General features: G+C 45.0%; 1 protein-coding gene across 3 annotated transcripts; it reads right to left on the minus strand.

Moving 5' to 3' along the window:
- Positions 1-734: 734 nt before the first annotated feature.
- On the minus strand, positions 735-111,803 carry c7h7orf57 (chromosome 7 C7orf57 homolog). 3 transcript variants are annotated; one of them, XM_067987430.1, is made up of 10 exons: positions 111,624-111,802; positions 91,057-91,122; positions 62,738-62,920; positions 57,649-57,748; positions 48,474-48,630; positions 41,860-41,996; positions 24,793-24,914; positions 23,157-23,198; positions 14,409-14,559; positions 735-942 (listed from the first exon to the last, which is right to left on the minus strand). In XM_067987430.1, the coding sequence occupies exons 2-10, from the start codon at positions 91,085-91,087 to the stop codon at positions 882-884; spliced, it is 984 nt and encodes a 327-aa protein (XP_067843531.1). In that variant the 5' UTR covers positions 91,088-91,122; positions 111,624-111,802; the 3' UTR covers positions 735-881. The 3 variants fall into 3 exon arrangements, with proteins under 3 accessions (XP_067843531.1, XP_067843532.1, XP_067843533.1); XM_067987431.1 differs by lacking the exon at positions 23,157-23,198 and having other exon boundaries at positions 111,624-111,800; XM_067987432.1 differs by lacking the exons at positions 14,409-14,559; positions 23,157-23,198 and having other exon boundaries at positions 111,624-111,803.
- Positions 111,804-144,179: the final 32,376 nt, after the last annotated feature.

A 144,179-nucleotide genomic window follows, 5' to 3' on the forward strand; every position in this document is an offset into this window, starting at 1 on the left:
CTCTCCCTCCATATCGGCCCCAACTCACTTACCTGTGTAGGCCTCGATTTCAGCCGAGGCCTGGAAGGATGCAACTCTCTTGATCATCACGATTCTTCAGCAAGCCTCTGGCAAGCTCCCTCTCAGCAGTAGGAATCTTGCTGGGAGCACACCATGGAAATTCAACGACCCCGACCCAGAAAAATGGTTGAGTCAGAGTTGGAGGACAGTTAGAAGTCCCGCCCCACTGCTGGTCTGCCTTGAAGAGGAGAATCGAGCCCATTCAGTCTCCGTAAAACAGAGGCCTTGCATAATACGCGTTATTAATTATATGTTCTCCTTAAATATTGCAGGAATATCAAATTTCAAAATGATCTTCCATCACTATTAAAGCACGTTTTTGGCTAGGAGTACTGATCTTTTAAACACCATTTATTCCATATGTTAACGGTCCCGCTGATATTCCTGTATTTCAGAGGACTTTGCTACGTCTTGTGATAAATTGTCGAACACATGGGTTTCTTTCTCTGCCTTTTAAAGCCAGTCAAATTCAAGTTCAAGTCCATATTTCATCTTTACACAGCATTTATTTTGTTTATACTACTGGATTCAAATTCTACATCTACACAATTTGAAAAAAAGTGCAAACCACAAAATAATCTTCACATTTTAATTAAATGTTAAACTTTAAACATTGTATTTGTTTGAATTAATATAAGTTCAGCTCAAAAATGTAGATGATATTAAACGAACAGTTTTTTGTGAAAGGATAACATTTTATTTGTTCATTCATGTTACTGTATTAATCAAATATCAATTTCATGACAAATATAAAAAATTTCAGTACTGGAAATACAAACAGTACTTTTACATTAGACTATTTATTATCTTCCCCCATAGTTTCAGGCAAAAGCAATTTCAGACTGCATATGGTTCTCCACGCTCCCAGGAATATCTTTAAGCCTAGTATGCAAGAATAAAATTTTGTTAAATTGAGCATCAACAAATAGTAGTTTACTGTCGATGTATATTTTTGGAAACCTAATTGCACATGTAGTTCTCACACACATATTAGGCCCGGGTTTAACCCTGTCCACCCGAAGGGAACAGGGCGGGCGTGTCGCTAAAACAGCGGTTGCATACTTACTGCTGCGTTCCTGACAAGCTCGCGCCCGCCGCCATTTTAACCGTGCGCTTTTCTGAGGCAGGCAAGGCGCCCGCCACAATTAGGCGGGAGCCTCATGATCATATTTAAATTAGGGTCTCGCCGCCGCCAAAAATCACGGACGTTCCAGTGCTGCAACCACCAGTAAAACCTGGCAGGATTGGTAGCTCAGAGCCACCGAAGCAATATTTCAAGGGGCACTCATCTGCAGCTAATTGGATCACAGGATCTTTCCGCTATTTGGATTGCCAGGAGGCTTTCCAGCTTTCAGATCACATCTTTCTCACTTTAAATACATTATCACCCTCAGTAAGCTTTATCTGCTGATAATGGGTCCTATTATTGCCAGTTTTGCTTGGATGGAGGAGCAGCAGCAGCCGCCTCAGCAACCAACACCAGCAGCAGCTGGGCCTATTTGAAGACAGGATGCGAGATGGGATGCTTATAGGAGGCCATACCCAGTACACAGGATATACAAGCCAAGAGTCACTTTATTGGATCTATCTGAAGAGCAGGACCTCAGGAGGCTGTGGTTCTCCAGGCAGAGTGTCACTGACCTCTTTAGCCTTCTGTAGCAGGCCCTGCTGCCTGCTGGACCAGGGGAGCATACTTTGCCAGTGGCTGTGAAAGTTACCATAAGCATTTAGCTTCTTTGTCACTGGCTCCTTCCAGGTTGCTACAGGGAGCATCAGCTGCATCTCCCAGTCTGCAGTATACAGCTGCATTAAGCAGGCTCACCTTCCTCGCTAGTGGCGTCAACAAAGTTGGTTGAAGGCTGTTGCTCCTTGTGTTGGGACCCTTGAGTGATGGCCCGGCTGCATAATGTTGCACTTTGGCTGCTGCTGGGACAGGCTGGCTCAGCCGATTTGCTGGCACCATAGCACAAAACTGGGGGCAGCCCTTATATTCAACAGTCAACACGAGAGGGCTCGGGGATTCGCAGCAGTGGCTGGCTTCCACCACATGCAGGGCATCATTGACTGCACAAATGTTGCCATCAGGACACCAGAATACCAGCCAGCAGCATTCGTCAATTAGAAAAGGCGATCACTCCATTAATGTCCAATCACAGGAACAGGATCGTGCAAATTTCTGCAAGGTATCCAAGCAGCTGTCATGACATACTTATTGTGAGCCAGACTACCATCCCTCCAATATTCAACTCTCCCAGGATGTGGCTGCTGGGGGATAACGGGTACTCCCTTCAGTCGTGGCTCATGACACCCCTCTGTAACCCCACAACACCTGAGCAACACAGGTATAATCAAAGCCAAGGATCCACCAGGATGCTGAAACAGAGGTTCAGGTGTCTTGACAGATCTGGGGCTTCCCTACAATATGCCCCACGTAGAGTCTCCCATATTGTTGTGGTCTGCACAACCTCGCCATACAGAGAGACCTGCATTTGGAGGAGGCTCAGCATTACCAGTCCTAACAGATGAGGTAGGCCGGGGGGAGGCGAGGAAGTAGCAGAAGAAGGAGACCACAATACCTTGCAACAAGAGATGTGAGGGATCAGCTAATTGCTCAGCGATTCCGCTGACCTGCTTATTCCCTTGCCCTGCTAACTTACAGAGCCCCTCTGTTAACAGTCCTTGTTACATCCTTCATCCTGCATTAAAGAACATTCTATATCAATGACATACTGACAATGCAGACTCAGAAGCTGCTATGAAACCATACTGCTGATCAAAGTGCGAAATGTGATAAAGGTGATTAATTTAAGGCTAAACATAATTGCCTTCCATTCATTTCTCACCCAAGTGATAAACCCATAGAGCTTTTCTTGAAAGAAGGTTTACTAACACTGCTACTCCTATAAAGTGCTGCCCCAGTGGCGTCAACAAAGTTGGTTGAAGGCTGCTGCTCCTCGTGTTGGGACCCTTGAGTGAGGGCCCGGCTGCATAATGTTGCACCTTGGCTGCTGCTGGGACAGGCTGGTCCAGCCAATTTGCTGGCACCATAGCACAAAACTGGGGGCAGCCCTTATATTCATCTGTGCTGCTAAAATATTTTGAAGCGTTCTTCCAGCAAAAATGAAAGTGAGAATGCAACCTTGATTTAAGAGGTGCATCCGTGCTTAAAATAGGCTTCATGAGTCGCAATGGAAATCACATGGGTGGTCTGCCCGATTCCCGACGTGATCAGTAGGACAGTTCGTCAGTCAAATGGAGATGAGGCCCGGGAGTTAAAGTTGCCCGGACCTCATGCCAATGATGAGTTGGGGGCTTCCCGCCCACCCGATTCACGCACTGAGTTAAAACGGGCTCATAACTTTGAGATCCTGTTTCCTTTAAAGCTCCAATGCCTACAATTGCTTGATAACTAAATATTCTTCCTATAGATAAGGGCTAAAAAAAAAAGTCAACCTCAAAAAATACATATTTACCTTTCGGAGTTAATTTGAATGGAAAAGTAGACAGGAGTAAACATATGAGAAAGACCAGAAGAAAGAAAAGGCTCACTGCACAGAATTCTCAGGGTATCCGTGAACTCCCTCAGACATGCCCCCTTGAAATGTGTGGGAGAGGGGGCGGAGGAATCCCCCCATTCGTAAAATGGCAAACCAGAAAAAAATTGCGTGAATTTCAGAGGAACATCGCTAAGCATGAATTTCCTCGATCGTTTGCACTGCTTTCGAGATACATCAGCTAAAACCCTCAGTCTCTCATTTACATAGCTCCGCTCAACCATGCAAAAGAGCAGCTCACATGTATTTCCTGGATTTCCATGAAAACGCAGACATAGATCTGAGATTTCTGGAGTTTGCCTCTGTGATTTTTTTTAAAAATTCTTCCTGCACTACAGTTAACCAAACTGCTGTCAGTCTCAGTGCGCCTGAAATTTTTCAGCCCCCCCAACACACAATCATAGGATGATACAGCACAGCATTCAGCCCATCGTGCCTGTGCTGGCTCTTTGAAAGAGCTATCCAATTAGTCCTACTCACCTGCTCTTTCCCCATAGCCCTGAAAACTTTTCCCCTTCAAGTATCTATCCAATTCCCTTTTGAAAGTTACAATTGAATTTGCTTCCATCACCCTTTCAGGCAGTACATTCCAGATCATAACAACTCGCAGCATAAAAAATGTTGCCAGTGCCCTAGCTGTTCTGCACAATAATGGTAGAGGAAGAGCCTCTGCCTCCTACCTCCCGACCAAATGCCAATTACCAAAATCTACAGGGGTAGATTTTTGCCTTCACTGAAATCAATGGAATGAAAATCAGATGGGTTTTATAAATGGTGGGCGATCCACCTTGACACCTCATCCAGGCAGTAAAGACAAAATTCTTCCCCCTTCATATTGTATACTAATAGTAATGTGAATGATTTTCCCGAGTATAATACTATTCTTCTTCTGGGGTTTCATAACAAGCAAGCTAAAGGAGAGTCTCTTACAGGTTTCATAGGTATTCAGGGGCAAAACATAATTAAATGACTCCCATATTTTAGAAAATAAAATCACAATTTTGGACCCCTCATATGGTGGTTCTACTGTTTCTACTTTAAAATATAATGAAGCCCCTGGTGCTTGTAAAAAAAAAAGAGAAAGGGATAACCTATGAGTTAATACAGTGCCTGCAATCTCACTTAGAAAAATGGTTTTCTCTAGAAGAGAAATAATCTCTGCAGTATCAAACAACACCTCTCCAATTGTACTATTTGTAACTAAAAGAAACCTAGTCTTGATAAAATTACTTTGCAGATGAAAAATTATGCTGTCCACTTCCTGTAATTGTTTTAGTAATTCTACCTATCAGCATTCATATGGGTCAAATATATCTTTGCCCGTAAAATGGAAGTATTGTCAGTTCATCTTTGTAATTTACCCAGCACAATAAAATAGGCTGAAACAGAAAAATGTTTAAGATACCAAAGTTTGTTTGAAAGGCCAGGTTAAGTCTAAGGATACATATTCTAAATAGGTTTCTGCATACAGTGTTGTGGGCTGACAAAACAGCACAAAACTGTCCATAACTTGCCAGCGTATGATGCCATGAGAGAATAGTATGAAATATAGAAATTTTACATTTGTACTGTTCTAAATTTGGGATTAAGCAACATTAGGGTCAATTTATTGTACCAAATGAATTCGGGTGAGTGGAAACCTGGAAATTGACTGGCTAGCACTTCAACATTGAAAACATGCCTCTTTGCGATTTGTGCCCAGGTCTTATGCCTGTGTATTTCACTCCATCTCATTTTGAGTGGGAACCTAATTAAACATGCATTCAGCATGCTAAAGAGGGCCTGTTTAAAGTTACAGTTTAAAGGGGCAGAGGGGAATAATTTTAATGTAATTTAAAATATTTTATTATTCTAGTACTGTCGTGTATAAGTCTTTTTTTCTCAGCTAATGTTTAGTGTTTTTTTAATTTGCAAAATAATGTATAAACGTAATTTGTTTTTAAGTGTATGAATTCAATGGCCTCATTATTAACACCAACGACAGGTGGGCTGGGGTTAAACCCTAACAAACGGGGAACTCGTCCCCAACCCACCGTGTACCTACCCGTTGCTGTTTTTTACAGCGGCGGGTAGCGAGGTATGCGAGTGTCCTGTCGGGGAGAGGTGGGGCACTTCATTAACATATTTAGATCAGGTTCCCACAGTGCAAATGGGAGCCTGATTTCAAGGCTCGGGAAACTGGCAGTGAAAGTGAGGCGGGAGCTGCTGGCTCAACAAGGTAAGTGCTTTTTATAGCACTCTTTGTGGGCCAGGAGGAGCAGGAGTGCTCCCACTGGCTCCCTCAAAGAAACCTTCGCACTCCCTTCTGCCAATTGTGGCCTCTCTCTCCCCCCTGCCGCAATCACCGACACCACCCACCCACTCCACAAGCCCCAATCTGCAGCCTGCCCCATGATCCGATCTGACCCACCCCCCCGCACCACAAGCCCCGATCTGCAGCATGCCCCACGATCATGATTGCCGGGGACCATCCCTAAGGGTCCCTGCCTACGGCCTCTTGCCATTGGAATTCCCACCTGGTAGCTGGCTAGGCTGTCGATTTCACCGGCTACTGGGCGGGAAACAGAAGAACAACATTATAATGAGGTCTAGCCGTTAAATTCGGCAGGACCTCCACGTACCCGGCCTTGCCAGGTTTCCCCCCACTACTGTACTCCCTCCCCGCCAATATCGGGGCCAATATTTTACTTCAGATGATATTTCCTGAGCTTTTCCTATCATTCTATTAGTCTGACTATGGTGGGAATATTTATGTAATAAGAGAAGGAGTATAAACTAACTGTACGGACACTCTTTTCAAGAGTTCTGCAGAACGGAAGATCTTTAAAGTGTCCGACAAGACACAACAACAACAACTTACATTTACATAGAGACTTTAATGTAGTAAAACACCCCAAGGGGCTTCACAAGAGCGTTATCAAACAAAATTGAACACCGAGCCACATAAGGAGATATTAGGACCGATGACCAAAAGTTTGGTCAAAGAGGTAAGTTTTAAGGAGCGTCATAAAGGAGGAGAGAGAGGCGGTGCGGTTTAGGGAGGGAATTCCTAGGTGGCCTAGGCAACTGAAGGCATGGCCGACAATGGTGGAGCCATTAAAACCGGGGATGTGCAAGAGGCAAGAATGGAGGAGCGCAGAGATCTCCATGGGTTGTAGGGCTGGAGGAAGTTACAGAGATAGGGAGGGGCGAGGCCATGGAGGTATTTGAAAACAAGGATGAGAATTTTAAAATCGAGATACCGATGTTCATACGATTACAGGGTTTCTAAATGGAAGTTAAATCAAGTGCAGTACCCTTTGCCAAGTCACTGTTACCTTTCTACTGCAGAGTTCTACTGCCCTTAAAGCACCCCAATAGCTTTTTTTCATGCATATCTATTACAAGGTGAAAGAAGGCATAACAGGGAGGCAGCAGTCGCCAGAGACATGGTGCCACTTACCATACCTGCAGGACCTGGCACACCATGGGCAACTAGCCCCAGGCTTTAGATCAGTAGTGCCATTTTCTGCAAGGGCACCAGCCAACCTGCATCATAGGGTTGGCACTGCCAGTAGCAGTCACCATCACCAGCAGCCTCAAATTTCCTGCTTCTACCTCCTACTAGGCTAGTATAGGGATCACCTGCAGAATTGGTCAATGTTCTGTTCATATGTATCACATGGGTGGCACTTCTATCTTTTTTTCCATTAAATAGCAACAGAAGTGCGAGACGGCTGCCCAATATCACTGCACTGCTGCATTTCTCAAAATACGGAAGGGTCCTTGATGGCAATCAGTTTCTACTTTGGCATCACCACTTGCTCCTTATCACTTATACTCTGTGACTCATCTGATGCAACTCCCTCCAACTCACTAATTGCAACTCCAAATGTGTATAGTTGTGCTGTTGCTTACAAATATTGCTGAGAGGCATGGACGGACGGATTGGGAGGGGGGGAGGGGGCGCGAGGGGTGAAATTCATTTTGGGCGGTAGTGCAAAACAGGTGATAGTGAATGTCAAGAATACTTGAAGTAAATGGAAAAGAAAACGGGCCGGAGTGTTTGTTAAACGCGTGGCAAGCAGCGGCCGATTCGCTATCACTGTTTTGTGATACCACCCAAGACGCTTTTCACCCCCAGGGTGCGGTGGGGGGCAGTGAGGGGGGTGCGGTGCGATGAGGGGCGGTGAGGTGCGGCCTTGGCCTGGCCCACTGGCAATGTTGGCAGGGATAGGGAGGGGCGAGGCCATGCTGTTGTGGGCCTACAGAAGTGACAAATTATTACAACACTGCCTCCAAGAGACACCTTCCAACAGAGAACATAAGAAATAGGAGCAGAAATAGGCCATCCGGCCCCTCGAGCCTGCTCCACCATTCAACAAGATCATGGCTGATCTTCTACCTCAATGTCATTTTCCTGCACCATCCCCGTATCCCTTGATGCCTTTAATATCTAGAAATCTATTGATCTCTGTTTTGAATGTACTCAATGACTGAGCCTCCACAGCCCTCAGGGGTAGAGAATTCCAAAGATTCACCACCCTCTGAGTGAAGAAATTTCTCCTCATCTCGGTCCTAAATAGCCTACCCTTTATTCTGAGACTGTGACCCCTGGTTCTATACTCCCCAGCCAGGGGAAACATCCTCCCTGCATCTACCCTGTCGAGCCTTGTAAGAATTTTGTATGTTTCAATGAGATCACCTCTCATTCTTCTAAACTCTAGAGAATACAGGCCTAGTCTACTCAATCTCTCCTCATACGACAATCCTGCCATCCCAGGAATCTGTCTAATGAACCATTGTTGCACTCCCTCTATGGCAAATATATCCTTTCTTAGGTAAGGAGATCAGAATTGTACACAATACTCACTAAGGCCCTACATAATTGCAGTAAGACATCTTTACTCCTGTACTCAAATCCTCTTGTAATAAAGGCCAACATACCATTTGCCTTCCTAATTGCTTGCTGCACCTGCATGTTAGCTTTCAGTGACTCATGTACAAGGACACCCAGGTCCCTTTGAATATCAACATTTCCCAATCTCTTACCATTTAAAAAATACTCTGCATTTCTGTTTTTCCTACCAAAGTGGATAACTTCACATTTTTCCACATTATATTCCATCTGCCATGTTCTTGCCCACAGAGCTCAATATTGTTCGTGTCGTTGTATCGGAAAAAGTAAGATCAATATACAAAAACAGGATGGTCCTAGCCTGTGGCTTGGCAGAGACCTACATTTTAGCTCCACTTTGCCAGCTATTAAACAGTGGGTTTGAGTGCTACACCATGCCATCACTAGCCCACAGTCTCTAATTCATGTCTCTACATTTATTGCACCAGCTACTGGGCTTTACAAGCCATTTTTTGCAAGCCTTGGAAAGGCTGAAATATGCATTTAAAATATTTACAGTCTTATGAAAGACTAACATGGCCACATAGTGTGGGATTGCTGCTATGTGTAGGCCCGACTGGGTAGGGGTCGCAGGCTATCATCCTTGAAGTACATTAGTGAAACAGTTGGGTTTTTATGACAATGTGGAAGCTTTCATAAATTACCAGATTAATTGAATTCAATTTCACTAGCATAGAGAGATTTAAACTCTAGGTCTTCAGCAGCTAGCCCAGTACGATAATCCCTACACTACCATACCTCTAGAACTAAGGTCTAGCCAATTCAGTTTATGCCACATTACAAAGGCTATGGGGCCTGGCAACATCCTGGCTGAACAACTGAAGACCTGTGCACCAGAGCTAGCTACCCCCTATCCAAGCTGTTGCAGCACAGCTATGATATTGGATCTACCCAACAATGAGGAAGATTGCCCAGGTATGTCCTATCCACAAAAGACAGACCCACTACCACCCTATCAGGCTCTTCCTAATCCTCAGTAAAGTGATGAAAGGAGTCATCAGCAGTTAGCGAGTGACACCTACTCACCAATAACCTGCGCACCCAACTCTCAGTTTGGATTCCATCAGAACCACTCAGCTACAGACCTCATCTGAGCCTTACTCCAAACATGGACGCGAGAACTGAGCACCAGAGGCGGTGAGATGGGGTGAGCTGCCTGTGGAGGCACGACAGGTGCGGGTAGCTTGCCCCAAATATGTGGTTGAGGCCCGAGGACCAATTCCTGGCGAACCTCAGGCCTCTCGGTTCGCATGCACGCTTCCCTCGCAGCAAAAAATCATTCCCAGCTGCTGAAATTGCTATCCAACGGAGGTTTGGCAGCACTGGAGAGGGAGAATCTGGGCTTTGAGAGAACTGAGGGGTGAAATGTGGTGTTTGGCTCAGTGAAGAGATTCCTGTGATGGGATCCCAGGATCTGCTGTCAGAGGAGGGGAATGGGCTCTGACCGTAGCAACACTAGGGGTGCTGAGATTCTGGCAGCACTGGAGGATTTGGCATTTAGCAGGGTGGGTCCCAGAATCTGGCGGCACAGATGGCAAGTCTTGTGGTACTGGGTGAGGGGCCATGATCTGGTGGCACTAGGGAGGCTCACAGGTATGGTGGCACTGTGAATGGGTCATGGGTTCTGACAGCCCTGGTGTTGAGTCCAAAGGTCTGGTAGCACTTGGGGAGGCAAGCTGAGAACCATTGTCTGATCTGCCCCTGGTCTGTAGTTCTGCCCTTAACCTGTCACCATGTTTATCCTACACCTCCAACCTGTTGCTGGCCTAAAGCCAGTTTTCAATGCTAAATATCGACATCGGGCTGAGGGGCTAAGAATACAGCAGGGTGGTACAAGAATGGGGCAAGCCAGGGTGGGAATAGTGTGTGACAGTTTGGGGTGGGCCATCAATTCAAGTATCAGACCCCTGACAGAAATTTGGCTTCAGGGACTGAAAGTAATTGGATGCATGTCTAAAAGATAATTTTATGGGTAAGCTAAAATATTTTTTGCAATTTTTTTTGCATTTTTATATTAGATACCTTAGCAATTATATTTTTACCTAATACTAGTTGGGGGGCTGAGGGAAATAAATGATAATTTTTTCACAAAATATTTTGAGCAATTTGATTGGTTTGCTTGTTTCACCTTCTCCTGTCTAAGAAATTTGCATTTGACTGAATTACAATTTGAATTGCAATTACTAAATTTGCATAACAGATAATTAGATGGAAGAAATGTAAATTGAAGTTAACAGAAATTAACAATAGACTGTGTTACATCTGAAACAAAAGTAAATACTGCAGATGCTGGAAATCTGAAATAAAAACAGAAAAGGCAGCATCGGTGGAGAGAGAAACAGAGTTAACGTTTCAGGTCGAATTTTACAGGGCTGCCTATTTTTGCATTAACATATTATTATCATATGTTCCTTAATTTATGTATTTAATTTTTATGTCTTACCTTTTTTAAAGCCTGTGATAATCAGGAAGATGGGTGGCAACATGTAGGAGATTGGATGTAGGTATATTTGGGCTAAGTAGTAGTATAAATGGGTATTATGTGGCATAGGATCAGCTATGGGAGGGTGCTGAGCTTTTATAGGATTGGGGAATGTTTTTCGGATATGGAAAGGAAACCTAGGTTATGGCAGCACTGGAGGATGGAAAATGGAGTTTGACTTACTCGGTAATTCTTGGGATCTAGCAGAAGTAAGGAGGATTCCAGAGCTTGGCCGCAATGTGGAAAGGTGCCTGGGGCATGGCTGCATTGTGGGAGAGGTTCCTGGAGTATGGGAATATTGGATAGAAAACCAGGTACAATGGGCCCGCAACTTCCCAGCCAGAGCTCCCTCCGAGTGTCATTCATGTGTCAGCAGTGCCTAACTGCGGTATCAGCCCTAATATTCAGTCTTGGATGCAAGAAACCTATATTGAAATTGGAAGTCCAGGACAGGTTAAGACTGGCTCAGAGCAGATTCCTTTAGTAGAGCAAAGAGTGATTTTTTTTTTGCATTTTTTAATACATTTTATGTCTCATCCTCTACATAACCCTCAGTCCTAGACTCCATTCCATACAGCAGCTAAGAAAGAGAGTCCCTAGATTTAAGGCCTCACCGGTGCCACTATGCAAGACCATGCCTCAAGTCCATGCATTACTGCTACATGTCTCAGGCTCTGTGGCCCCGATATTAGTGGAGAGGTGGGATGGCAACGGGGAGGGGTGATTGGGCGCTTGGCAAACCCGCACGAATCAAACTTACCATTTCTGACGCGATCGCACGTTGATTGATAGTGGTTAATGTCTTCTCCGGGTTTCGCGCCCGGCAGCTGGCCTGATTGACAGTCTGGCTGCCATCAGGAGCTGCAATGCGAGGTGGGGGTGGGCAAGAAAGAGAGAGAACCAGACGTCATCCAGCGCTGGAACAGAAGACCGGGGGTGGGGGGGAGAATGGAAGATGCGGCGCTGGACTGCAAGACCGGGGGGGGAGACCGGGGGGGGGGGGGGGGAGTGGGGAAGATCCGGGGGAGGGGGAAGGGGGAAGATCTGGGGAGGGCGGAGGGCGGGAGATCGGGATGGGAAAATTGGGGGGGCATCGGGAGGGTGAAGAGAGGGACATCGGAGCAGGTTTCAAAAGTAGGTGCCTTAAAGACCTCAATGAGGTACATTTGGCTCTTGAACTGTCATCCTGCCGGCTTTAATTGCCGGCGGGACTCCCGTTTTCGGGTCGCCCACGCGCACACAGGTGGGTCCCTGGGAAATTCGGAAGCTGGCAGGTTGCAGTTGTGCATAGGCTAGAGCTATATCAGAAGGAGGGAGAAAAAAAGAGAATGGTGGAGAGCAGGAGAAAGAAAATCAATGTAATGGCTGTATCTAAAATCAAAGATCAGGAAACTTATTAAATAAAAGTTATGCAAGAAATAAATCATTTGTTTGCTCTCTAAAGTAACCTTGCACATGTTGATCTTAACTGCAAGATAAAATTTGTAAGCACTGTAAAATGCATGAGTTAATCAAGGACAGCCAGTATCGATTTCGAAAAGGCAAATCATGATTTACAAATTTAATAGATTGGGGGATATTTCCTCATCATTTTCAGTGCATTAGTGATACATAAATGGTGCAGGAAAATTGTGAGCAAGTTGTTTCTGCTGAGTTCCCTCGTGCTTTTTGGGCCTTCCCACGATGCACCTGCTGAGTCCCCACTGACCTCATTTGCCTATGTCAGAGTGAGGTCTAGTGGTGTAGCAGCTGCGAGTTTCCTGGGTTTGCACTGCTAATGCACTCTGGATAAACTAAACTGAGGTTTGAGGCACAGAAGTTGTCAGGAGCACCTGATCAAGGCAGAAATGAGGAGATTTTGAGCTCAAGAGTGTAGAGAGTTTAAACAGTGATTTTCTAAAGCTGGGAAACACTTTTTTTAAAGTGTTTTTGTCCTGAATTTCTGACCACAAATATCTGTTCTTGCTGCTAGCTGCTTTTGACAGGGTCAGTTCACTGGCATATTTTCAGAGCAGTCAGGACTTCTCAGGAGCAGGAATAGCATTCCCATGGGCATAACATTGTATGGCATTATCATGAAGCAGCAAACACAGGATGGAGCTAAGAAGAGTCGAGCACCATTTAAGGAAGATGCAGCCCACCAGGTATTAACACCCCCTCCCCCTAGAATATACAGGCAGTATGGGTCTTATGAGAACCTTTCCGAGGAGTTGTGCATAAGTAGAGTTTGCTTCAGGAAAGAGGCAGTAGGACATTTCTGTGACTTGCTGCAGGAAGACTTCAATATTGTCAATATAGATTTTAACTGTATACTTAGGAGGATGAATTTCCTCGAGGCTTCTCCAGTTATGCCACTGTAACTTCGGCAAAAGTTTGGCAGAAGCCTCATTTACGTGTGGAAATTCCATGCATTAGTGTTTTTTTATGAAGTACAAATTTTCTCATCTTTTTCATTTAAAAAGATAAATAAAAGGAGGCACCAAACAGAGGCAAATGCAAGGATACTCTTACACAATTCCTAGCCTCTTGATTGGGAGTGACATTGGCACAGGTCTGAGAATTGATTTCTTGTCCACTCTGTGGGCAGGGAAATGGTGCATGGCATGGGGAGACTAAAAGGGGAAAATAAAATAATAGGTAGAAGCACAGAGTGGGTGGGTGGGGTGGTGAAGTGCATACTGCTAATTTCAGTTTAAAAAATAGGAGGAAGTTCAACCCCGAGATCCATGCATCCAGAGCTACATTTCCCAAAAACTGAAAGATGACTTGAGTAGCATACCAGTATAATTTCTGATGTAAACTTCAAACTTAGATATTATGCTGTACTTCCAAAGTCAGGGGGAAACAATGGGAGTATGACAGGCTGAACTCAGCATCTGTCCGCAGCCACTGTGCATGACAAAAGATATTCAACAGGTGCAAGACTCCCATAGAGCTTCCCATAAAATATTGTCCATTAATAAACTGTATACAGTGTTATTACAGCCAACATAAATTGATTAGTTATGTTGAGGAGGCACAAATGTTATTGTAGTAAGAGTTCTAACACTTATGAAATAGTACAATCCAGGCTTACACCAAGGCACACGATTCTGTACATGATACTGTCCCACCTGGATGAGGGAGACACCAAACAAAAGGCAGGTGTTTCTCCACAGGAATGTTGGAATTGGCAGGTTAGTCACCATATGCTAATCTCATGTTCTGAACAGCTAATTACATAACATGAATGATAGAGGTCTGACCCTGGCAATTAGGGAATGGTGCATTTGTGCAGACCTACAGAAAAGAAAAGGAGAAAATATTTTTAAAGGCCCCACAACTTTGCTGACACGTAAAGACTGTATAGATTTGAAAGGAAGAGAAGTGATTTATTTTCACTCATAAGATGTTTAGTTATGAATATATATCTTGCCTGTGTTCGCCGAAGATTTTGAAGAAAGAATCATTTTCTGCAGTAGCTTTGTTCTGCCCATTTCCTCTGATGCCAGTCATCCTCTTTCCTCTATACATGGGCTGATTTTCCTCAAGCAAAACTCCATCTTTCCCAGCAACTGAATGCTCTTCTAAAGAAATCAAACTCTAAGATTAGGGAGAACATAGTTTGTTGCTCACATAGTGCAATTTACATTCAATATCTACTAAATTTTTATGGAGCAAGGAATCCTTATGTTTTAATCCTATTAAATGTAGTTGAAGAAAGGATCTAATTTCACAAATGGAATTATCTGTTTCGGAAACAAGGCAGATAGAGAGTGCCTACAGAATAGACTTTCCAATTATGGATTTTTTGACTCTGGAATGCTGCACAATGGGCTCTGCCAACCACACATCCTGGCACACCCAGCCTGATCTTTGCCAGCCTGGATTGGGCCTTCTGCTGGAAGCTTGTTCAATGGTGGAGGATAGAATTCTGCCATTATTGCAACTTTTAAAGGGACTGTAGGAGCCATTTGAAGGGGAGGTTTTTTTTTGCAGCCAAAAATTTTACAAAGTTTAAAATATTGTCAAACTATGGAGCATCAGGAGGCATGAGCCCCATGCTTCACAGATGCAACTTTGGAACTGCTACTTCAGCAAGTGAAAGAAAGAAAGGTTGACCTATTTGGGACTTCAGGCCTTTGCATGTGCCACAAGACCGATTCGGGCAATTCTGAAAAAGCGCTGTGGTTTTTACAGTGACAATTGGGTGTCTTAAGAAGTACAAACTTTGTGGAAAATTACACAAATGCTCCAAAGCTCGTTATTGTAAAGAATGCATCAGATTTCATCATATTGGAATAGCTTGGGGAGTACTTAAACACTTATTATAAAAGTGGTTTTCTTCCCAAGGATATTGAAGTTGTATTTCTGAATGATACAAATAACTGATACTAGTAAATACAGGAACGATTTTCCTCTTCTCTGTCCCAGAAGTGTGCCTAAATTATAGGTGCAGCACGAAGCAAAAATGACTGGCGATCCATTATGCTAGGTCTCCACCTCAATTGTATTGTGCCCAAACATCCTCATGTTTTTAAAGTGTTGCACTCCCTAGCGCCAGAAGGACGTGCGGGCAATTAAATTACTCTGGCTGCAGGTCACGGCAGGTACCACTATTAAAAAAAACAGTGCTTCTTGTTCTTTTGCTGGTGTTTAGTGGCTGGCTCATTTCAAGGGATAGGTTGCAAGTGTTAACTAAGCTTGTTTCTTTATTTTTTCTGAATCTCACTGCAATTTTTTTTGAGCTCTACTGTTGCTTATGGGTATAAATATGGCCAGAAATATTATGGAGGTCCTAGGGATAGTTGGCACCCTGATTTGCTTTTACAGTATAGGTGTGCCACTTGGAACTCCTCTATACTTGGCTTATTTAGGAGAAAAGGAGCAGAATGACTGGGTGCGGGGGTGTATTGCTGGTCCAGGGCTCCAAGGAGGGCCCAACTTCTGGATCCTGAGACATTCCTGCGAACAGCTATGACACCATCCTTCTTTTCCCACTACACCATTCCTCTGGTCTACACACTTCAGACCCACATTTCTCTAAATCAAACACTTCAAGCTTACACAGTGAAGCTTACAAATAATTATTTATTGATTAAGGTGCCTGTCTGTACCTAATGTTTGTCACTATTGCGTTTCCCCTTTTTCCCAGTGCTTCCTCTCATTGCAATCCTACTGACAGAGGACTGGGAAGGGGTTTCAGCTGTGTCTCCAGGAGAGATGCCTGGGATTCAGGTGGGTACTCTATCTCCTGTGAGCATGGACCCTTAATCAGCCAGTTCCACACTCTGACACTTCAGATACTGCGGGGCAGCCTGGCCCTGCCTACTTTCTGACTTCTGGTCAGTTATGGGGATGGTGGGTGGAGTGCTGTGTAAGTGCTGCCATCATGAGAGACAGCAGCAATGCCCTTTGACACTTTCACCCAGCTCCTGCTGTAAACCTCCAATCAATCCTATCAATGTGCCCGCTGATCTGTGAGTAAGCAGAATATATTCCAGCAGTGACATCACAGAAGCCGTTACTAATGTTGTACCTTCTTTGAGCAACCTCATCTGCTACCATGCCCAATGAGGTCAGAATGTGGCCTAAGGCCGCAGTTGTCATCTTCTGCTTTGCATTGCAACATAACACATCAGCATGTCTTGCCATGTAAGTTCTGTTTCAAGGAGTGACTTACTGCCAACATTCTAAAGTATGTTCTTCTGCTCCTCTATGTGCCCAAGATTAGGGCAGAGCCCATTGTGCCAACTGAACTTAGCACCTCACTGTGCCCTGTGTCACCCATTCCTACAGTTGCAAGCATCAGCATAGATACATCAACTATGTTTGAATCAGCAAAGCGCAAGTGAGGAGGAGCAAGTGAGGTCAAATTGAAGGAAGCGGAACTTGGTGACAGGAGGACAAGATCGAAGGCTCCTTCAGCTACTGAGTCCAAAGACGTGGAACTCACAGGACCTGCCTACACATACTTTTGTACCTCAGCATCAGTAAGTTATTTAGTTATTTGAGTGTGCCATGAAACTAGTGCAATTTGGGGACATCTAGGGATAGTCTAGTATCCACATCTTGCAGTGCTGCAGGACGGCTTAACCAAGCTGCATATCACAATGGATAACATGGCCACTTCAGGGCAATATGCAGTGGAGCCCCCTTGGCTGAGGGCCTAAGTTTAGGCATTGCGTCCATTCCAAATACTTTGCTCAGAGCTCTGGTGACCTTGGGCTCCAACCTAAAACGGTCTTGTCTGCATTCACTCTGTTGGGGAACCAGAAAACGCAATACACAGTGATCTGCTCTTACACAGATCTCTGGCCTTACTGAGAGTGTGCCCAGCAGCAGAGCTGGCACAGATGATGGTGATGTCTCTCATCCATAACACCCAGCCAGCTCATTCAAGTGAGGGCAGATATGTCAGATAGCATACAGGCCACCACATCAATACCTGTAGTTGCAAGGCCATCGACTGACTTAACACATGGAGGTACTGGTACATCCCTACAGGTAGACATGGACATGCAACAACCATCCAACTTATTCCTCCGCCCACTGGGAAAACACTTAAAAGAAGCATATACTTAGAAAGCACTGGGATAAAATACACTGAACACATTTGTATTTAGGGTAAATAAAATTTGACTTAATTGTTACTGTAATATGTTGTGAGAATTCATTTAGGAAGGGGCAGAACAACATAGCTGTGGAGAAATACTGTTGTATTCATGGGTTCTGATGTAAAGCCTTGGGCAGTAGTGGCGGTACTTTACTTGACTAGACTATTAGGCATTAATGTGCATCATGCTGTACCTATGGTCACTGATCAGCTGCACATTACTGAAGTGCAATCGCATTCTGTTCCTGAAGCTGGTGGCATTGGGGCAAACAGGCATACCATCAATAATGCCCTACGGCGTGGGGAATCCAGTCAGACAGTAAAAGTGCAGTGTTCTTTCAGATTATTATCTGTTCTCCATTGGAAAATTGGTGAATTAATTGATCTGGGCAAATAAGTTATCTGTGACATACGTGATATACTGTGCATGCACCGCAGGTTGGGAGATTTCACATTTTTCTCCTTACTTAAAGTAGATAAGTCACCTCGTCCGGATGGGATGCATCCTAGGCTGCTGAGGGAAGTAAGTGTGGAAATTGCGGAGGTACTGGCCATAATCTTCCAAACATCCTTAGATACGGGGGGGGGGGGGTGGTGCCAGAGGACTAGAGAATTGCAAATGTTACACCCTTGTTCAAAAAAGGGTGTAAGGATAAACCCAGCAACTATAGGCTAGTCAGTTTAATCTCGGTGGTGGGGAAACTTTTAGAAACGATAATCTGGGACAGAATTAACAGTCACTTGGACGAGTATGCATTGATAAGGGAAAGCCAGCATGGATTTGTTAAAGACAAATTGTGTTTAACTAACCTGAGAGTTTTTTGATGAGGTAACAGAGAGGGTAGATGAGGGCGATGTAGTTGATGTGGTGTATATGGACTTTGAAAAGGTGTTTGATAAAGTACCGCATGGTAGGCTTGTCATCAAAATTGCGGCCCTTGGAATAAAGGGGGCAGTAGCAACGTCAATACAGAATTGGCTAAGTGACAGGAAACAGAGAGTAGTGGTGAACGGTTGTTTTTCGGACTGGAGGGAGGTGTACAGTGGTGTTACCCAGGGGTTGGTGCTGGGCCCACTGCTTTTCTTGATATATATTAATGACTTGGACTTGGGTGTACAGGGCACAATTTCAAAATTTGCAGATGACACAAAACTTGGAAGGATAGTGAACAGTGAGGAGGATAGTAATAGACTTCAAGGGGATATAGACAGGCTGGTGGAATGGGTGGACACGTGGCAGATGAAATTTAACGCAGAAAAATGCGAAGTGATACATTTCGGTAGGAAGAATGAGGAGAGGCAATATAAACTAAAGGGCAGAATTCTAAAAGGGGTACAGGAACAGAGAGATCTGGGGGTATATGTGCACAAATCATTGAAGATGACAGGGCAGGTTGAGAAAGTGGTTTAAAAAAGCATACGAGATCCTGGGCGTTATAAATAGAGGCATAGAGTACAAAAGTAAGGAAGTCATGATGAACCTTTATAAAACACTGGTTCGGCAACAACTGGAGTATTGTGTCCAGTTCTGGGCATCGCACTTCAGGAAAGATGTGAAGGCCTTAGAGAGGGTGCAGAAGAGATTTACTAGAATGATTCCAGCGATGAGGGACTTTAGTTACATCGATAAACTGGAGAAGCTGGGGTTGTTCTTCTTGGAACAGAGAAGGTTGCGAGGAGATTTGATCGAGCTATTCAAAATCATGAAGGGTCTAGACAGAGTAGATAGAGAGAAACTCTTCCCACTGGCAGAAGTCGTAAACAATTTTACAACACCAAGTTATAGTCCAACAATTTTATTTGAAATTCGCAAGCTTTCGGAGGCTTCCTCCTTCCTCAGGTGAATGTTGTGGAAATGAAATCCTCGAATCCTTCGCATTTATAAATCACAGAACAATGCCTGGTGATTACAGACAGTCTTTCCAACTGCCCGTTGCCACGGCAATCACAGTATGCAGACAGAGAGGTGTTACCTAAAAGGCCACCGAATATACAAACCACCAAAAAAAAAACAGAGAGAGGCAGAAACAAACATAGAAAAGACAGCAAATGACCCGTTATATTAAAAACAGATCACATTTGTTCGCTGGTGGGGTTACGTGTCGCGTGACATGAACCCAAGATCCCGATTGAGGCCGTCCTCATGGGTGCAGAACTTGGCTATCAATTTCTGCTCGACGATTTTGCGTTGTCGTGTGTCTCGAAGGCCGCCTTGGAGTACGCTTACCCGAAGGTCGGTGGCTGAATGTCCTTGACTGCTGAAGTGTTCCCCGACTGGGAGGGAACCCTCCTGTCTGGCGGTTGTTGCGCGGTGTCCGTTCATCCGTTGTCGCAGCGTCTGCATGTTCTCGCCAATGTACCATGCTCTGGGGCATCCTTTCCTGCAACGTATGAGGTAGGCAACGTTGGCCGAGTCATAGGAGTATGAACCATGCACCTGGTGGGTGGTGTCCTCTCGTGTGATGGTGGTATCTGTGTCGATGATCTGGCATGTCTTGCAGAGGTTACCGTGGCAGGGTTGTGTGGTGTCATGGACGCTGTTCTCCTGAAAGCTGGGTAATTTGCTGCGAACGATGGTCTGTTTGAGGTTGGGTGGCTGTTTAAAGGCGAGTAATGGAGGTGTGGGGATGGCCATAGCGAGGTGTTCGTCGTCATTGATGACATGTTGAAGGCTGCGGAGAACATGGCGTAGTTTCTCCGCTCCGGGGAAGTACTGGACGACGAAGGGTACTCTGTTAGTTGCGTCCCGTGTTAGTCTTCTGAGGAGGTCTATGCGATTTTTCGCTGTGGCCCGTCGGAACTGTCGATCGATGAGTCGAGCGTCATATCCCGTTCTTACGAGGGCGTCTTTCAGCGTCTGTAGGTGTCCATCGCGTTCCTCCTCGTCTGAGCAGACCCTGTGTATTCGCAGGGCCTGTCCATAGGGGATGGCCTCTTTGGCGTGGTTAGGGTAGAAGCTGGAAAAGTGGAGCATCGTGAGGTTGTCCGTGGGCTTGCGGTAGAGTGAGGTGCTGAGGTGCCCGTCTTTGATGGAGATTCGTGCGTCCAAGAAAGAAACTGATTCTGAGGAGTAGTCCATGGTGAGCTTGATGGTGGGATGGAACTTGTTGATGTTATCGTGTAGTCTCTTTAGTGATTCCTTGCCGTGGGTCCATAGAAAGAAAATATCGTCGATGTATCTGGTGTATAGTGTTGGTTGGAGGTCCTGTGCAGTGAAGAAGTCCTGCTCGAACTTGTGCATGAAAATGTTGGCGTATTGGGGTGCGAATTTGGTCCCCGTGGCTGTTCCGTGTGTTTGGGTAAAGAACTGGTTATCGAAGGTGAAGACATTGTGATCCAGGATGAAGCGGATGAGTTGTAGGATGGCGTCTGGAGATTGGCTGTTGTTGGTGTTGAGTATTGATGCTGTCGCAGCGATGCCGTCATCGTGGGTGATACTGGTGTAGAGTGCCGAGACGTCCATCGTGGTGAGAAGTGTTCCTGGTTCAACTGGTCCGTGGGTACTGAGTTTTTGTAGGAAGTCTGTACTGTCGCGACAGAAGCTGGGGGTTCCCTGTACGATGGGTTTCAGGATGCCCTCGATGTATCCAGAGAGGTTCTCACACAGGGTTCCGTTGCCTGATACGATAGGACGTCCGGGTGTGTTGGCTTTGTGTATCTTTGGGAGGCAGTAGAAGTCTCCCACGCGGGGAGTACGTGGGATGAGAGCGCGTAGGATGCTTTGAAGGTCTGGATCGAAGGTCTTGATCAGTTTGTTGAGCTGGTGGGTGTGTTCTTTGGTCGGATCTGCGGGTAACCGTCTGTAGTGTTCCTGGTTGTCCAGTTGTCGGTATGCTTCTTTGCAATAGTCCGTTCTGTTCTGTTTGACGATGGCTCCTCCTTTGTCCGCTGGTTTGATGACGATGTTGCAGTTGGTCTTGAGAGCGTTGATGGCGTTGCGTTGTGCTCGGGTGACATTCTGGACTGTCTTGTGAGTGCGGCTGATGAATCTGGCATTGACGCATTTCCTGACAGCTTGAGCATACATGTCAAGCTGAGGGCAGCGACCCTCCGGAGGAGTCCAGTGTGACTCTTTCCTCTTCGGTTGCTGTACCGCGGATCCCTCTGTCTGCTGTTCCGGATCGTTGATTGTCTCATTGGGTTCGCTGCTGAAATCTTGGGGTTTGTGGAAGTATTCCTGGAGCCTCATTCTCCTGATGAATTCCTCTGTGTCCGCCGCGAGACTAATGGGGTCCATTTTGGTAGTGGGGCAGAAATTGAGCCCTTGGCTGAGAACTTCGATTTCGTCTGGTTGAAGGGTGTGGTCAGACAAATTGACGATAGACTTCCCTGTGGTTGCAACCGTGGTACCAGGGGAAGCTTGGTCGATGCTGGTGGTGATGCCGAGTTTCTCAAGCTTCCTGCTCTTGGTTTTCATGTCGGCAGCGTAGTTCCGTTGCCTCGTCTGTTTGGCGGTATCTCGTAGCTGGTCTGCTGTGTCCTGAGTACAGGTTGAGAGTATGGACTCTATCTTAGTTTCGAGGTTGCGGCGTCTGCTGTAGAGTTGGTGTACGAGATGGTTGCGGAGTGTGCGAGAGGTACGACGGTAGAGTCTCTCAGCGTAATCCGAGTTGTATGTGGACTTGAGTGGGTTCGTGATCTGTCGTCCTTTCGGGATCTTGTCTGCTTTCTTGCAGCTCTGTAAAAACTTGATGTCTGTGTCTATATGCGTGATCTTCTTGGATATCCTTTCCACTGTGAGCCGGCAGTTTGTGGTGTCGATGGTAGCCATGATGTGGAGATGCCGGTGATGGACTGGGGTTGACAATTGTAAACAATTTTACAACACCAAGTTATAGTCCAACAATTTTATTTGAAATTCACAAGCTTTCGGAGGCTTCCTCCTTCCTCAGGTGAATGTTGTGTAAATAAAATCCTCGAATCCTTCGCATTTATAAATCACAGAACAATGCCTGGTGATTACAGATAGTCTTTCTACAGTCTTCCACATCACTGGCAGAAGGGTCAAGAACCAGAGGGCACAGATTTAAGGTGATTGGCAAAAGAGCAAAGGTGACATGAGGAGAAACCTTTTTACACAGCGAGTGGTTAGGATCTGGAATGCACTGCCTGAGGGGGTGGCTGAGGCAGATTCAATCATGGCCTTCAAAAGGGAACTGGATAAGTACTTGAAAGGAAAAGATTTGCAGGGCTACAGGGATAGGGCGGGGGAGTGGGACTAGCTGGATTACTCTTGCATAGAGCCGGCGCGGACTCGATGGGCTGACTAGCCTCCTTCCATGCTGTAACCTTTCTATGATTCTATTCTATTGTTTGTGTTTTTATGCTCCTCAGCTTTACAAGGCAGCAACTACCTGTACAGCTACTGACAAAGCTGTTCCAGTCCTGAAAGTGGTTCCAAGGTCTGTCTCCATGACACTGCAAAGTTCTGTCAAGGTCTCTTAGGGGGAATACTGGTCTCCGCATGCAGGTTTTTTGGGCCGTATCGAGGCATGATTGCTTTGACTTGTATGCATCAGTGGTGGCATAAGGGAGGGGCCTACTTGATTGCCTAAGGTACAAACACACCTGTCTTGCATGCCTGTTCTGGTCCCCCTTCTCCTCCAGAACCTGCAAATAGAGAGGGATGCACAATTGGCAGCACAATTGGGGAATCAGTCACATAAAGCAGATGCGATACAGCTTTAAGAACCTCTGAATAAGTTCAGTTTTGAAAACGCAGCAAAACAGCAAGAAGCACTGAATTGAGTGCAGAGCACCAGTTACAAAAACAAGAGTCCAGTTTAGGAGAGAGGAGCTGGCATAGCAGCCGTACCTCCTGTGCAGTGCCATTTGAAATGGGTGTTAATTGTCTGGAGCACTGTTCAGGTACTCCGACCATATCGTGTGGCTAATGCCTCATTAAAATAAGTTGGAGAGCCTTAGGGAATCCAGCACATCACATGTGCGCAGATTCTCAGCACCATGAGTTCTTTCCCCGCGCATAATGTAGCACTATGCACACCAGGCCTCAGGCATCAGCGCTCAATTTAACAGGATGGTAATGCCTGATGTACAGTAGCATTATGGGCATCATACGATGCAAGCTTTTTAAGTAGATAGATTACACCAAGTTTTATTCAGATGATAGAAAAGTGTTTCACTGAAGAATAACACACTCTAGTTTATAAAGATGTACATGAGTTAACAGGAAAATGATTCAGTGCCTAGAATTTTATGACAAGAAGTTTGAGAGTGATATCAAGTTGTTAGGATGACTAATAAGTGAAGTCAGTAAAAGCCTAATTCAGATTATAGGAGCATATACTGCACTCCTAGTTCTGGCCCCTTGCACATCTGATTTCCTTCGCCCTCAATTGGCGGCGATGCTTTTAACTATCTAGGCCCTAAACTCTGGAATTCCCACCCTAAACCTCTCCGCTTCTCCACCTCTCTCTCCTCCTTTAAGATGCACCTTAAAACCTACCTCTTTGACCAAGCTTTTGGTCACATGTCCTAATATCTCCTTTTGTGGCTCAGTGTTAAATTTTGCTTAATAACGCTCACGTGAAGCACCTTGGAACGTTTTACTACGTTAAGGAGCTGTATAAATGCATGTTGTTGTTGTTATTGAAGTGGAAACAGGAAGGCAGGATTTTCGGACAAATTGGGAACTCATTGGCTTTTAATTTCCTTTGTGGGCGCATCTCGGAATTAGACTTGAAAAAGCGCCTGTTCCTGCACCCATTCTCCCAATCCAGAATTCCCTGGTATATGACAAGTATATGGTGGGTATATGGAGTCAGGTCACAGATCAGCCATGATCTCACTGAATGGCGGAACAGGCTTGAGGGGCTAAATAGCCTACTCCTGTTCCTATGTTCCTATACATTGCATTATTGGTTTTATTGCCTAAACTCTTTCCAAGTGCAACATCAGAATGCCTGCTCCACCACCCTCAGTGTTGTCATGAAACCACACAAATTTAGTTCTATAGGCAGTGTAACTCTTGCACTCAGTCCAGACAGCAATGCCTCAGCTGTCTGAGCATTCCCCACTGAGCCGTAATGTAAAAATAGCAGCTAAATTTCTTCTCAACGTTTGGTACTCGGAGACAAATTATATGGCAGTTGTTGCATATACCAGCATAAACCTCCTAACTGTACAAAATATGATCAGTCATGATCATTCATTTTTTCAGGTTTGGTCAACTATGATACAGTACCCATCTTTTGTTCTTTGGTGTTCTTCACATCCTTATGTTCTGAAAACCAATCATCAGCATAGCCAAAACTAAGCAACTTCTGCATGCTAACTGGCGGTTCCTTTCTACGTGTAAATTTGTTACTGAGGAAAATCAAATACAGTATATTACAATCCAGAAGATTTAACCAACTGTGACACAGCTTATAACCTGCAGCTAATGTGAAATTAATTTACATAATGTCAGATGACATTTTAGAAGCATCATTTCTAAATAAACAAATCATGTAAAAAGCAACAGACATTTCAATCTGTTTGACAACGGAGCTTGATCATCATATTGTTACGTAATATCCTTCTGGATGTAATTGAAAACTAACTTAATCTGTCAAATGAGTAAACATTATGCATATTTACTATGAATAAGTGAACATGTAAATAATACTTTTCAGAAGTTACTAACATTCTAGAAACTGGACATTGATCCTTATTGGCAATCACAGAATGCTTAACCTTGGCTTTGTTCAAGTTCTGGATTACTAATACTTAATACATTTTTTTGTATTAACAACGATTGTTAATTAATTACAGGAGATCCAGCTAGATAAGTATCTTCCAAAGGAAGTGGCTCATGCTCCAAAACAATCCATGGCAATGGCTGCCCCTCTGATACCTGGCCCAATTGGTAATTTTTCATTTGTGAGTGTACACGGGGAATACTGACAAGGAATCACCAATCAGAAGTCCTGATAGCCTGGGCCAATGTGCTGGGAGGATTTGCTAAAGGTTCAGTTTTCTAGCCATGACTGTTTAGTTCATGAAAAGAATTGTTGCCTTTGTGGAACTAGGAATAAACAGCTAACCCCAACCAGCTCAGACTGCACACAATCTTCTCTCTTCTTTTTATAGTAACGTGCACATGTTCTTTACTCTTTCTCACACTTTCCACACTCCAATACATACAACCTTCAGCTTAACTCAGTGCTAACACTCTCACCACTGAGCCAGTAGGTTGTGGTTTCAAGCCCCACCTCAGGACTTGATCACATAGGGCACGATTTTAAAAGGCCGGCAGGATGGAAGTGGGGGAATGAACGGGCGTGCAGGTAACCCGAATAATAAAAACTTAACATTCCCCACGGGATCGCAACTTAATTGGTGGCCACTAATCTTGTTTCCAGGTTTGCCGTCTGAAAGCTGCGCAGCGGGCGGACTGCGCATCCGCATGACCTGCTGTCAGCTGGAGCGTCTAGATTTAAAGGGCCATTCCTCCAATGGATTTTGCTAAAGCAAGGAGCAAGAAGACACAATGGAGCAGCACAGGGGCAAGGCAGCTCTAAGATTCAGCGATGCCTCACTTCAGGTGTTGCTGGCCAGGTGAGGAAGAGGAGGGAACTATTTTACCCGGCCGACAGGAGGAAGTACCCTGACTCTGCCACCAAGAAGGCCTGGCTCGAGGTGGCGAGAAGGTCACCAGCAGCAGCAACATATCCCACACTTGGGTCCAGTGCAGGAAGCGTTTCAATGACCTAACTAGGTCAACAAAAGTGAGGTTTTTTTTTATTCGTTCATGGGATGTGGGTGTCGCTGGCAAGGCCAGCATTTATTGCCCATCCCTAATTGCCCTTGAGAAGGTGGTGGTGAGTCACCTTCTTGAACCGCTGCAGTACGTGTGGTGGAGGTTCTCCCACAGTGCTGTTAAGAAGGGAGTTCCAGGATTTTGACCCAGCGACGATGAAGGAACAGCGATATATTTCCAAGTCGGGATGGTGTGTGACTTGGAGGGGGACGTGCAGGTGGTGTTGTTCCCATGTACCTGCTGCTCTTGTCCTTCTCGGTGGTAGAGGTCATGGGTTTGGGTGGTGATGTCGAAGAAGCCTTGGCGAGTTGCTGCAGTGGATGGTACACACTGCAACCACAATGCGCCGGTGGTGAAGGGAGTGAATGTTTAGGGTGTGGATGGGGTGCCAATCAAGTGGGCTGCTTTGTCCTGGATGGTGTTGAGCTTCTTGAGTGTTGTTGGAGCTGCACTCATCCAGGCAAGTGGACAGTATTCCATCACACGCCTGACTTGTGCCTTGTAGATGGTGGAAAGGCTTTGGGGAGTCAGGAGATGAGTCACTCGCCGCAGAATACCCAGCCTCTGACCTGCTCTTGTAGCAACAGCATTTATATGGCTAGTCCAGTTAAGTTTCTGGTCAATGGTGACCCCCAGGATGTTGATGGTGGGGGATTCGGCGATGGTAATGCCGTTGAATGTCAAGGGGAGGTGGTTAGACTCTCTCTTGTTGGAGATGGTCATTGCCTGGCACTTGTCTGGCACGAATGTTACTTGCCACTTATCAGCCCAAGCCTGGATGTTGTCCAGGTCTTGCTGCATGCGGGCTCAGGCTGCTTCATTATCTGAGGGGTTGCGAATGGAACTGAACACTGTGCAATCATCAGTGAACATCCCCATTTCTGACCTTATGATGGAGGGAAGGTCATTGATGAAGCAGCTGAAGATGGTTGGGCCTAGGACACTGCCCTGAGGAACTCCTGCAGCAATGTCCTGGGGCTGAGATGATTGTCCACCAACAACCACTACCATCTTCCTTTGTGCTAGGTATGACTCCAGCCACTGGAGAGTTTTACCCCTGATTCCCATTGATTTCAATTTTACTAGGGCTCCTTGGTGCCACACTCAGTCATTTGCTGCCTTGATGTCAAGGGCAGTCACTCTCACCTCACCTCTGGAATTCAGCTCTTTTGTCCATGTTTGGACCAAGGCTGTAATGAGGTCTGGAGCCGAGTGGTCCTGGCGGAACCCAAACTGAGTATCGGTGAGCAGGTTATTGGTGAGTAAGTGCCGCTTGATAGCACTGTCGACGACACCTTCCATCACTTTGCTGATGATTGAGAGTAGATTGATGGGGCGGTAATTGGCCGGATTGGATTTGTCCTGCTTTTTGTGGACAGGACATACCTGGGCAATTTTCCACATTGTCGGGTAGATGCCAGTGTTGTAGCTGTACTGGAACAGCTTGGCTAGAGGCACAGCTGGTTCTGGAGCACAAGCCTTCAGCACCACAGCTGGGATGTTGTCGGGGCCCATAGCCTTTGTTGTATCCAGTGCATTCAGCCGTTTCTTGATATCACATGGAGTGAATCGAATTGGCCGAAGACTGGCTTCTGTGATGGTGGGAATATCGGGAGGCGGCCGAGATGGATCATCCACTCGGCATTTCTGGCTGAAGATGGCTGCAAACGCTTCAGCCTTGTCTTTTTGCTTACTAATTCTCCTGCATTCCATGTCACACATCACCACCCACCCCCCCCCACCCCCGACCCCCTACATCATTCTGCACTACCAAGACTACTCCATCACATCACTCCTCACACCCACTTAAGGCTCATCCTCAACTTACCTTCACTTCCTAACCTCCCCATTTGTGACCCCACCACTACAATTCACCCCAATCCTGATCAAATGTGATGTCTCTGTCTGATACTCACCCTCTGATGCACCTCTTTCATGATCAGCCTCACCCAAAGCAATGCATTCATCGGCTGACTACTTCACTCTCACTCACTCGCACATCTGTACTTTCTCCCCTTCTGAGAGGAGAGCACAAAATGCACGTGAGAGGACGAGGACTGGAGGGAGGCCACAACAACTAGTGGTCCTCACAGAGGAGGAGGAGAAGGCCCTGGAGATTAGCTGCACCCTCGAGTGCCTGTCGAGACAGGCACCTACAAACGTCTGGTGACACAACTTTAACATTCATTACACACAACATGAATTGATGTTAACAATGATTGGATACCTCAGTATGCTCATCGCAATATGACACATCTGTGATGATGCTTAATATTGCCTTCTATTCTCTTACAGGCTCTTCAATGACCGCAGTGACGGGAGAGGGCGATTCCTCAGAGGAGCACCCAGCCTCTGAGGGCGCACCGTCACATCTTAGTGAGCCATCCACCAGCGCAGATACTCCTACCTTGGTGGGTCCTAGTAGTCAGTTAGTTGGGTTGGCACCTGGTGCGTCACCACACACAAGTGAGCATGAGCAGCCACTGGTGGCAGGGGCAGCTGTGGAGAGTCCACGTCGGTGGGCGCACTCTTTTCCAGGCTCTGCTCAGCTGGACGCAGATGCTGAACTTCGGGGACCATTCTTTAAAAGGTGAATGATCGAGGGACAGCAGCACATTTGCGAGATTTTGGAACAGGTGCCACACACACTCTCCACAATAGAGCAGAGGATAGAGGAGTCCAACTTCTGCATTAGTGGAATAGGTGGCGCAGGTATGTGAGGGAATCTCTGAGATAGTGTTGCAGGTAAGTACAGAAAGGTCTGAGATAGTGTCGCAGGTAGCTGCGGAAATGTCTGAGATGGAGAGAAGGCTAACCTCCATTGAGCTTCAAGCATGGCTCACAAATGAGTCCATTCAGGCCCTGACAACAGCCGTTCAGACTCGGTGCCGCCTTAAACAGGCAGACAAAAACTTTACAACTGGGCTTACAAGGCATCACACGTCTTCCAAACTGCTGTCCAGCAGGGTGGTACGAGTGATGTGCGCCAGACCCAGGAGAGGGATGATGGCGAAAGGGGAAATGGAAGTGGAGACGCCACTCAAAGCGCTCCCACGTCTCACCCGTTGCCCCCCCTCTCAACCAGTACCTGCAATGCTGCCCCCTCTCCAGCTGGCTGAGTCTGTCCCTGCACAGGTGCAGATGGAGCGGTATTTGGCGGGGCCCTCACGGGCTCCCAAACGCAGAGGGCATAGGCCGAAAGCATCTCGGCAGTCCAGGCATCAACATGAGCAACCAGCGACTACCTCTGCTGCAGCCAAAGGGGATGCACCACGTAGAAGTAGTAGGAAGAGAAAGTCTAAGGTTTTGTGATCACGAAGGGTATGCACAAGGATGTTTGTCAGACTGTCATGTTTTTCATTTATATTTGGTTTTTGATGAAGTTACATTAAATGTTATCATTCTCACCACAACTGCCATTTGTTGCCCATTCTTGACTGGCTTTTGTGGTAGCGCCCTTTCATGTGCTTCATCATGAAAGGTGACATTTGATGCCACCCAGTGGGTGACTTTGTAATGGGTATATGTGTAGTTGCAGGACTGTTTTGTGTTGCTGGGGGGGGGCGGGGGTGGGAGAGGGGGATGGTGTCGGTGCTGCTCTTTCCAGGTGGTGTGAGGACTGTACTATTCTAACTTTGTGACCTTCTTTGAGAAGCGTTCACAAAATAGTAACTCTCTGACCTCATGAGCAGCCAGGTGAGCCGCTGCTCTGCCGATGGGTTCCTCCTCCTCCTTAATGTTCATGGCAGATGTGGATGCTGGATGTGCCATGTTGTGCGGGACACAACACACTACTATAATGTGACCCACTCTCGCTGGTGTGTATTGAAGCGCTCCCCCAGAACGATCGAGGCACCGAAATCGCATCTTCAGCAGTCCTAGCGCATGTTCAGTTACAGATCTGGTGGCGATGTGGCTGTCCATGTATCGACACCGCTGTTCGCTGATGGGGTTCCTCAGAGGTGTCATGAGCCACGTGTGCAGGGGGTATCCCTTGTCCCCGAGGAGCCAGCCCTTAAGGCTATTTGGTGCATGGAAGAGGGCCGGGATGTTGAATTCCCTCAGGGGAAGAAGTTGAGAGCAGTGGTCACTTTAACAGCTACAGGTAATGAGATGCCGCCAGGCCCAGCCGGGAGCAGCTCGGCATGAAGGAGGCTGCGGATGTCTGCAACCACCTGGCGACTCACTCTGAACCTCCGTATGCACTGCTCCTCAGAGAGATCCAGGAAGCTCAGCCTCGGTCTGTAGACCCTCTGATGAGGGTACTGCCTCCTGCGACTCTGGTCCCTCTGTTGTTCCTCTCTCTGCTCTTGTGCAGGTGCCTGTGGCGCAGCACTGTGTTCTGGAGCTGCAAGTGGTGGAAGTGCACGCCGTGCCTGGCGAGGCTGCTGATGTTCCTCGTCCTTGGATGTACTTGTGAATGAAGCCATCGCGCCCCCCCCCCCCCCATCCTGATGGTGTCAGTTTGAGGGGGTCCGAAAAGTTGGTAAATGTGTGTAAACAGAACAATTCTGAGTGGGAACTAGGAATTTTCAGTGTAAACACAAAAATCTCACAGCTGAAAGTTTGTCTGAGAGAACTGAGTCCCCTGCTGCAATAACTCACCTTTTATCCTCATCTGTCAAACAGGGATTTAAATGTCCAAAGGACTGATGGCTGCCGGCTGCAACTTTAAGTAGCTGATTTACTGCTTTAAATATCGTCCCGCCAGCTTTAATTTCCGGTGGGACTTCCAGGTTCAGGAACGGCCCGTGCACCCAGATGACTCTGAGTCATGCGCGTTCTTTGGCAGGTTGGAGCCGGGATTCCTGCCTGCTCAAAAAAAATCCCGATTTTCTTTGCCCCCCCCACCCCGCCACCTCCAACGCACCTGCACTTTACTTTTAAAATCGTACCCATAATCCGGGCTGAAATTCAGTAAATATTAAGGGAGTCCTGCATTGTTGGAGCTGCTGCCTTTTGGATGAGCGATTAAACTGAAGTCTTGTCTGCCTGTTAAGGGGGACATAAAAGATCCCAGGGTACTATTATTTTTTATTCATTCATGGGATGTGGGCGTCGCTGGCAAGGCCAGCATTTATTGCCCATTCCTAATTGCCCTCGAGAAGGTGGTGGTGAGCCGCCTTCTTGAACCGCTGCAGTCTGTGAGGTGAAGGTTCTCCCATAGTGCTGTTAGGTAGGGAGTTCCAGGATTTTGACCCAGCGACGATGAAGGAACGGCGATATATTTCCAAGTCGGGATGGTGTGTGACTTGGAAGGGAACATGCAGGTGGTGTTGTTCCCATGTGCCTGATGCCCTTGTCTTTCTAAGTGGTAGAGATCGCGGGTTTAGGAGATGCTGTTGAAGAAGCCTTGGCGAGTTGCTGCAGTGCATCCTGTGGATAGTACACACTGCAGCCATGGTGCGCCGGTGGTGAAGGGAGTGAATGTTTAGGGTGGTGGATGGGGTGCCAATCAAGCAGGCTGCTTTGTCCTGGATGGTGCTGAGCTTCTTGAGTGTTGTTGGAGCTGCACTCATCCAGGCAAGTGGAGAGTATTCCATCACACTCCTGACTTGTGCCTTGTAGATGATGGAAAGGCTTTGGGGAGTCAGGAGGTGAGTCACTCACCACAGGATACCCAGCCTCTAACCTGCTCTTGTAGCCACAGTATTTATGTGGCTGGTCCAGTTAGGTTTCTGGTCAATGGTGACCCCCAAGATGTTGATGGTGGGGGATTCGGCGATGGAAATGCCGTTGAATGTCAAAGGGCGGTGGTTAGACTCTCTCTTGTTGGAGATGGTCATTGCCTGGCACTTGTCTGGCGCGAATGTTACTTGCTACTTATGAGCCCAAGCCTGGATGTTGTCCACATCTTGCTGCAGACGGGCACGGACTGCTTCATTATCTGAGGGGTTGGAACTGAACACTGTGCAATCATCAGTGAATATCCCCATTTCTGATCTTATGATGGAGGGCAGGTCATTGATGCAGTCGCTGAAGATGGTGGGGCCTAGGACACTGCTTTGAGGAACTCCTGCAGCAATGCCCTGGGGCTGAGATGATTGGCCTCCAACAACCACTACCATCTTCCTTTGTGCTAGGTATGACTCCAGCTACTGGAGAGTTTCCCCCCGATTCCCATTGACTTCAATTTTACTAGGGCTCCTTGGTGCCACACTCAGTCAAATGCTGCCTTGATGTCAAGTGCAGTTACTCTCACCTCACCTCTGGAATTCAACTCTTTTGTCCATGTTTGGACCAAGGCTGTAATGAGGTCTGGAGCCGAGTGGTCCTGGCGGAACCCAAACTGAGCATCGGTGAGCAGGTTATTGGTGAGCAAGTGCCACTTGATAGCACTGTTGACGACACCTTCCATCACTTTGCTGATTGAGAGTAGACTGATGGGGCGGTAATTGGCCGGATTGGATTTGTCCTGCTTTTTGTGGACAGGTCATACCTGGGCAATTTTCCACATTGTCGGGTAGATGCCAGTGTTGTAGCTGGACTGGAACAGTTTGGCTAGAGGCGCGGCTATTTGAAGAACAACAAGGAACACCAGTGTCCTAGTCAACATTTATCCCTCAATCAACATCATTAACAGATCATTCATCTCATTTTCTATTTGTAGGTGCAGGTGCAGATTTGCTGCTGCATGTGCTTATATAACAGTGGTTACACTTCAAAAGAAATTCAATGGTTGTGAATTACTTTGGGATATCATTACACAGAATGTACAGCGCATGGATAGCACGTTCGGTCCAACAGGTCCATACCGGTGTATGTTCCACACAAGCCTCCTCCCTCCCTACTTCATCTAACCCTATCAGCATATCCTTCTATTCCTTTCTCCCTCATGTGTTTATCTAGCTTCCCTTTAAATGCATCTATGCAGTTACCTCAAGTACTCATTGTAGTCACGAGTTCCATACTCTAACCGCTCTTTGGGTAAAGACGTTTCTCCTGAATTCCCTATTGGATTTCAGGAGAACACAACGTCAGGTTGCACATGTACGCTGATGACACCCAGCTCTACCTCACCACCACCTCCCCTGACCCCTCCACTGTCTCTGATTTGTCACACTGCTTGTCCGACATCCAGTACCGGATGAGCAAAGCTTTCCCAATTAAATATTGGGAAGACCGAAGCCATTGTCTTCGGCCCCACCACAAACTCCGTTCCCTAGCCACCGACTCCAACCCTCTCCCTGGCCACTGTTTGAGGCTGAACCAGGCCGATCACAACTTTGGTGTCCTATTTGGGGCCTGAGATGAGCTTCCGACCACATATCCCCTCCATCACCAAGACCGCTTACTTCCAACTCCATAATATCGCCCTTCTCTACCCCTGCCTCAGCTCATCTGCTGCTGAAACCCTCATCCATGCATTTGTTACCTCTAGACTTGACTATTCCAATGCTCTCCTGGCTGACCTCCCATCTTCCACCCTCCATAAACTTGAGCTCATCCAAAATTCTGCTGCCCGTATCCTAACTCGCACCAAGTCCTGTTCACTCATCACCCCTGTGCTCGCTGACTTACATTGGTTCCCGGTCCAGGAACGCCTCGATATTAAAATTGCCATCCTTGTTTTCAAATCCCTCCATGGCCTCGCCCTGTCCTTATCTCTGTAACCTCCTCCAGCCCTACAACCCTCCGAGATCTCTGTGCTCCCCAATTCTTGCCTCTTGCACATCCCCGATTTTAATCATCCACCATTGGCGGCCGTGCCTTCAGCTGCCTAGGCCCTAAGCTTTGGCATTCCCTTCCTCTCTGCCTCTCTCTCCCCCTTTAAGACGCTCCTTAAAACCTACCTCTTTGTCCAAGATTTTGGTCACCTGTCCTAATATCTCCTTATGTGGCTCGATGTCAAATTTTGTTTGAAAATCGCTCCTGTGAAGCACCTTGGGACGTTTTACTACATTAAAGGCACTATATAAATGCAAGTTGTTGTTGCTGGATTTATTAGTGACTATCTTATATTTATGCCCCCTAGTTCTGGTCTCCCCCACAAGTGGAAGCATCATCTCTACATCTACCCTATCAAACCCTTTTATAATCTTAAAGACCTCTATCACGTCATCCCTGTCTTCTCTTTTCTAGAGAAAAGAGCCCCAGCCTGCTCAATCTTTCCTGATAGGTACAATGGGGTAAAATTTAACTTCCAGCCCGAAAGGGAGCGAGGAGAAAGATTTTCAGCTGTGAAACCTGGAAAGTAAGTGGGCAGCCCATCAATTGCACTTCCGGGTTTCGCGCCCAGCAGCCAGCCTGGCTGTCGGGCAGGAGGGCCTGCTGAAGCAGGCCGCAGCTGGGGATCAGAGGGAGGGAGAGATCATAGGTTGGGGAGATCGTGGGGGGGGGGCACGGAGAAGATCGGTGGGGCGGGGAGAAGATCGGGGGGGGAAAGGTCAGGGAGAAGATCAGGGAGGCAGCGGGTCGGGGAGAAGATCGAGGGGAGGGGGCTGGGGAAGAGATTGGGGGGCTGAGAAGAAGATCGGGGGGCTGAGAAGAAGATATTTCTTCCAGGTGTCTGCTCGCCACACACAGACAAAGCTACCTGGGTTAAACCCAGAAGCTGGGGTGTTGGAGCCGGGATGCGGTCCCGCTCTGAAAACTGAGTATTTTTACTCTCCTCCCACCACCAACCCACCCATTCTTGGGGTTAAAATTTACTCCACCCTCTCAGTTCTGGTATCATCCTTGTAAATCTTTTTTGCACCTTCTCCAGTGCCTCTATATTCTTATTATAATATGGAGACCAGAACTGTTCACAGTAATCCAAGTGTGGTCTAACCAAGGTTTAATATTACTTCTCTGCTTTTCAATTCTATCCCTCTAGAAATGAACCCCTATGTTCCTAAATACCACCGTTCACATTCCCAGGATGTCCCAAAGCACTTCACAGCCAATGAAACACTTTTGAAATATAGTCACTGTTGTAATGTAGGGAAACGTGGTAGCTAATTTGTGCACAACAATATTCTACAACAGCAATGAGATAAATGACCAGATAATTTGTTTTGGTGGTATTGATTCTCCTGCTCTTCTTTGAATAGTACCATGGGATCTTTTATGTCCACCTGAGGTGGCAGATGGGGCCTTGGTTCAACTTCTCATTGGAAAGACGGCACCAATGGCAGTACAGCACTTTCTCAGTACTGCACTGGAGTGTCAGCCTAGATTATACACTCCAGTGTCTGGAGTGAGACTTAAACTCATGACCATCTGACTCAAAGGCCTTATTGACCTGCATCACTACTTTTAGTGATTTGTGTATCCCTCTGCTCTTCTACCCCATTTAGACTCTTATTATTCAAGCAATACGTGACCCCCTTATTCTTCCTACCAAATTGTAATACCCTACACTTATGTATATTGAAATTAATTTGCCAATTACACGCCCATTCTGCAAATTTATTAATGTCTTCATGTATTTTGTCGCAGTCCTCCTTGCTATTAACCATACCCCCCAATTTGCACTTTCGATTCCTGAGTCCAAATTGTTTATGTGGAGATAGGAACATAGGAACAGGAGTAGGCCATTCAGCCCCTCGTGCCTGCTCCGCCATTTGACAAGATCATGGCTGATCTGCGATCTAACTCCATATACCTGCCTTTGGCCCATATCCCTTAATACCTTTGGTTGCCAAAATGCTATCTAGCTCAGATTTAAATTTAGCAATTGAGCTAGTATCAATTGCCGTTTGCGGAAGAGAGTTCCAAACTTCTACCACCCTTTGTGTGTAGAAATGTTTTCTAATCTCACTCCTGAAAGGTCTGGTTCTAATTTTTAGACTGTGCCCCTTACTCCTAGAATCCCCAACCAGCGGAAATAGTTTCTCTCTATCCACCCTATCTGTTCCCCTTAATATCTTATAAACTTCGATCAGATCACCCCTTAACCTTCGAAACTCCAGAGAATACAACCCCAATTTGTGTAATCTCTCCTTGTAACTTAACCCTTGAAGTCCGGGTATCATTCTAGTAAACTTACGCTGCACTCCCTCCAAGGCCAATATGTCCTTCCGAAGGTGCGGTGCCCAGAACTGCTCACAGTACTCCAGGTGCAGTCTAACCAGGGTTTTGTATCGCTGCAGCATAACTTCTGCCCACTTATACTCTAGTCCTCTAGATATAAAGGCCAGCGTTCCATTAGCCTTATTGATTATTTTCTGTACCTGTTCATGACACTTCAATGATCTATGTACCTGAACCCCTAAGTCCTTTTGGACATCCACTGTTTTTAACTTTTTACCATTTAGAAAGTACCCTGTTCTATCCTTTTTTGATCCAAAGTGGATGACCTCACATTTGCCTACACTGAATTCCATTTGCCACAGTTTTGCCCATTCACCTAATCTATCAATATCGTTTTGTAATTTTATGTTTTTACCTACACTGCTTACAATGCCGCCAATCTTTGTGTCATCAGCAAAATAAAGAAAGAACTTGCATTTATACCTGGGCTTAAAGGGTTAAATTATGAGGACAGATTGCATAAACTTGGTTTGTATTCCCTTGAGTTTAAAAGGTTCAGGGGTGAATTAACTGAGATGTTTAAAATGATAAAGGGATTTGATAGGGTAGATGCAGAGAAACTATTCTTTCTGGTGGAGGAAGGGTATAATCTTAAAATTGGAGCTAGTCTATTTAGGAGTGAAATCAGCCTGCACTTCTTGACACAATGGGTGGTGGAAATTTGGAAATCGCTCCCCGAAAAGGCTGTGGATACTGGGTCAATTGAAATTTTCAATTCTGAGGTTGATAGATTTTTGTTAAGGTAAGGGTATCAAGTGATAGGAAACAAAGACTGATAAATAGAATTAGCCATGATCTAATTGAACAGGCTTGAGGGGCTTGATGGTCTTCTCCTCTTCCTATGTTCCTAAATACCACCGTTCACATTCCCAGGATGTCCCAAAGCACTTCACAGCCAATGAAACACTTTTGAAATATAGTCACTGTTGTAATGTAGGGAAACGTGGTAGCTAATTTGTGCACAACAATATTCTACAACAGCAATGAGATAAATGACCAGATAATTTGTTTTGGTGGTATTGATTCAGAGATAAATGTTGGCCAGGATACCTCCCCTGCTCTTCTTTGAATAGTACCATGGGATCTTTTATGTCCACCTGAGGTGGCAGATGGGGCCTTGGTTCAACTTCTCATTGGAAAGACGGCACCAATGGCAGTACAGCACTTTCTCAGTACTGCACTGAAGTGTCAGCCTAGATTATACACTCCAGTGTCTGGAGTGAGACTTAAACTCATGACCATCTGACTCAAAGGTGAGAGTGCTATGATTGAGCCAAGGTTGACATTTTCAAGTTCTTTCTCACTCTACCACATCCTCTCCACAAACATAGACACATATCTCTTTTTTTTCACATATTAACTTTTTAATTCAAACATAATCCAAGGTGTGGTTTTATAATTCCACACTTTATGCTAAAAAATAACATTTTTAAAAACTGATCTTATGACATTAAGAACAGCTGGCTCAAACTGATCCAGACTTGATTTATTTTCCACAATCTCACTGTCCAAATGCACATATATCTCTATTTTCCAGTCACACAGTGCAGCACACAGCTAACAGTAACACGGGTGAACAGAAAGTGTAATAATAGGCAGGTAGTAAAAATTGGGAAACTGATAGACACTTATACATAACAAAAATTACACATTTGCTCAGCACTTTTTCATAGCTACAGTATCCTTTCAATGAAAAGTACCTGCTGGGGCATGAACCATTAATACAAATAATCTTAATTATGCAATCAGCCAAATAATGATAGAATGTTCCCCTGCTAATGTCACAATGTCCATTTTACTGAAAAATGAATCAACTGCACTTAAAAATGTAGGCCCCGGATATCCGTGGGACCACTCCACCGGCGTCAGTGCTTGGGAGTACCCACCTGTGACCTCCACTCCTGACTTTGCTAAAGTATTCGGTGAATGGCTGCGCCACTATGGGCGCATCATCGGCACTCACTAGCAGAAGGGTCAGGAAATGCTGTTCTGGCCAGCTGCTTGAGGAGGTGTCAATACCATTGGTCCACCTTCCTCTGTGCAGTTTGCACCTGCGCTTTTACTGGAGGACAGCCTTCACCTCTAAAATGAACTACCCTCCTTTGGTGCACTTCCTCCAGCAGAACCTCCAACCCACTATCATCCAACGTTGCAGTGCTGTCCACATATCTCCGTTGTAGTATTGTAAACAATGAGTCAACTTTTCTGTTGCTGCTGCAACTTGCCCTTTACTGGTGAGTTGCAGACATTTAAGAGGAAAATTTGGTGCAATGTGCCCTCTCAGATGACTGTGTCATGTGCCAGCTCAAGCCCATTTTTGTTGGAGTTGAAAAATCGGCCTCTATAAGTAAATACTGTAGAAAAAATTTTAGAGTCTGAGTTCCCAGAGATAATTAAGTGCTTATCCCAGTGCATTTTAAATGATCTTTAGAAAATACCTCTTGAGAGTAGAAATTACCATTAGCAATATTAATGGACGAACATTAAACATGCTCATATGCAATTTCTCTGTCAGCTATTTTAATGGAGGTGTTATAAGTTAAACTTCCATTAGAATAGAGACAGGACTATCATGTGAATGTGTTAAGTATTATTCGTTAATGTCATCAACAATAATTTCTAGGTTATGCTTTGTTCATCTAAGTAACCTTCTTTACTCAGTACTTCAAAGTGATTTATATTGTTCATATCAAACCCTTTGAAACAGAGAATAAAAGACACAAATGCAAACAGTAACTATTGCTTTGGACAAAATTATCTTCAATAAAATCTTGGCATGCTGCCATTATACTTTAGGGTACTTGGATGAACTGATGGCATATAAGGCAGTGACTCAGAACAAACTAAGACTAAGAAACAAAAAAACCACAAATAGGGGTCCAAACTTTCCATTCAAAAATTCCTTCAGGACATGACACTTTCTGCCTCCTTTTCCACCAATTTTATCCCCTCCCTTCCCCATAAGGCATGGGGTTAGAAATTCCAGTGCCTTTAAAGGGTGTAAATTGTGAAATCTGGTTGGTGGGTGATGGGGAATTTAGGGTAGAACCCTGTTCTGCTGGGTCTCCGCTCCTTTTCCAGCCCAAAGAGAAATTCTGACAAAAGTGGGCATGTCTTCTATCCATGTCCTCCATGCCAACATCAGAGGAGGAGGGAGGACTAGTGGGGTAACATCAGGCATCCTATAATATGACAGTTTTGTCTCAGTTGTCCAAGGCACACTTTATGAAGCAGGCATACAGAGCATAACAGTACTAAATCCTGGTGAAAGTGGGGTGCAGCAAATTTTTGAACATTTCTCTGTGATCAATTGCTGCTTTTGGAACTGTGAATTTTAAATTCGGGCTCTTTCAGCCCTTCTTCTCGACATTCCCCCTTCCATCCCCCCACCTGGGAAGGGACCCCCAATTGCACCAAAATGGTGCCGATGACCAGAAAAATATATTAGTGGGCCGGATCTTGCTCTAAAAATAACGGCAATCCTAACAGCGTTCACCGTTATTTCAGCGCAAATCGAACCGCAATTTCCGGCAACCGCACATGCCAAGTTAAACACAGAAATCCAGAAGTTGCTTTCCGAGGTGCCCTGCTCCTCCAGAAGCTTCGCGGGAAGGAGGTCTCGCCAGCTGACTTGCCGTTGAAATGACTGCAACAGCGTTTCCTGATGGAAACGAATTAATCTCCCCAGAAAAAGGGACGTCAAGTTTTTTAAGTCTAAGCAAACTTTTTACGGCGTGGTAAGTCTTAATGACTGCCACTGGCACTGAAATTTTACTTTTACAAGTGTGGAGTCTCATTCCTTCACATTTTAGTTGTTCTTGGACATCAAAAAAATTTTTTAAATTTTTTTGCTTTTTTTTTCTGTCTTTTAATTCAGTATTTCTTACCCTCTCTTTATTTCATTTTCTGTAACTGATTTGACATTGAATTTACTATTCTAACTTACACTTCCTGGTTCTGTGCCTGCACTGCTTGTTAACATATTTCAGTCTGACTGGTTAAGGGGATACATAGCAGCTTGCCCCGTTCACAGTCCCAGATGCCCGGGAGAGGGCGCCGCATTGGATTGAGCGCCTGATGAGAGGAACATGCCATGCAAAAGCCCATGAAAAGTCTATGGGTAAATCTGAGTCTAATGTGTGGCGGGAGGCATTCGTTCGCTGCTCAGAGCAAAATCTGGTCCATTAATTCTGGACAGAGGGCTGCAGCTCGCGAGAAATTTCTTGTTGAGTTACAGTTTCACAAGCACTGAGCACATTCTGATGATGCCTTATCCAACAGGCCATTATTCATGTCTGAGCCTTGATAGTGAATATTGGCAGGCTAATTGACCTAATGGTGTATCACAGCTCAGTCTCATCTTTTATTCACCATCTTCCACATACATGCATATATGGATATTTCCAACATACTCAATAGCCGAAACCCTGGCTGATTTTCCTCCCCGTTCTAGCCAAGGAACATTTGAGGGGAAAATTATAACTAATGGCAAGAATTTAATTATCGATAAAAATGTTTCCCTCTCACTGATTTTCTCCCCATTAGGGGAGTTGAACATAATTTCAAAGGACCCAACTGGTTTACACAATGAGTAGCTGAGCAATGCAGACCAGGAAGGTGTCAGTTTCAGTGTTGAATTAGCTGATCTCAACAAGGGAACAAATTGGGGTGCTATAATTGGCCTCAAATTCACAGGTTAGGGACGGGAAAATCAGCCAAGTTCTATCTCCTGATCAATATCTGTGACTTCTCCAGGAAGTACGCGTGTGTAGACAAGTAAGGACGGGTTCAGGCTTAGATGTGATACCTCCCGTGGAAAATAGTCTGCTGACACTCTGTGACAAGGGCCACACATGAATAATGGACACTTGGCTGTGGAACCGCAACTCAGTAAGAAATCAACGTCTTCAGGAGCAGAAGATAGGGCTGAAAATTAGCAATGAAAAATTAGGAAGAAAGGAATTTTGAAAAAATATATTTTAAAAAAAATTATATTTAATTGCAATTTTCCCCTTTCCCTCTTTCGGTATTCCCACACCTAGCACCACTGGGAGGATGAACAAGGTCTACTTTCCAGGTATTTGACAATGCAACTCTAACCAGCTATGATGAAGCATATATGAGGAGCCCGAGGGAACTCGCCCTCAGAATTTTCCATTCTCCCTGGCATGAAGTATCCAATCTCTCTGAAAGCATGGCTGAAAACTACCCACCGAGTGGGGCATTGCAAACACAAACCCACGACCTGGAACTCCACACCATCATAAGGTTTCATACATCCTAGTTTAAAGATCGTAATCTTGTCTGTTTTGAATGACAGAAGTACAATACTTATTGTGAAGTTTGCCTTTTATGGTTGCTGTTACAGAGGAAGTCTGAGATTAAATGAAATATTGCGAGTTGTCCCAATATTATTATCTGGTGGTTTTGGTTAGACAATCAGTGATATGTATAGATAAACTTAAGAACTCTATTATAATTTGTAGCACTTACCTTGCTGGATTAGCTGGTATGCCAGGCTGCATTATCTGTTGATTTGTTTCAGTACCTAATGTCATGGCCTCCATCTGAAGCTGAGATGGAACATTCCTGTCCCGCTGTCTCCTATAACCAATTTCAGGAGTCCCTGACTGAACACATTATACCAGAGGAAAAAGTGCATGAATAATTTTGAAACTGACTTTAGTGCTGTAATTATTTCTGCAAATGTTAAACAACTAATCATAATAATATAAAGAGAATCTCATCTTAAATATTTTTTATTTAAATCTTTTCCTCTGATTTTAATCTTTCTACTCCATGTATTATTCCCATTGGAAAGGATGGGCAGGTAACCTTGCTCCAAAGCCTCCAATGATTCCATTCAATGGATGGTTGCTAGAAAATGGACAATGGCCTAAAATGACTGGCCCTCTGATTTTCCTTCTCTCCCTGTGTAATGTGCCTACCATTGGCTTGGCATCTTCCCTAATGGCACAGCTGAGTTTGAAAACTGCACACGCATCCTCCCATCTAATATAAGCACGCCCATTAAAAATCAGGGCAGTGTGTGGCTAGTTTTGACATCCTTTTTTGGAGCATGGTCCGTCAATTTCAGCTGAATTGCTAAAAAAAAAATGCACTTTGTTTGAACACTAAATGCTGGTAGCACAATAAAGTCGCTGATTGGAAGGAGTTACTGAGATGCTGGTGTGATGGGACTATATTAAGGCATCCACAGCTGAAATACTAAAAATCTTTGAAGCATCCTAGGTTAAGGACTGTATTTCTACTCATGTTATTTCAGTTGCATGAGACTATAAGGCTCATTAACTCCTGCAAGGCAATTTCCAGTCAGAGCAAATATCAATTCACTTTTTACAGAAGAACATTACTGGATAGCATAGCACTTTATACTGACTTTCTGATCCCCTCCTTTCAGATCTCCCAAGTGAAAAGCTTTAAGACTTCTGGTTAGCTGGAAAAGTACTATAAATTCAAGTTCCACATTCCTATATAGACCAAGAATGTGAGGCCATCATTTCACTCAACTGATATCAGTCACATATTCAGTCAGTGAGCACCTTTATTGACTTAATGGGGAACAGTATCCTTTTTGTTCTTGGATCATGTAAACCATTTTCTACCTCAGTACTGGCTAAATGCACAGCAATTTCCAAACTTTCCATATCAATAATGGTTAAGAATTTGGGATGAATTGGGCTGCCGCTGAGATGACTTATCTTTAAAGACAAAGTGACGCTAACCATAAACTGTAGATAAACCTAAAGTTAATTCCTGTTTCTGAAGTCAAGAAAAACTTCTGAGCCTTGAAATTCCTGGGCCCCAGTGAAGCACAGCCGCCATTACCTATGCAGATGTACTGTGCAGCAGATGAGTGTGCAAGAAGAAATGAGAGTGTGGTGGTGTTCCTGGAAGTAGTTGTCAACGACAGTGGCTCAGATACCAGGACGAAGTTTTAGCGCGTCGCAATGTCCGATTTCAACATGGATACCGAATTATCATTTTACTTCTGGGTTTCGTGCCTCCAATGCACGTCAGCGGGCGTGATGTGCATCTGCATGACGCAATCTCAACTTGACTATTTAAAGGGCCAATTCAAAGATGGAACTTGGAGGAGTTGGGAGCTTTTGGAAAGAGACAGCAAACTTACAACATGGACTCAGGACGGTCAAAGGCTGCGCTCCCTTTTAACAATGCCTCACTGATGTACTACTGGGAGTAAGGAGCAGGAAGGAGGTAATCTTCCCCAACAACAGGAAGAAGAAACCTGCTGCTGTCACCAAGAAGGCGTGGTTGGAGATGGCTGAGTAGGTCAGTAGCAGGAGTGTTGTGTTCCATTCCTGGATCCAGTGCATGAAGTGTTTAATGACCTAACCAGGTCAGGAAAGGTGAGTGCAGTTGCAGATTCACTTACATCCTGTAGTGCACACCGCACCCCCCCACCCCGCCCCCCAAACCGCAGATTCACCTACATCCTGTAGTGCACACTGCAACCCCCCCACCCCGCCCCCCACACCGCACCCCCCCAAACTCTGTCTTGTCAAACCTACTCGATCACATCACTCCTCAAACCCACTTAAGTTCGAAGAGCACTCATGGTTCACTTTCTATGCACTTCCTCACTTCCCCATTTATCCATCTACCACTGCCACTCACCCCAATTCTTATGCAATGTGAACATCTTCCTGATAGTCACCCTCACCGATTACACTGGATCCATTGGGTGAACGCATGCCTTACAGACACTCAAAGGTCTATTGCTCCCCCGTTGCAGGAGAAAACAAGCACAAAATACAAGGGAGATGGAGAGGACTGGTGATGGCCCACCATAGATAGTGCAGCTGAGATCATTGGCATCTCTGCATCCCTGACCATCGGAGATGGAGAGACTGGGACTTCGCAGCTGCCTGATGACAGAATTAAATATCTCCGATCTCCGATTTACGTCTCTTGTATGAGACGTAGATCAGTCATGTTAACTTGATTTCAGCAATGAGTGAAACATGATCATCTTAATTATGCTAAATAGCAACGCTTTTACATTGCCAGTACTAATTTGTATCTGTCACTTCTCTCCTCCAGGGCCTTCACGTGCACAACAGCAGTCCATGGACTTTCTGGACAACAATGCCTCAGAGGAACTGATTCCTTCTGAGGGTGCACCGTCACAGGACATATGCTTACCTTGCACTTTGGTGGGTCCTCTTGGACAATTATTTGGGTTTTCACCTGGTGAGTCACAGTTCACAAGTGAGCACAAGCAGAGAGTGGTGGCAGGGACAGCTGTGGAGAGTCCATGTCGGGGAGTGCACTCTTCTCCAAGCTCTGCTCATTTGGACACAGATGTTGAACCCCGGGGGCCATCAATGAAAAGGAGAATCATAGAGGGACAGCAGCAAATTTGCGAGGTACTTACAGATGTGCCACGCACACTGTCCACAATAGCAGAGTGGATGGAGGAGTTCAGCTGGAACATTTATGGATTAATGTCTTAGACCATTGCGACAATGTCCTCCATTGAGAAGAGTGGCCTTCTCCGTGCAACTGCAATTGCGGCAATCAAATCAGTCCATGCAGGCCCTGACCATGGCCGTGCAGACTTTGGATGTCAACACGTCTGCTGCCTTAAACAGGATGACAGATACCTTAGCAAAGTGTCACTGATCTGTACCAAACTGTTCGCCAGCAGAGTGATGTGCCGCTGGCCCAGGAGAAGGATGATGCCGAAAGGGGACATGGAAGTGGGAACTCCACTCAAAGCGCTCCCAACATCTCACCCATTGCTCCCCCCCTTCAACCAGTACCCAACATGCTGCCTCATTTCCCGATGGCCAAGTCTGCCCCTGCACAGGTGCAGGTGGCGCAGTTTTTGGTGGGACCCTCACGGGCTCCAACACCCAGAGATCATCAGCCAAGAGCATTTCAGCAGTCAGAGCAGGGATCTGAGCAGCCTGCCTCTACCTCTGCTGAAGCCACAAGTGTTGCACCACGTAGGAGCAGTAGGCAAAGGAAAAAAAAACATTGTAGCTCATCAAAGATATGCACATGGGTGTTTGTGAAAATGTTATTAAGTTCCCTTTTTTTATGACCTCACATAAAATTTATTAATTTGCACCACTTTCCCGTGCTGCCCATTCTTGCATTCTGGATGTCAAATCGCCTTTTCAGTTGCTTGTTGATGAAGACTTGAATTGACGGAACCAATTGGTGCATGTGCAATGGGTGGATGGTTGGTTACAGGACCGCTTTGTGGGGCGGGGCACGTGATAGTTACTTTGGTACAGTGTGTGTGACTAACTGCACCTTTGAGCTATTAGGACATCCTGAGCAGCAACGTGTGCGGCTGGTCTGGCGTTGGGTACCCCATCTTCATCCTCTTCGTCCTCCACTCCATTGGAATCTTCAACAGATGATGAGTGATGATCACCTTGTTCCTCTTCCACCTCTAATCCTCGCTGCTGCGCAATGTTGTGCAGAATGCAGCACAGCACGATCATCCTAGAGACCCTCGTTGGTGAGTATTGAAGGGCGCCTCCAGACCAGTACAGGCACCTGAAGGGATCTTGAGCATGCCAATGACTTGCTCGATAACACATCTGGTTGACATATGGTTGTTGTATCGCTCTTGGGGTTCATTGGTGGGGTTCCTCAGAGGTGTCACTAGCCAGGTTTGAAGGGGGTTCCTTTATTGTCTATCAGCCATCCCTTAAGTGTGGAACCAGGTACGAACACGTCGGGGATGTTGGACTGACGCAGGTTGAAAGCATCATAGGAGCTCCCAGGGAATCTGCGTCAGACCTGCATGAACCTTTTCTTGTGGTTGCACACCAGCTGAACATTGATGGAATGAAATCCCTTGCGGTTGACAAATACTCCTGGTTGATTTGATGGTGCTCGGATTGCCACATGTGTCGATATGTCTTCGGTAGCATCCTGGAAGGAGCCAGAGGCAAAAGAATTGAGGGTAGTGGTGACTATCAGAGCCACTGGTAATGCATGTCCACCAGGTCCAGCGGGGATCAGCTCTTATTCTAGGAGGCTGCAGATGTCTCCGACCACCTGACGTGATAATCTGAGCCTCCAGAAGCACTGCTCTTCAGAGAGGTCAAGGAAGCTGAGCATTTGTCTATACACCCTGTTAGTTGGGTAATGCCTCCTGCGAACTCTGGCCCTCTCTGTTGCACCCCTCTGTTGTTCATCTTTGGCTCCCACCACAGCACGACCTTGCTGCTGTGGATGTTGATGGTCTTCCTCGTCCAAAGTCCAATCTAAAGCAGCCATGGTGCCAACCATTCTGATGTTCTCTGTGTGAACATCTCCAAACTTTACCAAAATGTCTGCTGCCACAAGAACTCTCAGCAAACCATTTTCCAGAGGGAACTGAGAAAGCAGCTGTGAGCACTGAGCCTTTATTCATATCGGGACACCTGTCTTTAACCAGTCCCATGAAGTGCCGCTCAATTTTGCCTCCGTTTTACTGCCGAGTTTCCAGAGTCCTGGGAAACCCGGTGCTGGAAGCGTTAATTTCAAATCGCTGTCAAATTCTCATGAAAAGACCCTCATTAACATATTATAATGACGGACCCCCCTCTCGAAAGCTGGTTACTTGGCCGCACCCAAATCCGCCTCTGTTAAAACCGGAAGTGGCCGCGTTGGAGGCGGCTTGGAGTCGGGTTTCAGATGTCAAATTTTAACTTTCCCGCCCGTTGTGGGGGGTTAAAATTCCCCCATGCCTCTATTTATAAAGTCAAGGATCCCATATGCTTTTTTAACAGCCTTTTCAGACGTCCTGCCACCTTCAAAGGCTTGTATACGTACACCGCCAGGACTCTCTGTTCCTGCACCCCCTTTAAAATTGTACCATTTAGTTTATGTTGTCACTCCTCATTCTTCCTACCAAGATGCAATCTTGTTTTTTTCTTTCTATGTACAGTAGCCTTAAATGAGTTACCAAGATCATAAATCCAATGGGGCTTGTGAACATGGTGATGATACTTGAAGTAGTATTCAGGTTAAGACTTCTGCACCCTCTCCCATTGATGGTTTCTGTTTCATTGGAAACAGATTAACTGATTTTCCTGGGCAAACACTGTATCAGTTAGAAAGCGATTTTAACTCCCGGGCCTCGTCTGCATGCCACCGGTGAGCTGCCCACCCGAAATGGGAGGGAAACAGCAGCTGGCCGGCAGGCTGGAGTGGAAATTTGGGCAGCACAAGGCCGTTGGCTGGCACCAAAGGAACAGTCGCCGGCAACAAGGTAAGTCGTGGGAAGAGGGTTTAGGGAGAGCCTCGCGGAAGGGGATGGGGAGAGAGGGGAGCCCAGGGCAAGGGAGTCCTAAACCGTCTGGCCCCACAAGGAAAGTAAAAAAAATACCTTAAATGGCCTCTTCTGGCACCGGATCCTCTGCCTGCTTTCTTGACCTAACAGGTAAGCCACAATGGCTTCCTCACTCAGGCCACAGTTAAAATTACAGTCATTGGACCCTGAACTGCATTTTTAAAGAAGAACCCTGCCAGCTTCAGTTTGGTGTCCTTGACACCTGCTCATGGAGCAGGCTAAAATAGGAGAAAGCAGGATCCGTGGAGGACAGCAGCTAGTAACTCACTGGTTTCCGCTGGGCAGGTAGGATTAAAATCGTCCCTTAAGGCTTCCTTTATTCTAGCCAGCAATATCCTATCTCTCAAACCAGTTATTCTTTTGGGCTGGGGAAAATTGCCAATTTAATATCAATTTGTACTGATCGGTGGGCAGTTTTATGCTATGGGGCGTGCCCATTAGGAAATAAGTTTCACTGCCCACACTTTTTTCATACAGGGGCCTTGTAGAATACAGAGGAAGCATGAATCAATTTGAACCCATGTCCCAGAAGAGAGAACAGGGTCCTAACCTTCTCTGACACCTAATCCACCTTTCCATAATTCAGAATGAAAGTACTTTATTCGTATTAGAAACAAAATCATATCCAGTCGGCCCACAAATCAAAAACATCCAAATACATTATGTGTTATTGACGATAGGTATGATCATGTTCACAAAAATATTATGAATTTCTCCTTTATAACCGAGCAGCTTTAGCCTTGCTATCTATAGTTGGTAATGTTACCTTACTGTTTCCTGAGTCACCAATATTTTCTTCCTTCTCACATAAAGATCTGTCTGCTGTTTCAAAGGGAGAGGATGAGGGGTTATAATTTCCATTCTCTGACATGTCTGGGATTGTGTCATAATGCACGTAATCTGGAAGCTTTCTCTGCATTGTCCTGTAAGAAGGAAAATATGATGATTTCCACTGTGCATTACCCCAATCTCTGAAGGTGCATTTTGAGTGCTTGCCCTATCATTCTACAGTGTGGATGGTACACCTGGAGGCAGAATCAAGTGTTGAAAGTAGTAACTGCAAGAGACTGAGGATGTTATCAATGGTAAGCTGGAGAAAGGTGGCACATGATCACCAAAGGACGTCCATGAATGACCCCTGCAAAGTTACGCAGGTGATTCTCGGGTAGGACTCCAAGGGTTAAATTAGGAGGAGAGATTACACAAACTAGGGTTGTATTCCCAGGAATTTGTATGATTAAGGGGTGATTTGATCGAAGTTTTCAAGATATTAAAGGGAACTGATAGGGTAGATAGACAGAAACTATTTCCACTAGTTGGGGCGTCTAAGATTAGGGGACATAGCCTAAAAATTAGAGCCAGGACTTTCAGGAGTGAAGTTAGGAAACACTTCTACATGCAAAGGGTGGTAGAAGTTTGGAACCCTCTTCCACAAATGGCAGTTGATGCTAGCTCAATTGTTAATTTTAAGTCTGAGATTGATAGATTTTTGTTAACCAAAGGTATTAAGGGATATGGGGCTAAGGCGGGTATATGGTGTTAGGTCACAGATCAGCCATGATCTCATTGAATGGCGCAGCAGGCTCGAGGGGCTAAATGGCCGACTCCTGTTCCTACGTTCCTAAGGTTCCTTGGGGAACAGACTGTCCAATGAAAGGAGGGGCAGGAAGCAGTGAATGAAAAGGAAGTTACAAAGTATGTGGATCTGAAAGGTGAAATGGAACGCTGGGTTAGTAATGTCAGATGATACTGTTTGAGATGGAGGGGGTAAAATTGGATAAGGGTCTATTCTGGGCGATGATAGTGCGATGCGCTAATACCCCGTGCCTGACGGACCCTGGGCAGGCAAGACCCAAGTTTGGACCCAAGGGAGCACTTACCTGCAATCGGCGTTCCTTTCCAGGCCTTGCACGTGGAATCAATGCAATTCACACTTTCCACCACCAGAGGGAGCTCAATCTCTTAAAGGGAGGGTGTTTCTTAAAAATCTCTTAAAGGTAGCTGGTACCTGTTATTTGCTGAAAATAATAGCCTACTGTCTGTATGGAGTCTGAACAGAGATCAGACATTGCACATGTAAAACACAGATGCAGATCCCATCCCTATGTTTACACACTGATAAGTTATGTTAAAACATTGAATAAAGGTTGCGCACTACTAAATCCCACATCCTCCAATCTGCACACCAGACGTCACCAATCTGCCGATCTGAGTTGGTACCAGGCCTGCGAGAGTGTATGCATCAAGGTTCTCTGCTGATGCACTAGAGACCTTGGGTGCAAGAGGTGGACAGAAGGAGGGACATCCTATATCCGCAGGGGGTGCAAGAGGCTCTTCAGACATATACTCAAAAGACAGTGGGAGGCAGCGGGGGATGAAGTCAATGCCAGGTGAACAGCATCATGAACATGGATACAGTGCAGGAAGAAGTTCAATGCTTTGATATGAGTGGTCAAGGTGAGTGAGGTCCACTGTCAAGTGGCGTCTCCTGCCAACTGCACCACGCACTACACCCCCCATCTCCCACGTACCAATAAACTCTTTCCAAGAGTACTCAACTCTTCCAATCAGATGCTTCCTCTCACCCTTACACATTACCACTGTTTCAAGCTGCCCACCCACAACTCACAGGCCACACACACTGGCAGCTATTCAACCATGACAGACCATCATCCAGGCACACGTCCTGCTTTCTTGCAGGAGAAGGTGGTGCAGATCAAGAGGCAGCAAGTGGCCGTGGCATTTAGCACCTCGAGCCTGTTCCATCATTCAATGAGATCATGGTGGACCTGTGACCTAACTCCATATACCCGTCTTAGCCCCATATCCCTTAATACCCTTGGTTCATAGAAATCTATCAATCTCAGATTTAACATTCACATGTGAGCTAGCATCAACTGCCATCTGCAGAAGAGCGTTCCAAACGTCTCCCACCCTTTGCGTGTAGAAGCATTTCCTAACTTCACTCCTGCACGTCCTGGCTCTAAATGTTAGGCTATGTCCCCGCATCCTAGTATTCAAGTCTAGGAGACCTCCAAAAACAGTTACAAATTTCTCGGCAGCCAGAGACAATAATCCAGCCACTAACTTGTAAATCCTGCATGGTCCCTTTAAATAGGGCCAGTAGGGGATCCTCCAGGCAGTCTAAGACACGTTCAGATGGTCGGGGTTAAAACTGTGTATTGAGTTGAGCGTTAAGTCCTAAAATGGTGTCTATCACCTTAAATCAGCGTTGCTGATTGAAGCCATTTTCTCCCTACTTTACATGATTCCAGGGTCCATTATCTGCGCCTGCGCAAACTCCTATACCAAGATGGTGTCTGGCGCACATCACGCAGGAAACATGCGTACACATCCAAGAAGCCATCTTGGATGTCGGAGAGGCCATGTAGCGCCGAAACAACAGGCTCTACATGGCGCAATTTAGCACTTGGACTGTTATGGGTATCTTGTTTAGACTCTTTAAATACGCTGGAGTCATGGATGGGCAATGGAAAACCACAATTAAAGCAAGAAAAGATGCAGAAATGGGATGTGCACATATATGTATCAATTTAACACAGGAAGGTCACGATCCAACCACATAATGTGGCATGGCTGAAGTCGAGCTACCACCCTGAGAGTGGCTGGGCTTACAGACTCAAAGGCCTCGATATTAAACCCACCCCCGCCCATTGACGGACGGGAGAGGGTTGGGATTAAAGATTTAAATATGGGGAACACGTCCCAAACATGCCCCGCACGCGCCCACTGCCTTTTTTACGGCGGCAGATATTGTGACACCCGAGTGCCCTGCCGTGGAGAGGCGGGACACTTCATTAACATATTTAAATTGGGCTCCCACAGTACATTTGGGAGACTGATTAAAAATTCACTGCTCCTGCGTGGGTTTCACAGGGGTCGGGTAACCCGGCTCCATAAAGTAAGTGCCTTTTCTAGCACTCCTTGTGGGCCAGGAGGAGCAGAAGTGCTCCCCCCGGCCCCTCAAGGAAGCCTTCGGCCTCCCCCTACCTTGCTTTTCCTAACTTTTTCCCCAGAGCGGCAGTGGACCTGAGAGTAGAAGACTGAGATTGGGGAATAGAAGCAGCAGCAGACCTGCAACAAGAGACAACTACTGTGCAACGTCACAGGTGAGGCAGGAGAGTCCGAGAGGTGAGCACAGTATAAAAGGAGAGACCTAGAGCGAGAGGAGAGTCTGAGAGTCTAAGGCAAGTCATGGCAGCACAGCTCGCACCCGTGATATGCTCCTCCTGCACTATGTGGGAAGTCATGGACACTACCAGTGTCCCTGGTGACCATGTGTGCAGGAAGTGTGTCCAGCTGCAGCTACTGGCTAACCGTCTTTCGGAGCTGGAGCTGCGGGTGGATTCACTGTGGACCATCCGCGATGCTGAGACTATCGTGGATAGCACGTTCAGTGAGGTGGTCACACCGCAGGTAAAGATTACGCAGGCAGAAAGGAAATGGGTGACCACCAGGCAGAGTAAAAGGACTAGGCAGGTAGAGCAGGAGTCCCCTGGGTCCATCTCCCTCTCAAACAGATATTCTGCTTTAGATACTGTTGGGGGAGATGGCTTATCAGGGGAAAGCAGCAACAGCCAGGTTCGGGGCACCACGGGTGGCTCTGCTGCACAGGAGGGGAGGAAGAAGTGTGGCAGGGCTATAGTGATAGGGGATTCAATTGTAAGGGGAACAGATAGGCATTTCTGTGGCCGCAAACATGACTCCAGGATGGTATGTTGCCTCCCTGGTGCTAGGATCAAGGATGTCACGGAGCGGCTGCAGGGCATTCTGGAGGGGGAGGGTGAACAGCCAGTAGTCGTGGTCCATATTGGTACCAACGACATAGGTAAAAAAAGGGATGAGGTCCTGCAAGGTGAATTTAAGGAGTTAGGAGATAAATTAAAAAGCAGGACTTCAAAGGTAGTGATCTCAGGATTACTACCGGTGCCATGTGCTAGTGAGTATAGGAACAGGAGAATAGACAGGATGAATGCGTGGCTGCAGGGATGGTGTAGGAGAGAGGGATTTAGATTCCTGGGACATTGGGACTGGTTCTGGGGAAGGTGGGACCTGTACAAGCGTGACGGGTTACACCCGAGCAGGACCGGGACCAATGTCCTCGCGGGGGTGTTTGCTAGTGCTGTTGGGGAAGGTTTCAACTAGAGTGGCAGGGGGATGGGAACCTGAGCGGGGAGTCAGAAGAGAATAAAGTTGAGAGCAGCAAAAGAGGGGAAGACCCAGGGGAAATCTACAATACAAATAGTACAAACAGTTGTTCAAGAACAAGTGAAAGGGAAAAGCGTAGAGCAGCGGAAAGAAAGTGTACTTTAGGCACGACGGATAAAATAAAAACTAGAAGGCGCAAGGCGATTAACCCAGCATCAAAGCTGTGGCAGGGGATTGGGAACCTGAGCAGGGAGACAGAGGAAAGCGTGTCAGGAAGGGACAGAAGGTATGGAGTAAAAGGTAAAGTGTTAAAAAAGGAAAAAGCAGGAACTAAGTGTCACAAAACATATTTGAAAGTTCTTTATCTGAATGCACGTAGCATTCGTAACAAAATGGACGAGTTAACGGCAGAAATAACTACGTATGGGTATGATCTTGTGGCCATTACAGAAACATGGCTGCAGGGTGACAACGACTGGGAATTAAATATGCCAGGGTATTTAACAATCAGGAAGGACAGGCAGGAAGGAAGGGGAGGTGGGGTGGCTATGTTAATAAAGGAAGGAATCACTGTAATACAGAGAAATGATATTGGGACAAAAGATCAGGACAATGAAACAGTTTGGGTAGAGATAAGGAATAACAAGGGGAAAAAAACACTAGTGGGCATAGTATATAGGCCTCCTAATAGTTGCAACTCTGCTGGAAGAAGTATTAATCAGGAAATAGTCGGGGCATGTAATAAGGGAACAGCTATAATTATGGGGGATTTTAACTATCATATTAACTGGACAAATCAAATTGGCAGGGCAACCTTGAGGAAGAGTTTATTGAGTGTATTAGGGATGGATTTCTTGAGCAGTATGTAACTGATCCGACAAGGGGGCAGGCAACCTTGGACCTGGTCCTGTGTAATGAGCCAGGATTAATTAATAATGTCCTAGTTAAGGATCCCCTTGGAATGAGTGACCATAACATGGTTACATTCCATATCCAATTAGAGGGTGAGAAGGTTGGTTCTCAAACAAGCGTACTGAGCTTGAATAAAGGAGACTCTGATGGTATGAGAGCGGAATTGATTAAAGTGGACTGGGAAAATAGATTAAAGGGTAAGACGGTTCATGAGCAGTGGTGTTCATTAAAGGAGTTATTTTACAACTTTCAAAAAAAATATATTCCACTGAGGAAAAAAGGGTGTAAAAGAAATGACAGCCATCTGTGGCTAAGTAAAGAAATTAAGGATAGTATCCGACTAAAAACAAGGACATATAAGGTAGCCAAACTTCGTGGGAGGATAGAAGATTGGGAAGTCTTCAAAAGACAGCAAAAAGTAACTAAAGGATTGATTAAGAAAGGGAAGATAGATTATGAAAATAAATTAGCAAAAAATATAAAAACAGATAGCAAGAGTTTCTATAGTTATGGCTAAGGCAAACGTAGGTCCCTTAGAGGATGAGACCGGGAAATTAATGGTGGGAAACTTGGAGATGGCAAAAATGCTGAACAAATATTTTGTTTCAGTCTTTACGGTAGAGGACACTAAGAATATCCCAACACTGGACAAACAGGGGGCTCGAGGTGGGGAGGAGCTTAATACGATTAAAATCACTAAGGAATTGGTACTCAGTAAATTAATGGGACTCAAGGCGGATAAATCCCCTGGACCTGATGGCTTACATCCCAGGGTCTTGAGGCAAGTGGCAGTAGGGATTGTGGATGCTTTGGTAATAATTTTCCAAAATTCTCTGGACTCGGCAAAGGTCCCGGCAGATTGGAAAACTGCGAATGTAACACCCTTATTTAAAAAGGGTAGTAGGCAGAAGGCTGGAAATTATAGACCAGTTAGCCTAACATCTGTGGTGGGTAAAATTTTGGAGTCTATTATTAAGGAGACAGTAGCGGAACATTTGGATAAACATAATTTAATAGGACAAAGTCAGCATGGCTTTATGAAGGGGAAGTCATGTCTGACAAATTTGCTTGTGTTCTTTGAGGACATAACGTACAGGGTGGATAAAGGGGAACCAGTGGACGTAGTGTATTTGGACTTCCAGAAGGCATTCGACAAGGTGCCACATAAAAGATGATTGCTCAAGATAAAGAATCACTGGATTGGGGGTAATATTCTGGCATGGGTGGAGGATTGGTTATCTAACAGGAAGCAGAGAGTTGGGATAAATGGTTCATTCTCGGACTGGCAACCAGTAGCCAGTGGTGTTCCGCAGTGGTCGGTGCTGGGCCCCCAACTCTTTACAATCTATATTAACGATTTGGAGGAGGGAACCGAGTGTAACATATCAAAGTTTGCAGATGATACAAAGATGGGAGGGAAAGTAGAGAGTGAGGAGGACATAAAAAACCTACAAGGGAATATAGACAGGCTGGGTGAGTGGGCGGAGATTTGGCAGATGCAATACAATATTGGAAAATGTGAGGTTATGCACTTTGGCAGGAAAAATCAGAGAGCAAGTTATTATCATAATGGCGAGAAACTGGAAAGTACTGCAGTACAAAGGGATCTGGGGGTCCAAGTGCAAGAAAATCAAAAAGTTAGTATGCAGGTGCAGCAGGTGATCAAGAAGGCCAACGGAATGTTGGCTTTTATTGCTAGGGGGATAGAATATAAAAACAGGGAGGTATTGCTGCAGTTATATAAGGTATTGGTGAGACCGCACCTGGAATACTGCATACAGTTTTGGTGTCCATACTTAAGAAAAGACATACTTGCTCTCGAGGCAGTACAAAGAAGGTTCACTCGGTTAATCCTGGGGATGAGGGGGCGGACATATGAGGAGAGGTTGAGTAGATTGGGACTCTACTCATTGGAGTTCAGAAGAATGAGAGGCGATCTTATTGAAATACATAAGATTGTGAAGGGGCTTGATCGGGTGGATGCGGTAAGGATGTTCCCAAGGATGGGTGAAACTAGAACGAGGGGGCATAATCTTAGAATAAGGGGCTGCTCTTTCAAAACTGAGATGAGAAGAAACTTCTTCACTCAGAGGGTCTGTGGAATTTGCTGCCCCAGGAAGCTGTGGAAGCTACATCATTAAATAAATTTAAAACAGAAATAGACAGTTTCCTAGACATAAAGGGAATTAGGGGTTACGGGGAGCAGGCAGGAAATTGGACATGAATTTAAATTTGAAGTTAGGATCAGATCAGCCATGATCTTATTGAATGGCGGAGCAGGCTCGAGGGGCCGATTGGCCTACTCCTGCTCCTATTTCTTATGTTCTTATATTCCTTAACTGAAACCATTAAGTCCACATGCTGTGAAGTTCACTAAATGGCAAAAGTTTATGGAATGGGTCATTCTGTATTCTATGCAGTTCATCCATCCCAGCAGGTGTATAAGCTGCTTAAGAGTTTTAAAGCAAGCTTGTCATTGCATCTCCATGATCATAAGAGGGCATGGGATCCCATTTCTAAGTAGTAAGGCTACACTAACATTAAATATGATCTATTTTCTCCTATAAATTATTATCATCTAGAATTCTGTCTCTGATATGTCGAAGTTAAAATGCCAAGTTAACTATCATGTACTGACAATCAGGGTTATCAGAACATGCATTTAGGTAATAAGAAATCTCTGACATGCCGTTCGTATCCCAGTATTATTTCTCCAAAGCCCTGATTTTAACCGGGAACAGGAATTGGGAATGAGGGGTGAAAGACAACTGACAAAACCCCAGACGTCTTCCCGCTGACTTCACCTGTTGGGAAAACCACGACACCTTCCCTGCTCAGGCCACCAGTTAAAATTGCAGTCAAGGCTTGATGATGTCGTATTTGCATATGATCTGCATATTTAAAGCAGGATCCTGCCAACTTCAGGTGGATGTCCTTGCCGCCTGCTCAGAAGACCAGGTTAAAATAGAAGACAGCGGGATCTATGCGGGACGTTGATGGGTAAGTCACCCAGATGATTTCCGCCAGACGGGTAGGATTAAAATCACCCCTTAAGGGAGGGCTATGGAGCCAAGGCGGATGGATGGAGTTAGGATACAGATCAGCCTTGATCTCACTGAATGGCGGAACAGGCTTGAGGAGCAGAATAGCCTACTCCTGTTCCTATGTTCCGTGGTCCCAGCAGCCACCAGAATCCATTTTGTCAGACATCTGTCCATGTTAACGTTCCTTCTCCCTGTATCTATAACCTAATATACAAAATGCAAAGAACTAGACCAGTTGCTCCTCATCTTTAGAATTTGGGAGGTGGGGTGCAAATCAATGAAATACAACTATCAAAGATAACTTTGAGTGACGGAACACAGATGATGCATTAACTGCTCAGAGAACCTTGGGCAAAAAGAGATCTGAACTCAACTGACAGCCACTTAATATCTCATATAAGGGATGAGAACCCTTAGGCCACAAATTATTTTTCAATTTCTAAAAGCTCTGTTTTCATCCTCAATAGTGTCTACCTCAGCTGCTCTGAGAAGTCTTGCAACAACTGTCAACTCGTCTTGGGATGCAGACTGTGACAACCCACAGAGAATATGAAAATATAAGCCGGATCCTAATACAGTTACTGCTTTTAAGAGGACCACAGCATTAGGACAGAATAAGGACCACAACTGTCTCTAGGACTCTTGGGAGTCACATTGAATATTGGCTAGCTCTTATGTATAATCAGTAGAAGCAGTTAAAAAGTTTTATGGTACAAAAACTGCTTCTATTTTCATCACTATTCATTTTCACAGGATTGATATATAAAAAAACACTGTTTTTGTTGTCATGTGCGGACGAGTTTTACAGCTACTTACTCTTTGTTTTCTTGGAGTGTAGATTCAGGAGTCAAGCACTCAGGTTTCCTGAAGGGAGCACATGTTGGCTTTAGTGACAACTCACCGAAAGTTAGTAAATCTGTTAGCAAAGCAAAGCAAAGAAAAATGCATTTAACCGATCTCTAGCCATATCCCTGTAATGTTGTTGCTAAATTATCTATCAATGACCCATAACAATAAATTATAAAAACGTTGGCCTGAATTCTCCTCCCATTGGCAGGTTAGCAGTGGAGCGGGAATACCGCTGCCAATGTGAATCTTGAGTTAACTTGCTGAAATTTCGTCCTGGTCCCCTCATTTGAATGCAGGGTTGGCTTAGACTGGTAATACTGCTCCAGATAGATTTATCACCACGGGGAGGGTGGGAAATTCAGTTCTGCTGCAGCCTTTAAATGGCTGCAGCCAGTTAAAGGGCATCATCACTTTCTAAGCAGCAGGAAGAACAGTAGCAATTTTTAAAACAGCAGCAACATCATCCTAGGGAACGGGGGAGTAGTTATAACAGTTCCCAGATTCTCAGATGCATTTCTAGAGGTGTTACTGGCTGAACTGAGGGCCAGAAGCAGCAGATTGTTGGGCACTGAAGGCAGGAAGCCCCAATAACACAGCGGTTCAGGCTGTCTGGAGGGAGGTGGTAGAGGCAGTCAATGCAACTTGTACCACCCCAAGAACTGCACACAGTGCAGGTAGAGGTTCAGTTACCTCACAAGGATGACTAAGGTAAGTCAAGGCGCTCTTGCCAATACCTTGATCACTTATACAACCTTTATTCAGCTCCTTGCCAATCATACCCAGATGCTGAGAGAGAAAGAATATCAGGGGAACTCACTTCTGCAAAAAGCAACCTCTGCAAAAATTCAAGTACCTTTTTTACTCAAAAACACTCTGGTAACTCACACTGCCTGCCACAAGGGCAACTGCCACTCTTCAAGGACACAATGCATCTCATCAACATTGGATGTATGTACTCAAATGAGTGAAACTGTCCATGTCACTTATATGCCCTTAACATTGTCTTCTCTCCCTCCAAAGGAAAGACTGGCCTACAACCAATGCCACAGAAATACCACCAGGGGAGGAGCAGCAATGCTGAAAACCCTGAATGCACATGAAGAGGAGGTGTTGCAAATCATGGGTATGCAGACAGAAGAACATGTGGAAGAGGTTCAAGTTGGTAGTGAGGTGGCAACAAAACTTTGGTAAAAGTTGGGAAATTTTCATCATAAATGATGTCAGCTTTCTATGCTTTCTCAAAGTATTACAATGCCCTTATACTCAGCAACAATTTTTTCAAGGGGAATGTCATTGTGTGCACAGCTGAACAAGCTCTTCTGTGTTTCACATCACAGGGGGTTGCAGGAAGGGGCCAGCTATGATGATGACCACCCAGGCACATTCACTGTGAAATTAGCCACCAGAACTGCCCCAACTGTTGCCACTTCCTCAGCGACTGTGTCATGGCATTTCACTTGCGTATGCACCGGCACAGAGCCACCGACTAGATAGGAAGTAGCTAGTGGGTCAGAAGGGCTATCAATGGGTGAAGCACTAGGCACTAGTGAGAATGAGGACCTGAGAGTGGAAAAGAGGGATTGTGCTGTCCTCCACAGAGGGTGAAGAAACAACCAACTAGAGACCAGAAGTCAGGGGCCCAGTCTTCAAAAGAACTATGATTAGGGAGCATAGATCTCATGTGGAGGCAGTGGAGATAATTTCCAAGCATATGATTGAGATGATAGATAAATGGGAGGAGTCCATTATCCACATCTGCAACACACTGCAGGAAGCTTCCCACGATCTGCAGAACACCCTGGAGACTGTGACAGCTTGGGAGATTTCTGTGGCAACAAAAAGCCGGGAACAGCTTCTAAGGACTTTGGTGGTTTATAAACATACGAATCAAGAGCAGGAGTAGGCCATTCGGCCTCTCGAGCCTGATCTGCCATTTGATAAGATCAAGGCTGATCTGATTGTGACCTCAACCCTACTTTCCCGTCTATTTACTATAACCTTTGACTCCCTTGTTAATCAGGAATCTATCTAACTCAGCCTTAAAAATATTCAATGACCCTGCCTCCACCGCTCTCTAGGGAAGGGAGTTCCACAGACTCACAATCCTCTGAGAGAAAAAATTTCTCCTCATCTCCATCTTAAATGGGAGACCCCTTATTTTTAAACTGTGGCCCCTAGTTCTAGTCTCTCCCACAAGGGGAAACATTCCCTCAGCATCTACCCTTTCTAGTCCCCTCAGGATCTTATTTGTTTCAATAAGATCACCGCTCATTCTTCTAAACTCCACTGTATACAGGCCAAACTTGTCCAACCTTTCCTCATAAGATAACCCCCTCATCCCAGGAATCAGTTGAGTGAACCTTCTCTGAACCGCCTCCAAAGCAATTATGTCCTTTCTTAAATAAGGAGACCAAAACTGCACACCGTATTCTAGATGTGGTCTCACCAATGCCCTGTACATCTGTAGCAAAACATCTCTACTTTTATATTCCATTCCCCTTGCAATAAATGACAACATTCCATTTGCCTTCCTAATCACTTGATGTAGCTGCATACTAACTTTTTATGATTCATGTACTAGCACACCCAGATCCCTCTGTACCTCAGAGTTCTGCAATCTCTCTCCATTTAAATAATATACTGCTTTTCTATTCCTCCTGCCAAAGTGGACAAGTTCACATTTTCCCACATTATAGGGCTAGACAGACTGGATGCAGGGAGGATGTTTCCCCTGGCTGGGGGGTCCAGAACAAGGGGTCATGGTCTCAGGATACGGAGTAGGACATTTGGCACTGAGATGAGGAGAAATTTCTTCACTCAGAGGGTGATGAACCTGTGGAATTCTCTACCACAGAAGACTGTGGAGGCCAAGTCACTGAATATATCTAAGAAGGAGCCAGATCGATTTCCAGACACAAAAGGCATCAAGGGGTATGGGGAGAGAGCGGGAATATGGTATTGAGATAGAGGATCAGCCATGATCATATTGAATGGCGGAGCAGGCTCGAAGGGCCGAATGGCCTACTCCTGCTCCTATTTTCTATGTTTTTATGTTACTCCATCTGCCAAATTTTTGCCCACTCACTTAACCTTTGCACACTCCTTATGTCCTCTTCACAACTTACTTTCCTATCTACCTTTATGTCATCAGCAAACTTAGCAACCATACATTCGGTCCCTTCATCCAAGTCATTGATATAGAGTGTAAATAGTTGAGGCCCAAGCACTGATCTCTGTGATACTCCACTCGTTACATCTTGCCAACCTGAAAATGAACCATTTATGCCTACTCTCTGTTTCCTGTTAGCTAACCAATCCTTTATCCATGCTAATATGTTATTCCCTACACCATGAGCTCTTATTTTGTGTAGTAGCCTTTGATGTGGCACCTTGTCAAAAGCCTTCTGGAAATTCAAGTACACCACATCCACAAGATCCTGTTTATCCACGTTGCTTGTTACTTCCTCAAAGAACTCTAATAAATTAGTCAAACACGATTTCCCTTTCACAAAGCCGTGTTGACTCTGCCTGATTGCATTGAGATTTTCTAAGTGCCCTGCTATATCATTCTTAATAATAGATTCTAGCATTTTCTCTCTGACAGATGTTAAGCTAACTGGCCTATAGTTTCCTGCTTTCTGTCTCCCTCCTTTCTTGAATAGAGGAGTTACATTCGCTATTTTCCAATCTGATGGGACCCTTCCAGAATCTAGGGAATTTTGGAAAATTAACACCAATGCATCTACTATCTCTGCAGCCACTTCTTTTAAGACCCTAGGATGAAGACTGTCAGGACTTGGGAGACTTGTCAGTTTTTAGTTCTAATAATTTTTTCAAAACCCTTTCCCTGGTGATTGTAAATGTTTTAAGTTCCTCCCTCCCTTTCACCTCTTAATTCACAATTATTTCTGGCATGTTATTTGTATCCTCTACAGTGGAGACTGACACAAAATATCTGTTCAATTCACCAGCCATTTCCTTATTCTCCATTATTAATTCCCCAGACTCACTCTCTAGAGGACCAACGCTCACTTTACTTACTCTTTTCCTTTTTAAATACCTCTAATATTCGGAGTAGTTTCTGGAGTAGCTGCTAACAGTGCTGCCATAGATGCTTTCACAAGGATTCTAAGACCAGGTTGGTACTATTTGGTCTGTACTGACACAGATCAGTAGCTCCTCTGTGCCTGTGCCTGTGCCCAGCACCAGTGGGCTGCAAGGAGTGGCCACAGATGTTATCATCTCTCCAGAGCGTGGCACTGAGTCTGTTGCCTTAAGACCCCCTCCAAAGCCTACACATGAGGGAGCATCAGACATGGACCTGGCACCCCTTGCTACTGTAAGAGAAATATTGCTGGAAGCTGATTACCTCTGAGACAGCTGTTTCCTTGAAACAAGAGTCATCTCAGACCTCCAAGGCTCTCGGGGGTGGGGGGGGGGGCTAACCCAGCCAACTACTGCTCAACTTCATCTTACTCAGGGAGCACCTCATAAGAGTAATAGATTAGGAGCAGAAGCAAGTAAGTTAGCAAAGGGTAGACACGTTGTTAAGAAGTAGTTGTAGATAGGATGATTGGAATTTTTGGCACTTTTTGCAGAATATATTTTTCTGTAAAGTAAATATGGCTTGTGCACATAGAGTTCTGAGCTCATTTCTGTGCATTATTTCTCTTTTTGGGGGGAGGGGCAGTGGGGTTGGATGACGACAGGGGAATGTGGGCTTCTGTCTTTTCAAAGCATTTGGCAGAAGTCTTTGACAGTGAGGAACTTTGTGATGACGGGGGAGAACAGGCCGGTGTGAAGTAACTTTATTTGGTGAGTCAACCTTTATTTATTGAAAGTGCAAAGCCAATAGTCGCAACCCCTGTTCTCTAGCTGCTTGCTATCCTCTCCCACATCCTCTCCGTCCTGTGCACCTTTGTCATGCTGTGAGGATGGAGGTCCATCCACCCCTCTTCATCATCACCTTCAGCTTCTGGAAGCAGCAAGCCTCGCTTCATTCTGGAAACCATTGAGCCATTGGGAGAGCAATGTTTTTTAGCTACAACAGACTTACCTGCCACCCCACCTCGCTTTGCCAACTTCACATAGTCAGAATCAGAATCATAAACAGCATTACGACGCCCTCGGTATCTTTCCTGCCCAGTTGTCATGTAGCCAAGACCAGGAATCAGTGAGGTTTCCCGTTGCTTCTTGTTAGAATTTTCTTCTTTTATATGTAAGGCATGTTTAAACTGCTCTGTGACAAAAAGTAAAGCGTATTTAAAAAAAACAAAAAAACACATTAATACTATTAACATCTCCTTAAGACATTTTACATGCAGGTTTGTCTATTAATAGTAGCAAATCAGAGCAGTCAGAGTTTCAGGAGCCAGCAAGGAAGTTAAAAAGCAAGACCTCATAGGTAGTGATAGCAATGAGTATAGGAATAGTAGGTTAAGACAGGTTAATGTGTGGCTGGAGAAATGGTGCGGGGGGGGAGGGCTTCAGATTCCTGGAGAATTGGGACCAGTTCTGGGGAAAAAGGGATCTGTTCAAGATGGACGGGTTGAACCTCAACAGAGCTGGGACCAATGTCCTCGCGGGGAGGTTACTAGTGCTATAGGGGAGGGTTTAATTTAATTTGGCATGGGGATGGGCACCAGGATGAAACATTAGAGAGGAGAAACAACGTGCACAGTGGACTGGGAGAGACAAATAGCACTAAAGTAAATAATAGTTCAGAAATAGGAGAGATCAGACAGGGGGCAAATGCTTGTCAGTCTAAGATGAGTTTGGAGTGCATGTGTGCAAATGCACGTAGCGTGGTAAATAAGATTGGTGAGCTGCACGCTCAAGTCACCACATGGGATTATGATATAGTGGCAATAACAAAAACCTGGGTCAAAGAAGGGGAGGATTGGGGACTTAATATTCCTGGCTACAAGGTATTCAGGATTGAGAGGGAAGGAAAGAAAGGAGAGGGGTGACAGTATTGATCAAAAAAACTATTATAGCATTGGAAAGGGATGATGAGGGGTCAAAGACATAATCTATTTGGTTAGAATTAAGGAACAATAGAGGAGCTAATATGCTACTCAGTGTATACAATAGGTCACCAAATATTGGGAAGGAGGTAAAGGAGCAAATTTTCAGTCAAATTACAGAACGATGCAAGGACTATAGCGTAGTGATAATGGGGGACTTCAATTATCCCAATATAGACTGGGATAGTAACAGTGTAAAGGGCAAGGAGGGGGAGGAATTCCTGAAATGAGTACAAGAGAACTTTCTTGGTCAGTGTGTTTCCAGCCCAACAAGGAGGGAAGCAGCGCCGGATCTAGTTTTGGGGAAAGAAGTGGAGCATGTTTCAGTGGAGCAGCACGTGGGGTACAGTGATCATAATATCATCAGGTTTAGAATAGCTAAGGAAAAAGATAAGGAACAATCAAGCATAAAAATACTTAACTGGAGGAGGGCTATTTTCAGTGAGTTAAAAAGAGATATTGTCCAGGTGGATTGGAATCGGAAATTGTTAGGCAAAACAGTAATTGAACAATGGGAGGCCTTCATGGAGGAGATGGTTCGGGAACAGAGTAGCACATTCCCACAAGGGAGAAAAGAAAGGCATCCAAAGCTGGAGCTCCCTGAATGACAAAAGATATAGAGATTAAAATGAAACAGGAAAAGGAGGCTTATGATAATAATATAGTAGAATCTGGCCACTATCTGAGGCTGAACCAAACTGTTCTGTTCAGACAACCTTGGCGTCCTATTTAACTCTGAGATGAGCTTCCAACCACATATCTGCTCCATTACCAAGGCCCCCTACTTCCACCTCCGAAACATCACCCGTCTCCGCTCCTGCCTCAGCTCATCTGCTGCTGAAACCCTCATCCATGTCTTTGTTACCACTAGATTTGATTATTCTAATGCTCTCCTGGCTGGCCTCCCATCTTCCACCCTCCATAAACTTGAGCTCATCCAAAATTCTGCTTCCCGGACCAGGAGCCAATGTAGGTCACCCCTGTGCTCGCTGACCTACATTGGCTCCTGGTCTGGGAATGCCTCGATTTTAAAATTCTCATCCTTATTTTCAAATCCCTCCATAGCCTCGCCCTTCCCAATCTCTGTAACCTTCTCCAGCCCTAAAACCCTCCGAGATCTCTGCGCTCCTCCAATGCTTGCCTCTTGTGCGTCCCTGATTTTGATCACATCACCATTGGCGGCCGTGCCTTCAGCTACTTAAGCCCAAAAAGCTCTGGATTTCCCTCCCTAAACCTCTTCGCCTCTTGACCTCTCTCTCCTCCTTTAAGACGCTCCTTAAAACCAACCTTTTTGACTAAGCTTTTGGTCACCTGTCCCAATATCTCCTTATGTGGCTCAATGTCAAATTTTGTTTGATAATCACTCCTGTGAAGCACCTTGGGTCATTTACTACATTAAAGGTGCTATATAAATGCAATTTGTTGTTGTTGAGAACCAAGCTGAATACAAAAAGTACAGAGGAGATCTAAAAAAGGAATAAGGAGGACAAAGATGGAGCACGAGAATAGATTAGCGGCTGATCTAAAAGGGAACCCAAAAGTCTTTTATAAACATAAATAGTAAAAAGGTAGTCAAAGGAAGGATGGGATTGATTAGGGACAAAACAGGAGATCTTCTTGTGGAGGCAGAGGCTATGGCTAAGGCAATAAATGAATACTTCGCATCGGTCTTCACTAGGGAAGAGGATGCTGACAGTGTAGTGTTAAAGGAGGAGGTAGTAATGATATTGGATAGGATAAAAATAGATAAAGAGGAGGTTCTTTAAAGGTTGGCAGTACTCAAAGTAGAAAAGTCACCTGGTCCAGATGGGATGCATCCTAGGTTTCTGAGGGAAGGGTGGAAATTGCAGAGGCTCTGGCCACAATCTACCAATCCTCCTCAGATATGGGAGTGGTGCCAGAGGAATGGAGGATTGCAAATGTTCAAAAAAGAGGAGCGAGATAAACCCGGCAAACCCGAGTGGTAGAATGCAGGTTTATGATGGAGACTTCCTATCCAATAAATTTCCAATCTTAACTAGGTTTTTTAGAAAAGCAAGGAAAGAAAAAATAGGTCAATTCACACTGATCTCACAACAATGGCACAGGCTTGGGAGCAGGTTCTCTATCTGCCAAAGTAATGGTATCTGGCAAGGGGGAGCAAAGGGCTAATAGAAAGAAAAAATAACTTATAGGAAGGTGACAGGATAAGTTGAAAAGGCTGTTAAAAAAGCATATAGGATCCTTGGCTTTATTAATAGAGGCATAGAGTACAAAAGCAAGGAAGTCATGCTAAACCTTTATAATACACTGGTTAGACCTCAGCTGGTGTATTGTGTTCAATTCTGGGAGCCACACTTTAGGAAGGATGTCAAGGCCTCAGAGAGGGTGCAGAAGAGATTTACTAGAATGGTACCAAGGATGAGGGACTTCAGTTATGTGGAGAGAGTGGAGAAGCTGGGGTTGTTCTCCTTAGACTAGAGAAGGTTAAGAAGAGATTTGATAGAGGTGTTCAAAGTCATGAATGGTTTTTGTAAACAATTTTACAACACCAAGTTATAGTCCAACAATTTTATTTGAAATTCACAAGCTTTCGGAGGCTTCCTCCTTCCTCAGGTGAATGTTGTGGAAATGAAATCCTCGAATCCTTTGCATTTATAAATCACAGAACAAAGCCTGGTGATTACAGATAGTCTTTCCAACTGCCCATTGCCACGGCAATCACAGTGTGCAGACAGAGAGGTGTTACCTAAAAGGCCACCGAATATACAAACCACCAAAAAAAAACAGAGAGAGAGGCAGAAACAAACATAGAACAGACAGCAAATAACCCGTTATATTAAAAACAGATAACATTTGTTCGCTGGTGGGGTTACGTGTAGCGTGACATGAATCCAAGATCCCGGTTGAGGCCGTCCTCATGGGTGCGGAACGGGATATGACGCTCGACTCATCGATCGACAGTTCCGATGGGCCACAGCGAAAAATCGCATAGACCTCCTCAGAAGACTAACACGGGACGCAACTAACAGAGTACCCTTCGTCGTCCAGTACTTCCCCGGAGCGGAGAAACTACGCCATGTTCTCCGCAGCCTTCAACATGTCATCAATGACGACGAACACCTCGCTATGGCCATCCCCACACCTCCACTACTCGCCTTTAAACAGCCACCCAACCTCAAACAGACCATCGTTCGCAGCAAATTACCCAGCTTTCAGGAGAACAGCGTCCACGACACCACACAACCCTGCCACGGCAACCTCTGCAAGACATGCCAGATCATCGACACAGATACCACCATCACACGAGAGGACACCACCCACCAGGTGCATGGTTCATACTCCTGTGACTCGGCCAATGTTGTCTACCTCATACGTTGCAGGAAAGGATGCCCCAGAGCATGGTACATTGGCGAGACCATGCAGACGCTGCGACAACGGATGAACGGACACCGCGCAACAATCGCCAGACAGGAGGGTTCCCTCCCAGTCGGGGAACACTTCAGCAGTCAAGGACATTCAGCCACCGACCTTCGGGTAAGCATACTCCAAGGCGGCCTTCGAGACACACGACAACGCAAAATCGTCGAGCAGAAATTGATAGCCAAGTTCTGCACCCATGAGGACGGCCTCAACCGGGATCTTGGGTTCATGTCACGCTACACGTAACCCCACCAGCGAACAAATGTTATCTGTTTTTAATATAACGGGTTATTTGCTGTCTGTTCTATGTTTGTTTCTGCCTCTCTCTCTGTTTTTTTTTTGGTGGTTTGTATATTCGGTGGCCTTTTAGGTAACACCTCTCTGTCTGCACACTGTGATTGCCGTGGCAATGGGCAGTTGGAAAGACTATCTGTAATCACCAGGCATTGTTCTGTGATTTATAAATGCAAAGGATTCGAGGATTTCATTTCCACAACATTCACCTGAGGAAGGAGGAAGCCTCCGAAAGCTTGTGAATTTCAAATAAAATTGTTGGACTATAACTTGGTGTTGTAAAATTGTTTACAATTGTCAACCCCAGTCCATCACCGGCATCTCCACATCATGAATGGTTTTGATAGAGTAAATAAGGAAAAACTGTTTCCAGTGGCAGAGGGGTCGGTAACCAGAGGTCACAGATTTAAGATGATTGGCAAAAGAACCAGAGGCAACATGAGGAAACATTTTTTTACACTGCGAATTGTTATGATTTGGAATGCACTGCCTGAAAGGGTGGTGGAACCAGATTCAATAATAACTTTCAAAGGGGAATGAGACAAATACTTGAAGGGAAAAAAATTTACATGGCTATGGGGAAAGAGCAGGGGAGTGGTACTAATTGGATATCACTTTCAAAGAGCCAGCACAGGCATGATGGGCCGAATGGTCTCCTTCTGTGCTGCACCCTATTATGGTACTATGAAATGGGTATCTAATCTACCTTAAAATCCTCTGAATGCCAGATCAGACATAGCTGTGGTCCCCAACTTGTTTGCTGACACTTGGGCTGGGATTTTCTGCCTTGGCGGAATCCTGGTTCAACTTTGGTGGGTTGAGAGGTGTGCTACCCTTGATCGTGGCCAATTTTCTATGGTCAGGGTCATTTAAATAACCATCTGCATTAGGGAATATGTTATGGGGAAGGGAGGAAAATCATTGAAGTAGGTGTCAGGCTTCTGCCACTGCTTATCGGAGTCGCTGTCTCCTGGCAGATGAAATGGAGTGTACATTTTTTTTTAAATGTCAATTTTGAGCGGCTGTGTAGTAACTCTATGCAGCCACTTTAAAAATTAAATGACCTCCACAGCATGCCTTAGTAATGCTGGATGCCAGCAGCGCATAGATTTTCCTTGTGTTCAGGGTTGCCAAGGCACAAATAAATGACACATCAGATAACATGGTTCTGTCATTTGCAAGCCGTTGAATATGTATTCCATAGATGGGCTAATGCATTCTATGTCTATGTCTATATCCCACATGTCACTTCCCGTGAAAAATCCCAGAAATGGTGGAAGAAAGCAGGAAGACAGCACAGCAGCTCCCTGGGTATTGGCCACCTCATTCTGCTGGAATTGGGGCGGGGAGCCCAACTGTCTAAGTTTACACATTTAGAATGGCTACTTGGGTGAGGCACCGAAGGGCTTCCAACTACTATAGGACCATTCACTTCCTGTAGGAGAGTAATAAAAATGGGAGAAAAATGGCAAGAGGGGGAAGAATGACTCATTTATTATTCTAAACTGCTGCTAACTTAGCCCAGACTCACTTCAGTTTTAGGTTTCATGGCAGTACTGATTGGGGTTGTATGCCAGTACTTTTAAAAAAGCCACCAAGATATGACCTAATCCCACCCTTTATTACCCCTCCTATTCTTTCCTCCCATTGTGCACCACCTCTTCTTAATATTAGCCATCTGCATAAACTGCTGTCTCATACCTAAGAGGAAGCTAGATATTATGCGGAACACGTGAGGGAGAAAGGAATCGAAAGATATGCTGATAGGGTTAGATGAAGAGGGGTGGAAGGAGGCTCATCTGGAGCATACATGCCAGCATAGACCAGTTGGTCTGAATCGCCTGTTTCTGTGCTGTAAAATCTATGTAACTCATGGAAGCCCCTCTTAAACTTTGGTGCTGCACTCATACACTGGGTATGTGCAGCATGTATATATGGCAAAAAAGAACTGGAGTGACTCAGCATATCTTTATATTCCTCAATCTTCTTTCTTCTTGTAAAGAAAGGAGATTGAGGGTTACAAAAATATTAATAGATCTGTTTGGTTCACAAACTGCTGAATGCCGAATATATTACTGAGTCTCAGCATAAACAAGGTGGATATGATCACTGAACAATAGCAAAGCTGTTTATTACACGCAGTCTATCAAAGAACATTGCTAAATGTAGATTTTTCTGCTGAATTTATTGCAGAATTTGCAATGCTTTAAAATCAATAGGACATGGCTGGATTATTTGCTACTCGTAGGGATGAGGGTTTGGTTTTAGAGACTAGAAAATTCTAGTACTCATGAAATTCTGAAGCTCTGTTCTTAATCCTACTGACTAATGTATAAGCCTCTCCAAACTACCAATGAACAATGATGCATTCTCTCACAAAAAATGCACACTTAGTCATTGTTACATGCCTGGGTTTGGACACGCAACTTCTGGACCAATCTGGGCACTAACACAATGGAAAATACACACACACTGCAGATCACCAGAGATTGGACACGCTATCCATTATATAGGAGAGGGTTGATGAGGGCAGTGCGGTTGATGTGTATATGCACCTTCAAAAGGCATTTGATAAAGTACCACATAATAGACTTTATAGCAAAATTAAAGCCCATAGGATTAAAGGGACAGTGGCAGCGTGGATACAAAATTGGCAAGGGGCAGAAAGTGGAATGGACTTGAGTATACAGGATATAATTTCAAAGTTTGCAGATGACACAAAACTCAGAAATGTGGTAACCAATGTGGAGGATAGTAACAGGCTTCAAGAGGACATAGGCAGACTGTTGAAATGGGCAGACATATGGCAGATGAAATTTAACGCACAGACGTATGAAGTGATACATTTTGGTAGGAAGAATGAGAAGAGGCAGTATAAACTAAATGGTACAATTTTAAAGGAAGTAGAGGAACAGAGAGACCTGGGGGTATATGTACACAAATCTTTGAAAGTGGCAAGCAAAGTTGAGAAGGCTGTTAAAAAAGCATATGGGAGCCCAGGCTTTATTAATAGATTGTAAACAATTTTACAACACCAAGTTATAGTCCAGCAATTTTATTTTAAATTCACAAGCTTTCGGAGATTTTCTCCTTCCTCAGGCAAATGTTTCAAGATCTCCTTGAAGCCTACGCATTTATACATATTGAACAATAATAAATGGTGTTTACAGACTGCCTCTGCAACTGCCCGTTGCCAAGGCAATCACCGTGTTCAGACAGAGAGGTGTTACCTGCAGAACCTCCGAATACACATTCAATAAAAAAACAAACAGGGAAAAAAAAACAGAGAAAAAGAAACACAGAGAGAGGCAGAAACATCCGGAAGGCAGAGAGAGCCAGCAAATGACCCATTATATTAAAAACAGATAACATTTGTTCGCTGGTGGGGTAACGTGTAGCGTGACATGAACCCAAGATCCCGGTTGAGGCCGTCCTCATGGGTGCGGAACTTGGCTATCAATTTCTGCTCGACGATTTTGCGTTGTCGTGTGTCTCGAAGGCCGCCTTGGAGTACGCTTACCCGAAGGTCGGTGGATGAATGTCCATGACTGCTGAAGTGTTCCCCGACTGGGAGGGAACCCTCCTGTTTGGCGATTGTTGCGCGGTGTCCGTTCATCCGTTGTCGCAGCGTCTGCATGGTCTCGCCAATGTACCATGCTCTGGGGCATCCTTTCCTGCAACGTATGAGGTAGACAACGTTGGCTGAGTCACAGCCAACGTTGTCTACCTCATACGTTGCAGGAAAGGATGCCCCAGAGCATGGTACATTGGCGAGACCATGCAGACGCTGCGACAACGGATGAACGGACACCGCGCAACAATCGCCAAACAGGAGGGTTCCCTCCCAGTCGGGGAACACTTCAGCAGTCATGGACATTCATCCACCGACCTTCGGGTAAGCGTACTCCAAGGCGGCCTTCGAGACACACGACAACGCAAAATCGTCGAGCAGAAATTGATAGCCAAGTTCCGCACCCATGAGGACGGCCTCAACCGGGATCTTGGGTTCATGTCACGCTACACGTTACCCCACCAGCGAACAAATGTTATCTGTTTTTAATATAATGGGTCATTTGCTGGCTCTCTCTGCCTTCCGGATGTTTCTGCCTCTCTCTGTGTTTCTTTTTCTCTGTTTTTTTTTCCCTGTTTGTTTTTTTATTGAATGTGTATTCGGAGGTTCTGCAGGTAACACCTCTCTGTCTGAACACGGTGATTGCCTTGGCAACGGGCAGTTGCAGAGGCAGTCTGTAAACACCATTTATTATTGTTCAATATGTATAAATGCGTAGGCTTCAAGGAGATCTTGAAACATTTGCCTGAGGAAGGAGAAAATCTCCGAAAGCTTGTGAATTTAAAATAAAATTGCTGGACTATAACTTGGTGTTGTAAAATTGTTTACAATTGTCAACCCCAGTCCATCACCGGCATCTCCACATCTTTATTAATAGAGGCATAGAGTACAAAAGCAGGAAGTTATGCTAAATCCTTATAAAACATTGGTTAGGTGTCAGCTGGAGTATTGTGTTCAATTCTGGGAACCACACTTTAGGAAGGATGTCAAGGCCTTAGAGAGGGTGCAGAAGAGATTTACTAGAATGGTATCAGGCATGAGGGACTTCAGTTATGTGGAGAGACTGGAGAAGCTGGGGTTGTTCTGCTTAGAACAGAAAAGGTTAAGGGGAGATTTGATAGAGGTGTTCAAAATCATGAACGGTTTTGATAGAGTAAATAAGGAGAAACTGTTTCCAGTGGCAGAAGGGTCAGTAACCAGAGGACACAGGTTTAAGGTGATTGGCAAAAGAACCAGAGGCAACATGAGGAAACATTTTTTTACTAGGCGAGTTGTCATGATCTGGAATGCACTGCCTGAAAAGGTGGTGTAAACAGATTCAATCGTAACAGTCAAAGGGGAATGAGATAAATACTAGAAGGGAAAATATTTACAGGGCTATGGGGTAAGAGCAGGGGAGTGCGACTAATTGGATAGCTCGTTCAAAGAGCTGGCACAGGCACGATGGCCTTGTTCTGTGCTGCACCCTACTATGAAACTAAGAAATGAAAATCTAATCTACCTGAAAATCCTCCAAATACCAGATCAGACAAAGCTGTGGTCCCCAAATTGTTTGCTGATACTTAGGCTGGGATCTTCTGCCTTGGCGGAATCCCGGTTCAACTTTGGTGGGTTGAGAGGTATGCCCGCCGCTGATTGTGGCCAATTTTCTATGGTTAGGGTCATTTAAATAACCATCTGCATTAGGGAATATGTTATGGGGAAGGGAGGAAAATCATTGAAGTAGGTGTCAGGCTTCTGCCACTGCATATCGGAGTCGCTGTCTCCTCGCAGATGAAAGAGTGTAAATTTTTTTTAAAATGTCAATATTGTGCAGTTGGGTAGTTCTTCTGTGCAGGCCCTTTAAAAATTAAATGACCCCCAAAGCATGCCGTAGTAATGCTGGATGCTAGGTGTTCATAGGTTTTTCCAGTGCTCAGGATTGCTACGGTACAAAAAAATGACACATCGGATAACATATTCCTGTCATTTGCAAGCCTTTGAATATGCCTGCCCATATATGGGCTAATGTATTCTATGTCTATATCTATATCCCATCACTTCCAGTGGAAAATCTCAGAAATGGTGGAAGAAAGCAGGAAGACAGCACAGCAGCTCCCTGGGTATTGGCCACCTCATTCTGCTGGAATTGGGGCGGAGAGCCCAACTGTCTAAGTTTACACATTTAGAATGGCTACTTGGGTGAGGCACCGAAGGGCTTCCAACTACTATAGGACCATTCACTTCCTGTAGGAGAGTAATAAAAATGGGAGAAAAATGGCAAGAGGGGGAAGAATGACTCATTTATTATTCTAAACTGCTGCTGACTTAGCCCAGACTCACTTCAGTTTTAGGTTTCATGGCAGTACTGATTGGGGTTGTATGCCAGTATTTTTTAAAAAGCCACCAAGATATGACCTAACCCCACCCTTTATTACCCCTCCTATACTTTCCTCCCATTGTGCACCACCTCTTCTTTATATTAGCTATCTGCATAAACTGCTGTCTCATACCTAAGGGGAAGCTAGGTATTATGCGGAAGCTAGATAAACACATGCGGGAGAAAGAAATAGAAAGATATGCTGATAGGGTTAGATGAAGACGGGTGGGAGGAGGCTTATCTGGAGCATAAACACTGGCATAGACCAGTTGGGCCAAATCGCCTGTTTCTGTGCTGTAGAATCTATGCAATTCTATGTAACTTTATGGGGTAAATTTTAACCCCAAAGGACAGGTGGGTTGGGGGCGGGTGGGAGGTGTTTGGAGCGAGACCACATCCCGGCTCCAACTCGCCACTTCTGGGTCTACCCAGGCAGTTTGTATGGATCCTGCCCCCACTTAAAGCCGGCGGACCAATACTTAAAAGGGCAATGTACCTCATTGAGATACTTAAGTACTTAATATTTTGTGTATTGGACAATTAAAATGAATTTAACCTTACCTGTTCAGGTTTCCCATCACTTCCGAATCACGTCAGGTGAAAGCAGGTGGGAAGGGCCGGATCCATGAGAAGAGTGCATTTATTGCACTACTTGAGGGCCCGGAGAAGGAGGAGTGCTTCATCCAGGCCCAATGAGCTCACCTGGCTGACAGGAATGCCGCGATCGGCCGCCACATCCCCACCCCCCCCACCTACCTCTGACTCTTCACCCGACATCCAGCGACCTCTGATCATCTTCCCCAGCCCTCTGATCTTCTTCCCAGCAACCCCCACCTCCCCCGATCTTCTTCCTGGCACCTCGAATTCCTCTCTGCCCCCCCCCTCACCGATCTGCTCCCCGGCCCACGATCCTTCCCTCCCTCTCTCCAATCCCTGGCTGCGACCTGCTGCAGCAGGCCTTCCTGCCTGACAGCCAGTCAATCGAGCTTGCTGCTGGGTGCAAAACTGGGAAGTGAAATTTATTGGCCTCACGACCCGCCCACTCACCGTCCAGGTTTCGCACCTGAACATCTCCACCCACCCCATCCCCCTCCCCTGCTCCGTTGCTGGCTCCAAGTTAAAATTAATCCCTATGTAACTCATGGAAGTCCCTCTTAAACTTTGGTGCTGCACTCATACACTGGGTATGTGCAGCATGTATATATGGCAAAAAAGAATTGGAGCGACCCAGCATATCTTTATATTCCTCAATCTTCTTTCTTCTTGTAAAGAAAGGAGATTGAGGGTTACAAAAATATTAATAGATCTGTTTGGTTCACAAACTGCTGAATGCCGATCATATTACTGAGTCTCAGCATAAACAAGGTGGATATAATCACTGAACAATAGCAAAGCTATTTATTACACGCGGTCTATCAAAGAACATTGCTAAATGTAGATTTTTCTGCTGAATTTATTGCAGAATTTGCAATGCTTTAAAATCAATAGGACATGGGTGGATTATTTGCTACTCGAAGGGATGAGGGCTTTTAGAGACTGGAAAATTCTAGTACTCATGAAATTCTGAAGCTCTGTTCTTAATCCTACTGACTAACGTATAAGCCTCTCCAAACTACCAATGAACAATAATGCATTCTCTCACAAAAAATGCACACACAGTCATTGCTACATGCCTGGGTTTGGACACGCAACTTCTGGACCAATCTAGGCACTAACACAATGAAAAATACACACACACTGTCGGCAGATCACCAGAGATTGGACACGCTATCCATTATATAGGAAAGAGTAGATGAGGGTAGTGCAGTTGATGCGTATATGGACTTTCAAAAGGCATTTGATAAAGTACCACAGAATAGACTTGTTAGCAAAATTAAAGCCCATGGGATTAAAGGGACAGTGGCAGCGTGGATACAAAATTGGCTAGGGGACAGAAAGCAGAAAGTGGAATGGACTTGAATATACTGGGTATAATTTCAAAGTTTGCAGATGACACGAAACTCGGAAATGTAGTAAACAATGTGGAGGATTTTCTTTTATTCGTTCATGAGATGTGGGCGTCGCTGACGAGGCCGGCATTTATTGCCCATCCCTAATTGCCCTTGAGAGTGGTGGTGAGCCGCCTTCTTGAACCGCTGGAGTCCATGTAGTGAAGGTTCTTCCAGAGTGCTGTTAGAAAGGGAGTTCCAGGATTTTGACCCAGCAACGATGAAGGAACGGCGATATATTTCCAAGTCGGGATGGTGTGTGACTTGGAGGGGAACGTGCAGGTGGTGTTGTTCCCATGTACCTGCTGCTCTTGTCCTTCTAGGTGGTAGAGGTCGGGGGTTTGGGAGGTGCTGTCGAAGAAGCTTTGGCTAGTTGCTGCAGCGCATCCTATGGATGGTACACACTGCAGCCACTGTGCGCCGGTGGTGAAGGGAGTGAATGTTTAGGGTGGTGGTTGGGGTGCCAATCAAGCGGACTGCTTTGTCCTGGATGGTTTTGAGCTTCTTGAGTGTTGTTGGAGCTGTACTCATCCAGGCAAGTGGAGAGTATTCCATCACACTCCTGACTTGTGCCTTGTAGATGGTGGAAAGGCTTTGGGGAGTCAGGAGGTGAGTCACTCGCTACAGAATACCTAGCCTCTGACCTGCTCTTGTAGCCACGGTATTTATATGGCTGGTCCAGTTAAGTTTCTGGTCAATGGTGACCCCCAGGATGTTGATGGTGCGGGATTCGGCTTCAGGAGGACATAGGCAGACTAATGAAATGGGCAGGCACATGGCAGATGAAATTTATCGCAGAGAAGTGTGAAGTGATACATTTTGGTAGGAAAAATGAGGAGGAGCAATATAAACTAAATGGTACAATTTTAAAGGGGGTACAGGAACAGAGAGACCTGGGGGTGCACATACACAAATCTTTGAAGGTGGCAGGACAAGTTGAAACGGCTGTTAAAAAAGCATATGGGATCCTGGGCTTTATATATAGAGGCATAGAGTACAAAAGCAAGGATGTTATGCTAAACCTTTATAAAACACTGGTCAAGCCTCAGCTGGAGTATTGTGTTCAATTCTGGGCACCACACTTTCCTACTGAGTGGTAGGATGCAGGTTTATGATGGAAACTTCCTATCCCATAAATTTCCAATCTTAACTAGGTTTTTTCAAAAAGTAAGGAAAGAAAAAATAGGTCAATTCACACTGATCTCACATAATTGGCACAGGCATGGGAGCAGGTTCTCTATCTGCCAAAGTCATGGTATCTGGCCAGGGGGAGGGAGAGGCTAATAGGAAGAAAAAATAACTTGGATAAAAAGGAGAAATATACAAATAAAAATAAGAGGCATCCAAACAAAAAAGACAAGCATGTTTAAAAATAAAGTATAGGACGGATCTTTCTCTCCTGAAGCATGACCACAATGCCCAAACTTCTTATCAGGCATAATTAAAATATTACAAGAGCACACTAGGCGCACATGGGGCTGTACTATAGGGTGAAGCCCAAAGGGAAGAGTCCGGATACTCCTGGGACCTTAAATGGTTGAATGATCGTGTCTGGTGCGTTTTCTTGAACTTTTACTAAGAATTTATTGTTGGGGGTCTCGTGGAAATAGCTACTTAATGTTTTATGAGATGATAGAAAATGCTGACCTGCAACCTAAATGTTGAGATTTCTATGCCCCAGCGTTATCTCCTTATTGTATGGGAAATAGGTTGTGCTCTGTAAAAGATTAACAGCATTCTGCAACAACCACAGAAGCAGTGCTCTGGAGCTGTGAAGGTCTGAACCTGTTTGAATAATGATGATTTAGGTTTGGTAAGCTGGAACTTTTGAAGCTCCATCTAGTGGTAGAAGTGCAGCTGCAAGCACAATGTGATACCAGTCGCTGCTCAATTAAAATGGGATATCCTATCCAGGTGCTACCTAGAGGTATGACAAAAATGGAGATGTCCACATAAGGAATGTCCCATGACAAATGAACCAAATTTAAGTTATTATAAATTAAACCTAGCTTTTTTTCACTTAACATTAACCATCTGATATGGAACTCTGATGATTTGAAGTGTTAATTAACTACTCAGAGAAACAAGCCAGCCGTAAAGCCATTTTACAATGATAGTTTCTGTAGGTTTGAGACAACAACAACAAATAGAAGCATAGAGTACAAAAGCGAGGAAGTTATCCTAAACCTTTATAAAACACTGGTTAGGCCACAGTTGGAATATTCTGTTCAATTCTGGGAACCACACTTTAGGAAGGATGTGAAGGCCTTAGAGAGGTTGCAGAGGAGATTTACTAGAATGGTACCAGGGATGAGAGACTTCAGTGGAGAGACTGGAGAAGCTGGGGTTGTTCTCCTTAGAGCAGAAAAGGTTAAGAGGAGATTTCATAGAGGTGTTCAAAATCATGAACGGTTTTGCTAGAGTAAATAAGGAAAAGCTGTTTCCAGTGGCAGAAGGGTCGGTAACCAGAGGACACAGATTTACGGTGATCGGCAAAAGAACCAGATGAGGAAATATTTTTTTATGCAGAGAGTTGTTATGCTCTGGAATGCACTGCCTGAAAGGGTGGTGGAAACAGATTCAATAGTAACTTTCAATGGGGAATTGGATAAATACTTGAAGGGAAAAAATTTACAGGGCTATGGGGAATGAGCGGGGGAGTGGGACTAATTGGATTGCTCTTTCAAAGAGCCGGCACAGGCACAATGGGCCAAATGGCCTCCCCCTGTGCTGTACCATACTATGATACCATATTACCAGAGAATATTCATCATAGCCACTTCCTAGTAAGCTGCTAAATATTTTAAAATTTATTATTTTAAAAACGACCTTTGTTACAGTACCAGCCTACCACCCACCATGATGACAGAAAATGAATGGTGAAATATGGAAGTACAAACGCACAAATTGATATTTTATATCTGCTCTTGCACACTCATTTTAAAAAAATCCTTGGTATTCTCCTTTCCTAAAGGCACCGACATCCTCTGGTGCAGTTCTGTAAGTGTTAGATGCCCTCTGGTAACTTGTCCAAGCAATATTTAACAATTTCCTCACTCTTGTGCTCTGTGCCTCTATTTGTTGTTGTTGTCTCAAACCTACAGAAACTAGCATTGTAAAATGGCTTTATGGCTGGCTCATCCCTTTGAGTAGTTAATTAACACTTAAGATCATCAGAGTTCCATATCAGCTGGTTAATGTTAAGTCAAAAAAATCTACGTTTAATTTCCCCACGATTTGGTCGTCACTGGCAGGTTAGTTAATCATGGGAGGGACATGATCCTATCCTCATCCAACTCCCACACATTCCAGCAGGGTTCAAAGGATAATTACCAGGAGCAAATCTTTTCCTTCCTGATGCCAAATATGTATCCCCCACTATCACCCAGTTGATATCAGCTAAGTTAGCACAGATCAGGAAACATATCTGTAACTTTCTTGGTTTGTATGGTTCAGTTCCACATGAGGCTATGGCCCTGAATTTCAATGGGCCACAATTCCATCACTTACATCAGGATTATGTCCACTGATGCCCTCCAGCATTGACCCCACTGGAGTTTGCAGCCATTCCTGTGGGCTTATGTCAAAATTACAGTGGCAGTGTGCCAGTCCAGGCAAGTAATTTCAGCCCCTATGTCTTTACCATTGGACTAACTCCGTTCCTTTTTAAAAGGGCAGAACAATTTGGGTCAGTTCAGATTCAGAACTCATAGAATATGGATGTTTTTTGACAAAGGGGAATGATTTCCTGTGGCCACTATTTGTATCATAGACAAGATCCTTAGAAACATGTGCTCGCTGACCTACATAGACTCCCTGTCCAGCAACACCTTAATTTTAAAATTCTCATCCTTGTTTTCAAATCCCTTCAAGGCCTCGCCCCTCCCTACCTCTATATCCTCCTCCAGCCCTACAATCCTCCACTCAGAGGGTGGTGAACCTGTGGAATTCTCTACCACAGAAGGCAGTGGAGGCCAAGTCATTAAATATATTCAAGAAGGAGACAGATATATTTCTTAATGCTAAAGGGATCAAGGGATATGGGGAAAAAGCGGGAACAGGGTACTGAGTTAGACGATCAGCCATGATCATTTTGAATGGCAGAGCAGGCCCGAAGAGCCAAATGGCCTACTCTTGCTCCTATTTTCTATGATTCTATGATTCTATGAGATCTCTGCACCCCTCCAATTCTTGCCTCATGTGCATCCCCGATTTTAATTGCTTCACCATTGGCAGCTGTGCCTTCAGCTGCCTAGGCCCTAAGCTCTGGAATTCCCTCCCTAAATCTCTCCGCCTCTCTACCTCTCCTCTTTCACCCAGTCCGAATGGGATGCATCCTAGGTTGCTGAGAGAAGTAAGGGTGGAAATTGCGGAGGTACTGGCCGTAATCTTCCAAACATCCGTAGATACGGAGGTGATGCCAGAGGACTGGAGAATTGCACATGTTGCATTCCTGTTCAAAAAAGGGTGTAAGGATAAACCCAGCAACTATAGGCCAGGCAGTTTAACCACAATGGTGGGGAAACTTTTAGAAACAATAATCCGGGTCAGAATTAACAGTCACTTGGACGAGGGTGGATTGATTATGGAAAGCCAGCACGGATTTGTTAAAGGCAAATCTTGTTTAACTAACCTGACAGAGTTTTTTGATGAGGTAACAGAGAGGGTAGATGAGGGCAATGCAGTTGAGGTGGTGCATATGGACTTTCAAAAGGCGTTTGATAAAGTGCCGCATGGTAGGCTTAACAGCAAGATTGCGGCCCATGGAATAAAGGGGGCAGTAGCAACGTGAATACAGAATTGACTAAGGGACAGGAAACAGAGAGTAGTGGTAAATGGTTGTTTTTCAGACTGGAGGGAGGTGTACAGTGGTGTTCCCCAGGGGTCGGTGCTTGGACCATTGCTTTTCTTGATATATATTAATGACTTGGACTTGAATGTACAGGGTACAATTTCAAAATTTGCAGATGACACAAAACTTAGAAGGGTAGTAAACAGTGAGGAGGATAGTGATAGACTTCAAGAGGATATAGACATGGTGGCATGGGCGAACATGTGGCAGATGAAATTTAACGCAGAAAAATGTGAAGTGATACATTTCGGTAGGAAGAACGAGGAGAGGCAATATAAACTAAAGGGCAGAATTCTAAAAGGGGTACAGGAACAGAGAGATCTGGGGGTATATGTGCACAAATCGTTGAAGGTGGCAGGGCAGGGTGAGAAAGTGGTTGAAAAAGCATACGGGATCCTGGGCTTTATAAATAGAGGCATGGAGTACAAAAGCAAGGAAGTCATGATGAACCTCTTTATAAAACACTGGTTTGGCCACAACTGGAGTACTGTCTCCAGTTCTGGGCACTGCACTTTAGGAAAAATGTGAAGGCCTTAGAGAGGGTGCAGAAGAGATTTACTAAAATGATTCCAGGAATGAAGGACTTTAGTTACATGGATAGACTGGAGAAGCTGGGGTTGTTCTCCTTGGAACAGAGACGGTTGCAAGGAGATTTGATAGAGGTATTCAAAATCATGAAGGGTCTAGACAGAGTAGAGAGAAACTGTTCCCATTGGCAGAAGGGTCAAGAAACAGAGGGCATAGATTTAAGGTGATTGGCAAAAGAACCAAAGGTGACATGGGGAAAAACTTTTTTACACAGCGAGTGGTTAGGATCTGGAATGCCCTGCCCGAGGGGGTGGTGGAGGCAGATTCAATCATGGCCTTCAAAAGGGAACTGGATAAGGAGTTGAAAGGAAAAAATTTGCAGGGCCACGAGGATAGGGCGGGGGAGTAGGACTAGCTGGAATGCTCTTGCATAGTGCCGGTACGGACTCGATGGGCCGAATGGCCTCCTTCCATGCTGTAACCTTTCTATGATTCTAAGACCCTCCTTAAAACCTACCTATTTGACCAAGCTTTTGGACCCCTGTCCTAATATTTCCTTATGTGGCCCCGTGTTAAATTTTGTTTGATAACGCTCCTGCGAAGCCCCTTGGGACATTTTACTACGTTAAAAGTGCCATATAAATGTAAGTTGTTGTTGTTGTTTACAATTAGCTGCAAATGGTAAAATAGAGGAAATCTCCAAAATGTTTGACATTTTCCAAGAACTGACAATTGGTGGAAAATTCAAAACTATTTCTTTTTAAAAGCACTGGGACCCAGTTCTACCGTCGGAAGTGGGCCTCCTAGCCACTGATGACCAAATCATGGGGATAGGGTAATTTAAATAGTTGGGGGAGGGGCTGTCCACTCCTGTACAGGTTCAACAGAGCTACCCACCCTAACTAATGTGAGGAAAATTGGAGCAGCACCCTACTACTCTGTTGATGGGGGCAGAAGCCCTTAAGCAGCCAAAGAGAAATAGCATATACTGTAGTTTTAAAAAATATTTTCCTGAAGGGTGTTTGAAATCAGTTTAAGGTAATTGATTTCTTCTAGAATTAATTACTTATGCTGGTAAACCTTTTAGCATATTTGGAAGGCTCCGTACTGCAACAATGCCAGTTCTCATCTGGCATTGGTCCCCCTGGACCTAGGGAGAACATAATGAGCAGAATTCCCAGGGTAGCCTAGGATCTCCCAGATATGTCCTCAAATTTGTCAGCATACTAAAGAAGGTTGGGCAGAATTTGGGCCACAGGATAAAATCCTAGCAGATCCAGGTTGTGCCCCAATTGTGTCCCCTCCCCCCTGCATGATCGTAATATCATGTAAGTGGACAGACTGGATGCCAAAAAGATTAAAATTGTCAAGTACAAAATAGGCAATGGTAAATAATACAACTGAAGTAGTTGCATCAATGTATTTAAGACATTAAACTTAGGAAACATTTTTTGTGGATAGTTTTCTGAGTAAAAAAGAAAGTATAAATGTAAAACCTCCACCCAGCTACAATTTTGTCATTGACTTTGTTGTAGAAATACTATGGGGCTGGAAAATTCTATACATAATTGTTTTGTTGGAACAGCCATTTGTATTGAAAGCACGATGACATTTCTTCAACGCCGCTGAAAGTTTGTGTGTTACTGAATTCCCTCTGCTAGTATTAATCCATTATCATATAACAAATTTATGAATGAAGCCCAATAGGCAAAATATGATCAATCAAGCATACTTTGGTAATGATGGCATTAATAAAGGATTACGAAGAAAAAAATGATAGTGAGATGTTGTATTTTTGATCATATGTTATGAAATATTACAGATTTACTTGTTCCAGCAGTAATTTATTTTACTACATACTGTTTATGATATTGAAATAGATACAGTCAAGCGTAAAAATACTTAATTGGAGGAGGGCTAATTTCAGTGAGTTAAAAAGGGATCTTGCCCAGGTGGATCGGAATCAAAAATCAGTAGACAAAACAGTAATTGAACAATGGGAGGCCTTCAAGGAGGATTGTCAGGTACAGAGCAGACACAGTCCCACGAGGAGGAAAGGAAGGGCATGCAAAGCTAGAGGTCCCTGCATCACTAAAGATGGGGTGGGGGGGGGGGAAATTAGATAAGGGCCATTTTCAGGCGCGGGTAGCACGGGAACTTCATGCTGCCTGCTAATTATCATGATAGCTCCATGCAGCCAGCGCTACCCGCGCTGCTGAGAGGCTGCATGGAGAATGAGGAAGTTGGAAATGGGGCGTGCTCAGCGCACGTCATCAGCAACCTGCAACTCGTAATGGTGCAGGTGCACATTTTAAATGGGACATGCATAGTTCACTAGGAGGAGGGAAAGATGGCTGCAAAGATGGCAGGACTGGCGTGAAAGAGGGCCCCACACTTCTCCGATGATGCACTGGAGGTCCTGGTGGAAAGAGTGGACGAAAGGAGGGCCAACATATACCCGCAGGGTGGCAGGAGACCCTCCAGACTGTAGCGCTGCAGGCATTGGCAGGCTGTAGTGCAGGAAATGAACGCCAGGAGCATGTAACCACGCACGTGGGTGCAGTGCCGAAAGAAGTTCAATGATTTGACACGAGTGGTCAAGGTGAGTGAATGCAAGTGTCAAGTGGCACATCCTACCAACTGCACCACTGTTCCACGCAACACATCCCCATCAGCCACCCACCCACCAACAAACACTGTCATCCATACGCAAAGCTGCACTTGGCATGCTGCATCTCACACGCACGTAGTGCCACACTTGCAGGCCACAAACCAGCACTCACAGGTCACACACACTGGCAGCTATTCGACCATGACAGGGACATCACCCACACACCTTGCAGGATAATCACTGACACACTGTCCTCTGTCTTGCAGGAGAAGGAGGCGCATAATAGCCGGTAGCAGGAGAGACCTGAGGGTGGACAGGGACGCTTACACGTCCTCACCCCTCCTAGAGGAGACAGTGCTTTGGATCATTGGGCAGGCCATCGCTGCAGCCGTGACAACATGCTGCGCTGGAGGTCCCGATGAAGGGGGGTCTCTGCATACCTAATGCTCCTTCTCCTTTCCTGCATCTCCCTCCTCCCATAATCTTTTCTGACTCACGTGCTGCAGATGCTGTCGGCATGCACGTCTTACTTGCTCCTCTCCCCGCTCCACAACTCAACCTGTTTCCCTTTGTCATTGCAGATACCCAAGAACATATGGCAGCTCCGTCTGAGGAGCAGGAGGACACTGAAGCCACACTGTCACTCGATCTGACACTTGCTTCCACCAGCTCAGAGACTGACACCGCGCGTCCTTTGGAGACTAGTTTAGAGGAGGGATCTGCACGTGGTGAAACACCAGGCACAAGTGCGCAGGAGCCGGGGCCGGGGGAACGGATATCACAGGTGCCAGCTCGCCAGAAGACGAGGACGCTCACTAGTTCTGCTGCAGATGAGTCAGATGAGGACTTCGATGGGCCAGGCTACAGAAGACGGCTGATGAGTGTACACCACCAAATGCTCGGGGCACTGGAAAGCCTGCCAGAAAGCCTGAGCACAATGAGAAGGGCTTTGCACAGAGCTTGGAGCCCATCCTTTCCAACATGGAACAGGTGGTCGCCTCCATCAGCACACCTGTGATACCCACCATGATGCAGTGCCTGATGGCTGATGTTGTGGCTTCCATTGCAGCAGAAACTGATGTCATCAAAGGTCTGCAAGCTACGGTTGCTGCTCAGACTGCTGCAATGCAAGCTCAGACTGCTGCTATCATGGCTCTGGGGACCACTGTGGAACGGGGCTTCCAGGGCATCACAGCACTCCAGCAATCCATTCTCCAGCTGATCACCAGGAATGCTGAGGCGCCACCCCAGGAAAGTGGCTGTGGCGCCATGGCAGTCGGGCCTGCTGTCCTCTCTCAGGACGACAGCATTCCCGCTCCCACCCCAGCCACTCTGCCAGTGCCCTTGTTGTTGCCTATTGGCCAGCCAGGCCAGACTGCTGCAGCCCATGCTGAGATGGTGCAGTCCGAAGCTGGGCCCTCCTGGCCCAAAACTGCTTGAGGTCATCCTCCAAGGCCATCTGCACTCTCCTCAATTGAAGGCCAGCAGCCTCCCATCATGCACGCTCCAGCAACTGGGGAAGCACCTCGTAGGAGCACTAGGATAGGTAAAGGCACACGAACAACAGGCACTAAGGGAATGCACAAGGGTGAATAGTTCTTTTCTGTTTGTATAATTTAATTTACTCATTGATAAATGTGACTTTGAATTTGCATTTGGTGGTGGTTTTTATTTGTGCGATGAGCTGAGAGGGAAACCAATGTGCAATCATAGGAGGGCGATTTGATTGTCTTGTGGGAGCGGAAAGGTGGCGAGTGTAGGACTGTTGGTGGGTTGGGGGGTGTAGTTCACATTATTGATAGCGGGCACAGATCAGGCGAGCACGCAGAGCCCTTGCAGACAAGGCATGTGGTCCCTGTTGCACCCTTGCGTCTTCCTCTTCCAGTTCTGCCCCCGCCTCCTCCTCCTCAGCTCCTTCCTCCTCCTCAGTCTCTTCCTCCTCCTCAGTCTCTTCCTCCTCCTCAGTCTCTTCCTCCTCCTCAGTCTCTGGTTCAGGGTCTTCTCCGATCATTGGTGGCAAAGGCTGACCCCTCATAATGGCGAGGTTGTGCAGCATGCAGCATACCACCATGAATCTGCCCACCCGCTCAGGGAAGTACTGCAGGGCTTCTCCAGACCGGTCCAGGCAGCGGAAGCGATGTTTGAGGAGGCCTATGGTGTGCTCTACGATGTTGTGTGTGGCAGCATGGCTCTCATTATAGGCCTGCTGTGCATGTGTGCGTGGGTTCCTGACTGGAGTCATGAGTCACGGCGTGAAGGGATAGCCCTTGTCGCCCAGTAGCCAGCCTTTGAGTTCCCGAGCCGGGTGAAAGATAGCTGGCACGTTGAACTGCCGCATGACGAAGGCATCATGACTGCTCCCAAGGTAGCAGGCACGACCTCCATGATTCGATGCGTGTGGTTGCACACCAGTTGCATGTTGAGGGAATGGAAGCCCTTTCGGTTGACGAAGAAGGCTGAGTTGATATGTGGGGCATGCAGGGCAATATGCGTGCAGTCAATGGCACCGTGCACCATGGGGAAGCCAGCAATGTGAATGAACCCCCGTGCTCGCTCGTTCTGCTTGTCTCTGTCAAGAGGGAAGGTGATGAACCTGTTCCTCATATGGCACAGTGCGTCTGTGACCTCCCTTATGGAGCAGTGCACTGCGTACTGTGAGATGTTGCACATGTCGCCAGCAAAGGTCTGAAATGATCTTGAGCCATTGAAATTCAGCGCCACGGTGACCTTCACAGCCACAGGCAATGCTGTCCTTCCCCTGCTCTAAGGCTGCAGTTGTGGCCGCACCAGTTGACAGATCTTGGTCGCGGCTTCCTTGGTGAACCTCAGGCGTCGGATGCAATCCTCCTCGGTCATGTTGAGGAAAGAGAATTGGTCCCGGAAGGCCCTCATTGGATAGAACCTCCTGCTCAGTGCCCTACGCCGCCTCCTCCTCCTCCCTCTCCTCGCAGCTTGACCTGCTATGCATGGCCTCTCTGCATGCTACCAGTCATGCTCAATGCCCAGCAGGAGCCCTAGCAGATCACCCATGGTTGCCAGGAATGTTGTTCAACCACGGTTGTAACTTTCCGAACTGTAAGGTAGTACTTGCCAAAGCACTCTCAAATGTACTTTAGGAACTCTCAGTAAGTATAGGGAGCTTCAAAAAACACTTCCTACTCCACCAGCAGCCAGAAGAAATAATCCAGCAACTAAACTGCAACACCTACATGGTCCCTTTAAATAGCGCTGTTGGGGGGTCCTCCAAGCTGCCTAAGACACATTCAGATGGTCGGGGTTAAGATAATGCGTTGAGTTGAGTGTTCAGTGCCAAAATAGTGTCTATCGCTGTAAATTACACTGCACGCATTTTCTCCTTACTTTACATGCTTCCGGGGTTCGGTATTTGCGCATGCGCTAACTCCAAGATGGAGTATACCAAGATGGCCCTGGCCCTAGCCCTAACCCTAACCCTAACCCAAAGCAACGGGCGCTACATAGCCCAATTTAGCGCCCATAGAGTTTAAAATGAAATAGATAAAGGATGCTTATGACAAATTAAGGTTCATAATACCGTAGAGAACTAAGCTGAATACATAAAGTACAGAGGCGATCTAAAAAAGGAAATAAGAGGGGCAAGGTGAGTGTCTGATTGGCTAACATAAAAGGGAACTCAAATTTTTTTTATAAACATATAAATAGTAAAACGGTAGTCAAAGGAAGGATGGGGCTGATTAGGGACAAAAAAGGATATCTTCTTGTGGAGGCAGAGGGATGGCTAAGGTACTAACTGAATACTTCACATCGGTCTTCACTAGAGAAGAGGATGCTGCCAGTGCAGCAGTAAATAAGGAGGTAGTAGCGATATTGGATAGGATTAAAAATAGATAAGGAGGAGGTGCTTAAAAGGTTGGCAGTACTCAAAGTAGAAAAGTCACCCCGTCCAGATGGGATGCATCCTAGGTTACTGAGGGAAGTAAGGGTGGAAATTGCAGAGGCCCTTTCCACCATCTTCCAATCCTCCTTCGATATGGGGACGTGCCGGAGGACTGGAGGATTGCAAATGTTCAAAAAAGGGAAGGGGATAAATCCGTCAATTACAGGCCAGTCAGCCTAACATTGGTGGTGCGGAAACTTTGAGACAATAATTTGGGACAAAATTAATTGGCACTTGGAAAAGTATGGGCTATTAAATGAAAATCAGCACAGATTTGTTAAAGGAAAAGCATGTTTGACCAACTTGATTGAGTTCCTTAATGAAGTAACAGAAAGGATTGATGAGGGTAGTGCGGTTGATGTTGTGTAAATGGACTTTCAAAAGGCATTTGATAAAGTACCACATAATGGACTTGTTCGCAAAATTAAAACCCATGGGATTAAAGGGACAGTGTCAGCTTGGATACAAAATTGGCTAAGGGATAGAAAGCAGAGAATAGTGCTGAATGGTAGTTTTTCATACTGGAGGGAAGTTTACAGTGGTGTTCCCCAGAGGTCAGTATTAGGACCATTGCTTGTTTTGATATATATTAATGACCTGGATTTGGGTATACAGGATATCATTTCAAAGTTTGCAGATGACATGAAACTCGAAACTGTAGTAAACAATGTGGAGGACAGCAACAGACTTCAGGAGGACATAGACTGGCGAAATGGGCAGACACATGGCAGATGAAATTTAACGCAGAGAAACATAGAAACATAGAAAATAGGAGCAGGAGTAGGTCATTTGGCCCTTTGAGCCTGCTCCGCCATTCAATATGATCATGGCTGATCCTCTATCTCAGTACCATATTCCCGCTCTCTCCTCATACCCCTTGATGCCTTTTGTGTCTAGAAATCTATCTAGCTCCTTCTTAAACATATTCAGTGACTTGGCCTCCACAGCCTTCTGTGGTAGAGAATTCCACAGGTTCACCACCTCTGAGTGAAGAAATTTCTCCTTATCTCAGTCCTAAATGTCCTACCCCGTATCCTGAGACTGTGACCCCTCGTTCTGGACCTCCCAGCCAGGGGAAACATCCTCCCTGCATCCAGTCTGTCTAGCCCTGTCAGAATTTTATATGTTTCAATGAGATCCCCACTCATTCTTCTAAACTCGAGTGAATACAGGCCGAGTCGACTCAATCTCTCCTCATACGACAGTCCTGCTATCCCAGGAATCAGTCTGGTGAACCTTCGCTGCACCCCCTCTATGGCAAGTATATCCTTTCTTAGGTATGGAGACCAAAACCGCACACAATACTCCAGGTGTGGTCTCACCAAGGCCATGTATAACTGCAGTAAGACATCTTTGCCCCTGTACTCAAATCCTCTTGCAATGAAGGCCAACATACCATTTGCCTTCCTAACTGCTTGCTGCTCCTGCATGTTTGCTTTCAGTGACTGGTGTACCAGGACAACCAGGTCCCTTTGTACATCAACATTTCCCAATCTATCACCATTTAAATAATACACTGCCTTTCTGTTTTTCCTTCCGAAGTAGATAACTTCACATTTATCCACATTATACTGCATCTGCCATATATTTGCTCATTCACTCAACTTGTCTAAATCACCCTGAAGCCTCTTTGCATCCTCCTCACAACTCACAATCCCACCTAGTTTTGTGTCGTTAGCAAACTTGGAAATATTACATTTGGTTCCTTCATCCAAATCATTGATATATATTTTGAATAGCTGGGGCCCAAGCACTGATCCCTGCGGTACCCCACTAGTCACTGCCTGCCACCCCAAAAAAGACCAATTTATTCCTACTCTCTGTTTCCTGTCTGTTAACCAATTTTCAATCTATGCCAGTATATTACCACAAATCACACGTGCTTTAATTTTGCACACTAACCTCTATGTGGGACTTTATCAAAGACCTTCTGAAAATCTAAATAAACCACATCCATTGGTTCTCCCTTATCTATTCTACCACTCATGATTTTCCTTTCATAAATCCATGTTTATCACATCCTTTATGTAGCATTTTCCCTACTACTGATGTTAGGCTAACCGGTTCTGTAGTTCCCAGTTTTCTCTCTCCCTCCTTTTTTAAATAGTGAGGTTACATTTGCCACCCTCCAATCTGCAGGAACTGTTCCATAATCTATAGAATTTTGGAAGATGACAACTAATGCATCCACTATTTCCATGGCTATCTCTTTTAGTACTCTGGGATGCAGATTATCAGGTCCTGGGGATTTAATGGCTTTCAGTCCCATTAATTTCTCCAGCACTATTTTTTTTACTAATACTAATTTCCTTTAATTCCTCCTTCTCATTAGTCCCTTGGTTCCCTAGCATTTCTGGGAAATTATTTGTGTCCTCTTCCATGAAGACAGAACCAAAGTATTTGTTTAATTGCTCTGCCATTTCCCTGTTCCCCATTATAAATTCTCCCGTTTCTGACTGTAAGAGACCTACATTTGTCTTCACTAATCTTTTTCTTTTTACATACTTGTAGAAGCTTTTACAGTCCACTTTTATGTTCCTTGCAAGTTTACTCTCATTATTCTATTTTTCTCCTCTTTATCAATCTCTTGGTCTTTTTTTGCTGAATTCTAAACTGCTCCCAATCCTCAGGCTTGCTACTTTTTCTGGCAATTTTATATGATTCCTCCTTGGATCTAATACTATCCTTAATTTATTTTGCTAGCCATGGTTGGGCCACTTTTCCCTTTGTGTTTTTGCACCAGAAAGGAATGTATAATTTTTGCAATTCATGCATTCGTTCCTTAAATGTTAGCCCTTGCCTATCCACCGTCATGCTTTTTAATGAAGCTTCCCAATCTATCATAGCCAACTCACTCCTCATACCTTTGTAGTTTCCTTTGTTTAGATTTAGGACTTTAGTTTCGGATTGGACTATTTTACTTTCCATCTTAATGAAGAATTCTATCATGTTATGGTCACTCTTCCCTAAAGGACCCCGCAAAACAAGATTATTAATTAACCCCTTCTCATTGCAGTGTGAAGTGATACATTTTGGTAGGAAGAATGAGGAGAGGCAATATAAATTAACTGGTACAAATTTAAAGGGAGTGCAGGAACAGAGAGACCTGGGGGTATATGTACACAAATCTTTGAAGGTGGCAGGACAAGTTGAGAAGGCTGTTAAAAAAGCATATGGAATCCTTGGATTTATTAATAGAGGCATAGAGTACAAAAGAAAGGAAGTTATGCTGAACCTTTATAAAATACTGGTTAGGCCTCAGATGAAGTATTGTGTTCAATTCTGGGCACCACACTTTAGGAAGGATGTCAAGGCTGTAGAGAGATTTACTAGAATGGTACCAGGGATGAGAGACTTCAGTGGAGAGACTGGAGAAGCTGGGGTTGTTCTCCTTAGAGCAGAGAAGGTTACGAGGAGATTTGATAGAGGTCTTCAAAATCATGAACAGTTTTGACAAAGCAAATAAGGAGAAACTATTTCCAGTGGCAGAAGGGTCGGTAACCAGAGGACACAGACGTAAGGTGATTGGCAAAAAAAACAGAGGCGACATTATAAAACATTTTTTACACAGCGAGTTGTAATGATCTGGAATGCACTGCCTGAAAGTGTGGTGGAAGCAGATTCAATAGTAACTTTCAAAAGGGAATTGAATATACACTTGAAGGGAAAAGAAGTATAGGGTTATGGGGAAAGAGCAGGGGAGTGGGACTAACTGGATAGTTCTTTCAAAGAGCCAGCACAGGCACGATGGGCTGAATGACTTCCTTCTGTGCTATACCATACTATGATACTATGATATACGACGTAATGAACTGCAAAACTACCTACCAGATTTGTCAAGGCTTTTAGTGTCATTCATTATTCTCCTTCAGTTGATGATTGGTTACCCTGGAACTAGACAAAATAAATCTTGTTTCAATATTTACACAATACCTATAGTTTGTTTACATTTTAACTGTAAATCTTGAAATTAATCCTTGCACAGGTTATATGTTATATTAAAATACCAGTTAAGGTTGTATGTGCCTTGCATATTCAAAGAATTGCGTTCAGTATTCTAATAGCAGGTACCTGTTGGAATCAGAGATCAGGCCACTCACTTAAGACTGCATTATTATCCTCTGCATTTCCATCCCTTTATGTCTTCTTGTTTTTCTCTCACACACAAACACGTACACATAATCACTCAATCCTCATTAAGATGGTTTTCTCTTTGCAATTTGTTCTGTATCCTTTATTTGACAATTTTCTTTCCTTTTCCCCCTAAGAGGTTTTTGTCTTTTTGACTTTCTATTTTATTTTTCCATGGTTTTATTCAACCTTTCTTGAGTCTCATTTTTTATACTTCAGTTTATTTTGTCCTATTCTCATTTGTTTTTATCTATTGGCCATTATTTCATTTTAAATTAAATTTGCAATTGATCCACACAGATATTGAGCCAGCTGTTGGCCTAAGTCTAGAGTGTGGTCTGAGGTCATATGAACAGCAGCAGGAGCTGAAGCTTTAGTATGGGGACTGAGTACAGCTAGAGGCTGGGATTGTGGAATGTCTCCATTCAGAGCTTTCTGGGGAACTAGAATCTACAGCAGCATTAGATGTGGGGCTAGCAGAGGCACTGTGGTTTGTGGTGAAAATGGGAAACAACGTGGCTGTTCGGTAAAGGGAGCTGAAGTAACTTGCATCTGCTTTTGGACTGTGCTAAAGCAGAGCCCAGTGCTGAGGCTACGGTCAGAACAGGGATTGGGGGCCAAATCCCCTTCTTTGGCTTGCCTTTCCCTGCTTTTGTCAAGAATCTTGTCAAGCACAAAACAAAGTTCAAATCAAACACTTTCCATAACAGATCTATTGAATAAATTTGCTCACAAATAGAGTTATTTACAGGATCAAGCAGCATATGCAAGATATTGAACAGTTCAATACAGAACCAGGAGTCTGGAAACAGTTTAGGAGGGCTTAATCAAACAAATCAGTTAGGCAAGTCATTTAGAATTTTTCTTACAGAATTCGAGAGGAAGTACTTCTCAGGAAGAAAATAAACAATCTTATTGCTGAATAAAAGGAAAATACAGTCTGTACAAATTATGAAAGCGTAAAATTACTGAATTTTATTCACCTCTACAACAGAATAATAAACCAAACTGCTAACACACGGAATATGCTGGTTCTTTATACCGTTGATCTGTTAAAAGAATGGGCACTGGTGTTGACAATCAGCAGAACAATGCCACAAGATTTGCAAACTATAAATACAAAGGCATGTGGATTACCATATGTGGCATCTGATGAACATAAATATACATTGGTAATTTTGACACAGTTTCAACCTAAAATAGACATTTGACACATTATATTCATACCTGGTTCAAGGCATCTTTAACTTAATTTATTTATTTCAGATCAAAAGTAAGCAGCCTTCTTCCTGCAGCAAATCCTAATCGATATAACATGTTAAGTTACTTTGTCCACTTCAAAGGGATCCTGTGCCAGTAACCTAGACATTTCATCTATGGTGTGACCTCCATTTTGAGCATAGTGCTTTAAAACTGATATTCTTAAAACTAAGTGAAAACAAGTGAAACTAAGGAAAAACATTTTTTTTGACACACAATCATGTGATTATTATTGGCAAATGAAATTTCTAGAAAGCAATGTTAACATTGGAATGGTCACACGAATATATTTCAGAAAGCAAAGCTAATGTTTGATTGTGTTAGTCAATAAACTCAAAAGTGATCTAATCGATTTTTTTAAAAGTATTTTTATAAATGTGTACTTCATGGAGAGGCCATTCTTCTCTACCCATTCCATGGCAACAAGATGCCTTCATCCTAATGTTCTATGTCTCTTGAGAACCAACTTCCTGTGTCAGATCCATGTCACTAAATTCCTCATGACATCTGTGTCTTCACCCTTTCCATTTCTGACACCCTCCCTGCCATTTCATCTGTCCAAGCCTCCATCATTTGATAACATCTTCAAAACCCCTCCGACTGCCTGCTCCAAGGCATTTCCTCTATTACCACTGCCACACTCTCTCATGAGAGAAAGAGAGAATATTATGATGCTAGGACTTTCTGATCATTCTCAGCCCAACTGAAAGCAATCTGTTTCCTTTTCAGCATATTGGGATGACCTTGTAATGTCCATGCTACTACAATAAAAAAGTAAATGTTCAGGAGCTCCTCGAAGCCTACGCATTTATACATATAGAACAATACATGGTGTTTACAGACTGCCCCTGCAACTGCCCGTTGCCAAGGCAATCACCGTGTTCAGACAGAGAGGTGTCACCTACAGAACCCCCGAATACACATTCAACAAAAAAACAAACAGGGAAAAAAAACAGAGAGAGGCAGAAACATCTGGAAGGCAGAGAAAGCCAGCAAATGACCCATTATATTAAAAACAGATAGCTTTTGTTCGCTGGTGGGGTAACGTGTAGCGTGTTCATGCTGCTTTTGTACATCTTATAGCAATTCTTTAGAAACTGTTTTTGACAAGGGATCTGGGAGTAGATGGCCCCTTTACTGGGCATATTGAATCCCATGGGAAGACTAAAACAGAGGAACAGTCTGCAAAGACATGATAACAATGGACTCAAATCATACATTCAAAATCAAATTTCCTTGAGAGGTGAGATTCTTCTACCATAATTATTACTTATTTTCATTAAGTTTAGTTAATAATCTAATACATCGAGGAATGACAGGGCATCTCAGACCCGTCAAATGAACATCTTGTGCTATGTGGGAACTCCAGGACACTTCCCATGTCCTGGACAACCACAGGTGCAGGAAGTGACGTTAGCTGGAGGAGCTCGAGCTCCGGGTTTCACAGGTGCTCACAGGTTTGAGCAACAGCTGGCGTCACTGCAGTGTATCCACGAGGCTGAGACCTACGTGGATAGCACGTTTCTGGAGGAGGTCACCCCACAGCTTAAGAGAGTACAGGCAGAGAGGGACTGGGTGACCGCCAGACAGACAAGGACGGCCAGGCAGGTCCCCTGTGGGCTTCTCACTCTCCAACCAGTATTCGGTTCTGAATGCTGGTGAGGGAGAGGGTTCCTCTGGGGACTGCAGCCAGAGCCATGACCAGAACACCATGGGTGGCTCAGCTGTACGGGGGTGGGGGGGGGGTGTGGGGAAGGTCAGGAGAGCAATAGTGATAAGGGATTCTATAGTTAGGGGAACGGAAAGGTGTTTCTGTGGCCGCAGACGTGATTCCAGGATGGTATGTTGCCTCCTTGGTGCCAAGGTCAAGGATGTCACTGAGCAGCTGCAGAACATTCTGGACGGGAGAGTGAACAGCCAGAGGTCGTGGTCCATATCGGTACCAATGACATCGGTAGAAAGAGAGATGAGGTCCTGCAGGCAGATTTTAAGGAGTTAGGAAAGAGATTAACAAGCAGGACCTCAAAGGTAGTAATCTCCGGATTACTCCCAGTGCCACGCGCTAGCGAATGTAGAAATAGGAAGATAGAGCAAATGAATGCTTGGCTGGAGAGATGGTGCAGGAAGGAGGGCTTTAGATTCCTGAGGCATTGGGACCAGTTCTGGGGGAGGTGGGATCTGTACAGGCCATACGTGTTGCACCTCAATGTAGCAGGGAGGTTCGCTGTTGCGGGGGCGGTGGGGGGTGGGTTAAAATAATTTTGCAGGGCATGGGCACCAGGATGTAGCATTGGAAAGGAGAAACAATGTGCTCAAAGGACTGGAAGAGAAAGATAGCACTAGAATAAGAAATAGTACGGTATTAGGTGGGATCAGACGAAGAGAGAGTACAAAAAAGTCTAAGATTGGTTTACAGTGCATGTGTGTAAATGCACGAAGCGTGGTAAACAAGGTCAGTGAGCTGCAGGCGCAAACAGCCACATGGGAATATGATGTCATGATGATAACGGAGACCTGGCTCAAAAAAGGGCAAGATTAGTTACTAAATATTCCTGGATACAAGGTGTTCAGAAAAGATAGGGAAGGAAAGAAAGGAGGAGGGTGGCAGTATTGATTAAGGAGAATATTGCAGTGCTGGAGAGAGAGGATGTCCTGGAGTCGTCAAGGACAGAATCGATTTGGTTAGAGTTAAGAAGCAATTGAGGTGCCATTACACTACTGGGTGTATTCTATAGGCCACCAACTAGTGGGAAGGATATAGAGGAGCAAATTTGCAGGGAAATTACAGAGAGGTGCAAAAGCCACAGAGTAGTGATAACGGGGGACTTCAACTATCCTAATCTAGATTGGGATAATAATTATATAAGGGGCAAAGAGGGGGAAGAAATTTTGAAGTGTGTTCAGGAGAACTTTCTTGACCAGTACATTTCCAGCCCAACAAGAAAGGACAAGAAGAAAGGAGGCATTGCTGGATTTGGTTCTGGGGAATGAGGTGGGCCAAGTAGAGCAAGTGTCAGTGGGGGAACATATAGGGCACAGCAATCATAGTATCATGAGGTTTAGAATAGCTACGGAAAAGGACACGGACCACTCTAAAGTAAAAATATTCAATTGGAGAAGGGCCAATTTCAGTGGGATGGGAACAGATCTGGCCCAGGTAAATTGGAATCAAAGTTGGCAGGCAAAATTGTAATTGAACAATGGGCGGCCTTTAAAGAGGAGATGATTCAAGTACAGTCTAGGTACATTCCCATGAAGGAGAAAGGTACGGCAACTAAAGCCAGAGCTCCCTGGATGACAAAAGCGATAGAGAGTAAAATGAAACAGAAAAAAGGGGCATATGACAGATATCAGGTTGACAAAACAAGTGAAAACCAGACTGAATATAGAAAGTTCAGAGGGGAAGTGAAAAAGGAAATAAGAGGGACAAAGAGACAGTTTGAGAATAGACTGGCGGCCAACATAAAAGGGAATCCAAAAGTCTTCTATAGACTTGTAAACAGTAAACGGGTAATAAGAGGAAGGGTGGGGCCAATTACGGACCAAAAAGTAGATCTATTCATGGAACCAGAGGGCATGGCTGAGGTACTAAATGAATACTTTGCATTTGTCTTTACCAAGGAAGAAAATGCTACCAGAGTCTCAGTAAAGGAAGATGTAGTTGAGATACTGGATGGGCTAAAAATTGATAAAGAGGAGATACTTGAAAGGCTGGATGTATTTCAAGTGGATACGCCACCTGGTCCGGATGGGATGCATCCGAGGTTGCTGAGGGAAGTAAGGGTGGAAATTGCAGAGGTACTGGATACAATCTTCCAAACATCCTTAGATACGGGGGATGATGCCAGAGGACTGGAGAATTGCAAATGTTACACCCTTGTTCAACTAAGGGTGTAAGGTTAAACCCAGCAACTATAGGCCAGTCAGTTTAACCTCGGTGGTAGGCAAACTTTTAGAAATGATAATCCGGGACAGAATTAAGTCACTTGGACAAGTGTGGATTGATTAGCGAAAGCCAGCACGGATTTGTTAAAGGCAAATTGTGTTTAACTAACTTGATAGAGTTTTTTGATGAGGTAATAGAGAGGGTAGATGAGGGCAATGCAGTTGACATGGTGTATATGGACTTTCAAAAGGCGTTTGATAAAGTGCCGCATAATAGGCTTGTCATCAAGATTGAAGCCCATGGAATAAAAGGGGCAGTAGCAACCTGGATACAGAATTGGCTAAGGGACAGGAAACGACAGTTGTGGTAAATGGTTGTTTTCCGGATTGGAGGGAAGTGTTCAGTGGTGTTCCCCAGGGGTCGCTACTAGGACTACTGCTTTTCTTGATATATATTAATGACTTGGACTTGGGTGTACAGGACACAATTTCAAAATGTGCAGATGACACAAAACTTGGAAGTGTAGTGAACAGTGAGGAGGATAGTGATAGACATCAAGAGGACATAGACAGGCTGGTGGAATGGGCAGACACGTGGCAGATGGAATTCAACACAGAAAAATGCGAAGTGATACATTTCGGTAGGAAGAATGAGGTGAGGCAATATAAACTAAAGGGCACAATTCCAAAAGGGTACAGGAACAGAGAGATCTGGAGGTATATATACACAAATTGTTGAAGGTGGCAGGGCAGGTTGAGAAAATAGTTTAAAAAGCATACGGGATCCTGGGCTTTATAAATAGAGGCATAGAGTACAAAAGCAAGGAAGTCATGTTGAACCTTTGTAAAACACTGGTTCGGCTCCAACTGGAGTATTGTGTCCAGTTCTGGGCACCGCACTTTATGAAAGATGTGAAGGCCTTAGAGAGGGTGCAGAAGAGATTTACTAGAATGGTTCCAGGGATGAGGGTCTTTAGTTATGTGGATAGACTGGAGAAGTTGGGTTGTTCTCCTTGGAACAGAGAAGGTTGAGAGGAGATTTGATAGAGGTATTCAAAATCATGAAGGTCTAGACAGAGTAGATGCAGAGAAACTGTTCCCATTGGCGGAAGAGTCAGGAACCAGAGGACATAGATTTAAGGTGATTGGCAAAAAAAACAAATGTGACATGAGGAAAACCTTTTTACCCGGTGAGTGGTTAGGATCTGGAATGCACAGCCAGAGGGGGTGGTGGAGGCAGATTCAATCATGGCCTTCAAAAGAGAACTAGATAAGCACTTGAAAGCAAAAAATTTGCAGGGCTACAGGAATAGGGCGTGGGAGTGGGACTCGCTGGATTGCTCTTGCATAGAGCCGGCACGGACTCGATGGGCCGAACGGACTCCTTCCGTGCTGTAACCTTTCTATGATTCTATGATGATTGCATTGCCGTGACATCACAATTCATCATGAAAGCCAAAGAAACAGCATTCTCAAAACAAAGTTCTTTGCTGCTGGATTTCACTAGCAAAGCTTTTCAAAGAGCTAGAAATCTTAAGCTGCACTAGTTGCAATGTGGACTGCGCATTATTTTAATTCTCTGCTCCTTGCACAAATTTTACTTTAGATGGTAGAAATTCCAATTGGTGAAGTTCACGTAATGCACTCATACTACATTCCTGTGTGCGCTATTTTTACGCAGACTTCAACCCGTTTAAAATAAATGAGTTAATAACTGCGTTAAAATAAAGCGCACAAAAATGTTGTATCAACATATTAAGCAATCATACATGAACTTCACTAACTAGAATTTTTACCCTTAGGGGTCAAGTGATAAGTTTGATCACTTTCCTGGTAAAAATGCTCTTAAATATACTCCTATTTTCAGTATTTTCTTAGCCAGTCACAAAACTAAATGTGGTCTGCATATTCAATTTAATCAGTGGTCTTTCAAATTGCTGTCATCTTCATTTTGCAGAAGTTGGCGCCATCTACTGGATGAAATTATTTAATGCAATATTATTGGCAATACAGACAGAGTATTGAGTACTCTTGAGTGCACAAAGAACACTAATTCCCTGCAGGCCCCATTAAATTCTTGATAATTTCTTGCTATCTGGTTGCTGTTCTTTTAGTCACTGAAAATGAGAGAAAAAGTGATGGAATTAAGCCTGAAGCCTAGTGGTAAAAGCATCCACTTTGGATGCACTGACTGTTGAGGAGACTTCTCTTTTTTAAGGACGGATGCAGATGTTCCTGGTGCCACCACGCTAGGCGGAACTATATTGTGTCAAATACTTTTCAGATATTAGCACTGCGGATGGCATTGGATTCTGCCGTGACCCCTGCCACCTGTCTCAGATGATTCTCAGTGCCTCTAAGTGAGTATGATTGATGCTCATCCAGAATCTTTCTTTCTAGAGCAGGATTCCAGAGATCAGAGTCCTCAGGTTCAGGAACCAGGGACTGACTTCTCCAGAGCCTCTGTTCTCAGTGTCAGATCCCACTTTCATGTCTGAATCCCTGACACTAGTTACTTTCCCATCAAGGACATTTATCCTAGCCTAGTTCAGATGAGGCTCATCTGTCCCGTGTCACTCCTGTCCCAGAACTAGTCCCAATGTCCGAGAAATGTGAACCCTTCCCTTCTACACCATCTCTGCAACCATGCACTTAACTCCCTCATCAGACGAAAGGTCATAAACCTGAAACGTTAACTCTGTTTTTCTCTCCACAAATGCTGCCTAACCTGCTGAATATTTCCAGCCTTTTCTGTTTTTATTCCCTTATCCTACTATTCCTTTCAGCTCAAGCACAAGCATATTTTCTGCATGTGTGGTAATCCCAATGGAAAGTAAAATCGAGCAGGGTATAAAATGGGCAGCTGATTGGCCCTGTTGGTTTCCTGCCGGACGGGTTAGGTTAAAATTACCCCCTTAGTCTCTAGAATAAAAGCCAGAATTGAAACTTGGATCCTCTGCTCCCACAGTCCTGAAAGCTGTACCACATCTATGGCCAGAAAAGGAATAAGGAGGTAGACACCGTTAAAGCGCCTGTAATCAAAGAATTGTCAATAACCTGAATGCACCTCATGCTCTTCTGTCTCTGCTGGAGCAGAGTGCCCTTAAGATCCACAATGAAGAGGTATTGCATTGAAAATGATTAACTTGTTTTATTTTCTTCTTGTAATTATTGTCTTACCAATAAATTGTTAAATTAAAAATATAATTAAATAAGTTTCCAAATCTCTTCACTCCTTTTCCCTCCCAAGACTTGAATCTGAAATGTTACCTACCTTGTTCAAAGTCTGGATGAAATTTTAGTGGGGACAAGCAGTCAAACATCACCTGCAATTTATAGTAATTAAATATTTTATCCTACATTCTCAATGTGAGAGCAAACACAAGGCTATTGATGAGATGAGAATCAGTCTTCCCAATGTTAATAAAAGGTACTTAATGAAGATATGCAAAACTAGTTTTCTTCTGTCAATCTCAGGCAATGCTAGTTTTTTCACAACTTTCTCTCATTTTGTCCCTCTTCTCCTATAGATGGTGACATCCTGGAGTATGGGTACATGGACACTGGCAGTCCTCTAGACCCTCATTCAAGTCGTCGTTCTTCACGTGTGAACTTAGACAGTGAATGAGGGTAGGCTACTTGACAGTGGACATCACAGCAAAGACTAACTATGTCCTCACTCAACATCCTTACAAGTGCACTTTCCAGGAGAGGTCACTGGATTGTAATTAGGAGCAAGAGCCCATGGCTGAGTTTTCTCTCCCAAGCCTAGAGAAAGTGAGGTCCATCTTAGTGTCCCCACTGCTGCCCTGGCTAACTTAGCACAGATCAGGGATCAAACTTGGGGGCTTCAGGCTCACCACTGCACCAGATAATGCATTTACTAGTGAACCATTGGGAAGTCTGTTAGAAGGTTAATAGGAACTATGTTACTGGAAAGATGAACTATTATACCTATAGTCCTTGAAGAAATGTTCACTCTGAACTCATGGATTTTGGTGCATCGGCCTTCCTCATCTATATTTATCCTGTGATTGCACCAAGAAACTCATGACCATGCTCAAGTTTCATTTCGAGCGAATAGCGTGTGCTGCTTTGCCTGAATTTACATCGATGTTTGACTTTTTTTAAATGAAAAAAAATCAGAAAGACACTAAATTTTTTAGAAACTGAAAAATAGCTAAAATTAAACAAGAAACCTGAAAAAACACAAAAATAGAAACTCTAGATATACACGGTCAGCTTCCAGAGTTTTCAGGGACAGTCATAAAAATGCATTTCAGCACAAGCACCAACAATAAGGGGCTACTGACAGGCTCAGACAAGGATTAAAAAAAACAACAGAGCAGTATGGCATTTCTACCAACCCAGCATACGATTTTCATCTTAGTGTGCCTAAATGATAAAATCGCAAACTGGTCAGAACTTAATAGCTCATTTCTGTCTGCGCTGCTGCATTTATAGATCTTTCACACTTGTGAAATATCACCTCTATCTGTTTAAAGTTTTTACCAATTTTCATTTCAATATGCACCTTTTATATATTTTTTCTCTCAATGATGTACAGCATTTAGTTGGCTAAGCGCCTAAAAAGTAAATCTCTTTATTTATAGACAATATAGAAGTTTGGATATTAAACAAAATTACTCAGCTTATTATATATATATTCATTTATATAAAAAATCGTCTGTGGGCAAGGTAAATGTTTTCCTGCTTTAAAAAAAATGTATGGCCTCCTTTCTCTGCCATTGTTCTCACCTTTCGTCCTGCTGAGGTACAGTTTAATGGATACTAGTTACATTCTGAGACCTTGCTAAAGTGGCAATTTTCATGTTTGCATCTTAACAGTGAATGTTGGTAAGCTACTGCCACTGAAGCCATTTGTAGTGCCTCTGCCTCTACACCACTTCAGATCTCTCCTGATCACTCCTGATAGCGATCAGGAATGGTAGAAAATTTTCTAATCTCTAACCGTGGCAGCCAATACTAATTGTAATGCCCCTATCACCAACCTGGCTTCAATCAGCTAAGGGTATCAAGGAATATGGAGTTAAGTCGGGCAAATGTAGTAGAGGTACAGATCAGCCACGATCTAATTGAATGGCGGAGCAGGCTCAAGGGGCTGAATGGCCAACTCCTGTTTCTATGCAATTCAACACAACCAGGGATCATATGTGGGACCTTCCTGGCTCAGGTAATCACGGACTCAATCAGCTAAGTAATTGGGGGTGAAATATGCTTTTAAAATTATTTTTGACCCCCAAGATGTTCCACAGATTTATATAAACCTAAATTTTCTTTTAGCGTGTTTCTGATTTTTAGAATTATAGGTTCTATGTATGCAAAAGCAAAACTTAATAAGTTACTGGATCAAGATGTAGACTCGTGACTAAGGTCAGAGCATATGAAGTCAGGGAACAGATAGCAGAATGGATAGCAAGCTGGCTACAAAACAGAAAACAGAGAGTATGGGTTAAAGGGTAGCTACTTGGATCGGCAAAAGGTGGGAAGTGGTGTTCCACAGGGATCGGTGCTTGGACCACTGTTGTTCAGAATTAACATCAACGAGTTGGACTCGGGAATTGGAAGTACAATTTCAAAATTTGCAGACGACACGAAATTGGGGGTGTAGTTAATACAAAGGAAAAATGCATTAAGATGCATGAATTCATTAATAAACTTGCAGAATGGGCGTGTAATTGGCAAATGAATTTCAATATAGATAAGTGAGAGGTGGTGCATTTTGGTAGGAAGAATAAGGAGGCCACATATTGCTTGGATAATAAGAGTCTAAATGGGGTAGAGGAGCAAAGGGATATCGGGGAACAGATGCACAAATCACTAAAAGTAGCGACGCTGGTTAATAAGGCCATAAAAAGGCAAACCAAGCACTGGGGTTCATTTCTAGAGGGATAGAATTGAAAAGCAGTGGATGATGAAAGAGATAGAGAGTAAGATGGAGCAGAAAAAGGGGGCATATGACAGATGTCAGGTTGATAATACAAGTGAGAACCAGGCTGAATATAGAAAGTACAGAGGAGAAGTGAAAAAGGAAATAAGAAGGGGAAAGAGAGAATATGAGAACAGACTGGCGGCTAACATGAAAGGGAATCCAAAATCTTTTATAGGCATATAAATAGTAAAGGGGTAGTAAGAGGAGGGGTGGGCTGATTAGGGACCAAAAAGGAGATCTATTCTAGGAGCCAAAGGGCATGGCCGAGGTACTAAACGAGTATTTTGCATCTGTCTTTACCAAGGAAGAAGATGCTGCCAAAGTCACAGTAAAAGAGGAGGTAGCTTAGATACTGGATGAGCTAAAAATTGATAAAGATGAGATACTAGAAAAGCTGGCTGTATTTAAAGATAAAGATAAGTCACCCGGTCCGAATGGGATGCATCCTAGGATGCTGAGGGAAGTAAGGGTGGAAATTGCAGAGGTGCTGGCCATAATCTTCCAATCCTCCTTAGATACTGGGGTGGTGCCAGAGGACTGGAAAATTGCAAATGTTACACCCTTGTTCAAAAAAGGGTGTGAGGATAAACCCGGCAACTACAAGCCAGTCAGTTTAACCTCAGTGGTGAGTAAGCTTTTAGAAACGATAATCCGGGCCAAAATTAATAGTTACTTGGACAAGTGAGGATTAATAAAGGAAAGCCAGCACAGATTTGTTAAAGGCAAATCGTGTTTAACTAACTTGATAAGAGTTTTTCGATGAGGTAACAGAGAGGGTTGATGAGAGCAATGAGGTTGATGTTGTGTATATGGACTTTCAAAAGGTGTTTGATAAAGTGCCACATAATAGGCTTGTCAGCAAAATTGAAGCCTATGGAATAAAAGGGGTAGTGGCAGCATGGATACGAAATTGGCTTAATTACAAGAAACAGAGAGTAGTGGTGAATGGTTGTTTTTCGGACTGGAGGAAGGTGTTCCCCAGGGGTCGATACGAGGACCACTGCTTTTATTGATATATATTAGTGACTTGGACTTGGGTGTACAAGACACAATTTCAAAATTTGCAGATGACACAAAACTTGGAAGTGTAGTAAACAGTGAGGAGGATAGTAATAGACATCAAGAGGACATAGACAGGCTGGTGGAATGGGCGCACACATGGCAGATGAAATTTAACGCAGAGAAGTGCGAAGTGATACATTTTGACAGGAAGAACAAGGAGAGGCAATATAAACTAAAGGGTACAATTCTAAAGGAGGTGCAGGAACAGAGAGATCTGAGGGTATATGTGCACAAATCTTTGAAGGTGGCAGGACAGGTTGAGAAAGCGGTTAAAAAAGCATACGGGATCCTGAGCTTTATAAATAGAGGCATAGAATACAAAAGCAAGGAAGTTATGTTGAACCTTTATAAAACACTGGTTTGGCCACAAATGAAGTATTGTGTCCAATTCTGGGCACCGCACTTTAGGAAGGATGTGAAGGCCTTAGTGAGGGTGCAGAAAAGATTTACTAGAATGGTTTCAGGGATGAGGGACTTCAGTTACGTGGATAGACTGGAGAAGCTGGGGTTGTTCTTATTAGAGCAGAGAAGGTAAGAGGAGATTTGATAGAAATATTCAAAATCATGAAAAGTTTAGATGAAGTAAATAAAGAGAAACTGTTCCCATTGGCGGAGGGGTCGAGAACCAGAGGACACAGATTTAAGGTGATTGGGAAAAGAACCAAAGGCGACATCAGGAAACGCTTCTTTTATGCAGTGAGTATTTATGATCTGGAACTAGCCACATGAAAGGATGGAGGAAGCAGATTCAATTGTGGCTTTAAAAAAGGAATTGGACAAATACTTGCAGAGAAAAAATTTGCAGGTCTACGGGGAAAGAGCGGTGGAATGGGACTAACTGGATTGCTCTTACAAAGAGCCAGCATGGGCTTGATGGGCCGAATGGCCTCCTTTTGTGCTGTTACCATTCTATGAAGTTATGTTAAACTTCTATAGAACCTTGGATAGACCACACTTGGAGTAATGTGCACAGTTCTGGTCTCCATTTTATAAAAAGGATATAGAGGCTTTGGAGAAGGTGCAAAAAAGATTCATAAGGATGATACCAGAACTGAGAAGATATCCTTATCGGGAAAGACTAAACAGGCTGGGGCTCTTTTCTCTAGAAAAGAGAAGGCTGAGGGGTGACCTGATAGAGATCTTTAAGGTAATGAAAGGGTTTGATAGGGTAGATGTAGAGAAAATGTTTCCACTTATGGGGAGTCCAAAACGAGAGGTCATCAATATAAGATAGTCACTAATGAATCCAATAGGGAATTCAGGAGAAACTGATATACACAACATCAACTGCACTATACTCATCAACCCTCTCCGTTACTTCATCAAAGAACTCAATCAAGTTAGTCAAACACAATTTGCCTTTAACAAATCTGTGCTGACTTTTATTTTTTAACCCATACTTTTCCAAGTGCCAAATAATTTTGAACCAAATTATTGTCTCTAAAAGTTTCCCGACAACCGATGTTAGGCTGACTGGCCTGCAGTTGCTGGGTTTATCCCTCTTCCCTTTTTTGAAAAAAGGTGTAACATTTGCAATTATCCAGTCCTCTGCCACCACACCCATATCTAAGGAGGATTGGAAGATTGTGGCCAAAGCCTCTGCAATTTCCACCCTTACTTCCCTCAGTAACCTAGGCTGCATCCCATCTGGACCATCTCTCTAATTTGAGTACTGCCAACCTTTTAAGTTCCTCCTCCTTATCTATTTTTATCCTATCCAATATCGCTACTACCTCCTCCTTTGCTGCTACATTGGCAGCATCCTCTTCTCTAGTGAAGACCGATACATATGTGTATTCATTTATTACCATACCCTCTGCTTCCACAAGTTCTCCTTTTTGTCCTTAATCGGCCCACTCTTCCTTTTACTATTTATATGTTTATAAAAGACATTTGGGTTCCCTTTTATGTCAGCCACTAATCTATTCTCATTCTCCCTCTTTGCCCCTCTTATTTCCTTTTTTGGATCTCCTGTGTACTTTTTATATTCAGCTTGGTTCTCCAATGTATTAAGAACGTTACATTTTTCATAAACCTCCTTTTTCTGTTTCATTTTAATCCCTATATCTTTAGTCATCCAGGGAGCTCTAGCTTTGGATGCCTTTCCTTTCCTCCTTGTGGGAATTTGTCTACTTTGTACCCGAACCACTCCTCCTTGAAGACCTCCCATTGTTCAGTTACTGTTTTGCCTAACGATTTTTGATGCTAATCCACCTGGGCAAGATCCCTTTTTAACTCACTGAAATCAGCCCTCCTCCAATTAAGTTATTTTTACACTTGATTGTTCCTTGTCTTTTTCCATAACTATTCTAAACCTAAGGTCATTATGATCACTGTTCCCTGAATGCTCCCCCACTAAAACATGCTCCACTTGCCCCACTTCATTCCCCAGAACTAGATCCAGCACTGCTTCCTTCCTCGTTGGGCTGGAAACACACTGATCAAGAAAGTTCTCTTGTACATATTTCAGGAATTCATCCCCTTTGCCCTTTACACTGTTACTATCCCAGTCTATATTGGGATAATTGAATTCTCCCATATCACTACTCTATAGTTCTTGCATTTTTCTGTAATTTGCCTGCAAATTTGCTCCTCTATCTCCTTCCCACTATTTGGTGGCCTATAGTATACACCCAGTAGCGTAATAGCTCCTCTATTGTTCCTTAATTCTAACCAAATAGATTCTGTCTTTAACCCCTCAACTACACCATCCCTTTCTAGTGCTATGATAGTTTATTTGATCAATACTGCTACCCCCCCACCCCCCCCACTTTCTTTCCTTTCCTATCTTTCCTGAATACCTTGTAGCCGGGGATATTAAGTACCCAATCTTCCCTTTCTTTGAGCCAAGTCTCTGGTATTGCCACTATATCATGGTCCCATGTGGCAACTTGTGCCTGCAGCTCACCAACCTTATTTACCACGCTACGTGCATTTACACACCTGCACTCCAAACTCATCTTAGACTGCCTCGCATTTATCCCATATCTGATCCCTCCTAATGTTTCCACTACCGACATGTTGCTCCCTAGCAGTCAGTCCAATGCATTCAGCAATTGCTGGTGCACATAAAGCACCTTTCTTTTAAAGGATGGGTCCCTAAAGTCTGCATCAGACCCCATTCATTTTTTTTGCTGCACTGCAGCCAGGTCTTGGAGATAGTGCTTTTGGCATTGACATTTTCCGTCCCCTCTCTCCATGCCTATTGACTAATTTACCTTGCCATCCATTGCCCATTGGAGGGGAAGAGGACCTACTTCCTGCTGCTCACTTGGCCAATCAGCACCTTTACTGCTGCATCTTGCCTGCTGCTGCACAATCTTGCTGTCTGCTATCTACCATTGTAAAAAGCATGTTCCCTTTAAGGTGCTGCCGGACGCCTTTAAGTAGTAGCCACCCTGACCAATTTCCCACCCTCCCTATTGGCAAGCTTTCTGTTAGGAGTGTATTTCACATTGGCAGGTCAATGGTTTCATTCAAATTAGGCACGGCCACAAAAATGGCACAGGCTCAATGTCAATTCCTTCAAGCAGACACCCAATTCCCACCCATTTTAAACTGGAGAAGAAAATCACCTCCCTTGTCTTTAAAAACCACATCCGAAAGGAGTAGGATAAGTAGCCATTTGTTATTGGCATGCCTATTGGCGAATCACTAATGGGAAGGAAGTCAGTATCACAGCCCTCCTCCTGGCTGGGAACATAGAGAAAAGAACAAAGGGACACATGATCAGTTAGATTTTAAACAAGAGGCTGTGAGGTGCAGGCCTGTGCCTGGATCTGGATGCTAAAATGTAGGTGGTCAGTTTCTGCAGTTAGAAATCATCTAGAAAAAAAAGGTAATGCAAAAACAATTAAGTCAGCCTTTGAAAAGAACGTGGTTTATTATTTTTTCCCCGTTTATTGAGAGAAGTGAGATGGCGTGAAGTTGAACCTGCTTTGTCTGTAACTCTGTATGTTCACTTGAAATAAAGCAGTTTAACAATTCATATCTCATCTTTCTCAGTGTTTCTCATTCTGCCTTTGAAAAGATTGATGTGGAGATGCCGGTGATGGACTTGTATATTCTGAGACCTTGCAGGTAACACCTGTCTGTCTGCACACTGATTGCCTTGGCAACGGGCAGTTGAAAAAACTGTCTGTAATCACCAAGCATTGTTCTGTGAATTATAAATGCGATTTCATTTCGAGGATTTCATTTCGTTCACCTGAGGAAGGAGGAAGCCTCCGAAAGCTTGCGAATTTAAAATAAAATTGCTGGACTATAACTTGGTGTTGTAAAATTGTTTACAATTTGAAAAGATTGGAGAAGCATATGTGAAAAACATGAATATCCAGTTCAAATCACAAGGAGTTTCTATTGTTACACCCACCCTCCCAGGTTACTCTATCGTATAATTCGACATTGGGCAGTACAGGCACTGAATATAAGGCACTCCAGCCATTTACGGGAGTGACCAGTACCGCCGTACCCAAGAGACTATCCAAGGCAGACCCGAAACCTGTAACAATGTCCATTTGAAAAACATATTCCCTCTGCTCTCTGCCCCATGCAAATTTGCTTATTGATCAGGCTAGCTAGTGTTGTGCCAAGGTTCTCATTTAGCCATGTAACAAAAAGATGCTCCCCCGACTGCCCATATGTTTTGTACTGTGCTGTACAGGTCAAGACGGTCCCAGATTCAATCTCTTGTACATGCTAATTTAGCTGATCTCAGTGGGGTGATAGTCGGAGTGTTACAGCTGGCCTTGGCATCCTTGACCAGTGAGGGGGAAATTCAAAAAAATCAGCCAGAGCCCTGTTCCTGATCATGAGCCATGTGTGAACGTTGGGTGAGGACTGTATCAAGCTCTGGTATGATGCCTCCCAAGATTGACATAAGTGGAATTGGTGCCTCATTATGATTCACCACCATCAAGCGGGGCATGGTGAAGAGGCGAGAAAATCAGAATAAGCAAAAGCGGCTGCAAACTGCAGTTGTGTTTTAATGCAATTAACACTGATAGCTGGTGTTCTGGTCACACAAGGCCCTAATTAGAAAAAAACATGTTACAAATGCTTTACATTGGTACAGGTACCATTTTAAAGGGGAATTGGCTTCATGAAGACCTTGGAATATCTTGTTTTGTTCAGAGACAAGAAAAACCCATGTCACTTCATTCCAATTTTATGCTGATCGCGTGATTCCACAATGCTATAATGATGTACTATAATTTAAGTAAATTATGTTATGAGTTTGTAAAGAAATATAAAACCTTTTTATTAAGATGGCCAAATTAGGTTTTTAAAAATTAATTCTCAGGGTGTGGGCGTCACAGGCAAGGCTGGGATTTATTGCCCATCCTTAGTCGCGCTGAGAAGGTGGTGGTGGGCCTTCTTGAACCGCTGCAGTCTGTGTGATATTCTTTGTAGCGGTTTGATGCAACTGAGTGGCTTGCTAGGCCACTTCAGATGACAGTGAAGAGTCAACTACGTTGGTGTGGAACTGGAGTCACATATAGGCCAGACCGGGTAAGGACGGCTGGTTTCCTTCCCTAAAGGACGTTGGGTTTTTATGGCAATCTGACAGCTTCATGGTCACTTTTACTGATAACAGCTTTTTATTTTTAAACTGATTTCAAATTCTCAAACTGCCATGGTGGGATTTGAACTCAGGTTCTCTGGAAGGATGAAATTACCATGTATCTAGATAAAGAGAAAATAGTTATAAGCAGCCAGCGCAGATTTCAAAAGGGTCGATCATGCTTAACAAACTTATAGAATTCTTTGAGGAGGTAACAGACATGGTAGATGGGGGAAATGTAGTGTACAGGGTCCTTAAGAAAACCGTTGACAAGGTACCACATAGAAGATTACTAGAGAAGATCAAGGGGTATGGAATTAGGAGAAGGATAGCAAACTGGATTGAAAATTAGGTAGAGGAGAATGGGAGTTAAGGCAGTTTTTCAGAATGGTTGGAAGAGATAGTGGTGTCCCACAGGGTTGAATTCTGTGGCCATTACTGTTCACTGTGAAATATCAATGATTTGGATGTAGGCCTAGAGTGGGGTCGGAATTTGAAGATCATACCAAACTAGGAGGTATAAGTAATTCTCTAAAAGACCAAATGAAGCTGCAACAGAATGTTGATAAGAACGGGGAATGGGCTAAAAAGTGGCATATCAAGTTCAATGTCTTTGTATGAGGTGACACATTTTGGCAAAATAAGTAACAGCAGTAATTATACTCTGTTTGATGCTGTTGAAAAGCAGAGGGATTTGGGGGTATGGGTTCACAGGACATTAAAGGCAGCACCTCAGGTTGATAAGGCTTTAAAAAAAGCTAATAGAATTCTAGTTTTATCACGAAAGGTATAAAATATAAATGCCGAAATGTAATGGTGAGCCTATATAAAACCTTAATAAGACCTCAGTTAGAGTACTGTGTGCAGTATTGAGCTCCAAACTGCAGAAAGTATATTAAGACTTCAGAGAGAAAGAAATCCAGATTCACTAGGATGCAGCCTGGTATGAGGAAATACAAATACAATGAAAGGCTTCAGAAATTAGGTAATTTTTCATTAGAACAGATTATGGGGCATATGATAGAAATGTTTTAAATGATGAAAAGATGGGACAGGGTAAATAAAAGCAGACTGTTTCCAGTATTGGATGGGTCAAGAACAAGATTAAATGCAGGAGATTTAGAACAGAAGGTGGAAGAAACTTCTTTACAGAGACTTATGAGGATGTGAAATTCACTTGCAGGGTTAGCGGTTGAGGCACTATGTCAACATTCAAGATTAGATTGGATTGGTTGGTGAAGAAAAAAGTGGTTGATGTGATATGGGAACAGGGTGGGTAAATGTGATTAGAACTATTTGCTCTTGTGAAGGGTAAACACGGGCTTGTTGGGCCAAATGGCCTGTTTTTATGTTGTAACTTCCATGTATTTCTATGCATTAGGAGCCCTAAAATCATTCCTAAAGCAGTTGGCCCAAAACAAGGACACAAGATTCTAACTGTGGCCTAACAATGACTTGTATAGGTTTAGCATTATTACCTCTTTGATTTTATATCAGCTTTGGCTCAGTGGTAGCACTCTCAACTCTGAATCAGAACATTATGCGTTCAAACCCTATTCCAGAAACTTAAGCACATAATGTAGCCTAACATTATAGTACAGTACTGAGATGAGATGTTAAACCGAAGCCCTGTCTGTATGATCTGGTGGATGTAAAAGATCCCATGGCATTATTTGAAGGGAGAGCAGGGTAGGTATCCGAGCCAACATTTATCTCTCAACCAACATCACCAAAAAGTCATTTAGCTCATTGTTGTTTGTGGAATCTTGTTATGCGCAAATTGGCTGCCGCATTTAGCTACAGTACAACAGTGACTACACTTCATTGGCTGTGAGGTGCTGAGACATCCTGAGGACATGAAAGGCGCTATATATATGCAAGTTATTTCTCTCTTTAACCAAAAAATGGAACACATATAGGGTATAAGTTTGCAGCTGGTGTCGTGTTTCCTTTTTATTTTCTGGTTCACTTTCTCCCTTCTCTCTTCTCCTCTCCTGATGACACTGACTCCTTTACAGATTCAGACAATAGTTCCCCTCTGGTGGTAGTTGGTCCAAGCAGCCATTATTTGTGAGTGTCTGCAGGCTATTCAACAATGGGAGCCTCACAGCACATGCTAATCCTGTCTGCCCACGGTGTCCATACATGCACACTTGCAGCAGAAGTCAATGAGTAGTAACGGAAGCAGGAATTTTGACCAATTTCCCCCTCCCCAGCCCAGAAGGACTGCAGTCAATTTTTGCGTCCCCCCACCCCCCTTCCTCCTTTGCTGTTTTTTTCCCTGGTATCAAATGACTCAGCACAAACTCTGGATCCAATATAGGACCTTTCTAGTCTAATCTGCTCAGGGGGTGGTGACCTACCCACTTCGACCGTTGAAAATCGAAAGGAAAGATCAAATACATAAGTAGGTGAGTAATGGTGCTTGTCCCAGTAACCGTTTGTAATCATTTCTCGCGCATCGCTGCCCAACTGCACATTACTGGACGTTTTTTTTTCCTAAACCCCGCCGGGGCACTCCAGCCACACAAGGCCATTTACCTGGAGCCGCCGAGATCGGGGGTCTGTGCCTCGAGCTGGAGGGCGCCGCTTGAATCCACCACTTGGCCAAATGTTTTCAGTCGCAACTGCCGGAGTGTCACCATAGCAACACCGAAACCGTGACCCGTGGCAACCAGAATGTTAGAGTCCCGCCTCCCCGCCCGCCTGTCTCTGCCGGTCACGTGACCCGAAGGCGGACGCGGGCGACCCAGCTGTGGGTGGCACCTTCCGGAAAGAGCAACGAGGGATGGTCCATGCTCCAAATGTCTTCTCTGTTCTCAGATGCTGACTGTTGCCAGCCTTTTCTATTTTTGTTTCAAATTTCCAGCATCTGCGGTATTTTGCTTTTTGGAAAGATTATAGTTTGTTTTGGGCCAAGCCAGAAACTACTCTGCATTTTTCTCCCTTTAAGTATAAATACTGGCACAGACCTGTTGGGCCGAATGGCCTGTTTCTGTGCTGTAAATTCTATGTAGTAAATTGTCACAGAGGAATACTTAGTAAAATAAGCACCAGTGGCAATAATTGTAACATACTTTCACTAATAAACTCTCACAGCAAATTGTACAGAATTCAAACGGTACTGTTAACGTAAGGAACATCCCAAGGTACTTTAGAAATAGGCGTAAGGAAAACACTTGCTGAACCAGCAAGGGAGGTTAGATACACTTTACTGCATTGACTCTGGTCTTTTATGTATTTCGCCTTCATCCTATCATTGGCACTAAAGTCTTCAGCGGCCTTCCACGTCCTACTTTCTGGAATTTTTTTTTTATTCGTTCACGGGATGTGGGCGTCGCTGGCGAGGCCAGCATTTATTGCCCATCCCTGATTGCCCTCGAGAAGGTGGTGGTGAGCCGCATTCTTGAACCGCTGCAGTCCGTGTGGTGACGGTTCTCCCACAGTGCTGTTAGGAAGGGAGTTCCAGGATTTTGACCCAGCGACAATGAAGGAACGGCGATATATTTCCAAGTCGGGATGGTGTGTGACTTGGAGGGGAACGTGCAGGTGGTGTTGTTCCCATGTGCCTGCTGCTCTTGTCCTTCGAAGTGGTAGAGGTCGCGGGTTTGGGAGGTGCTGTCGAAGAAGCCTTGGCGAGTTGCTGCAGTGCATCCTGTGGATGGTACACACTGCAGCCACATGCGCCGGTGGTGAAGGGAGTGAATGTTTAGGGTGGTGGATGGGGTGCCAATCAAGCGGGCTGCTTTATCTTGGATGGTGTCGAGCTTCTTGAGTGTTGTTGGAGCTGCACTCATCCAAGCAAATGGAGAGTATTCCATCACACTCCTGACTTGCGCCTTGTAGAAGGTGGAAAGGCTTTGGGGAGTCAGGAGGTGAGTCACTCGCCGCAGAATACCCAGCCTCTGACCTGCTCTCGTAGCCACAGTATTTATATGGCTGGTCCAGTTAAGTTTCTGGTCAATGGTGACCCCCAGGATGTTGATGGTGGGGGATTCGGCGATGGTAATACCGTTGAATGTCAAGGGGAGGTGGTTAGACTCTCTCTTGTTGGAGATGGTCATTGCCTGGCACTTAGCTGGCGCGAATGTTACTTGCCACTTATGAGCCCAAGCCTGGATGTTGTCCAGGTCTTGCTGCATGCGGGCTCGGACTGCTTCATTATTTGAGGGGTTGCGAATGGAACGGAACACTGTGCAGCCATCAGCGAACATCCCCATTTCTGACCTTATGATGGAGGGAAGGTCATTGATGAAGCAGCTGAAGATGGTTGGGCCGAGGACACTGCCCTGAGGAACTCCTGCAGCAATGTCCTGGGGCTGAGATGATTGGCCTCCAACAACCACTACCATCTTCCTTTGCGCTAGGTATGACTCCAGCCACTGGAGAGTTTTCCCCCTGATTCCCATTGACTTCAGTTTTACTAGGGCTCCCTGGTGCCACACTCGGTCAAATGCTGCCTTGATGTCAAGGGCAGTCACTCTCACCTCACCTCTGGAATTCAGCTCTTTTGTCCATGTTTGGACCAAGGCTGTAATGAGGTCTGGAGCCGAGTGGCCCTGGCGGAACCCAAACTGAGCATCGGTGAGCAGGTTATTGGTGAGTAAGTGCCGCTTGATAGCACTGTCGACGACACCTTCCATCACTTTGCTGATGATTGAGAGTAGACTGATGGGGTGGTAAATGGACGGATTGGATTTGTCCTGCTTTTTGTGGACAGGACATACCTGGGCAATTTTCCACATTGTCGGGTAGATGCCAGTGTTGTAACTGTACCGGAACAGCTTGGCTAGAGGCGCAGCTAGTTCTGGAGCACAAGGCTTCAGCACTACAGCTGGGATGTTGTCGGGGCCCATAGCCTTTGCTGTATCCAGTACACCCAGCCGTTTCTTGATATCACGTGGAGTGAATTGAATTGGCCGAAGACTGGCTTCCGTGATGGTGGGGATATCGGGAGGAGGCCGAGATGGATCATCCACTCGGCACTTCTGGCTGAAGATGGTTGCAAACGCTTTAGCTTTGTCTTTTGCACTCACGTGCTGGACTCTGCCGTCATTGAGGATGGGGATGTTTGCAGAGCCTCCTCCTCCCGTTAGTTGTTTAATTGTCCACCACCATTCACGACTGGATGTGGCAGGACTGCAGAGCTTTGATCTGATCCGTTGGTTGTGGAATCGCTTAGCTCTGTCTATAGCATGTTGCTTCCACTGTTTAGCATGCATGTAGTCCTGAGTTGAAGCTTCACCAGGTTGGCACCTCATTTTTAGGTACGCCTGGTGCTGCTCCTGGCATGCTCTTCTACACTCCTCATTGAACCAGGGTTGATCCTCTGGCTTGTTGGTAATGGTAGAGTGAGGAATATGCCGGGCCATGAGGTTACAGATTGTGCTGGAATACAATTCTGCTGCTGCTGATGGCCCACAGCGCCTCATGGATGCCCAGTTTTGAGCTGCTAGATCTGTTCTGAATCTATCCCATTTAGCACGGTGGTAGTGCCACACAACATGTTGGATGGTGTCCTCAGTGCGAAGACGGGACTTCATCTCCACGGGGACTGTGCGGTGGTCACTCCTACCAATACTGTCGTGGACAGATGCATTTGCGACAGGTAGATTGGTGAGGACAAGGTCAAGTAAGTTTTTCTCTCGTGTTGGTTCGCTCACCACCTGCCGCAGGCCCAGTCTGGCAGCTATATCCTTCAGGACTCGGCCAGCTCGGTCAGTAGTGGTGCTACCGAGCCACTCTTGGTGATGGACATTGAAGTCCCCCACCCAGAGTACATTTTGTGCCCTTGCTACCCTCAGTGCTTCCTCCAAGTGGTGTTCAACATGGAGGAGGACTGATTCATCAGCTGAGGGAGGACGGTAGGTGGTAATCAGCAGGAGGTTTCCTTGCCCATGTTTGACCTGATGCCATGAGATTTCATGGGGTCCAGAGTCAATGTTGAGGACTCCCAGGGCCACTCCCTCCTGACTGTAGATCACTGTACCGCCACCTCTGGTGGGTCTGTCCTGCCGGTGGGACAGGACATACCCAGGGATGGTGATGGAAGAGTCTGGGACGTTGGCTGAAAGGTATGATTCTGTGAGTATGGCTATGTCAGGCTGTTGCTTGACGAGTCTGTGGGAGAGCTCTCCCAATTTTGGCACAAGTCCCCAGATGTTAGTAAGGAGGACCTTGCAGGGTCGACTGGGCTTGGTTTGCCGTTGTCGTGTCCGGTGCCTAGTGGTCCGATGCCAGGTGGTCCGTCCGGTTTTATTCTTATTATGACTTTTCGTAGCGAGATTTTACAACTGAGTGGCTTGCTAGGCCATTTCAGAGGGCAATTAAGAGGGAAATTAAGAGGGCAATGGAAGTTAAATAATTTTGAACAGTAAAAATCATTTTGGAAGTCTAAACAGGCATTTGGAGATGTTATTTCGCTAAACTCCTATTATCATAAACTTGGTTTGTTGCCAGGAAAGAAAATGCAGTGGAAAATTTGTAAATATAAACCTTTCTGAAGGCTTGGTCAAAGTGATAGTTTTTGAGAGAGGTTTGAAAAGAGAGGTTTAGGGAGGGAATTCCGGAGTAGGAAAACTGTTGTGCTAATGGTCTGATGAAGGAGAAATGCACAAAAGGCCAGAGTCAAAGCAGTGGAGTGTTGGGGGGGGTGGGGGGGAAGAGATATAGGGCTGGAGGACATTGCAGAAATAGGGTGGGGCAAGGAAATAGGGAATTTAAAGATGTGGACAAGAATTTTAAATTTAATGTGTAGTGAAATCAGGAGCCAATGTAAGTCAGTGAGGTTGGGAGTGATGGTTGAGTAGGACTTACAGCGGGACAGGATGGCAGACTTGGCATAGTGTTGCTCAAGTTGAAGTTTATGGAGGAAAGGAAGCCAGCAAGGAGGGTGTTGTAGTAGTTGAGTTTAAAGGTGACAAAAGCATATATAAGGGTTTCTGCGCGGGAAGGACGGAGGCAAGCAATGTTGTGGAGGTGGAAGTAAGTGTTTTTTGTGGTGGAGAGGTACATTGCTACCCCAATCCTGTATCCTCTCCACAACAAAGACTACTTCCACCTCCTCAACATTGTTTGCCTCCGTACCTCCTCTCAGAAACCCTTCCTTGCATCCCTCATCACCCACAATTCCCCACCCCCACGATTCTCCACCCCTTCTATTCCCACCTTTTCTGCACCTGTTCTTGAAAAAAGCTCTCCCTCTCCCCAAGTCACTTACAACTGTACTTTCAAATTCCCAACCACCTTGCCTGTGGCCCTTCATTTGCCATAATACTTCTGCAGCCATCAATTTGCACAACCACTCCCTCACCTCCGCCTTTGATGTCCTTTTCCCCAGCAAAACCTTTACTCTCTCCCTTCCCTGATACAGCCTGCATCTTCGCTCCCTCAAGTCCAAGGGGCACAGCTGTGAGAGGTTTAGCCATCATCAACAGATCTGGCTGGACCACATCAAACTCTATCAGGTCGCTCTCCTTTGCCATAAACAACCAATACTTCAGGATAATACGGGAGAGCAAAGGTAACCCCCAGCTTATTTTCTCCACAATCAACTTTCTCCTTAAACCTCTCACGCTCAACACCAACAAGTGCTCATGGACAGCTTTGTCATTAAAATTGAGACCATATGTTCAGCTGCTTCTCCCTTTCCCCTGCCCACCAAGCCAACTCCCCAAGCTCCCCTCTGTCCTAGCCCTGAACCCACTTCTTTCTCTAGTTTCTCTCCCATCTCCCCTCATGCACTCTCCAAGCTCATCTTGTCCACGAGATCCTCCTCATGCTTCAGTGAACCCATTCCCACAAAACTGTTGATCACTCAACTTCCCTTCCTGGCCACCATATTTTCTGACATTGTAAATGTTTCCCTACTCCTCGGGCCATTATCAGCCCATCCTCAAAAAAAAAACACCCTCAACGTCTCTGTCCTCGCAAACTATCGCCCCGTCTCCAACTTCCCTTTCCTCTCCAGTGTCCTTGAATATGTTGCCACCCCCCAAATCCCTCCCATCTTTTCTGCAACTTTCTATATGAATCTCTCCAGTCAGGTTTCCGTCCCTGTCATATGAAAACGGCCCTAAATAAAGTCACAAATAACATCCTCTGAGACTGTGACCGTAGTACATTATCTTTCTGCACCTTCCTTGACCTTTCTACAGCCTATGACACGATCGACCACACCATCCTCCTCCAGTGCCTTTCCTCCGTTGTCCAGTTCAGTGGGACTGCCCTTGCTTGGTTCAACTCTTACCTATCCTATCTTAGCCAGATAATCTCCAGCAATGGCTTCGCTTCCCACCCTTGCAAAATTACTTCCAGAGTTCTCCAAGGATCTAGTCTTCAACATCTTCTCTTCCTCACCTACATGCTGTCCCTTGGTGTCATCATCCACAGACATGGGGTCAACTTCCACAGATGCACTGACGACACCCAGGTCTACCTCACTACCACCTCTTTCGGGTCCTCTGCTGCCTCTGTGTTGTAACAGTGTTTGTCCGACATCCAGTTTTGGATGAGCCATAATTTCCTTCAGTTAAATATTGGGAAAACTGAAGCCATAGTCATCAGCCCTCACCACAAACACCTTACTCATCACAGATACAACCCTTTCCCAACCAAGAGGTTGAATCTGTGATGAGTAAGGTGTTTGTCTCAGGTTGAACCACACTGTTCACAAAACCTCTGCGTCCTATTCAACCCTGAGCTGAGCTTCTAACCATATATCCTCTCCATCAGGAAAACTGCCTACTTCCGCCTCCATAACATTGCCTTCCTCCACTCATACCTCAGCCCATCTGCAGCGGAAACCATCATCCATGTCTTTGTCAAGTCCAGAGTTGACTTTCCAATGCTCTTCTGACCAGGCACCTGGCCTCCTGTCCTCCACCCTCCATAAACTTCAAATTATCCATGTCCATCTCACACAAAGTCCCACTCATCGAATATTCCTGTTCTCGCTAACCTACATAGGCTCCCAATTATCCAATTTAAATTTCTCATCCTTGTATTTAAACCCCTTCATGGCCACGCCCCTCCTTATCTCTGCAACCTCTCCCAGCCCAACAATCCCCCCGCCCAAAGACTCTTCTTCCGATTCTGGCCTCACGCATTCCCTCCTCTCTTAGTTCCATCATTGACCCCACGGTCTGGAGTTCTGTCCCTACATCCCTCCGCCATCACCTCCTTCTCCTCCTTTGACCCTCCTTAAAATCTACCTTTTTTACCCCTCCTAATATCTCCTTTAGCTCAGCATCCATTTTTTTCATTACATCTCTGTGAAGCACCTTGGAACATTGTTCTACCTTAAAGGTGTTATATAAAGACAAGTTGTTGGACAAACTGTCTAACAGCCCAGAGGCAGTTGAAGGATCAAGAGCAGCAGTGGAGAGGTAGGGCTGCCTGGGTTTGGCATACAAGTGGAAGCTGACCATGTGTCTCCAAGACACAGCATGTAGATGAGGATGAGGAAGGGTCCAAGGATAGATCTTTGAAGGACTCTAAATATGATAGTGCAAGACAGCAAAAAGAAGCCATTGATGGTGATGCACTGGCTATGTTTGGATAGATAGGAATGGAACCATGCAAGGGCAGTCACACAGCTTGACAATGGAAAATTGCACATGTCACTCCGCTTTTTAAGAAAGGAGAGAGAGGGAAATCATGGAATTATAGACCAGTTAGTCTAACATCTGTTGTGGGGAAAATGCTGGAGTCTATAATTAAGGATAGGGTGACTGAACACCTTGAGAATTTTCAGTTAATCAGCATGGATTTGTGAAAGGTAGGTCGTGCCTGACAAACCTGATTGAATTTTTTGAAGAGGTGACTAAAGTAGTGGACAGGGGAATGTCAATGGATGTTATTTATATGGACTTCCAGAAGGCATTTGATAAGGTCCCACATAAGAGACTCTTAGCTAAGTTAGAAGCCCATGGAATCAAGGGAAAAGTACGGACTTGGTTAGGAAGTTGGCTGAGCGAAAGGCGACAGAGAGTAGGGATAATGGGAAGGTACTCACATTGGCAGGATGTGACTAGTGGAGTCCCGCAGGGATGTGTCTTGGGGCCTCAATTATTCACAATATTTATTAACTACTTAGATGAAGGCATAGAAAGTCTCATATCTAAGTTTGCTGATGACACAAAGATTGGTGGCATTGTAAGCAGTGTAGATGAAAACATAAAATTACAAAGCGATGTTGATAGATTAGGTGAATGGGCAAAACTGTGGAATGGAATTCAACGTAGACAAATGTGAGGTCATCCACTTTGGATCAAAAAAGGATAGAACAGGGTAAGTTAAAAACAGTGGATGTCCAAAGGGACTTAGGGGTTCAGGTACGTAGATCATTGAAGTGTCATGAACAGGTACAGAAAATAATCAATAAGGCTAATGGAATGCTGGCCTTTATATCTAGAGGACTAGAGTACAAGGGGGCAGAAGTTATGCTGCAGCTATACAAAACCCTGGTTAGACCGCACCTGGAGTACTGTGAGCAGTTCTGGGCACCGCACCTTCGGTAGGACATATTGGCCTTGGAGGGAGTGCAGCGTAGGTTTACTAGAATGATATCCGGACTTCAAGGGTTAAGTTACGAGGAGAGATTACACAAATTGGGGTTGTATTCTCTGGAGTTTCGAAGGTTAAGGGGTGATCTGATCAAAGTTTATAAGATATTAAGGGGAACAGATAGGGTGGATAGAGAGAAACTATTTCCGCTGGTTGGGGATTTTAGGAGTAGGGGGCACAGTCTAAAAATTAGATCCAGACCTTTCAGGAGTGAGATTAGAAAACATTTCTACACACAAAGGGTGGTAGAAGTTTGGAACTCTCTTCCGAAAATAGCAATTGATACTAGCTCAATTGCTAAATTTAAATCTGAGATAGCTTTTTGGCAACCAAAGGTATTAAGGGATATGGGCCAAAGGCAGGTATATGGAGTTAGATCACAGATCAGCCATGATCTTATCAAATGGCGGAGCAGGCATGAGGGGCTGAATGGCCTATTCCTGTTCCTATGTTCCTATGGAAGAGAGGTGTTGGAGGAGGATGTTGTGGTCAACTGTGTGGATTATTGAAGAGAGGTCAAGGAGGGATAATACACTACAGCTACAGTCACATACGTTGTTTTGCATGACTGTGTTTAGGGTTATTGTACTGTTTTGAGAAAGATGGAAGTTAGACTGGAGGGATTCAAACAGGGAGCTATGAGATAGATGGGCATGGAGCTGAGAGGCAATGACATGTCCAAGGGCTCTGGTGAAGAAAAAGATGTTAGAGTAAAGGAGGGGCAGTGACTGGCAAGGATGGAAGGATTGAGGTGTGTTTTTTTGAGAAGAGCGTGATAACGGAGCTTTGAAGACAAGCTCTTCAAACATGGAGGAAATGGTGAACTCAAGGTTTCCAGCTTAGTGTAGTAAAGTGGCCAGAGGAGTTGCATCTATCATTCCATGTTGTCTCCAAATCCATTACCAAATTCCTGACTACCATCAATGCAGAAAAATAATGTAAGGAAGTTCTACAAAGTAAGAAGTAAAAACATTTGGTAATATCCAAGAGTAGGTAGCTATTCAGTCAGGATTTTTCAACAGGCCAAACACATAGAATCTCAGTTCTGACCCATGCATTCAATGAAGCAGTCATACTACGAGAAACACTATGAGGGAAATTTTATTTTGCATGTGTTGCCTGAAATGAATTTTTACACTTATAATAGGCCTGTATTCAAAGGATCAGCACGTAAGGGGTTACATCTATGTCACCCAAGATTTCTCAGAGGGAGGGTCATAGCAGCTCAACCTTGAACTTCTTACTTATGCACACTGCAATAGCTGTAAACAATGGGAAAACCAACGAAACTATCTGAACTGACTGAATTATTTGATAAGCATCTTGAGGCATCAATAAAGATTGGTGTCATTGTCTTCATTCAATGTGGTGAATTAGCTATTTTGGCTTAATTAATTCACCTAAGCGGGGTAGTTCACAGAGAAGTCTGTGATTTTACAGCAGTACCAAAAAGTCTGAACCAGCTCAACTTTGAAAGACTAAGCTAGAAAAGGTGAACTTATGTTTAAAGAGATAGTAAATTGTGTCTTTGTTTCTCATATCCAAGCACTGTATTGAATAGAATTACATTGAAAATACAACATAGAAACAGGCTGTTGATCCCAACTAGTATATCTTGATGTTTATCCTCCACATGACCAGTAATACTAATCCTATGTGCTCACTCTGTTCCCATATCCCTTTTTCTTCAACAACCTATCTAACCTGTTCTTAAATAAATTGTTAAAACTGTATACTGTTCATCCATGCATTTTATGTAAATAGATCAATTAATGGTCCAAAATCTGTGCCTTCTCTCGGGAGAGTGCTTACTCAGTCTGCCTTCTGTAAAGAGAGGTGACTTCACTTGTCAGCATACAGAATAAGGATTCTCTGTTATGATCCGTGGGACATGCTATTGTTTAACTATATATTGGGCAGAAGAAAGGTGCACTCCAGATCGTACGGGATGTGCGGTCTGCTTATGGGTGTGACCAGTGGTGCTGAACCCGAGAGAATATCTGGCGTAAAAACCCAAAATTTCTGGCACACTGAAGCAAATATATAGGTTCAAAATACATTCAGATTCCATGATGGGGGAGTTGATAGATAAATTGCTTTAACGAGCCAGTCTTTTCTTACTCTGACTTTCCTACATCCTTATGTTGTTTCTAAACCAGGAAAAACCCAATTGTTTTGTGTCACTATGTTAAGGGATCTGTTCACTGCATAATTCTGCAATATAGGGAAAGGTTTTATAGCATACAGTCGGTATTTCTTTATCACAATGATTTGGGATTTAGAGGAGAATTGAGATTCTCTTTTCAAACCCTTCAGAAAGCATGATTTCTGGCCAGGTAACTTTCTCATTTCTGATGGAGTGAGGGACATGGCGCAGTTGCCTGCTCTCTCCTACTCTTTTTCTCGCGCTTATAAGGAATGTTGCTGGCAAGAAGGAAATCTGCATCGATACTGGGTGTATATCATCTTCTGGTGTCCTGTTAACATTTCCTGTTTCTGAGAAACAAGCAGCTCCAAAAAAGTTTGAACTAATTGAAAGATTTGGTGATTTCTTAGGTTACAAAGTGAATCAGCACAAGTTGCAGGGTGTTTCTATCCTATACATGAGTTTGTTTGGCTCAACTTTCTTATACTGGCATAGTAAAATCTTGATGTATGAGATTACTCCTGCAGCCTGCTACATTATCTTAGGACACAGTGAACCCTATTGTGGCTTCTGTCTGGATCATAGTTGTTGCTGGCATGCCGTTATGCGTTGGATCCTCGTGGACCCTGTTCATTGTTATTGAACTTATTCTGTACCTTGGATACAGTGCTTCTTACTTTGATTTAACTCTCTGGCAGTCACCCATGTTTACCTTGGGACTCGTTCCCTGCTTTTATTTAATTGTCTGCGACAAACACTTACAAATTAAGACACCTATCAATAAGTTAGAAAATAATAAAATTTCTCCCTCAAGCTCCTCTGTGGCTATGATATAATGTTCGTAACTAACTTACTTCCCACAGAGTTCCAGTGAAGCTCTCGAGTAAGTTCATTAATAACCTCCCCAACCCTTTAGGGCACAATAATAAATCAATTATAAGTCTTCTTTGATTGTCTCTCAGAAATTCATCAATAAATTATTGGTCCAATAAATTATTCCAGTAAACCTTCCCAGTTTCCCTACATTAACTTAATTATAAATAACCATCCTTTCCCACTTTCAGTCAATGTGTTACTTTAAATGAATACATGGCATTGACTAATGTTTAATAAATTAAGTATAACTGCTGCTGAATTTTATTTAATAAATTAAGACTCATCACTCATTCTCTTAATTATACTCTTAATAGCTCCTGCTCAAAAACTCCACATTAATTTCACAACTGGCTTCTATCAGGGAAGTACCTCCAGCCAGCTTTGTGGGTGGATTCCTTCAGGTATCCTTTTCATAATAGTAAGATTTTGCTCTTTTGTATGCCTCTGACTAGTACATTGTTTTCTTCCTATTTGTGGCTATTAGTCTGTCACTTACCCTGACCCCTGTAACTAACTTGACCCCTGGAACTCATGGCTTCATTTTCAATCACCAGGAACTTATCTCCTTGTCTAACTCTTCAGCCGTTTTGTTTACTGCCCCACCTTTGCTCTACCAGTTGCCAGCATTTATAACTCAATCACCATGGACTGATGTCCCCCCCGCACCAATTCATTCATTCTTTTAAAAAATGATTGGGCCAGATTTTCCTCTGCTGCACCGCCTGAAATGAAGGAAGATCAGATGGGGAGGCCTACCACCACATCCCCGCCCTTACCACCGGCAACTTGGATTTCCCTCCCTATCCCGCCATTTCAATCAAAACCGCCCCACCGCATGTAAATAGGGGCGGTGGGGTGCAGGTTTCTGTCCAATTTCCTCCTTGCTGACCCCGGGGATTGCGAGGAGAGGGGTGTCAGTCAACCCTGGGGCAGTGGAAGATGGCCTGCTGAACTCCCTACTGGAGGGTGAGCGCCCTGTAGTGGGATCCTTTCCCTGCCTTAAGGCCCATTACCCCTATCAATTGGCTGATGGAGAGCATTTATTGACATTTAAAAAAATATTAAGGTCTTTTCTGACCCTTTAAGCTTAGCTCCCTCTTCCTCTTTGCAGCCGCTGTCCCACTGCAGCACCACCGAATTTTGCTTCCTGGCAGCGATGAGCTCCCTCGTGGCAGAGATCACATCAGGGGCCCAACCTGATAATCAGCCCCAAGCCAGTAAAATAGCCTTCTTACCTTCTCTCTTTCTCCCTCTTTGCCTTCTCCCTCCTCATTCCTTTCTATCCTTCTTTGAGTTTTGTGCTTCTAATGCACTTTGTGAATTAGAAGTGGATCATGCTAAATAGATAGTTTCTTTTAACTTTCTAAAAAGAATGTAAATGAAGTGCAGATGCAACCTTAATGTGTTACATTACAATGTTATAAGATTTGATTTGCACAGAACTCCACACACCAAGGTCCCGAAATAAAACACAAAATGCTAGAAATGCACAGAAGTATCATTAGCATGTGAAGAGATGGGTTTACATTTTGGGTGTAAACCCTTCCCCAGTTCCAACAAAGGACTTGCATCTAAAATGTTAACCGTCTTTCCTCTTTTCAGATTTGATTGATCTGTGTGTTTCTAATATTATCTGTTTTTATTTCACATTTCCAGCTTTTGCAGGTTTTTATCTCCACTAAAATCTGAGGCAGGCTCTACCTCATGGCAAGGGAGGTGAAAGTAGAAGAATCAATCCATGCCAATCTAGAAAATGAGCAAAGCTTGATGAGTAGCTTCAAGAATGGATTGATTTTCAGTCCAAGACTTGTGAAAACAAGTAGTCACACTGCCTTTGTAATTTAAACTGTAGGTATACCCAACAGTTTTTCACGTATTGGAGGGGGAAAAAAGTATAAGTACATGAAAGCCTGAAGGGTAAAATACAAATATTGAAAGCATAAAATCAGTGCTGCATTTCATAGGAGGGAGGAGCTGTAGGGACATGCTCCTCTGTAAAATGTTGAAATTTTACTTCAAGAGAATATAGATAGGCTGGTGGAATGGGTGGACACGTGGCAGATGAAATTTAACGCAGAAAAGTGCAACGTGACACATTTCGATAGAAAGAATGAGGAGAGGCAATATAAACTAAAGGGCACAATTCTAAAAAGAGTACAGGAACAGAAAGATCTGGGAGTATATGTACACAAATCGTTGAAGGTGGCAGGGCAGGTTGAGAAAGCGGTTAAAGAAGCATACGGGATCCTGGGCTTTATAAATAGAGGCATATAGAGTACAAAAGTAAGGAAGTTATGAAGAACCTTTATAAAACACTGGTTTGGCCACAACTGAAGTATTATGTCCAGTTCTGGGCACCACACTTTAGGAAAAATGTGAAGGCCTTAGAGAGGGTGCAGAAGAGATTTACTAGAATGATTTCAGGGATGAGGGACTTTAGTTACATGATAGACTGGAGAAGCTGGGATTGTTATCCTTGGAACAGAGAAGGTTGAGAGGAAAATTGATAGAGCTATTCAAAATTATGAAGGGTCTAGACAGAGTAGATAGAGAGAAACTGTTCCCATTGGCGGAAAGGTCAAGAACCAGAGGACATAGATTTAAGGTGATTGGCAAAAGAACCAAAGGTGACATGAGGAGAAACTTTTTTACACAGTGAGTGCTTAGGATTTGGAATGCACTGCCCGAGGGGGTGGTGGAGGCAGATTCAATCATGGCCTTCAAAAGGGATAAGTAGATAAAAGGAAAAGTAGTTGATAAGTAGTTGAAAGGAAAATATTTGCAGGGCTATGGGGATAGGGTGAAGGAGTGAGACTTGCTCTTGCATAGAGCCGGCATGGACTCGATGGGCCAAATGGCCTTCTTCCATGCTGTAACCTTTCTATGATTCTTTATATGAATAATGATGCATTCTGATTAAATTAAGCACTTCAATATTTCGTAATTAACAAATATTTAATCCAAAAATGTAGGTAATGTTTGGATTTTCAACAAACCAACCCGACCCGCCCGAGTTCACAGAAGTGCTCTGCCCCATCAGACCCAGTTAACCGAATCATTGTACTCCATGCAACTCTCCACCTTTTCAGAGGAAAGTTCTTCTCCAACCCCCCAGTTCATATTGGCACTCATTTTCCACTCCCCACTTAATTCAGCCAGGCACTCCTCAAGATAATTACGGATGAGAAAGGTCATTCACCCATTTTAGTTCATCCTCAATCCTTTATTGCCATCATTTGCCTCTTTATTGCCATTATTCTCCTACTCAAGTCCAGCTAGTAATAGACCAAAGCAAAGCCTCCTCTCCTCAGCAGTGCTAATGGCAGTGATTCCAGCCACTGTACACTGTAGGCAGGAACTCTTGTTCTCGCGAGAGTTCTCACTTTCACTAAACAGTGGGCAGGATTAGTGGCATTAAGGAGAGGAGGCCCAGTCTGGTCCATTAGCAGCCAAACCTAGAGCAGGGGAACCATTGGAGAGAGCAAGAAAGAGGGGAGTGGGTCCGGTTCATGCTAATTTTTTGTCAGAAAACTATATTGGGCCCCCAAAACTCTGACTGTCAGCGTGAACCATTGAGAGTTAGCATGTATAAGAATCACCCAGGATTGCTCTCTGCATTTCCTGAAGCAATTGGTGGAAAGCTGAGAGCAGGTGAACTGTAATCTTGGCCTAGGCTGTTGCACAATACGTGGAGAATGGCTGCCACCACCAGACTCTCTCAAGGACCGATCCTTAACTCCCTGCTCTTCATCATTTATATGCTGCCACTTGGTGTCATCATCCACAGATATGGGGTCAATTTCCACATGTACACCAATGGTGTCAAGGGTCAAATGTCAGGTGGTCCTCAGTCTGTAGACTACGACAGATGATTCTTGTGGGAGACCTTCTCCTGTGATGGTGGATAAATGAGAACTAGATATTGGTTGTTTGTTGACAGTGGGTCAGTTTGCCTTCCCAAATGTCAACACTGCAGCTATGGAGGTCTCAGCCCCTGTCATCTTCAGAGAGGGGCTGAGACCAGCACAGCTGAAGTGCAGGCATTTGCGGAGGCATGTTGCTATGTGTCACTCCAAGAGTGATGGTTAATCTTAATATTGACATTTCTGCTGGTTACTGATAATGATGGACATTTGACCCTTAGATCACAGTGTCATACTGTGGGTGTCACATTTGAATATCGTTCAATTAACACACGTTAACTTTGAGTGTAGAGAAGCATTACAGATCACATGTACCTTACCTTTGTTGTTCTGGTGGGATCATTAAATTTTCTTCGGCACTGGAGAGAAGTCCTGGGTGTTACTGATGAGACATTTACTGCAACTGCAATCTTTCTCCACATTGCCTTGGATTCTTGTTGTGGAGGTCTCTGGCCTTGACCCCAAACAGCCAGTTCCTCTTAATCGCTTCCAAAAAATATCAACTTCAGACTTGTTTTATATTCTGTTGCTACCTCTCCCAAAATGATACCCCCCCTCCCCCCACCGCCCAATGTTCCGAACATTCAGGGCATATCAGTGATATTCTTTCGGCCTATTGTCCCCCCCGGCAGTGTATCTTGGATGGCAGGCTAAATTTATACAGCCTACAATGCCACTAAATATTATAATTAACTGATCCTGCAATTTCTGGTGGGGTCAGCTCTGCAGCAATATGGCGGGTGCAAGTCCTGCCCTACAATTTATGGGCTAGTGTCTTTGTGAAAGGGTGGGGACTAAATGGAGTGAAATGTCTCTGTGAACTGAGTCTAGATGGGGTAGTGTGCTTTTATGAACTGCGGTGTGGGGGGATTGAATGTGGGAGAGTGACTTTTAGGTAAAGGATTCTGTTCAAAATCCAAATGTCACTTTTTTTCCTATGAAAAAAAAATTAAAATAATTAATTATTAAGTATAAAAGTGCTCACATTAACCAGAACGCATCAGTTTTAATATAAAAATTTAACATTTTTCCAGTGGGGTTGTGTCTCGATCATCCTAGATATGCACCACCAATTTTGTGTCTTTAACATTTGGATTTTCTCTTCTGGCTTTCATGTACTATGTTTTTTATTCTTCCAATACAAATGAAGGAATGTTGTGTATACCTACAGTTTAAAGCATGATGCTTGTGCAACCTACTTGTTTTTACATGTCAGGACCATTCTTGAGTTGTTAGCTTTCAGTGAGCTCTTGTCAGCTTTTTTCTTGAAGCTGTTCATCAGCTTTTTCGTTGGCATGTATGCTCGAGTATCAGCCTAGATTGCATGCTTATGTCTGGAATTAGGGTTGAACATACAACCTTCTGACTCAGGGATGGGAGCGCTACCATCTAGGCCAAGCTAACTCATATAATTGTTAAATTAAATCACTCACATTCCTTTCTCCGGATAGTTGATTTTAATTTATTTTACAATTAGATTTTGCAAGGGCTTACTTGAAATATATCTTAACTACGTTCTATCCCAACCCAATCATTTTTGCATGATTTCCAGGAACATTGCAACAATTTCACCAATACAGTTCATCTACCTCCATATTATTGAATGTTCAGTATAGATAAGCATAGAACTATATTTGTTGTTTGGTACTGTTAGTACTAACTGAATCTTTTTCACTAAATTAACCCTCAAAACTTTGAATGAATGAACGAAAGAAAGAAAGAATGAACAAACAAACTTGCATTTATATAGAGCTTTATCAGACCCTCAGAAAGTCCCAAAACATTTTACAACCAATGGATTACTTTTGTTATATAGGCAAACATAGCATCCAATTTGTCCAGAGCAAGATCCCACAAACGTCAAATGATTAGATAATCTGGGGGTTAAATTCAATGACCCCCAAATCAGGGCGAGGGCGTTGCGTTGCGTGATTAACCCGTGCACGGCTGTTGAAATGCAGGCAGCACATCTCCATGATTGCTGCGAGCAGCCAGCGCTACCTGCGCTGTTGAGTGGCTGCACGCACCAGCAGGGGGCCAAATATGGGGCGTGGCCAGCACTACTTAAAGGCAGCCTGCACCTCTTAAAGGGGAGGTGCATTGTCAATGCAATCGGTGGAGGAAGACAAGTGGAATGGCTGGACCTGAAAGAAAGCTTGCACCGAGGTTCTCCGATGATGTACTGGAGACCTTGGTGGAGGAGGTGGACGCATGGAGGGCCATTCTCCAGACACCAGCTGCAGAGGGAGGGGGGAAGAAGTTTCCAAGAGCATTGCATCATGCACGTGGATGCAGTACAGGAAAAAATTCAATGATTTGACATGAGTGGTCAAGTGGCACATCCTACCACTGCTCCATGCACGACACCTCCATCGCCCACCCACCAACAAACGCTGCCCATCCGTATGCAACGCTGCACTTCGGATGCTGCATCTCACCCTCACACATTACCACTCTTGCAATCCACACACCCACAACTCACTGGTCACACACACTGACAGCTATTCGATCATGACAGGCACATCACCCAAACATCTTACAGGACACTCACTGACACACTTCCCTCTGTCTTGCAGGAGAAAGAGGTGCATAACAGCCGGCAGCAGGAAAGAATGGATGAAGGACAGACTCGCCTACACGTCCTCACCCCCATGGAGGAGACCATGCTGGGGGATCATTGGGCAGGCCATCGCTGCGGCTGTGGCCACTGGCGGCGCTGGAGGTATTGAAGATGAAGGTCTCTGCATACCTAACCCTCCTTCTTGATTCCCACATGTTCCTCATCCCACAATCTTTTCTGACTCACGTACTGCAGATGGTGTTAGCACACACGTCTTACTTACTCTTCTCCCCACTCCCAACTCAACCCGTTTCCCTTTGTCATTGCAGTTACCCAAGAACTGGAGCCGGAACCGTCTGAGGTGGAGGAAGAGGAGGACACTGAAGCCTCAACGTCACTTGATCTGACACTGAGCGTCCTTTGGAGGCTAGGATAGAGGAGGGATCGGCACATGGTGAGACACCGGACACAAGTGCGAAGGAGCCGGGGCAGGGGGAAAGGATACCACAGGTAACAGCTCGCTGGAGGGCGAGGATGCACATTAGTTCTGCTGCAGAGGATTCAGATGCTGACTTCAATGGGCCAGGCTGCAGAAGAAGGCTGGTGGGCATACACCACCAAATTCTTGGTACACTGGAAAGCCTGCGCACAGTGTCAAGGGACATGGAGGAGTCCAGCTCCAACTTGGCACAGGGCTTTGCGCTGAGCCACATGGAATGGGTGGTACCTCCATCGGCACACCTGTGGGACCCACCATGATGTAATGTCTGATGACCGATATCTCAGCTTCCATTGCAGCAGAAACAGCTTCTGTTGCAGCACAAATGGATGCCATCAAAGGTCTGCATGCTTCATTTGGAGCTCACTGCTGCAATGGAAGCTCAGACTGCTGCTATCGTGGCTTGGACTACCACTATGGAACGGCGATTCCAAGGCGTCATAGCACTTCAGCAACCTGTTCTCCAGCAGATCACCAGGAGTGCTGAGCTGCCGCCCTGGGAGAATGGCAGGGTCACCATCCAGTCGAACCTGCTGTCCTTTCTCAGGATGACAGCATGCCTACTCCCAACCCTGCCACTTCACCAGTGCCCTTGCTGTTGCCTGTCTGCCAGCCAGGCCAGAATGCTGCAGCCTATGCTGAGATGGCGCATCCTGAAGCTGAGCCCTCTTGGCCCAGAGCTGCTCGAAGTCGTCCTCCACGGCCATCTGCATGCTCCTCAATTGAAGGTCCACGGCCTTCCACCACCCATGCTCCAGCAACTGGGGATGCACCTTGTAGGAACACTAGGAAGGAAAATGCACATGAACGACAGGCACTAAGCGACTGCATAAGGGTGAATAGTATGATGTTGTATAAAAGATTTCATGTGTAATTGCATTTGAAGTCGCAGTTGATGATTTTTATTTATGCGATGAGCTGTGGGAGGAAGCAATGTGTAATCATAAGGACAACGATTTGATAGTTATGTGGGAGAGGAAAGGTGAGGAGTACAGGACTGCTGGTGAATGGGGAGGTGTCATTGAGGTTAGTGATATCGCTCATGAATAAGGTAAGCACGCAGAGCCCTGGCAGACAGGGCCTGTGCACCTTGTTGCCTCCTTGCCCCTTCCTTCACTTCCTCCTCCGTCTCCTCCTCCTCCCACCTCTTCCTCCTCTTCCTTCTCTTCCTATGCCTCTTCCTTTGCCTATGGCTCAGGGTTTGCTGGATAGGTGGTGGGAAGGGCTGTCCTCTCATAAGGGCGAGATTGTGCAGCATAAAGCATACAATGACGAATCTCGACACCCACTCAGCTGAGTTGTGCAGGGCTCCTCTTGAATGGCCCAGGCAGCGGAAGTATTGCTTTAGGATGCTTACATTGTGCTTGATGATGTTCCATGTAGCTGCATGGCTCTCATTGTAGGCCCATTCTGCACATGTACGTGCGTTCCTGACTGAAGTCATGAGCCATCTCACGAGGGGATAGCCCTTGTCGCCTAGTAGCCAGCCTTTGACTTGTTGTGCTGGTTGAAATACAGGTGGGAGGTTGGACTGCGGCAGAACGAAGGAATCATGACTGTTGCCAGGGTAGCGGGCATTGACCTGCATGATGTGCTGCGTGTGGTCGCACACCAGCTGCACATTGAGGGAGTGGAACCCCTTTCTGTTCAGGAAGATGGCCGAGTTGAGATGTGGAGCAAGCATGGTAATATGTTTGCAGTTAATGGCATCCTGCACCATGGGGAAGCCTGGAATGTGAGCAAACCCTTGTGCCCGCTCATTCTGCTTCTCTCTGTTAAGCGGGAACGTTATTATTATTGCACAACTCGTACAGTGCCTCATCGACTCCCTTTATACAGCAGTGCACTGCAAACTGCAAGATGGTGCACATATCATATTGCCAGCAGCGGCCTGAAAGGATCCAGAGCTGTAAAAATTACCTTCACAGCCACTGGCAATGCTGTCCTTACCCTGCTCTGAGGCTGCAGTTGTGGCTGCAGCAGTTGACATATCTCCATCACAATCTCTTTTGTGAACCGCAGCCGTCGGATGCACTGATCTTCACTCAGGTTGGGGTAAATAAATTGGACCCTGAAGGCCCTCATTGGATATGGCCTCCTGCTAAGTGCCCTGCACCTCCTCCTCCTCCCCCCTCTCCTCGCAGCTTGACCTGCTCTGAATGGCCTCTCTGCATGCTCCCAGTCGTGTTCAATGTCCAGTGGGAGCTATAGCAGGCCACCCGTGATTGCCAGAAATCTTGTTCAGCACACGGTTGTAATGCAGGACCTGCCAGACCACTCTCTATATAATATTTCTCCAAGTATAGGAAGCTTCAACAAACACATACAAAGGCATCAGCAGCCAGAAGCAATAATCCAGCAACTAACCTGCAACTTCTGCATGATCCCTTTAAATGGTGCTGGTGGGGGGTCCTCCAGGCCGTCTACAACCTGTTCAGCTGTGCGTGGTTAGGACAGTGCGTTGGCTGGAGCGTTGAGTTCCAAAATCATATCTGTCCCTTTAAATCAGTGTGGCACACAGATCAAACACATATTCCCCTTACTTTATATGCTGCCGGCGTTCATTATCTGTGCGTGTGCGAACGCCTTTACCAAGATGGTGTCTGGCGCACGTCACGATAGATGCGTGTGGGCGCATTCCAGACGTATTTTGGGTCCTTGGGAGGCCACGTAGCACCTACAAAATGGGCACTACACGGCCCAATTTATAGCCTTCTGTTTTTGGTGGTGATGGTTGTGGGAGGAATATTGGTCAAGATACTGGAAACTCCCTTAGTTTCTTTCAGAAATTGATACCATAAGTAACAAGATCTTCAGTGTGTCAGCTTGGATCAGTTGGTAACACTGTTTTCTGAGTCATTAGGCTGTCAGTTTAAATCCCACCCTATGGGGTCGATTTTCACCAATCTGATGGGTGCAAATATGGCGATAATGAGGTAAAAATGGTGGTGCAGTACTAACCACCTTGTTTGTGCTTATGAAAGATCGCTGCCGTCATCTTGATTCAGGTTAGGACGCAGGTAGCTCCTGCCAGTAACTGGCACCAACGTTTTTAAATGTGGGTCCTATGATGCAGATAGGACCCTAATTAAATTTTCAGGCAATTCAGTGCACCACTGCTGAGGGCAGGACCTGCACAGGAAACTGGGTGTTGCAGGAAGTTGAGAGTGTCTTTGGAACACTATTTAAAGGGCATGCACAGGTAAATAGCTGGATCATAGGATCTGTTCTGGTAGAGTTTATTGGTTGCCTGAGAGTGCTGGGAGAGGTTGTTGGCGGCTTTTTCTGGATTTCAGGAGCCTCTAAGAAGGTAGACAATCTCATTAAAATTGGAGCAGCTTGGCGACCTCCATGTGGTTAGCAGGACAGCAGCAGCAGCAGCAAGGCAGAAACAGCAACAACATGGGGAGCCATAACCTGCTGGGGAGGCTGCCGGATCCTTGCGAAGGAGGTGGGGGCGGGGAGCAAGAAAGTAACAATACCAAGCTCAGAGGGTGTACCGGACCAGGGTCACATATCTCAACTTCTTTATGGAGCAACGACTGTGAAGGCTGTGAAACTGTAACTGCGCTGTCACCTGCTGTAGTCTGATCTGGAGCCCAATATACAAGTAGGGCATGCCTTGCCGGTGGCCGTCAAAGTTATGACAACGCTGAGCTTCTTTGCCTCTGGGTCCTTCCAGGCTGAGCAGATGACATGGTGCATATTAGTCAATTTTCTGTCCATTCCTGCAGTCAGCAGATGATAGACATCTTATTTCGGAAGATAAGCACATACATACATTTCCCCATGGACAGCATGAACCAACAAGAGCAGGTTGTTAGCTTCTTGCGGCTGCTGGCTTCCCCTAAGTGCAAGGAGTAATAGATTACACACAAATGTCCATCAGGGCAGCGCCACATTAGCCAGCTGCATTTTTTAATCGAAAAGGATTTTACTCGCTGAATGTCCAACTTGGCAGTGACCATAATGTGAGGATTATGAAGGTGTGTGCGCAGTTCCCTGGGCGATGACATGATTTTTTTTATTCGTTAATGGGATGTGGGCGTCGCTGGCGAGGGCCAGCATTTATTGCCCATCCCTAATTGCCCTTGAGAAGATGGTGGTGAGCCGCCTTCTTGAACCGCTGCAGTCCGTATGGTGAAGGTTCTCCCACAGTGCTGTTAGGTAGGGAGTTCCAGGATTTTGACCCAGTGATGATGAAGGAACGGCGATATATTTCCAAGTCGGGATGGAGTGTGACTTGGAGGGGAACGTGCAGGTGGTGTTGTTGACGATCCGGATTCTTTCCCCTCAGTCTGGTTCAGTAAAAACTGAAGTCGAATACATTTTAAAGTTCAACACAACTTTAATAGCAGGGTTCTTAGTCTGCAGCATTGATTTGGACTCCTGATAGAGTCCCTCTATGCTGGCAGAGCAAGAACAAGAAACATACAGAAATCCACACGTTTTTATACAAATCAATAGGGGTTGGAACATACTTAACGAGGGTCAACACCAATCATAAGCCGGGCATAGGTTGCCATGCGAGGTTACATTATTTCCGGCCAATCATAAATCGTCCATGCTGCTGTTAGACATCAAAGGGGATATTTCCTCACCTTCCGACTTGGAATGTTCTTCCCTGTCCCTTCTGTTCCTTATCTCCCAACCTGGAATGTCTTTCAACTTTGGCTAAGCTCGTTACCTATATTGATCTGCCATAAACATGGAGACATTCAGACCAGTCCTTGAATCACATCAAAGACTCTACATTGCTAAGACCATGCAAACCTGCTGACTACGCAAACATATGGCCCAGCAGGAGGCCAGGCCACCTGTACCAATCTCAGTTACTAACTAATTAACCCTTTCTAATCACTTTGCATTCTGCTTCTTTGCCACGTAGGCATCTTAATATTTTACCGAAAACTGACCACGTAGGGATTCTCATTGTTCCCATGTGCCTGCTGCCCTTGTCCTTCTAGGTGGTAGAGGTCGCGGGTTTGGGAGGTGCTGTTGAAGAAGCCTTGGCGAGTTGCTGCAGTGCATCCTGTAGATGGTACACACTGCAGCCACAGTGCGCCGGTGGTGAAGGGAGTGAATGTTTAGGGTGGTGGATGGGGTGCCAATCAAGCGGGCTGCTTTGTCCTGGATGGTGCCGAGCTTCTTGAGTGTTGTTGGAGCTGCACTCATCCAGGCAAGTGGAGAGTATTCCATCACACTCCTGACCTGTGCCTTGTAGATGGTGGAAAGGCTTTGGGGAGGCAGGAGGGGAGTCAGTTGCCGCAGAATACCCAGCCTCTGACCTGTTCTTGTAGCCACAGTATTTATGTGGCTGGTCCAGTTAAGTTTCTGGTCAATGGTGACCCCCAGGATGTTGATGGTAGGGGAATCGGCGAAGGTAATGCCGTTGAATGTCAAGGGGAGGTGGTTAGACTCTCTCTTGTTGGAGATGGTCATTGCTTGGCACTTGTCTGGCGCGAATGTTACTTGCCACTTATCAGCCCAAACCTGGATGTTGTCCAGTCTTGCTGTATCCGGGCACAGACTGCTTCATTATCTGAGGGGTTGCGAATGGAACTGAACACTGTGCAATCACCAGCGAACATCCCCATTTCTGACCTTATGATGGAGGGAAGGACATTGATGAAGCAGCTGAAGATGGTTGGGCCAAGGACACTGCCCTGAGGAACTCCTGCAGCAATGTCATGGGGCTGAGATGAATGGCCTCCAACAACCACAACCATCTTCCTTTGTGCTAGGTATGACTCCAGCCACTGGAGAGATTTCCCCCTGATTCCCATTGACTTCAATTTTACTAGGGCTCCTTGGTGCATCACTCGGTCAAATGCTGCCTTGATGTCAAGGGCAGTCACTCTCACCTCACCTCACCTCACCTTTGGAATTCAGCTGTTTTGTCCATGTTTGGACCAAGGCTGTAATGAGGTCTGGAGCCGAGTGGTCCTGGCAGAACCCAAACTGAGCATCGGTGAGCAGGTTATTGGTGAGTAAGTGCCGCTTGATAGCACTGTCGATGACACCTTCCATCACTTTGCTGATGATTGAGAGTAGACTGATGGGGCGGTAATTGGCCGGATTGGAATTGTCCTGCTTTTTGTGGACAGGACTTACCCGGACAATTTTCCACATTGTCGGGTAGATGCCAGTGTTGTAGCTGTACTGGAACAATTTGGCTAGAGGCGCAACTAGTTCTGGAGCACAAGTCTTCAGCACTACAGCCGGGATGTTGTCGGGGCCCATAGCCTTTGCTGTATCCAGTGCACTCAGCCGTTTCTTGATATCACGTGGAGCGAATTGAATTGGCTGAAGACTGGCTTCTGTGAAGTTGGGGATATCGGGAGGAGGCTGAGCTGGATCATCCACTCGGCACTTCTGGCTGAAGATGGTTGCAAACGCTTCAGCCTTGTCTTTTGCACTCATGTGCTGGACTCCGCCATCATTGAGAATGGGGATGTTTACAGAGCCTCCCCCTCTTGTTAGTTGTTTGATTGTCCACCACCATTCATGACTGGATGTGACAGGACTGCAGAGCTTTGATCTCATCCATTGATTGTGGAATCTCTTAGCTCTGTCTTTTTTTTATTCGTTCATGTGATGTGGGCGTCGCTGGTGAGGCAAGCATTTATTGTCCATCCCTAATTGCCCTTGAGAAGGTGGTGGTGAGCCGCCTTCTTGAACTGCTGCAGTCCGTGTGGTGAAGGTTCTCTCACAGTGCTGTTAGGAAGGGAGTTCCAGGATTTTGACCCAGCGACGATGAAGGAATGGCGATATATTTCCAAGTCGGGATGGTGTGTGACTTGGAGGGGAACGTGCAGGTGGTGTTGTTCCCATGTGCCTGCTGCTCTTATCCTTCTAGGTGATAGAGGTTGTGGGTTTGGGAGGTGCTGTCGAAGAAGCCTTGGCGAGTTGCTGCAGTGCATCCTGTGGATGGTACACACTGCAGCCACAGTGCGCCGGTGGTGAAGGGAGTGAATGTTTAGGGTGGTGGATGGGGTGCCAATCAAGCGGGCTGCTTTGTCCTGGATGGTGTCGAGCTTCTTGAGTGTTGTTGGAGCTGCACTCATCCAGGCAAGTGGAGAGTATTCCATCACACTCCTGACTTGTGCCTTGTAGATGGTGGTAAAGGCTTTGGGGAGTCAGGAGGTGAGTCACTATAGCATGTTGCTTCAGCTGTTCAGCATGCACGTAGTCCTGTGGAATAAAATTCTGCTGCTGCTGCTGATGGCCCACAGCGCCTCATGGATGCCCAGTTTTGAGCTGCTAGATCTGCTCTGAATCTATCCCATTTAGCACGGTGATAGTGCCACACAACACGTTGGATGGTGTCCTCAGTGCGAAGACAGGACTTCGTCTCCACGAGGACAGTGCGGTGGTCACTCCTACCAATACTATCATGGACAGATGCATCTGCGACAGGTGGATTGGTGAGGACGAGGTCAAGTAGGTTTTTCCCTTGTGTTGGTTCGCTCACCACCTGCCACAGGCCCAGTCTGGCAGCTATGTCCTTCAGGACTTGGCCAGCTCGGTCAGTAGCGGTGCTACTGAGCTATTCTTGGCGATGGACATTGAAGTCCCCCACCCAGAGTACATTTTGTGCCCTTGCTACCCTCAGTGCTTCCTCCAAATGGTGCTCAACTTGGCGGAGGACTGATTCATCAGTTGAGGGAGGGCGGTAAGTGGTAATCAGCAGGAGGTATCCTTGCCCATGTTTGACCTGATGCCATGAGATTTCATGGGGTCCGAAGTCAATGTTGAGGACTCCCAGAGCCACCCCTTCCTGCCTGTATATCACTGTACCGCCACATCTAGTGGTGGGTCTGTCCTGCCAGTGGGACAGGACATACCCAGGGATGGTGATGGAAGTGTCTGGGCCATTGGCTGAAAGGTATGATTCTGTGCGTGTGGCTCCGTCAGGCTGTTGCTTGACTAGCCTGTGGAACAGCTCTCCCAATTTTGGCACGAGTCCCCAGATGTTAGTGAGGAGGACTTTGCAGGGTCGACTGGGCTTGGTTTGCCGTTGTCGTGTCCGGTGCCTAGTGGTTCGACTGGTTTTATTCTTATTGTGACTTTCTGTAGCAAGATTGTACAACTGAGTGGCTTGCTAGGCCATTTCAGAGAGCGGTTAAGAATCTACCACATTGCTGTGGGTCTGGAGTCACATATAGGCCAGACGGGGTAAGGACGGTAGGTTTCCTTCCCTCAAGGACATTAGTGAACCAGATGGGTTTTTCCGACAATCCGGTAGTTTCATGGCTACTATTACTGATACTAGTTTTTTTTATTCCAGATTTTTTATTTAATTAATTAAATTTAAATTCCCCAGCTGCCCTGGCGGGATTTGAACTCATGACTCCAGATTATTCGTCCCGGCCTCTGGATTACTAGTCCAGTAACATAACCACTATGCTACCGTACCCATAATGTTGCCATATTGCAGGAATTGAATGTCCCGCCAATTTTCCAGCAGAAGCTGCCAGTGTGTCGGTGACTGCTGGAGGGCAAGGGCTATCCTCTGAACACCTGGCTGATGACCCCACTACATCACCCTTGCATTCCAACAGAACATTGCTACAACTAGAGCCATGGCAGTTTCAATGTTTCCATTACCTGGATCATTTTGGGGGAGGCTTCCAGTACAGGCCGCACTGAATTTCCTGCTGCCTAACGTCACCATCCACAGCAGCTGAAGTATGGAAATTGAGCACCAAGAAGCCAGTCTTGACTCTGAGGAAGGGAGTGCTAAAGAGTAAGGGCCGACTTTTAGCAGCACCAGCTGACAGTTTGCGCAGCGAGAGACAACTTCATTCAGCACAAAGTTTCCCCCCAACCATGCCAACAACGGTCCTCTGCAATATCCTTCCCTCTCCTCCTACCCTGCCCAGATTAAATGAAAATCAAACACTATCAATCTCACACATGCCGCCTGAAAACTCTGGCTCTGATGATAATGTGGAACCACTGCGTGAACACACGCACATAATATCCAAAAATTCCAAATCTTTACTGGCTTTAACAACTGCCAACAACAACGCAGTCACTCAATAGTGTCTTTTCTATTTGCTTTTTTTCCTACTTTGGTAGGTGCTGTCTCTGTGGTTTCAATATGCCTGGTGAAAGGCCGCAATTGCTCAAATGAGGGATGTTTGTGGTTGGTAACCTGTAGGAGTTTGCCCCCGAGAGGGACCAGCTGCACATTGATACCATCCGGCTGATGCCAGGGCAGTCTGGCCCATCTAACTTGGTGGCACCTTTGTGGGCATTGGATGAGGGTGTGATGAGGGTGCAGCCATACTGCCTGACTGAAAGAGGGCAGCATATGCAGCTTCCACTTCATCAGTTCCACTCCTGTGGGGTAGCATACCTGCTCTCCCACTGATCTGCCTGAGAACAGATTGCAGATGGCCTATAACCCAATCAAAGCCCCTATCCGTTCCATCCCCGTCTGTCTACACTGCCGGGCAGCCTTTCCAAGCTGGAGGAGATGGTCGAAGCCAGAACCTGAATGGCTGCAGTTTGATCTGCTATCAAAGCTGCCATTGATGGTGACAAAGGCTCCCATGTTGCAGGCCCGACTGCAGCTTCCACAGGAGAGATTGCAGAGAAGTAAATGCCTTGCTCCAGAACACCACACATGCTAGAGGAGGATACCTCTGTACTCTCAGCCATGACTCGGCAGCTACTTGGCAGGTTATCCAATGCATCCAATATTTGCTCCATGTCCTTGTTGCGTGCCCCTCTCAGATAAGGCCGAAGACCAATTTCTTCTGGGTGCACCTCCAAATGGGCACCTATCTGGCGATGAGAGAGGAAAGTGAGGCAAAGGCACTATTGTACCCTTCCACTTTATTTGCATAACATTTCGACACTTGCGCAAATACTGAATGCCGGCAGCACGTAAAGGGGAAAATGGATACAATCAGTGTGCAACGCTGATTTAAAGTGATAGACACCATTTTAGGACTGAATGCTCCACTCAACGCACAGTCTTAACCGCGACCATCTGAACATGTCTTAGAAGAACCCCCACCAACGGTATTTAAAGGAACCATGCAGGATTAACAGGTTAGTTACTGGATTATTGCTTCTGGCTGCTGATACATTTGTAACTGTTTTTGGAGGTCTCCTGGATTTGAATACTAGGTCAAGAGGACATCGCCTAACATTTAGAGCCAGAATGTGCAGGAGTGAAGTTAGGAATCGCTTCTACACGCAAAGGGTGATAGAAGTTTGGAACGCTCTTCAACAAACGGCAGTTGATGCTACCTCACTTGTGAATTTTAAATCTGAGTTTGATAGATTTCTGTGAACCAAGGGTATTAAGGGATATGGGGCTAAGTCAGGTATATGGAGTTAGGTCACAGGTCAACCATGATCTCATTGAATGGGGGAACAGGCTCGAGGAGCTAAATGCCACTGCCACTTGTCGCTTCCTGTTATGTGCCACCTTCTCCTGCAAGAAAGCGGGACGTGTGTCTGGGTCATGTGCCGGTCATGATTGAATAGCTGCCAGTGTGTGTGGCCTGTGAGTTGTGGGTGGGCGGCTTGCAATAGTGGTAATGTGTAAGGGTAAGAGGAAGTATCTGATAGGCAGAGTTGAGTACTGATGGAAAGAGTTTGTTGGTGGGTGGGTGATGGGGGGTGTCGTGCGTGGAGCAGAGGATGCGGCTAGTGGTGCAGTTGGTAGGAAACTCCACTTCACAGTTGACCTCACTCACCTTGACCACTCGTGATAAAGCATTAAACTTCTTCTTGCACTGCATCCATGTTCGTGGTGCCTGGCATTGACTTCGTCCCCCGCTGCCTCCCACTGCCTTTTGAGCATATGTCTGGAGGGCATCTTGCCCCCCGCCCCCCCCCCCTGCAGATATAGGATGTTCCTCCTTCTGTCCACCTCTTGTACCAAGGCCTCTAGTGCATCAGCAGAGAACCTTGGTGCACGCACTCTTGCAGGCCTGGTACAAACTCAGATCGGCAGATTGGTGAGGTCTGGCATGCAGATTGGAGGATGTGGGATTTACTAGTGTGCAACCTTTATTCAATGTTTTAACATAACTCATCAGTTTGTAATCATAGGGACGGGACCTGCATCTGCATTTTACGTGTGCGATGTCTGATCTACGTTCAGACTCCGTGCAGACAGCAGACTGTTATTTTCAGCAAATAACAGATACTGGCTATCTTTAAGAGATTTTAAGAGACATCCTCCCTTTAAGAGATTGGGTCTCCCCCTGCTGGTGGAAAGTCCGCATTACCTTGAATCCTCCTGTCAGGCCTGGTTTTTAACGCTGCTGTCAGGTAAGTCCTCAGGCCGCACAAATATCTCGTCCTGCCTCCGCAGGAAGCACCAGGCACGGGTTAGTCACGGATCGTGTTATCCACGCCCGATTATTGGCCTTGTCCAATTTAACCCCCAGTGTCTCTCTGCCCCTTTTTCCTCTCATTTGTGTCCAGCAAGCTGTTCCTGAGTGCAAAGCAGAGGAAAATCACTGTTACATTTTAAAATGACAGGAATGTAGCTTAAAAATGTGAGAAGTTTGATAACTGAAGGAAAATGCTTCGCAAACACTGAGCACAATCAATGCAACGGTGACTATATTTATGCCAAAAAGGATGTTCACTTTATTTCTAAAATGGACCAAACTGTTTCTGGAACAAAATGGTTATACCTGAAATGTTAACATGTCTTTTCTCTCCACAGATGCTGATTTTCGTGCTGAGCATTTCCAGCATTTTTTTTGTTTCAGATTTCCAGCATATGTAGTTTTTACTTAACCTTTTAGATCATTTTACTGTGTCTCAATAGTTTTTCCATATATCAATAGTTCATTTGTGTCCATCTGTTCTATTTTCATACTTTAATAATCTCATTACAGATATGCTTTTTGTTTTGTGCATTCCTATCTTCTTTTTTCTTGCCTCAATTGCTGTTGAAATCCAACTTTGAACAGTGACCTTTACTCATATGATAGCAATGGTGCCACCCAGCGACTTGCGTACAAATTAGTACTGAAAACTCAATGGAACAAGATGCAAAAGGGGAAATATTTTCTGTCATTTTCTTTGCAGATTCGGCTTTCCAAACATGGGATCTGTTTTAGGTGGTGTAGTGGAATATCTATTCATTTATCAGTCATTGTTGATTGAATAATTCCTTTTGCTTTGATGCTGGGCCTCCAAAACACAGTAATTAAAGTGTCTGTAAAAGTGCTAATGTTTTACTGTTTGGATAACTACTCAACAGTATACAAACATGTGAAATCACTTATTGGTAACAGGGTGTTATTTCATTCAGTCATGTTATTTACTGTGAGAACTGGGAATGATCTCTGGGCAGTTTGTCCCCACTCCCTAGTCCAGGAATGGAGTGGCTAAGTGTAGTATTCCTATTGCTGGCCTGGCTGAGATCAGCACAGACCAGGATATCAAACCTGGGACTTCTGTATCAGGCTTGTAGGCAGAAAATTTAGAACTGTAGACGATTACAGATGCAGAGTCCATTCCCCCCCAAGTCTATTGGCACATATTTTTTTTGAGGTGGGGGGGGGGTCCAAGGGCATGGTTCCTGTAAATTTTGAATGTTTACATTGCAAATACTGCAATCTAGTTAATTTTAAACATTTTTGATTTCACAATTAATAGATTTTTTAATGTAAAAATTATAGGAAGAATAAGTGACATTTGGGTTTGTCCATATTCAACAGACTAACCTGATCATCACTTCCCCAATAACTACAGGGATACCACTGCCCCTTTCACAGAGGCACTCTCCGCCCCGTCTAACTCCCTGAGTTCACATAGGCACTTTTTGCCTCCCAGTTTATAGATGTACATTCCTCTCCAAACTCCCCACACTTCATAGAGCCACTTTCCCTCTTCAAACTCCTTCCTCCAGTTCACAGAGGCACTCTCCCCTCCTTGGTTATCTAATCAAAACTGGTTCCAGCTGCAGTTCCTTCCTGATACTGCTGCTTTTCTTTGGGAGCGGAATTCCTGTAAACAGGCAGGAATTCATGATCCATCACAAGCCCAGGAATTCCCACTTGAATCTTGCAGCAAAGAATCCCAGAGTGAAGTGGTGGTGTCAGGTATTAGCTGCACACAGAACCAGCAGTGGGAGATGCATTAAGCAGCGGAGTGGTAGTGATTTCTTTGTTAAATCACCTGCTGCATTGTAAGTTTGATGCCTCAGAGGATAAAAAGATGCACCGATCTATCTGACTGTGTAGAGATTCTTCCTGAATTCTAGCATATCCAGAACTCAACAGCTGATCTGACTGGTGGACTCAATGCCTGATTGATTTTCAGAACCCATTCTTCACTTGAAATTACGAACAATGACGTAGAAATTTGATGGCGCCGCACTGTTTTCAGGTGCTAAATGGGCACTTAAGCCTCCAATATGGCGGGCAGGAAGCGCACGCTTATTACAAGCTGAAAGTGCGCTGCCTGCCATATTGGTGTAGGCAAAAAAATAGGCGACTAGTACCTGCGCCTGAAACGAGTCTATTAGACTCTTTGCATGTGCGAATAAGAGCCCGAACACTGTTTGAGGACCCGCCTGCAATATTGGTTTGCCCTGAGGCAGGCAGCCAGTGCTGGCTGCATTCAGGAAAACCAGGTCTACATGTGGCCTAATAGGTGGTCCTTAAAGGGACTGCTGCAGACCACTACCAAAAAGGTAAGTTTGTTAAAAATAGTTACCTGAGCAGGACTGCTCCTCCCAATCCCACTTTAAAATTACGGGTCTTTGCTGGCCACCGCTCAGCCCACCCGCCGAACACTGACGATACCCTCCCTCCCCGATGGCCGCCGCTATCCTCCCTCCCGGTCACCGCCAACCTCCCGATCGCCCCCTCCCAATCCCCTTTAAGGACTTACCTGAGGGCCAAAGCCGGCGATGCAGCAGCTCAATCTTTGAGGCCTCTTATCCAGCGAGCTGCCTGGGGACACCCATCAGGTGTCCGCAGCTCGCCAGTTCGATGATAATGAGGCCCGAGGCCCAATGTTTGGTGTGCCTTGGGCCTATACAATCACGCACAGGGATTGATCCCTGCACCCAGTTTGTGCTGGCCTGTTCTCCTTCATTAGCTAGCACACCTCAGCACTGAATATCAACACTGTTGTAATCTTCCAGTGTGTTTTCCTGGTGCATAACCTATAAATGGCAAACTGTTACAGCGCTAAAGCTGCTCGCTGAATTTTCCCTGCTGCTGGTCCAAGCCGGACACCCAAGAATCCTGCACGTCTATGGTAATGGTCCCTTCATTGTTTCTGCTGGCCTCACCCAGCGACCACAGGCTCACTGGACCACTTTTCAACCTCAACCCAACATCCTTTCAGACCCATGACTACTCTCCAGCTTCCATACAAGAACTCCAGATTATTCTCCCTCCCTGAACAGATTCTGGACTACTTTCTGAGTGCTGTATGGACCCTGACCAACATTTGCTCATTGTGCTGACTCTTGCTCATCCTGTCCCATACTCTCCCAGTAAGTTTTACGCTTCGCACAGGCCTCCGGCTA

Source organism: Heptranchias perlo, chromosome 7 (genome assembly GCF_035084215.1).
Source record: "Heptranchias perlo isolate sHepPer1 chromosome 7, sHepPer1.hap1, whole genome shotgun sequence".
Classification (NCBI taxonomy): domain Eukaryota; kingdom Metazoa; phylum Chordata; class Chondrichthyes; order Hexanchiformes; family Hexanchidae; genus Heptranchias; species Heptranchias perlo.

Bases quoted from the DNA above. Each gene is read 5' to 3' on its own strand.
- c7h7orf57 (XM_067987430.1), bottom strand. From the start codon at position 91,087: ATGAATGACACTAAAAGCCTTGACAAATCTG. The intron at 41,997-48,473 runs GTAACATTACCA...TAATGTGTTCAG, and splicing joins GTGACTCAGGAAACAGTAAG to TCAGGGACTCCTGAAATTGG. The intron at 943-14,408 runs GCAAGATATATA...CTTGCATACTAG, and splicing joins AAAATCTTCGGCGAACACAG to GCTTAAAGATATTCCTGGGA.